The 113,114-nt window shown below is 43.6% G+C and overlaps 2 protein-coding genes across 7 annotated transcripts; one reads left to right on the top strand and one right to left on the bottom strand.

The window, feature by feature from the left end:
* Positions 1 to 33,761: 33,761 nt before the first annotated feature.
* Positions 33,762 to 70,506, top strand: rfxap (regulatory factor X-associated protein). 2 transcript variants are annotated; one of them, XR_010975196.1, is made up of 4 exons: positions 33,762 to 34,450; positions 42,429 to 42,548; positions 46,050 to 46,215; positions 70,231 to 70,506. XR_010975196.1 is itself a non-coding variant. In XM_068033471.1 (3 exons), exons 1-3 carry the CDS (start codon positions 34,031 to 34,033, stop codon positions 46,155 to 46,157), a joined length of 648 nt encoding a protein of 215 aa, XP_067889572.1. In that variant the 5' UTR covers positions 33,763 to 34,030; the 3' UTR covers positions 46,158 to 47,471. The 2 variants fall into 2 exon arrangements, 1 of the variants encoding a protein (XP_067889572.1); XM_068033471.1 differs by lacking the exon at positions 70,231 to 70,506 and having other exon boundaries at positions 33,763 to 34,450; positions 46,050 to 47,471.
* Positions 51,549 to 96,531, bottom strand: smad9 (SMAD family member 9). Of its 5 annotated transcripts, XM_068033467.1 has the most exons (8): positions 78,828 to 79,367; positions 78,580 to 78,660; positions 68,767 to 69,415; positions 64,621 to 64,869; positions 61,500 to 61,613; positions 60,145 to 60,366; positions 58,585 to 58,841; positions 51,549 to 52,314 (listed from the first exon to the last, which is right to left on the bottom strand). In XM_068033467.1, the coding sequence occupies exons 3-8, from the start codon at positions 69,167 to 69,169 to the stop codon at positions 52,171 to 52,173; spliced, it is 1,389 nt and encodes a 462-aa protein (XP_067889568.1). In that variant the 5' UTR covers positions 69,170 to 69,415; positions 78,580 to 78,660; positions 78,828 to 79,367; the 3' UTR covers positions 51,549 to 52,170. The 5 variants fall into 5 exon arrangements, with proteins under 5 accessions (XP_067889568.1, XP_067889570.1, XP_067889567.1 ...); XM_068033469.1 differs by lacking the exons at positions 78,580 to 78,660; positions 78,828 to 79,367 and adding an exon at positions 96,472 to 96,531; XM_068033466.1 differs by lacking the exon at positions 78,580 to 78,660.
* Positions 96,532 to 113,114: the final 16,583 nt, after the last annotated feature.

Raw genomic sequence — 113,114 nt, 5'->3', positions numbered from 1 at the left:
CTCTACTCTTACCACACGTTGCCACTACTGAAATACATAGTCATTCTTTCATTATGTCCAAATATGACATCTCTAATGCTTTCCATGTCAGCCTTTTAAGCTTTACTCTATATATCCTTACGTACAATTACTTAGAATATACAGCACAGAAACAGTCTATTAGGCTCAACTAGTCTGCATTGGTGTTTATACTCCACACAAGTCTCCTCCCATTCCATCTGTCTCATCTCAGCCTTTCAGCATATCTTTCTGTTCCCTTTTCTCTCATGTACTCATCTGGTTTCCTTTTGTAAGCATCTAAACTATTTGCCTCAAGTTGGTATCATCTGCAAATTTTGATATGTTCGTTAGTCTAAATCATTAGTGTAAATTATGAATAGTAGTGGAACACTGCTTTCCAGCTTCCTCCAATCTGAATAGCTACTCTTTATCCCTTCTCTCTGTTTTCTATCTTTTAGCCGATTTGCTATCCATTCAGCTGTTTGTCCTATGCCTCCTGTCAGGCAAACCCCCCACCTGCCAAAACTGAGGTACACATGATTTCGCCACATGAACATTAAAACTTACAATTGCAAGCCCCTGACTAGAAAGACATTTGCATAGTAACTGACAATGTTGGAACAATGGGGACCCAGTCGTTACTTCCCCAATACACAGAAGTGGTCAGACCTGTTATAGTCACATGACTAACTGGCTGTTGCAGAGGATGGAACTGAGAGAGTTTTAAATTGGAGAAAACAGTGTTTGAAAGGAGAAAGCTCCTGGCTCCCGATTGGAACACAATCTCCTCTCCAGTCCTGCATGCCTCCATCTCTTTCCCACGGAACTGAATTTTGTGAAAACACGTGAACCTCAAAGAGAGAAAAGTCTCCTATGTGAACAAGGTTTAAGAAGAACACTGGGCCCCGACAAACAGCAAGACTACCTACAATCAAGTGAGCTCGAAGCACGGTAAACAAGAAACTCTTCTGATATTGCCTCAAACCCCTCTCTACTATATTTTCCTCTCCTCTTTTCTATCCCTATTTACATGTGTGTATCGCGTGTGCAAGCTAGCGTGGGTGTGTCGTATATCCGTGGGCATTAACCATATTAGAGTTTAAGTTATAATAAAACTACATCTTTCTTCTTTAAACCTCAGAAAACCTGTGTGAATTGGTTTCTTTGTCTTATAATTGGAAAGCTGTGAACAAGGACTCACAAAGGGGGAGCTCAAAACACAGTGTATTTAAAATTAAACCCTGTTACGATAAAACCAGGTGAAGATAGTAACAGACCCCTAGACAGAAATATGGGTGCTAGCGACCGGAATTTTACCCACAGACAAATGAATGAAATTGGAAGTGGGAAGCCAAATTGCTCCCAATCAAAAAGAGCAAGGTTTTAATACAGGTTTTCTTGTGGTTGTGTGTGATTGAATGCTAACATGTCTGCAACTGAAGCGAGTAGCTCTTCAAGCCAGGTTGAAGTAACTTGGGATAAATTAAAAGCACTGTCTATGGAGGAGTTCAGAAAAATGGCTGAGCAGTGTACGTGGCAAGGCTAGGAAGTCTGAACTCCTAAGGCTAGTGGCCAACCATTTTTCCCTTAAATCTGAAGAAGCAGAAGCAATGTTAGAAACAGAATCCGACAGGGTATTGATAGCAAAGATACAATTGGAACAGCGGAAACTTGAATTTGAGGAAAGAGAGAGGGAGAAAGAGAGACTCTTCCAAAAGGAACATGAAGAAAATGACAGGCAGGAAAGAGAGAAAGAAAGACAGGAAAAGGAAAGAGAGAGAGGAGAGAGAGAGGAAAAGAATATTCCGTAAGGAATCTGAAGAGAAAGAGCTGAAGTGGTTTGAGTTAACTAGGGGGTGACAGAGTAACCCAAGTGAAAGCATGGCCAATATGGGGAAGCACATTTCAGGGTTGGGTACAAGATTGCTAAAACTCACTCAATTAATTCCAAAATTCAATGAGGAAAATGTGGAAACTGGCAAGGCAGCTAAAATGGTCAGCTGTGACCTGGTCTCTTTTATTGCAAAGCAAACTAACTGGAAAAGCCCATGAGGTTTATTCCTTGTTACCAGATGAGAGTTCATCAAATTATGAACTGACAAAAAATGCTATCCTCAGGGCATATGAATTAGTACCCGAAGCCTATCACCAAAAGTTTAAAACTCTCAAAAAGCAAGCCAATCAAACTTATCTAGAGTTTGAAAGAAGCAAGTAACTGGCTTTTGACCAGTGGCTGAGGGCTTTAAAAATACAACTCAGCTATGAGAATCTCAAAGAAGTAATCCTGTTAGAGGAATTTAAAAACTCTCTCCCATTCTCAATAAAAACCCATGTAGAGGAGCAGCGGGTTCAGGGAGCCCAGCAAGCAGCCATTCTGGCCAATGAGTTTGCTTTAATTTATAAGTCAGTTTCCCAGAGGAGAACCTTTCCTAATCACCCCCACAAATCCGAAAAGGACAAAGGGTGGGAAGGTGATATCCACCCAGGCAGTCCTGAAAGAGAAAGAAAGGCAGGAGACACAGGGGGCCCTCCTCCAGCCAAAAAGGAAGGTGCTGTGAGCAAGAGTGAGACCTGGAGACCTATGTGCTTCCACTGTAATAAGGCAGGGCATTTAAAAGCTGACTGCTGGAAACTAAAGGGGAAACTGATAGGGTTAATCAGGGCACACCTGCTCAGTGAAGATGAGGCCCTGATGGAAAACACAGAACAAGCTGTGGCTTTAACTGCAGTAAGAGTGCATTTGAGTGCAGTGCTACATGACGTTGTATTCCATTCATCACCCCTGTCCTGACAAACTTCACTAGATCCATGCTCCCCTAATGCAATGAATTCAAAATTATAGTCTTTGTTTACAAGTCCATCCATACCCATGTAATCTCCTCCAGACCCAGGCCCAGCCTGATCTACTTTGTTAATCCATCTTTTGCTGTGAAACACCTCTCTCCATGCTCCACTATTGACAGTAGAACCTTCTTTCATCTTTGATCTACTCACTCAAACTTCCTTCATGAACCTCTTCTGGCTTGTTCTTTAAAAGCCATGTCAAAAACTATCTTTTCAACTATATGCCATCTCCTTCAAACATCTTTCTAGCTACTATTTACCTACCCTCTCCTCTTTGAAGTGCCATGCTTAATGTGCAATAAAACTACAAGTTTTAATTGCCAATTATGCATTTCTCTCGTGCTGTTATGCAAAATGAGAGCATAGTGCCTGAGCATGACAGAAGCCTCATTAAACCATAATTGATGTACTTTAAATTGCTGTTTAAAGGTATAGCATCTGAGAAATTGAAAGCTCTAACCAAGTTACTGCTAATAGCACTGAGAAAATCAAGGCATTTTAATTAATTGGGTTCGAATACATCTAGCATAGTGATAAGAATAATTTAGTTACATATACTAAAATCTGTCATTGACATAAGTTTGACCAGGAGTTTGCAATTGTACTGACGGCGAAACTGTCAGAGTTCTGCCATCTGCACAGGCGCAGTAAAATGCAGAAATCCAGAAATTGCTGTCAGTGATTCCCAGCTTGTCCACAGGGTGTGCTGTTGAAGCCCTCATATGTGGAAATCAATTAGAAATCACTGAACCGACATGAACTTCTACCTCTTGCACTATCATTCTTGCTGCAAAAGCCCTTTAAAAAATTATACCTTGTTGAATGAGGTGTAACTGGGTTTTTAATGGTATACTAAGTCATAAATTCTGCTGAATAACCTCCGTGGCCCTAAGAAATTAATTTTATATTTGTGGAATTTCAAATTTTGCCATTCTATGATAAACATTCTATAGATTTTTAATATAATAAAAATTATTAATTCTTTTAAATTTATGATATTTCAGCTTCTACCTTAGTCCTGTGTGTATGTTCCAAAATTTATTTTGCTTCCTGCAAAATTATAAAACATAAATGATAAAACCCTTTGTTACTTCCTGATTTGCTGCCTGTGAGAATTCTTCAATGTGATTGGTTGCTTAGCCTGCTTGATGACATTACTATTGCTGAACACCACAGATCCTCTATAGCTGGTGCCTGAATGAGATTAACATCAGGAAAGGAGAAATCCATGCCACAGAGCTCACTAGATCTTTGTTGGCAGCTTTCTTTAGGATGGTGGCAAGCGCAGACACGTCACCATTGCTCTCAAAGGGCTAAATTTTACAGCCCCTGCGTGGTGGGAAGGGAGGCGGGAGGGCTGTGGTGAAATAGCGAGGAGCTGCGTCAGGATGGCTCCAGATGCTGTCCGCCGCCAGGGAAGTTTCTCAGCTGCGGACAAGAGGTGGGCCCAGCTGTGGATCGGCTGCCCGATCTTCGGAGGTGGGCAACCAATTTGCATATTAAAAGCCCCAATTAGGGGCCATTAAGCATAGCCACCAGCATTTTTCTGATGGCGGGATGTCCTCCACCATGTGGGGAGGCTGCCAGCTTCATGGAGGTAGCCTCACTGCGGCAATCTGGGAAGCCATTGAAGCAGAGGCTCTATGCCACAGAAGGGGTTGTGGGCAGGAAAGGCAGCCCCTACGGTCCCAATGACCTCCAGTGGAGTTTCCTCTCCAATCAACGGGGTCTTTTGCCCTCCGCCATCCTGAATGCATTGTTATTTCTACTTACCTGTCTGAGGCCCGAGGTCTCTCCTGGTGGTGCTGCTGAGGCATCAGAATTGCCTGCCTTTTGACTGAGCCAGCAGCATCAGGAGCCTGGCTGCCATCCTTAATTGGATGGTGGGCGTGTAGGTGGCCAATTAGGAGGCTGCCTGCAGTAAAATCAGTTAGCCGGTCTTGCAACTGGCAAGTGTCGGCTCAGGACCTCCTTTTTGGCCTGAGGTCAGGGTCGCAAAGCCCATGGGAAAAACTCAGCCCAAAATCTGTGCCATTATACTTATAAACACTATCAACATCCTGGGGGTTATCACTGACCAGAAACTGAACTAAACCAGCCACATAAATGCTGTGGCTAAACAGCACGTCGGAGGCGAGGAATTCTGCAGTAAGTAACTCACCTCCTGTCTCCCCAATACCTGTCCACCATCTACAAGGCACAAGTCAGGAGTGTGATGGAATACTCTCCACATGCCTGGATGGGTGCACCTTCAACAACACTCAAGAAGCTTGACAACATCCAGGACAAAGCAGCCCGCTTGATTGGCACTTCAGCCAACACCTTCAACATTCACTCCCTCCACCACCGAAGCATCAGTGGCTACAGTGCGTACCATCTACAAGATGCATTACAGCAACTCACCAAGGCTCCTTCCAAACCCGTGGCCTCTACCACCTCGAAGGACAAGGGCAGCGGATGCATGGGAACACCACCACCTGCAAGTTCCCCTCCAAGCCACATACCATCCTGACTTGGAACTATACTGCCATTCCTTCACTGTTGCTGGGTCAAAATCCTGGAACTTCCTTCCTGAGAGCACAGTTGATGTACCTACATCCCAAGGACTGCAGCGGTTCAAGAAGCCTGCTCACCACCACCTTCTCAAGAGCAATTAGGGATGGGCAATAAATGCTGGCCTAGCCTATCCCATAAATGAATAAAACATTTTAAAAAATCTTTTCTGGACAGCAAGAATCAGGCTGTTGCTGTGGGCTGCTTTTATATTTAAAAAAAGATGAACAACGGCATTTTGTACCTGATCTTCATTCTATAAGTTAACTCTATAATAAAGAAATACAATTGAATACAGAGAGAAACAAGAAAGTTGCCCTAACATAGATTATTTTTCCAACAATTAAACTTGATGAGCCAATAACAGTTAAAGTAAGGTCTGAGCCAAATGTTATGTTTATAAAAGTTGCCACAATTGTTACTACAGAAAGATTTTGATGTTTTCTTTGATCTATTTTGCAATGAGTATTGTAAGTTTTATTTCAGGCAATTTACTGACATTCTAACAAATAAATTTTCTCTATGATTTTGCTTTCACACTGATTATTAAATGAGTAGCTACACCACATAACAGGTGTCAAAAGGATTTCAATGTAATGAAGATAGTGCAGTGACAACACACTGGGCAGTAATCTTCTTGTCTTAAGTCTTTTAAATAATTAATAATCATCCTAAAATGTTTTCAATCTTCTGAGACTGAAGTGTTGAAACAGAACTGACATGTATTGACCGAGATAAAACGAGATAAAACATCATCAGTTCCAAATACTGCCCATAATTGACACAATTGACTTGGTTTCAAAAGAAGATGACAAGAGACACTGCAGCCACAAATTGTCATACTGATTCACAGTGGTACAACTCAGACAGAGTTGAATGAAGTTAGGGTTGTTTGTAGGAAATATGTTCTGTGCTGTGATAGTCCCACTGAAAATGCTTACCTACAACTACAGGCAGGTAACCCAATACCAAATGTATTTGGAAAACTTAATTAATTCAACCACACTCATTTATAATTTACTGTATCACCCATATTTGGCTTGCATTTAGGAAAAGAGTAAAATAAGTAGTGTACTTGCATAGTCAATTCTAGAAAAAACACACAAGTCCAGTCTTCTGGCAGTACGTTCAGTTTTGAGAGGATTCAACATCAATATCTATTTCTTCCTTTGAGTTCTTTCTTATATTAGTGTTATTCTGTTTGCTCATTTCATAGATGAATTGAGACTGTAGTCTTAGGCAGTCCCTCGGGAACAAGGATGACTTTCTTCCACTCCAGGATTGTGGGTCCTTAGGTGAATGAATAGTCCAATTCTGGATCCACGCACTCTGCCACAGGTGGGGCAGGTGATGTTTGATGAGGCGAGTGGATGGGATGCTCAAATTTCCGAATGCCCTTCCGCTGTTTGCTGTTTGTAGTGCAGTAAGTGTATCGTTAAAAGTCCATTAAAACCAGGCTGGTAAAAGGTATCATTTTATAGAACAGACTATTTCATCCTGTGCACTATTTCTGGAGGTGAAATGGAGATTTGCGGCAGCAATCAGGCAGAAATAATTATAGATACTTCCTGGAATAGTTCCAGAAAATGTAAAAAATCTCTCATACAATAAATAAATGCTTTGCTTTTCAAAATACATAATTTTGCATTCAATATATGTTAATTTGTAAATAATGTTCACTCTGCTTGGTACCTAGCAAAGTACAGGATGCTTTACAAAACAATGTGAACCCCATAAATTAATGTGCTGTTATTACTGCCTGAGGAAAGCATAATCAGCTTCATTCCACATAGAACGTGAAGAAAAATACATTTTATTTGCGTCTGATTATCTGTTTTTATTTTATAAATAGCATCAATGTTTAATTCTATCAGAATATATCAAGAAACAGAAGATTCTGAAAAGGGTTATTAATGACTAGCTGTCTCTGAGTATTGCCAGGCTTTGATAGCCTATGAAATGCTTGTTGAAAATGCGAGTGAGCGTGCCCGTAGCAGCTTCAAGGAGAATTGAGAGGATATGCTGTAAGGACCTGATAATGAGAATCAGCCAGAATTATGTACAATAAAAGACTGAATTTATTCTATTTTTTAAAATTCCTTTTGCGTATTTTTCTTCATGCGTGTGAGGGATATCAGTATTATGCTTGGAATATGTTTGAAGGAACAGCATCAAAGCATTTACAAATCAGATACTGCTGGGATCAGATGCAGCTGGTTAGTTAACATTGGTTTACCCTGACATTGAACCCGAGATCACCCTGTTTCACAGCAGAATGCTTCAGTAACGACTTATCCCTCATAGCCTCTCAGTTCAGGAAGGTTGGAGGGAAGGAAGGAAAAAGGGAAGAAAGAAAGGAGGCAAGAAAGAAAGAAAGGAGGGGAAAAGGAAGGAAGGAGGAAAGGAGGGTTGAAAGGAGGAAGGAAAGTGTTGTGGGATCACTTTAAGAGACTGTAAATTGAGAGTCACCAAAGGAAGTGATGTCGCATCACACATGACCAGAGAGCTGTGGGTGTCGACCGATAGAGTAAGGCCTGTGTAGGTGTGCTCCTATAATAGTTGTGCATATACATGTTCCAGTTTAAGTCACAATAAAGACCCATGTAGTCTTCGTATATTATTTTTATTTGTGTGAATCTTATAATAGTTCACGCACCCAAAGGAACAAATAATATTAAATGGTGTTCATTTGAACATTGGACCACGCTGCAGAATATAAAAATTGAAAAGTTGAACAGAAGATCAGGATCGTGGTGCTCTACTTAGCACAAGGTGAGGAACCACCCCAAAGTTAGGAAGAGCCACAGAAAAAAATGTTTGGGACCACACAGGCCATCTAAAGCAAGAGCAGCAGCCACACGGAGAAAAAGGCAAACTCTCTTTAAATATGCACAGTGAGCGCCTGACTTTGAAATTGGAGAACTCGGAATCAGAAGAAGAAGCAGTTTGGTCAAGGATCACGCTGTGCAAGTTTGCTGCAGGTTCATCCAGGGATGAGCCATCCAAAGTCCATTCTGACCCCACTATAAATTTTTTAAAATGCAGTGCAGCCATTACTGCATCAGTTTTCCCGGGCTGATAGCTTCGTGGGCGGGGCCTAAGTTAAAAGAGTGGGAACAGCTCAACTGTGAACATAGTGAAGTGTATCATAATTTAGTAAGGTTTTAATAAGTATTTATTTATTTTATATCAATTAACTAATTAGTGATAGAAATGACAGTTAGAGGGGTGCAGTGCTTCACCTGTGAGATGTGGGAAGTCCGTGACGCTTCCAGCATTCCGGGCGACTACATCTGCACGAAATCTACCCAGTTGCAGCTCCTCACAGACCGCATGGATCGGTTGGAGCGGCAACTGGATGCACTTAGGAGCATGCAGGTGGCGGAAAGCGTCATAGACAGGAGTTTTAGAGAAGTGGTTACACCCAAAGTGCAGGCAGATAGATGGGTGACCGCGAGAAGGGGCAGGCAGTCAGTGCAGGAATCCCCTGTGGCTATCCCCCTCTCTAACAAGTATACCGTTTTGGATACTGTTGGGGGGGATGGCCTATCAGGGGAAAACAGCAGCAGCCAGAGCAGTGGCACCATGACTGGCACTGTTGTTCAGCAGGGAGGGACAAAGCGCAGAAGAGCAATAGTTATAGGGGACCCTATAGTCAGGGGCACAGATAGGCGCTTCTGTGGACGTGAAAGAGTCTCCAGGAAGGTATGTTGCCTCCCTGGTGCCAGGGTCAAGGATGTCTCTGAATGGACAGAGGGCATTCTGAAGGGGGAGGGTGAACAGCCAGAGGTTGTGGTACACATCGGTACCAATGACATAGGCAGGAAGGGTGATGAGGTCCTGCAGGGGGAGTTTAGGGAGTTAGGTAGTAAGTTAAAAAACAGGACCTCTAGGGTTGTAATCTCGGGATTACTCCCTGTGCCACGTGCCAGTGAGGCTAGAAATAGGAAGATAGTGCAGCTAAACACGTGGCTGAGCAGCTGGTGTAGAAGGGAGGGTTTCAGATATCTGGACCATTGGGCTCTCTTCAGGGACAGATGGGACCTGTACAAGAAGGACGGGTTGCATCTAAACTGGAAGGGCACTAATATCCTGGCTGCAAGGTTTGCTAGCGTCACTCGGGAGGGTTTAAACTAGTGTGGCAGGGGGGTGGGAACCAGAGCAGTAGGACAGCTAGTGAAATAAATTAGGAGGACATAGTAAATAAGGCCAGTAGGACTAAGAGGAAGAGCAGGCAGGGAGATGTTGCTGAGCACAGCGGAACTGGTGGTCTGAAGTGCATTTGTTTCAATGCAAGAAGTATAACAGGTAAGGCAGATGAACTTGGAGCTTGGATTAGTACTTGGAAATATGATGTTGTTGCTATTACAGAGACTTGGTTGAGGGAAGGGCAGGATTGGCAGCTAAATTTTCCAGGCTTTAGAAGCTTTAGGCGGGATAGAGGGTGATGTAAAAGGGGTGGGGGAGTTGCATTACTGGTTAAGGAGAATATCACAGCTGTACTGAGGGAGGATACCTCAGAGGGGTCATGCAGCGAGGCAATATGGGTGGAGCTCAGGAATAGGAAGGGTGCAGTCACGATGTTGGGGGTTTACTACAGGCCTCCGAACAGCCAGCGGGAGGTAGAGGAGCAGATATGTAGACAGATTTTGGAAAGATGTAAAGGTAACAGGATTGTAGTGGTGGGTGATTTTAACTTCCCCAATATTGACTGGGACTCACTTAGTGCTAGGGGCTTGGATGGGGCAGAATTTGTGAGGAGCATCCAGGAGGGCTTCTTGAAACAGTATGTAGATAGTCCAACTAGGGATGGGGCCATTCTGGACCTGGTATTGGGGAATGAGCCCGGCCAGGCGGTCTAAGTTTCAGTGGGGGAGCATTTCGGGAGCAGTGACCATAATTCCATAAGTTTTAAGGTACTTGTGGATAAGGATAAGAGTAGTCCTCGGGTGAAGGTGCTAAATTGGGGGAAGGCTAATTATAACAACATTAGGCAGGAACTGAAGAATTTAGATTGGGGGCGGCTGTTTGAGGGTAAATCAACATCTGACATGTGGGAGTCTTTCAAACGTCAGCTGATTAGAATCCAGGACCAGCATGTTCCTGTGAGGAAGAAAGACAAGTTTGGCAAGTTTCGGGAAGCTTGGATAACACGGGATATTGTGAGCCTAGTCAAAAAGAAAAAGGAAGCATTTGTAAGGGCTGGAAGGCTAGGAACAGATGAAGCACTTGAGGAATATAAAGACAGTAGGAAGGAACTTAAGCAAGGAGTTAGGAGGGCTAAAAGGGGTCATGAAAAGTCATTGGCAACAGGATTAAGGAAAATCCCAAGGCTTTTTATACATATATAAAGAGCAAGAGGGTAACCAGGGAAAGGGTTGGCCCACTCAAGGACAGAGATGGGAATCTAAGCGTGGAGCCAGAGGAAATGGGCGAGGTGCTAAATTAGTACTTTGCATCAGTATTCACCAAGGAGAAGGACTTGGTGGATGATGAGCCTAGGGAAGGGAGTGCAGATAGTCTCAGTCATCTCATTATCAAAAAGGAGGAGGTGTTGGGTGTCTTGCAAAGCATTAAGGTAGATAAGTCCCCAGGGCCTGATGGGATCTACCCCAGAATACTGAGGGAGGCAAGGGAAGAAATTGCTGGGGCCTTGACAGAAATCTTTGCATCCTCATTGGCTACAGGTGAGGTCCCAGAGGACTGGAGAATAGCCAATGTTGTTCCTTTGTTTAAGAAGGGTGGCAAGGATAATCCAGGAAATTATAGGCCGGTGAGCCTTACGTCAGTGGTAGGGAAACTATTATAGAGGATTCTTCGGGACAGGATTTACTCCCATTTGGAAACAAACAAACCTATTAGCGAGAGACAGCATGGTTTTGTGAAGGGGAGGTCGTGTCTTACTAATTTGATTGAGTTTTTTGAGGAAGTGACGAAGATGATTGATGAGGGAAGGGCGGTGGATGTTGTCTATATGGACTTTAGTAAAGCCTTTGACAAGGTCCCGCATGGCAGACTGGTGCAAAAGGTGAAGTCACACGGGATCAGAGGTGAGCTGGCAAGATGGATACAGAACTGGCTCGGTCAGAGAAGACAGAGGGTAACAGTGGATGGGTGTTTTTCTGAATGGAGGGATGTGACTAGTGATGTTCCGCAGGGATCAGTGCTGGGACCTTTGCTGTTTGTAGTATATATAAATGATTTGGAGGAAAATGTAGCTTGTCTGATTAGTAAGTTTGCGGACGACACGAAGGTTGGTGGAGTTGCGGATAATAATGAGGATTGTCAGAGGATACAACAGGATATAGATCGGTTGGAGACTTGGGCAGAGAAATGGCAGATGGAGTTTAATCCGGACAAATGTGAGGTAATGCATTTTGGAAGGTCTAAATCAGGTGGGAGGTATACAGTAAATGGCAGAACCCTTAGGAGTATTGACAGGCAGAGAGATCTGGGCGTACAGGTCCACAGGTCACTGAAAGTGGCAACGCAGGTGGATAAGGTAGTCAAGAAGGCATTCGGCATGCTTGCCTTCATCGGTCGGGGCATAGAGTATAAAAATTGGCAAGTCATGCTGCAGCTGTACAGAACCTTAGTTAGGCCACACTTAGAATATTGCGTGCAATTCTGGTCGCCACACTACCAGAAGGGCGTGGAGGCTTTGGAGAGGGTACAGAGGAGGTTTACCAGGATGTTGCCTGGTCTGGAGGGCATTAGCTATGAGGAGAGGTTGGAAAAACTCAGATTGTTTTCACTGGAACGACGGAGGTGGAGGGGCGACATGATAGAGGTTTACAAAGTTATGAGCGGCATGGACAGAGTGGATAGTCAGAAGCTTTTTCCCAGGGTGGAAGAGTCAGTTACTAGGGGACATAGGTTTAAGGTGCGAGGGGCAAAGTTTAGAGGGGATGTGCGAGGCAAGTTTTTTTACACAGAGGGTGGTGAGTGCCTGGAACTTGCTGCCAGGGGAGGTGGTGGAAGCAGATACGATAGCGACGTTTAAGAGACATCTTGACAAATATATGAATAGGAAGGGAATCGAGGGATATGGGCCCCGGAAGTGCAGAAGGTGCTCGTTCAGGCAGGCATCAAGATCGGCGCAGGCTTGGAGGGCCGAATGGCCTGTTCCTGTGCTGTACTGTTCTTTGTTCTTTTGTTCTTTGTGCCACTGGATGTTCCCAGCACAGAGTAAAATGCTAGCTGTGGCAGCTGCCGGTAATGCAAGCTTCAGCTTTCTGCAGAGAGAGAGAGATAGAAGCTGTTTTAAAAAAAGAAGAAAAAAGCTGTGCCTGTGAAACAGAAGACCTGTAAAGAAGCAAGCCTATGAAAACACTGCCTGGTAAGAAGTAAACCTATAAAAAAGCCTATTTTTGTAAAGAAGCAAGATCCAATTATGGATTGGAAGGCATCAGACATCGGGCTGAATTTTATCAGCACGCTCCGTGGCGGTGCACTGTGAAAACGGCAGCCTTCCAGCATGGAATTGCCGCCGCACAGCCCCCGCGATATTACGCGCGGGGGCTGATTTAAATAGAGGGGGCGGAGCAGCTGCCCCCGATGACGTAGAGTGGATGGCCGCTGCACCCCAGCAACATTTTTAAAGGGCTTCAAGCCCATCAAGATATATTTAAATATTTAAAGGTGCCGGTGAGCTTAAAAAAATTAATAAACTTTTAATATAACATTGAATCCCCTATCCCACCGCCCCCAACTGAGTCCTAAACACATAAATTGACCCATCTCCCCAAAAATACACTTTTTGAAATTCTGAACTTTCCACCCCCAAACCTCAGTATCTTTGACCCTCAACCCCTTTCCACTATCCCCACAACCAATCGGAATAGTTTTCTCCGCTCCCCCCCACAACACCCACCCTGATAATTTTATTCCTACTCCCTCCCCAACAGTGTCTTGCCTCGGAATTCCAATGGAGTTCCGAAGGCTTGCAGGCTGTGGTCGGTTGGCTGTAAAATCGGAGTGGGAGAGTCGGCAGCGGCAGGTAAGCTCATTTGCATTTTAATGTGGCTCATTTCAATATTTTATTGAAGGCCCCGCCGCTTGGCAGTGGGGTCCACACCGAGGCCTCGCCACCGCCACTAATATCCGGCGGGGTCTTCTCAGCATCGTGGGTCATGGCGGGCTGCTCCTGCTAGCATTTTACGGGCCTCCCCGCCACAACCCACAGCATCAAGGGGCCAGTAAAATTCAGCCCATAGTGTCTGAGTTCAAACTGTTTCGCCAACGGATGGAACTGTGTTTCCTGGAACAAGAAGTGAGCGAACAAGAGACACAAGCAGTATAAATCAGGATCGCACTGGGCAATGAGGGCCTGCAACGGATCAACACATTAGGATTGTCGGCTGAGGATCCTGGCAAGTTATGGACATTCCTGAAAGATCAATTCAAAGTAAAGATCAATTTCCGAGTACATAAGCTTGAGCTTATGACCTACCACAAAGGTAGGATGAATTCTATGTCTAGTTTGTTGCAAGGTGCCAAGACAAAGCTAAGGAATGCGACAATGAATTGTCAGAACAGATTATAGAGCTAGTTATCACGTCTACCCTGATAGAGGTCTTTCAAAAAGACCTGCTAGAAAAGAAGAAAGGGCACAGCATAGATCTATTATTTAATGATGGAAGGAAATTTGAAGCCATCGTGGCTGGGTGCCAGCACTGGGAACAGCTATGACAACTTATATGGTAACCAAAACTCAGAAGTCAACTAAGCCTTGTGGCAAATGTGGTCTGACTCACCCAATTCACAGTTGTCTGGCATACCAGGACTAGTACAAAGCTTGTGGCATGTGAGGGCACTGGACAAGGCAGTGCAGAAGGCTGAGCTCAGATGCTGCACACAGGAACGGTGGCAGATCACATGCAGAGAGAAAGCCTGCATGACAAGATCACAAATACAATAAAAGGTATGCCAAAATACAAAAAAGCCCAAGCAGGTGCATCAGGTCAGCAGAGAGACCAATTGCCAGAAGGATATGGATGAAGAATGCACTCATGCGAATAGCAAGCAAGCATTTCACATAGTTAATTTGGATCAACGTGTCAATGCTATTACGCACTCTGAGGCATTTGGCATGATTGGGATTAAATGTCTACAGAAGAGCAGCAAGCATAAGCTCAGAGTGAAAATCGACACCAGAGCAAGTGCAAATATCCTGCCCCTCCATATACTGAAGGACATGTATTTAAAGAAATGGGAATCTATAGTGCAATCCACCAGGGCTAGGCTGACTGCCAACAATGTTCTCAGATCAAGTGCATTGGAACAATAACCTTGCAGTGCAGCTAAGGGAGCTCCGAATGGGTACCACAAACATTTTATATTGTAGATACAACTGGACCAGCCGTTGCAGGACAAATAATTACAATACATGAAGTCAGTAATGCATCGAAGATGGTAAAAATTATCCAGGTCGAGTGTATTGGGTCAGTCCATGCAAAGGACAACGCCAAGTTCTTACACAAAGCGGCGATATAACTGGGAGTTCCTCCTCAGGCTTCAGTTCAGTGCAGCAAATACTCAGAGGCCAGAGGGATTGCCGGTGATTGGTGATGCTGCCAGTCATAATTTTCTTTGTTTTCAATCGTAAGAGATATACTGCTTTGCAAACAAGGGAAGATGAAGGCTTCGTATGACAGGCAAGCAGGACCAGAATTGGCTCGATTGCAAGTCAGACAGAAGGTCAGACTGCTCAATCATTCGTCGGAAACTTGGTATCCTGCAGAGATTGCTAGGATATGCAACCAGCCCCGATTGTACGTGGTCAAGATACCCAAAGGTGCAATTCTGAGGTGGAACCAAAGTCAACTCATAGAACTGTATGACGATACTACGTTTGATAATCCTGTGGCATCACAGACAGGTTCAAAATCAAAGTCTGAAGATGAACCTACAGAGGCTACAAGCACAGAGGGAGAGCATGTTAACCAAAGTTCCACATTACCAGAGTCTCAGAGGAGTTGTAAAGACAAGCACAGCTCTGAGAAGAGGTTTACAATAACAAGATAGGGACGAATAAGCAAACCTCCTCTACATTTTAGAGAGTACAAAACTTGCTTGTAAATTACGTTTTGTTTTATTCTTGTGCAATTAATCTAAACTGCAACATCATTGTATACTGTACATATGTTTTCTGATTAATGGGATATGTTTTTTATCTTTGGGAAAAAAGGGGGATGTTGTGGGATCACTTTAAGAGACTGCAAATGGAGAGTCACCAAAGGAAGTGATGTTGCATCACACATGACCTTAGAGCTGTGAGTAGATGTAGACCAAATAAGGCATATGTAGATGTGCTCCTGTATTTAGTTGTGCATAAATATATTACAGTTTAAGTTACATTAAAGACCCAGGTATTCTTCATATATGACTTGTATTCCTGTTAATCTTCTAATAGTTCACACACCAAAGGAGCAAATAATAATATAGAAAGGAGTGATGAAAGAAGGGAGAAAAGGACAGAGGGGAGGAAAGAAAGGAGTGGAGGAAAGAAAGAAGGGGAAAGGAAGATGAGAGGAAAGGAGGAAAATAAGCATTTATATAGCACCTTTCACTATTTCAGGATGTCAAAAAGCACTTTACAATCAAGAAGTACTTTTGAAGTGTAGTGCCATGTAGGAAATGTGGCATCCAATTGGTTGCCTCTGGAATGACATACATAAAGATGTTTCTGTGCTTATGGGCTGAATTTTATCGCCCCCCCCCCCCCCGCCCCCCCACCGATGTTGGGATTTGTGGCGGGGGGTGTGGAAAATACCTCCTGGAAGAGGCCCACTATGGGCCTCGACACCAGGAAGGCTCCGCCCCATAATACCGGTGGTGGCGAGGCCTGTGGCGCCCCACCCCCCACTCTCCGCGACGGGAACATCATTAAAATATGTTAATCTATTTAAATTAATTACTAAATACTTAACTCGTCGCGCCGGCCGTCCTGCTGCAATATTCCAGCTGGTTTCCAGAAGTCCCATGCCTTCGGATCTCCGTTCGGAGATCTGAAGCAGAACACTGGTTGGGAGGGGGGAGCAGGTACGTATTCAGGGCGGTGTGGGGAGCGGAGAAAACTATTGTGGTTGGTAGAGGGGATAGTGAGAAGGTGTTGAAGGTAAAAGGTTATAAACTTGGTGGGGAGAAAGGTTGGGATTGCTAGGTAATTTTTTTGTGGGGAGAGGGCAATGAATAAATTGTTTAGTCATTGGAGGGGTGGGAGAGGGGATTGAAACTTTTATTCAATTTTGCGCTTTTATTTTACCTCTCCTTTAACATTAAAAATTTAAATTAAACTGAAGAGCTGGAAGCCCTTTAAAAATGGCACCGGCACCTGCTTAGTGGCGCCAGATGCCGTTGCCGGGGATGGGACGCCCGCACCCTCCATGTCATCGGGGGCGGGGGCTGTGGGGTGAATCGCCTCTGCTATGTAAATGCGAAGAAGATCTCGCACATGCGCACCACCATGTTTGAAGCTCGCCGCTTCAATCCAGCCCAATAAGTCGGGCTGGGCCACTTCAGCACCCTAGTAGGTAGATGAGCCATCCACATTGAGTTCCTTTTTCCTTGATTTTTGCCTGCCATTTGTAAAATCTCTGAGTCTTCTGTCTTGGTAAAGACTGCTGATGACTTGAGATGCCCTTTAATGCTCTCCAAAAACTTTTGGAATTTTGGTTCCTTTATCATGACATACCCTTAATTGTTCCCATGCCTTTAAATTTTACTTACACTTAAGTAGACTTTAACTTTCAGGTGGTCAACCGGTGGAGTGCAAGGTCCATCTGCCCGTGCTGGGAACGAAGGCTCCAGAGACATCTTGTAGCCCTTGCTGTAGTGTTTTGAGAATTGTATTGTGCATACTGTTCACTTGAGGCTAAAATGCACATGAGCCAGCAGTGGGAGCTGAAAGAGAAAGTGAAAGTAAAAGTGAATAAAGAAGACGCCGTTATGTTCAACGGCATGTTGCTTCTGTCTCATTCTTTGCCTCATATTTCTTACTGGACTCGGCTAAACCTCACTCCAGTCCTGAGACCATCACACTTGCCTTATTTAAATAGAATCAATGAGGTCCAGGCACCAAACAGGTCCCCTGATTCCGTTCGCCAGATTGGGCCAGCAGTAAGGTAAGCCTTGGGGGATTTGCAATTGCTGTGGGGGATGTCCAGGGCGGTAGTGGCCCAGATTTTTTTTTTTGTGGGGCCAGAGAAGCACTCCTGCTCTTATTGGCCACACAAAACTAATTTTAATTGTACCACCCATTATATTAGCCAAAGTATGCACGGTGTATCATATATCCAATTGACTTGCAAGATGACAGTTGGAAACCTCTGTACATCATAGGAGACATCAACTGGACCCCAAAGAAATTTGCCTTGTAATGGTCAGAAGGAGGTTCTGCCCCTACGAGGCATTCCAGAAATCCTAGATATATCAGAGACCACCACAGTGCAGTATGGTTCCTGCTCTTTTTCCAGTGGGTTCTGCTGGTCTCCTGCTTTCACAAACTATCAATTTAAGGAGGCTACTAGTCAGAGTTAGACAAGTAGGTTAATGTATCAAAAGTTAAGTTTCTGAGTACAGTCATCGGAAGGAGAAAGAAACATTAAAATGAAAAACAGAGATTAATTTGTGGTTTTACACCTCTCATTGTGTTAGCAATATCTTTTCCTTCCTTTGCAATTTCCTCCTTGCTTTTAAGCAAGTGTCGGATCATTTAAACCATTAACTTGTTCTTTGAATTTTGTTTTTTTTACTGTTGTTATCCCTCCTGTTGTTTTCTGATTCTACAAAGTGTTTATCTTTCAGTTTTCAATTTCTACTTAAACATTAACTTGTCTTTCCTTTTTATTTGGTGCCAACTGACCTGCTGTGTATTTCTAGCACTTCTATTTTTGACCCTTTTATAATCCTTCTGATGCATGTGATCTTTACCATTATTGCTTGTCTAGTTTTAAATGCTATTGATGCTCAGCAGGGGACTCTGAAGTAAGCATTTTTTTCATGAAAGAATAGATTAACACCTGGCTAGGTCTGCAAATAATAGTGCCAAAGGGATTCATTAAATTTAGATAAATTATGTGTGAAATGTTGATGAAAAATGTGTTTTAGGATTAATGTAGGCAACTGAGGATAATGAATGCCTGCATCTGGCCTGATATGCATTTTATGTAAAATCATTTTATACTGCTGGTAAACAATGATTTAGAGCAGCCACATGGAAGATTCACACAGACATCTTACTAACATTCAGGAAAATAATTTGAAGGAAGTATTGGTTTCTGGAGTCATTTTATTAAAAATCAAACACTTTTACTATTTTGTAAATCATTAATCTAATATATATTAAATGATTTAGGAGTAAAAGATGTTTGTGTATATCTATGTTAACGTGCTGGGTAATCATTTCATGGCTTACAGCATTCCATCAAATGATCACCTGCAGACTGGATTATAAGCAATTTTATTTATTCACAAATTCACCTTTAGCCACAGTGTATTCATTCATAATGTACAGAATCTGCAAGTAAAATATCCATGGAGTGAAAATACCTTATTAAGGACAGAAGAATGCTGCTGCGAATTTGGCTTACAATGAAAGGAAAGCAATGGAAATATCATTGAGCAAACTCTCAGCATAGCCTCACTGAAACCTGCTCCGTATTTTCTGTTTCTTCTAATGCATTTCTATAGCATAAGTATAAGTCACATTAAAAATTTAAAGCTGTTCCATTGGGATGGACTTCACTTAAATTAGGCTGAGACCAGTGTTCTGGCGAATCAACTAACTAGGGTAGTAGATAGGGCTTTAAACTAACAAAGGGGAGAGAGTGTTCAGGTAAGGATTAGTCTATAAGTCTGAAAAGTCAAGTGTTTAGAGCAGGTTAGGGATTTGGGTAAAATTAGGCAGTGCGTCAGGAAGGGAGAGATAGATGTAGCGAAATTCGGCTCTGTAATGTCTGTTCTTTTGGCGCTACAGGTGCCGTTTTGCCTCCAAAATGCCATTCATGGTACGTGTGCTGGCTGTGCCGGATGCCATTATGCTGACAACGTTAGCGTGCGTTAAGTATGCCAGAAGTATACAGATGTCAATCAGTGTGTAACATTGATTTGATGCCAGAATTGCCATTTTGCAGCACAATGCTCCAGCTAACGCCCTCTCACAACCTCACACAGCTGAACATGGGTTCAACGACAGGAAGGACCACCCACCAGCATTAGATAAAGGTATCATCAATTCCTTTCAGATGAGTTGCTGATTGATTTTTATTGGCTCTTGCTGTGATTGACGAAGTGGTTGGTGGTTTCCAGAGTTGTTTAAAGTTGCTAAAGTCTACAGGGTGTGGTGTGGCACGTACTAAAGGAACTTCAAGGGGGGTGCAGGAGGGAGGGCTTTAGATTCCCGGGACATTGGGACCGGCACTGGGGGAGATGGGACCTGTACAGGCCAGACGGGTTGCACCTGAACAGAGCCAGGACTGAGTTCCTTGCGGGACATTTTGCCAGTGCTGTTGGGGAAGGTTTAAACTAGTTTGGTAGAGGGATGGGGACCTGAGGGTAGACTCAGTTGGTACAAATACAAAATGAAAATGGAGGGCAGAAAATTAATGAATGAGTCTGGAAGACAGAGGAAACAAAGGTTAGAAATTTTAAAAAGAGTTTGGCAGTGCTCAAAGGTATCTATTTCAAAGCAAGGAGTTTAGCAAATAAAGCAGATGAGCTGAGGGCACTGATAGGCATGTGGCAGTATGATATCATAGCTATTACAGAAACATGGTTTAAGAACGGACAGGATTGGCAGCTCAACAAACAAAGAACAATACAGCACAGGAACAGGCCATTCGGCCCTCCAAGCCTGCGCCGATCTTGATGCCTGTCTAAACTAAAACCTTCTGCACTTCCGGGGTCCGTATCCCTCTATTCCCATCCTATTCATGTATTTGTCAAGATGCCTCTTAAACGTCGCTATCGTATCTGCTTCCACCACCTCCCCCGGCAGCAAGTTCCAGGCACTCACTACCCTCTGTGTAAAGAACTTGCCTCGCACATCCCCTCTAAACTTTGCCCCTCGCACCATAAACCTATGTCCCCGAGTAACTGACTCTTCCACCCTGGGAAAAAGCTTCTGACTATCCACTCTGTCCATGCCACTCACAACTTTGTAAACCTCTATCATGTCGCCCTTCCACCTTCGTCGTTCCAATGAAAACAATCTGAGTTTATCCAACCTCTCCTCATAGCTAATGCCCTCCAGACCAGGCAACATCCTGGTAAACCTCTTCTGTATCCTCTCCAAAGCCTCCACATCCTTCTGGTAGTGTGGCGACCAGAATTGCACGCAATATTCTAAGTGTGGCCTAACTAAGGTTCTGTACAGCTGCAGCATGACTTGCCAATTTTTAGACTCTATGCCCCGACCAATGAAGGCAAGCATGCCGAATGCCTTCTTGACTACCTTATCCACCTATGTTGCCACTTTCAGTGACCTGTGGACCTGTACGCCCAGATCTCTCTGCCTGTCAATACTCCTAAGGGTTCTGCCATTTACTGTATACTTCCCACCTGTATTAGATCTTCCAAAATGCATTACCTCACATTTGTCCAGATTAAACTCCATCTGCCATTTCTCCGCCCAAGTCTCCAACCGATCTATATCCTGCTGTATCCTCCGACAATCTCATCACTATCCGCAACTCCACCAACCTTTGTGTCGTCTGCAAACTTACTAATCAGACCAGCTACATTTTCCTCCAAATCATTTATATATACTACAAACAGCATAGGTCCCAGCACTGATCCCTGCGGAACACCACTAGTCACAGCCCTCCATTCAGAAAAGCACCCTTCCACTGCTACCCTTTGTCTTCTATGACAGAGCCAGTTCTGTATCCATCTTGCCGGCTCACCTCTGATCCCGTGTGACTTCACCTTTTGTAGCAGTCTGCCATGAGGGACCTTGTCAAAGGCTTTACTGAAGTCCATGTAGACAACATCCACTGCCCTTCCTTCATCAATCATCTTCGTCACTTCCTCAAAAAACTCAATCAAGTTAGTGAGACACGACCTCCCCTTCACAAAACCATGCTGCCTCTCGCTAATACGTTCATTTGATTCCAAGTGGGAGTAAATCCTGTCCCGAAGAATCCTCTCTAATAATTTCCCTAAATCTGACGTAAGGCTCACCGGCCTATAATTTCCTGGATTATCCTTGCTACCTTTCTTAAACAAAGGAACAACATTGGTTATTCTCCAGTCCTCTGGGACCTCACCTGTAGCCAATGAGGATACAAAGATTTCTGTCAAGGCCCCAGCAATTTCTTCCCTTGCCTCCCTCAGTATTCTGGGGTAGATCCCATCAGGCCCTGGGGACTTATCTACCTTAATGCTTTGCAAGATGCCCAACATCTCCTCCTCTTTGATAATGACATGACCCAGACTATCTACACTCCCTTCCTTAGACTCATCTTCCACCAAGTCCTTCTCTTTGGTGAAAACGTTCCTGGTTACAGGGTTTTCAGACACGCTAGGGAGGGGGATAAGAAAGGAGGGGGAGTAGCAATTTTGGTCAAGGAAACTATTACAGCTGTGAGGAGGGATGATATATTGAAAGGTTCATCAAATGAGGCCATATGGATTGAGCTAAGGAACAAAAAAGAGGCAATCACACTGCTGGGAGTGTACTATAGACCCCCAAACAATCAGAGGGAGATAGAACAGCACATATGTAGGCAAATCTCTGAGAACTGCAAGAACAATAGGGCAGTAATAGCAGGGGATTTTAACTACCCCAATATTAACTGGGATAGTTTTAGTGTGAAAGGAATCGAGGGAGCAGAATTCTTGAGATGCATTCAGGAGAACCTTTTTGCCCAGTATGTAGCAAGTCCAACAAGAGATGGCACAGTTTCAGACTTAGTTCTAGGAAATGAAGATGGCAGGTGGAAGGAGTGGCAGTGGGAGAAAATTTTGGTGGTAGTGATCATAATTCAGTCAGTTTTAACATAATTATGGAAAAGGACAGAGATAGAACAGGAGTTAGCGTTGTCAATTGGAGCAAGGCCAATTTTACTAAACTGAGGAGTGATTTAGCAAAAGTGGACTGGAAACAGTTACTTGAAGGTAAATCAGAGTCAGAGCAGTGGGAGGCATTCAAAGGGGAGATTCAAAGCGTTCAGAGTAAACATGTTCCCACAAAGAAAAAGGGTGAGACGGCCAAATCTAGAGCCCCAAGGATGTCAAGGAGCTTACAGGGTAAGTTAAGGCAGAAAAGGAAAGCTTATGTCCGACACCTAGAACTCAATACTACAGAAAGCCGAGAGGAGTATAGAAAGTGGAGGGGTGAAATCAAAAAGGAAATTAGGAAAGCAAAGAGAGGGCATAAAAAAATATTGGCAAGCAAAATCAAGGTGAACCCAAAGATGTTTTATCAATACATTAAGAGTAAGAGGATAACTAAGGAGAGAGTAGGGCCCATAAAAGACCAAAAAGGTAACCAATGTGTCTTCTTTGGCCTCCTTATCTCGAGAGACAATGGGTAAGCGCCTGGAGGTGGTCAGTGGTGTGTGGAGCAGCAATGTGTAGGGGCGGAAGATGTTGGTATGGTTCTTAATGAATACTTAGCGTCTGTCTTCACAAAAGAGGGGGTGGTGCAGATATTGTAGTTAAGGAGGAGGAGTGTGAAGTATTAGATGTGATAAACATAGGGAGAGATGAAGTATTAATGGGATAAGCATCCTTGAAAGTTGATAAATCACCAGGGCCAGATGAAATGTACCCTAGGCTGTTAAAAGATGCAAGACAGGAAATAGCAGAAGGTCTGACCATCATTTTCCAGTCCTCACTGGATACAGGTATGATCCCAGAAGATTGGAGAACTGCTAACATTGTACCTCTGCTTAAAAAGGGAGCGAAGGATAGACCAAATAATTACAGGCCAGTCAGTCTAACCTCAGTAGTGGGCAAATTATTGGAATCTATTCAGAGACACAGGATAAACTGCCACTTAGAAAGGCACAGGTTAATCAAGGATAGTCAACATGGATTTGTTCAAGGAAGATCTTGTTTGACCAACTTGATCAAATTTTTTGAAGAAGTAACAAGATAGATAGATGAGGGTAGTGCAGTTGATGTGGTCTACATGGAATTTGGCAAGGCTTTTGACAAGTTCCCAGATGGCAGACTGGTTAAAAAAAATAAAATCCCATGGGATCCAGGCAAATGCAGCAAGGTGGATACAAAATTGGCTCAGTGGCAGGAAACAAAGGGTAATTTTTGACAGGTGTTTTTGCGACTGTTTCCAGTGGTGTTCTGCAGGGCTCAGTACTGGATCCCCTGCTTTTTGTGGTATATAATAATGATTTGGATGTAAATGTACAGGGCATGATCAAGAAGTTTGCAGACGACACAAAGATTGGCCATGTGGTAGATAGCGAGGATAGCTGTAGGCTGCAGGAAGCCTAGATGGTCTGGTCAGATGGGCAGAAAAGTGGCAAATGGAATTCAAACTGGAGAAGTGTGAGGTGATGCATTTGGGGAGGTCAAACAAAGCAAAGGAATACACGATTAATGGGAAGATACTGAGAAGTGTACAGGAAGTGAGGGACCTTGGAGTGAATGTCCACAGATCCCTGAAGGTAGCAGGACAGGTCGATAAGGTGGTTAAGAAGGCATATGGAATCCTTTCCTTTATTAGCCGAGGTATAGAATATAAGAGCACGGAGGTTATGCTGGAACTGTATAACTCATTGGTTAGGCCACAACTTGAATACTGTGTGCAGTTCTGGTCACCGCATTGCAGAAAGGATGTAATTGCACTAGAGAGGGTACAGAGGAAATTTATGAAGATGTTGTCAGGACTGGAAAAATGCAGCTATGAGGAAAGATTGGATAGGCTGGGATTGTTCTCCTTGGAACAGAGAAGACTGAGGGGCAATCTGATTGAAATGTACAAAATTTTGAAGGGCCTGGATAGAGTGGAGGTGAAGGGTCTATTCACCGTAGCAGAGGGGTCAGTGATGAGGGCGCATAGATTTAAAGTGATTGGTACAAAAATTAGTGGGGAGATGAGGAAAAACTTTTTCACCCAGAGGGTAGTGGGGGTCTAGAATTCACTGCCTGAAAGGGTAGTTGAAGCCGAAACCCTCAACTCATTCAAAAGGTGCCTGGATATGCATCTCAAGTACCGTAATCTGCAGGGCTACGGACCAAATGCTGGAAGGTGGGATTAGAATAGGTGGATCGTTTCTCGGCTGGCACAGAAACAATGGGCCAAGTGGCCTCTTTCTGTGCCTTAAACGTTCTATGATTCTAAGGATTCTACACAAACCACTTGCTCCCAGAGATGCAGTAGTTTGCATCTCCCTTGAAATTGAGTGTGACAAGGAGCATGAGCAAAGAAGACACAGAACAGGACAAACTGCTGGAAGAGGGAGAAGAAGGAAGGGGAGAAGAGCCGTCAGCAGGTGGCCATATCTGCCTAGAGTGTTCAGAGAGCAATTCTCCTACCTGAACCTCAGCAAGGAGCACTGTGTGAAATGTCTCTGCTTCAGTAAGTAGGTCCTCACTGAAATCTGCCACCTGCTACAGCCAAGACTGCAGCCTCAGAGCAGGGCGAAGACAGCATTGCCAGTGGCTGTGAAGGTGACTGTAGCCATGAACTTTTATATGTCTGATTCTTTCCACGCTGGAGCAGGTGATATTTGTAATGTCTCCCAGTCTGTCATTCACCGTTGCATAGGGGAGGTCATTGAAGCTCATTAGCGACTAAGGCCCTGCTGGCCAGCATGCCAGTTCCCCGGCTCCATTGTGGCCCCGGGGCATTATTGCGGAGGCAAGTTGGGGGGGGTAGTGGGGGGAGGGGCGGCAGGGCTACCCGCCCACATGTGGCTCATTAAGACCCTATTGAGGCCAATTAAAGGAGGCCGACTGAGATTTTCCCGCAGCCTCCATGTCGTCGCAGATGGTGGGGGTCTGTTTAACTGCCTGGAGGCTGCCTCCTGGTAGCAGACTAGGGGGCCAGCACTTCAGTAAGGCCTAGAGGCCCTCCCTGCCTGCCCAGGTGCAAGAGCTGCCGCAAGCAGCCCTGTGGAGGGTCTTCTCCCCACCACCAGATTAGTGGCCTGGCTGCAAGATCAATTTTTAAATTTAAGTTTAAAAAAGTTGGGGCAAGGGCACCATTATGAAGCACCCTCTCCCTCACTTACCCTCTATTACAGCCTGTTGTTGCTTGCAAGTCTCTGATTGGCCCTCCAGCTTTGAGAGCCCATCAGCTGTCCTTAATTGGATGGCAAGCCCGCTCTCTGGCCATTAATTGTCTGCCCCTGCAAAAATTGGGGCCTGTGGCTCGCAAACAGTCCCAACCTCTGTTTCCCGCCCCAGAGTGAAAATTGTGCCCAGGGTTGCAAGGGACTTCAGAACTAAATATTCCAAGGCACTTAACTTTTAGAAAAGATAGGCAAATTGGAAAAGCAGGTGGGATAGCTCTGATAATGAAGGATAAGATAAAGGCAATAATGAGAAACGATCTTAGCTAGAAAATCAGGATGTATAATCAGAATGGCTGGAGCTAAAAAATATTTAGATGTGCACTTGAAACGCCATAGCATACAAGGCTATGGGCCAAGTGCTGGAAAATGGGATTAGAATAGATAGGTGCTTGATGGCCGGCACAGACACAATGGGCTGAAGGGCCTGTTTCTGTGCTGTATAACTCTATGACTGGTGGGAGTAGTTTATAGGTCTCCTAACAGTAATCTTAGTGTTGGACAGAGTATAACTCAGCAAATTCGAGGAGCATGTAATAAGGATAATGCAATAATCATGGGAGACTTGTAGTTCATATAGACTAGTCAAACCAAATTGTCAAAAGTAGCTTAGAGGACAAGTTCATGGAATGCATTTAAGACACCTTTCTAGAATAATGGGCTGGATTTCGTTCTCCCCCAGGCATCGGGTTCCGTGGTGGGGGGGAGGCCTGAAGATGGTTCCAGATGAGGCCCGCCACGTACCTTGCGCCGTGAGGGCCCGGTCCGATTCTCATGGCAGCAACGATGCTCCGTGGCGGCCCGCCCACCGCTGGGCGATGGGACCTCAATAAAATATTCAAATCAATAAAATCAGTACATTTAAATAGACTTACCTGTGATCTTGAGGGCCCACCACGATTTTCAGCGTGGCAGCCGGCACTCCTGCGCCTTCAAATCCCCGTCCGGAAAACGCAGCGCCACACTGGTAGAGAGCAGGAGGAGGTAAGATTTTCAGTGCGGGGTGGGGGCACAGGGTCAAATAAACATCATGGGTGCAGGGGATGGTGGGAAGGGTTGACCTTTAAACTTTGTGCAGTTTGAAGTGGGGTGGGGGGGAAGGTCAGATGTAAAAGTTGTGTTTTTGGGGGTGAAAGGGCAAATAGTTACTGTAATTGTTATTGGGGTTTGTGGGAAAGGGGCGCTATAAATTTATTTATTTAATTTTGGGGGTTACTTCTTTAAAAATTTAAATGTGCCAGCAGGGCTGGCTATCCTTTAAAAATGATGCCAACTGCTGTGCACAGGCAGCTGACGCCACTGCCGGCAACAGACAGCCCGCCCCCTCCACGTGATTGGGGATGTGGGCTGCCCCGGCTAATTAAATGAGCCGCCTGCGAGAAATTGCGGCGGCTCTTTGGCGTGTGGCTCGTGTGGGTGGGCCGCCATTTTTTGAGCTCACCGCAAATACAGCCCAATATGTTGAGGAACCAACTAGGGAATAAATTATTTTGAATCTAGTATGATGTAATGAGACAGGGTTAATTAGTAATCGTATAGTGACGGAAACTGCAGAAGAGTGATCATAGTACAATAGAAATTCATATTAAATTAGGGAGTTGTGTGGTGAATCTGAAATTAGGGTCTTAAATTTAAACAAAGCAAATTACTGGAATAAGAGAGTGGGGTTTGTTGAGGTAGATTGGGAAATTAGATTAAAAGATATGACAGTTTGTGGGATTGGGGATAATATATTAGGATGGATTGAGAATTGCTTAATGATCAGAAAAAAGAGAGTAGGAATAAACGGGTCATTTTTGGGATAGCAGAGTATAACTAGTGGAGTGTTACAAGGATTAGTGCTTGGGCCTCAGCTAGTTACAATCTATATCAATAAATTAGTTGAGAGGACTGAGTGTAATATATCCAAGTTTACTGACAATACAAGCTATATGGGAATGAAAGTTGTGAGGAGGACATAAGGAGGTCGCAAAGGGTTGTGGACCAGTTAAATGACTGGGCAAGAAGGCGACAGATTGAGTAAAATGTGGGAAAGTGTAAAATTATTCAGTTTGGTAGGAAGAATGAAAAAGCAGAATATTTTTTAAAAGGCGAGAGACTAGTAAATGTTGGGACTCAAAGGGATTTGAGTGTCCTCGTACATAAATCACAGAAACTTAACATGCGGGCACAGGAAGGCAAACAGTATGTTAGCTTTATTGCAAGAGCAAGGAAGTCTTGCTGCAATTATAGGAGACTTTGGCGAGACCACACCTTGACCACTGTGTACAGTTTTGGTCTCCATACCTAAGGAAGGATTAACTTGGCTTAGAGGGGGTGCAATGATAGTTCACTACATTGATTCCTGGGCCTGGGATTAAGGACTGTCCTATGAGGAGAGATTGAGTAGAAAGTGCCTATAATAAAAACAAGAAATGCTGGAAATACTCAGCAGGTCTGGCAGCATCTGTGGAGAGAGAAGCAGAATTAACATTTCAGGTCGGTGACCCTTCATCAGAATTGACCTATATTCTCTGGTGTTTAAAAGTATGAGAGGTGTTCTCATTGAAATATATAAAATTCAAAACAAGATTGGCAGAGTTGATGCTGAGAGGCTGTTTCTCCTGGCTGAAGAGTGAGGAGAAAATTGTTCACTTAGAGGATTCTGAATCTTTGGAATTTTTTACCCCAGAGGATTGTGAATGCTCAGTTGTTGAGTCTATTCGAGACTGAGATCAATAGATTTTTGGACACTAAGGGAATCAAACGATATGGGGGTAGGGCGGGAAAACGGAGTTGATGTAAAAGTTCGGCAATGAATGGTGTCGCAGACTCGAGGGGCTGTATACGAGCATAAGAAATAGGAGTAGGAGTCGGCTTTTCAGCCCTTTGAACCTGCTCTGACATATGGACGACTCCTGTTGCTATTTCTTTTATTCTTATGTTCTGAATTGTAAATTCTTAAACATGTCATATCTGAAGGGGACAAAAGAAACTTAGATTTTAAGTGTCAAAGAAAAAATATATTGGTGTGGGTTTGGCATTTCCATGTACCTCGATTGTTTATGTTGATTTATGCACACTTTAAGTTCAGGTGTATTCTAATGAGATTTGGAGGATACTTGCCCATGAGATCATCACTTTAAATTTCCTGTCCCAGCTTTAAAAAGTTTAACAATAAAAGATCTATGGGGAAATGGGGTTACAGGAGAGTGCGGGAGAACCGGAGTCTGAATAGTGTTCTACTGTTCTGTAAAGTCAATCATCCAATGAAAACTATCCTTTATTGAGTCCGAGCCCAGTAGTGATTCAGAAATGTTAGTGCTGTGCAGAGTTTAGGATGATGTGATCTGTGATAAGTGCCCTTCAGTTTGGTTCAGGACAGTCCATGCTGGCCAGTTTTTACATGTGAAATCCAAATACAGATTGGCTTTGACTGAGACTCCTCAATCAGAGTTGTCATCTTCACATAGAACCAGAGTCTAAGGAGTTGGGGGAGAGATGAGGCCTGTTAGGAGTGATTTTGAGTCAGGAACCTTGTGCAGTGCAGGGGCAATCTGGCTGCAGTTACAGAGTTAACATCAGTGGATTATAGGATTTCTGGTAATTACAGGTAGACTAGAGGATGTCACACCTATTACTATAATTACTTAGCGCTTATCAGTCAGTTATTTTATTACGTTTGGTTATGATGCTGGGTAATGAGTTATTAGTTATTGGAGCAATTTCAGAGAGTTACTATTAGTTCCTCGTGGAATCGACATTCCTCCCATCCCGCCTGCAAATCACTCCCCTGCCCTCGGTTTTCCTTCTTTAGGTTATTGGTCGGCACAGACTTGGTGGGCTGAAGGGCCTGTTTCAGTGCTGTATCATTGACTCCTCTCAAGTGGCCTTCTGGTTCTCAGAATGTCTCGTACAACGGCTGCTGGCACTAAACCACAAGCAAAGATACTCAACTCCAGAGGACCCAACCTTGGAAAGGTACATGCAACAACAATAATTTGCAAGTTTATAGTGCCTTTCACCTAGTAAAACTTCTCAAGACACAGGAGCATTATTAAATAAAGTTTGACACTGAGCCACAAGAGAAGCTATTATGGCAGATGACCAAATTCTTCGTCAAAAGGGTAGGTTTTAAGGAGCGTCATGAGAAGGAAAGAGAGATGGGGAGGTGGAGAGGTTTAGGGAATGAATTCCAGAGATTAGGGCATAGGCAATGATGGCCTGATAATTATGGGCCAGTCAGTCTGACCTTGGTGGCGGGTATATTGTTAAAATCTAGTCTGAGAGACAGGATAAACTATCACTTAGAAAAGCATGGATTAATCAGGAATAGTCAGCATGGATTTGCTAGGGGAAGGTCATGTCTTACTAACTTGATTGAGTTTTTTGAGGAAGTGACAAGGAGGATTGATGAGGGTAGTGCAGTGGATGTAGTTTACATGGATTTTAGTAAGGCATTTGACAAGGACCCACATGGCAGACTGGTCAGTAAATTGAAAGCCCATGGGATACAGGGGAAGGTGGCAGGTTGGATCCAGAATTGGCTCAGTGACAGGAAACCAAAGGGTAGTAGTCAACGGATGTTTTTGTCAATGGAAAGCAATTTCCAGTGGTGTTCCACAGGGATCAGTGTTGGGTCCCTTTTAATGATTTGGACTTAAATGGGGATGGCATGATTGGGAAATTTGCTGATGACACAAAAATTGGCCATGTAGTTAATAGTGAGGAGGAAAGCCGTGGACTCCAGAATGATATCAAGGTTTTGGTTGAGTGGGTGGAAAAGTGGCAAGTGGAATTCAATCCAGAGAAGTGTGTGGTATTGCATTTGGGAGGGCAAATAAAGCAAGGGAATATACAATAAACGGGAGGATATTGAGAGGGGTAGAAGTGAAGGTTGGAGTTCATGTCCACAGGTCCCTGAAGGTGGCAGGACAGGTGGATAGAGTGGTGAAGAAGACCTGTGGACTGCTTTCCTTTATAGGCTGAGGTATAGAATACAAAAGCAGGGATGTGATGCTGGAACTGTATACAGCATTGGTTAGGCCACAGCTGAAGTATTGCATACAGTCTGGTCACCATATTACAGAAAGGACATAATTGCTCTGGAGAGAGTACAGAGGAGATTTACAAGAATGTGGCCAGGGCTTGAAGGTTGCAGCTATGAGGAAAGATTGGATAGGCTAGGGTTGTTTTCCCTGGAACTGAGGAGGCTGAGGGGTGACTTGATTGAGGTGTACAAAATTATGAGGGGCCTAGAGTGGACAGTAAGAAGCTGTTTCCCCTGGCAGGGAGGTCAGTTACCAGCGGGCACAGATTTAAGGTGATTGGTAGAAAGATTAGAGGGGACATGAGGGGAAACCTTTTCACCCAGAGGGTGGGTGGTTGTCTGGAATTCGCTGCCATCAATGGTGGTGGAGGCAGAGACTCTCAATTTTTTTAAAAGGTACCTGGACATGTAGCTGAGGTGCTGTAACCTGCAGGGCTATGGACCTGGTGCTGGAAGGTGTGATTAGTTTGGCCGGTTGGTTTATTCGGCTGGCACAGTCCCAAAGGGCTGAATGGCCTCCTGCACTGTACCCAATGTTTAGTTAAAGGAACTAACTGCTCATCATGTACTGCAGTCTGACAAGTTAAAGATAGTGGAGGAGTCCGGAGAGGTGGTGGTAGTGAGTGCGAGCTGGGTGTCCTCAACATTTACAAAATGTTACAAAAAATTTACAGCAGAATTTTACTCAACCACAATCTGGAAGCTCATGGCCTGGCATATCCCCCACTCTACCATTACCATCAAGCCAGGAGACCAACCCTGGTTCAATGAAGAGTGCAGGAGGGCATGCCAGGAGCAGGACCAGGCATACCTCAAAATGAGGTGTCAACCTGGTGAAGCTATCTGCGTGCCAAACTGTGTAAGCAGCATGTGATAGACAGAGCTAAACAATCCCATAACCAACGGATCAGATCGAAGCTCTGCAGTCCTGCCACATCTAGCCGTGAATGGTGGTGGACAATTAAGCAACTAATTGGAGGAGGTGGCTCCACAAATATCCCCATCCTCAATGATGGGGGAGCCCAGCACATCAATGCAAAAGACAGGACTGAAGCATTTGCAACAATCTTCAGCCAGAAGTGCCGAGTTGATGATCCATCTCGGCCCCCTCCTTAAGTCCCCAGCATCACAGATGCCAGGCTTTAGCCAATTCGATTCACTCCGCGTGATATCAAGAAATGACCGAAGGCACTGCATACTGCAAAAGCTATGGGCCCTGACAATATTCCAACAATAGTACTGAAGACCTGTGCTCCAGAACTTGCCACGCCCCGAGCCAAGCTGTTCCAGTACAGCTACAACACTGGCATCTACCCTGGAATGTAGAACATTGCCCATGTATGTCCTGTACACAAAAAGCAGGACAGGTCCAACCCGGCCAATTACCGCCCCATCTCTTTCTTTTGGGCCTCCTTATCTCGAGAGACAATGGATACGCGCCTGGAGGTGGTCAGTGGCAGGACAGGTCCAACCCGGCCAATTACCGCCCCATCAGCCTACTCTCAATCATCAGTAAAGTAAAGGTGTCATCAACAGTGTCATCAAGCAGCACTTGCTTAGCAATAACCTGCTCAGTGAAGCTCAGTTTGGGTTCCGCCAGGGCCACTCAGCTCCTGACCTCGTTACAGCCTTGGTTCAAACATGGACAAAAGAGCTGAACTCAAGAGGTGAGGGGAGAGTGACTGCCCTTGACATCAAGGCAGCATTTGACCGAGTATGGCATCAAGGAGCCCTAGCAAAACTGAGGTCAATGGGAATCAGGGGAAAAACCCTCTGCTGGCTGGAGTCATACCTACTGCAAAGGGAGATGGTTGTGGTTGTTGGAGGTCAATCATCTGAGCTCCAGGACATCACTGCAGGAGTTCCTCAGGGTAGTTTCCTAGGCTCAACCATCTTCAGCTGCTTCATCAATGACCTTCCTTCAATCACAAGGTCAGAAGTGGGGATGTTCGCTGATGATTGCACAATGTTCAGCACCATTCGTGACTCCTCAGATACTGAAGCAGTCTGTGTAGAAATGCAGCAAGACCTGGACAATATCCAGGCTTGGGCTGATAAGTGGCAAGTAACATTTGTGCCACACAAGTGCCAGGCAATGACCATCTCCAACAAGAGAGAATCTAACCATCTCCCCTTGACATTCAACGGCATTACGATTGCTGAATCCCCCACTATTAACATCCCAGGGGCTACCATTGACCAGAAACTGAACTGGAGTAGCCATATAAATACCGTGGCTACAAGAGCAGGTCAGAGGCTAGGAATCCTGAGGCGAGTAACTCACCTCCTGACTCCCCAAAGACTGTCCACCATCTACAAGGTACAAGTCAGGAGTGTGATGGAATACTCTCCACTTGCCTGGATGGGTGCAGCTCCAACAACACTCAAGAAGCTCGACACCATCCAGGACAAAGCAGCCCGCTTGATTGGCACCCCATCTACAAACCTTCACTCCCTCCATCACCGCTGCACAGTGGCAGTAGTGTGTACCATCTACAAGATGCACTGCAGCAATGCACCAAGGCTGCTTAGACAGCACCTTCCAAACCCGCGACCTCTACCAACTAGAAGGACAAGGACAGCAAATACATGGGAACACCACCACCTGCAAGTTCCCCTCCAAGTCACACACCATCATGACTTGGAACTATATCGCCATTCCTTCACTGTGTCAAAATCCTGGAACTCCCTTCCTAACAGCACTGTGGGTGTACCTACCCCAAATGGACTGCAGCAGTTCAAGAAGGCAGCTCACCACCACCTTCTCAAGGGCAATTAGGGATGGGCAATAAATGTTGGCCTGGCCAGTGTCGCCCACATCCCATGAATGAATAAAAAAAAATGATCCCGTGCCTTATAATCAGTTGCCATGTGGTAAGAAAATTAAACGAGATCAAGCTGCCAAGAATGCCTCCAACTACAGTTGGCAACCCTGACCTTTGCTAACACAGTTTCTTCCTTACAAACATCACCACCTGCGACGTCAGCTAAAAGTCACGTGCTTACCCTCCGCGAGAGGTCATTTATATGCAGCTGAGTGCGGCGGAACGAGCCTTTGGGCATGCTCAGTGAAGTGCGGTGCAAACGTTTGGGCATGCTCGGTGAAGTGTGGGGTGAGCTTTTGGGCATGTTCAGTGAAGCGCGATGCGAGCCTTTGGGCATGCTCAGTGAAGTGTGGAGAGAGCCTTTGGGCATGCTCAGTGAAGTGCGGGATCCCGGAAGCAGGTGTTCTGGAGTGAAATCTCGAGAGGTTGCGCGAGAATGAGACCAGCCTCGACAGTTGCGGCCTGTGGTATTTGTGTCTGATGTGGTCCCTTCAGGTGTAAATAGCTGTGTTTTCGGGATGAGTGAGGAGCAGATTGAGAGTGGTAGGAGCAGCGAGGAGCCGACTTCGTCCCCTCGCAGTATCAGCCACCAGGAGCTGACCACGGTGGCAATGGACGCGGCTTGTTTCGGATCTAATGCGAATCTAGAGGGAGGAGGAGGAGGAGAAGCATTGGAGGCTCCTGATAACAGAGAGAGCCCAGGGGAGGAGGAGGATGAGGAGGACGAAGAGGACGAGGAGGAGGTTGAGGATGAAGAGGAAGAGGATGAGGAGGAAAACAGCCACAGCGAGATGGTGACCAGGAAATGCGTGTACGATGGATGCACCGAAACCACCACGCAGGTGGCTAAACCGAGGAAGCCTTGGATGTGCAAAAAACACCGCAACAAAACTTACAAGGACAAATACAAGAAAAGGAAGAACACAAACAAGAGTGATGTGAGCATTGCTGTTGGGCTTTATTTCCTACTCTCTGGTACTCTCTTGAAAAGTGTCTTGTTTTCTTGCTGGTGTCCAGTCCCCTGGGCACTCACTGGTACCTTTTCCTGTTTTTTTTATTGTTGACAGGCTATTTGCTGGAGTTATCGTGGCCTACTTCCGTTTAGATGATAGCTTTGCTCATTTCATAGAATCATAAAATAGTTACAGCAACAAAAGGAGGCTATTCAGCCCATCGTGTCCATGCCAGTTTTCTGCAAGAACAACTCAGCTAGTTCCACTTCCCCACCTTTTTTCCCTGTAGCCTTGTGAATTTTTTCTCCAGATTATTGCCCAATTATTGCCTCTAACACACACAGTGTATTCCAAATCCTAACTGCTAGCAGCGTCAAAAAAAATATTTTTCCTAGTGTCGCCTTTGGTTCTTTTGCCATTCACCTTAAATCAGTGTCCTCTGGTTCTCTATCCTTCTGCCAATTGGAACAGTTTCTCCCTATCTACTCTATCCAGACACCTCTTGATTTTGAATACCTCTGTCAAATCTTCTGTCAACCTTCTTTTCTCTTAGGCGAACAACCCCAATCTGTCCATGTAACTGAAGTCCCTCATCCCTGGAACCATTCTCGTAAATCTTTTCTGGACCCCTCCAGTGCCTTCAGATCCTTTCTAAAGAGTAGTGCCCAGAATTGGACACAATATTCCAGTTGATGCTGAAACAGTGTATTAAAAAGGATCACCATTTAAAGAAGAAATAGTGAGTTCCGAGCCAACATGTTCCTGTTAAGGTGAAGGGTAGGACCAACAAGTCTAGGGAATCCTGGATGTCGAGGGATTTGGAGGATTGGATAAGGGAAAAAAAAGGAGGCTTATGGCACGAGAGGAGTATAGAAAGTGTAGGGGGGGTGTACTTAAAAAAGTAATTAGGAGAGCGAAGAGGGGACATGAAAAACACTGGCAGGCAAAATAAAGGAAAATCCCAAGCCATTTTATGTATATTAAAGACAAGAGGGTAACCAGGGAAAGTGTAGGGCCCATTAGGGGCCTAAGTGGCAATCTGTGTGTGGAGCCAGAGGACATAGGTGAGGTTTTAAATGATTACTTTTCATCAGTATTCTCTATGGAGAAGGACGATGTAGGTGTAGAGGAGGATCGTGACAAACTTGAACATATTAGCATTGAAAGGGAGGAAGTGTTAGCTGTTTTAGCGGCTTAAAAGTAGATAAATCCCCAGGTCCAGATGAGATATATCCCAGGCTGTTATGTGAGGCAAGGGAGGAGATAGAAGGAGCTTTGACTCAAATTTTCAAATCCTCTCTGGCCACAAGAGACGTACCAGAGGATTGGAGGACAGCAAATGTGGTACCATTATTCAAGAAGGGTAGCAGGGATAAACATCAGTGGTAGGGAAACTATTGGAAAAAATTCTGAGGGACAGGATTAATCTCCACTTGGAGAGGCAGGGATTAATCAGGGAAAGTCAGCATGGCTTTGTCAGGGGGAGATTGTGTCTAACTAACTTGATTGAATTTTTCGAGGCGTTGACTAGATGTGTAGATGAGGGTAAAGCAGTTGATGTAGTCTACATGGACTTCTGTAAGGCTTTTGATAAGGTCCCACGTGGGAGATTGGTTAAGAAGGTAAGAGCCCATGGGATCTAGGGCAACTTGGCAGATTGTATCCAAAATTGGCTTATTGGCAGGAGGCAGAGGGTGATGGTCGAGGGTTGTTTTTGCGAGCGGAAGCCTGTGACCAGTGGTGTACCGCAGGGATCGATGCTAGGACCCTTGCTGTTTGTAGTGTACATTAACGATTTAGACGTGAATATAGGAGGTATGATCAGTACGTTCACAGATGACACGAAAGTTGGTAGTGTCCTAAATAGCGAGGAGGAAAGCCTTAGATTACAGGATGATATAGATGGGCTGGTAAGATGGGCAGAGCAGTGGCAAATGGGATTTAATCCTGAAAAGTGTGAGGTGATGTATTTTGGGAGGACTAACAAGGCAAGGGAATATACAATGGATGGTAAGACCCTAGGAAATAGAGGGATCTTGGTGTACTTGTCCCTAGATCACTGAAGGCAGCAGCACAGGTAGATAAGGTGGTTAGGAAGGCATATAAGATAGCCGATGTATAGAATATAAGAGCAGGGAGGTTATGATGGAGCTGTATAAAATGCTAGTTAGGCCACAGCTGGAGTACTGTGTACAGTTCTGGGCACCACACTATAGGAAGGATGTGATTGCACTGGAGAGGAGATTCACCAGGATGTTGCCTGGGCTGGAGCATTTCAGCTATGAAGAGAGACTGAACAGGCTAGGGTTGTTTTCCTTAGAGCAGGGAAGGCTGAGGGGGGACCTGATTGAGGTATACAAAATTATGAGGGGCGTTGATAGGTTAGATAGGAAGAAACTTTTTCCCTTAGCGGAGGGTTCAATAACCAGGGGGCATAGATTTAAGGTAAGGGGCTGGAGGTTCAGAGGGGATTTGAGGGGGAAAAAATTTCACCGAGGATGGTTTGAATCTGGGTCGCACTGCCTGAAGGAGTGGTAGAAGCAGGAACCCCCACAACATTTAAGAAGTATTCCGTCTAAGAGCGAAGTCCAAAGTACAGAAAGTCCTCATCAGAGAACTCCTCTTTGCTGACGATGCTGCTTTAACATCTCACACTGAAGAATGCCTGCAGAGTCTCATCGACAGGTTTGCGTCTGCCTGCAATGAATTTGGCCTAACCATCAGCCTCAAGAAAACGAACATCATGGGGCAGGATGTCAGAAATGCTCCATCCATCAATATTGGCGACCACGCTCTGGAAGTGGTTCAAGAGTTCACCTACCTAGGCTCAACTATCACCAGTAACCTGTCTCTAGATGCAGAAATCAACAAGCGCATGGGTAAGGCTTCCACTGCTATGTCCAGACTGGCCAAGAGAGTGTGGGAAAATGGCGCACTGACACGGAACACAAAAGTCCGAGTGTATCAGGCCTGTGTCCTCAGTACCTTGCTCTACGGCAGCGAGGCCTGGACAACGTATGCCAGCCAAGAGCGACGTCTCAATTCATTCCATCTTCGCTACCTTCGGAGAATACTTGGCATCAGGTGGCAGGACTATATCTCCAACACAGAAGTCCTTGAAGCGGCCAACACCCCCAGCTTATACACACTACTGAGTCAGCGGCGCTTGAGATGGCTTGGCCATGTGAGCCGCATGGAAGATGGCAGGATCCCCAAAGACACATTGTACAGTGAGCTCGCCACTGGTATCAGACCCACCGGCCGTCCATGTCTCCGTTATAAAGACGTCTGCAAACGCGACATGAAATCGTGTGACATTGATCACAAGTCGTGGGAGTCAGTTGCCAGCATTCGCCAGAGCTGGCGGGCAGCCATAAAGACAGGGCTAAATTGTGGCGAGTCGAAGAGACTTAGTAGTTGGCAGGAAAAAAGACAGAGGCGCAAGGGGAGAGCCAACTGTGCAACAGCCCCAACAAACAAATTTCTCTGCAGCACCTGTGGAAGAGCCTGTCACTCCAGAATTGGCCTTTATAGCCACTCCAGGCGCTGCTTCACAAACCACTGACCACCTCCAGGCGCGTATCCATTGTCTCTCGAGATAAGGAGGCCCAAAAGAAAGAATAGCATACAAGGCTATGGGCGAAGTGCTGGAAAATGGGATTAGAATAGTTGGGTGCTTGATGGCCGGCACAGACATGAGGGGCTGAAGGGCTTGTTTCTGTGCTGTATAACTCTATGACCATAACTTCCTTGATTTTGTACTTTATGTTTCTATTTATAAAGCCCAGGATTCCGTATGTCTTAAAAACTGCTTTCTCAACCTGCCCTGCCACCTTCAATGATTTGTGCACATATACCTCCAAGTCCCTCTGCTCCTGCACCCTCTTTAGAATTGTATCTTTTATTTTAAATTGCGTCTCCTCGTTCTTCCTGCCAAAATGTATCACTTCACACTTCTGTGCATTAAATTCCATCTGCCATGTGTCTGCCCATTTCACCAGCCTATGTCCCTTTTGAAGTCATTATCCTTCTCGCAGTTCACAACACTTCCAAATTTTGTCACCTGCAAATTTTGAAATTGTGACCTGCCCACCCAAGTCTAGGTCATTAGTATAGATCATGAAAAGTTGCGGTCTGAATCCTGACCCCCTGGGGAACTTCACTATGTACCTTCTTCCAGACACCACTATTGTTTCCTGTCACTCAGCCAACTTCATATCCGTGATGCCACTTATTCCATGTCCCTTTTATTCCATGGGCTTTAACTTTGTTGGCAAGCTTGTTATGTGCACTTTACCAAATGCCATTTGGAAGCCCATGTACATCACATCAACCGCATTACCCTCCTCAAAAAAACTCAGTTTTAAGTTAATGAAATATGATTTTCCCTCATGTCCATGCTGGCTTTCCTTAATTAATCCATGTTTGCCCAAGTGACTTGTTACTTTTTTCCTGGAATATTGTTTCTAAAAAGCCACCGAGGTTAAACTGACTAGTCTGTAATTGCTGAGCTTATCCTTACACCCGTTTTTGAACAAGGGTGTAACATTTGCAATTCTCCAGTCCTCTGGCAACACCGCTGTATCTAAGGAAGTTTGGAAGATTATGGCCAGCGCCTCTGCAATTTCCACCCTTACTTCTCTCTGTAGCCTTGGATGCACCAGATCTGGTCCTGGTGACTTAACAACTTTTAAATGCAGCCAGCCTTTCTAATACCCCCTCTTTATCAATTTTTAGCCCATTCAGTGACTCAACTACCTCCTCTTTCACTGAGCTTGGCAGCAGCATCTTCCTTAGTAAAGAAAGATGCAAAGTAATCACTTAGTACCTCAGCCATGTCCTCTGCCTCCATGCATAAATCCCCTTTTTGGTCCCTATTTGGCCACACTCTTCCTTTTACCACCTTTTTACTATTTATATGCCTATAGAAGACTTTTGGATTCCCTTTTGTGTTGGCTGCCAGTCTCTTCTCATACTCTCTCGTTGCTGCTCTTATTTCTTTTTTGGCTTCCTCTCTGAACTTTCTATATTCAGTCTGTTTCTCACTTGTATTATCAAGCTGACATCTGTGATATGCACCCTTTTTTTTTTTGCTTCATCCTACTCTCTCTCTCTCTCTCTCTCATTGTCCAGGGAGCTTTGGCTTGGTTTGTCCTACCTTTCCCCCTTGTGGGAATGTATCTTGAACTATCTGCTCCTTAAAGGCAGCCAATTGTTCCGTCACAGCTTTGCCTACCAATCTTTGATTCCAATTTACCTGGGACAGATCGGTTCTCACGCCATTGAAATTGACACTCCACCAATTAATTATTTTTACTCTCTGTATCGCTCCTTGTCCATTTACATAGCTAACCTAAACCTTATGATGCTATGATCGCTGTCTCCTAAATGTTCCTCTACTGACAGTTGCTCCACTTGGCCCACCCCATTCCCAGAATCAGATCCAGCAATGCCTGTTTCCTCACTGGGCTGAAAATATACTGACCTATAAAATTCTCCTGAACACACTTCAGAAACTCTCTTTCCCCCCCCTTTCTGCCTTATATACTCTTACTATCCCAGTCGATAGTAGGATAATTGAAGTTTCCCCATTATAACATATGGGACACTTGCCTTTATCAATCGAGGCATAGATTACAAAAGCAGGGAGGTCATGTTGGAGTTGTATAGAACTTTGGTAAGGCCACAGCTGGAGTACTGTGCGCAATTCTGGTCGCCACATTATAGGAAGGATGTGATTGCACTGGAGGGGGTGCAGAGGCCATTCACCAGGATGGAACATTTAAGCTATGAAGAGAGGTTGGATAGGCTTGGGTTGTTTTCGCTGGAGCAGAGAAGATTGAGGTGTACAAGATTATGAGGGGCATGGACAGGGTGGATAGGGAGCAGCTGTTCCCCTTAGTTGAAGGGTCCGTTACGAGGGGACACAAGTTTAAGGTGAGGAGCAGGAGGTTTAAGGGGGATTTGAGGAAGAACTTTTTTACCCAGAGGGTGGTGATGGTCTGGAATGCACTGCCTGGGAGGGTGGTAGAGGCAGGTTGCCTCACATCCTTTAAAAAGTACCTGGATGAGCACTTGGCATGTCATAACATTCAAGGCTATGGGCCAAGTGCTGGCAAATGGGATTAGGGAGACAGGTCAGGTGTCTTTAATGCATCGGTGCTGACTCGATGGGCCGAAGGGCCTCTTCTGCACTGTATTATTCTGTGATAGCTACTCTATAGATTTTACATCTGTCTAATTTGCTTCCAAATTTGTTCCTCCATATCTTTCCCATTGTTTGGTGTCCCAGTAGTGTAATGGCACCTCTATTGTTTCTTATCTCGAACCAAATAGATTCTGTCCTTGACCCCTCTAGGATATCCTCCCTCTTGCTCCAGAACTGTAATATTCCCCTTAATACTGTCACCCCACCTTTCTTTTCTTCCCTATCTTTCCTGTAATCCAGTAATATTTAGTATCCAGACCTACCCTTTTTGAGCCAGGTCTCCAGTATCCCAACAGCATATTCCCATATGGCTGTCTGCGGCTGCAGCTCACCAACCTTATTTACTAACTCCATGCATTTACGTACATGCACAGTAATTCTAATTTAGACCTTGTTGCATTCCCTCTTGCTCTGATCCCATCTAATACCTTACTATTTCTTACTCTAGTGCCATCTCTAACAATTCTTTGTGCACCTTGTTTTTGTCTCTATTGTTACCTCCATGTGGCAGAAACCTCTGCTTCAAACTCCACTTCAGCTGATCTGCTAAAAAAGTACTGTACTCTCAGTTGCTGTCTTGCTGGTGAGGTGTTAAAAGTAAATCCTTATGCAAGTGAATTTAAGTAAAAAGATCCAGTGGCACTCATTTTAAAAAGAATGAGGTTTCTTGACCAACATTCTTCCCTGAACCATCAGCAGGAAATTTGCTGTTTGAGCAGCATTGTTATGTGCAAATTGCCAGATGTTTGCTTTTTTAAAACTTGTTCTCGGGATATGGGTGACACTGACAAGTCTTTTCCATCCCTAGTTGCACTGAAGGTTTTAACTGAGGGACTGGAATCACATAGGCCAGACTGGGTAGGGGGAGCAAGTTGCCGTCCCTGATGGATATTAGTGAGCCAGCCTTTTTTTTAAAACAATAATCCTGAAACTTTAAGGACTGCTTTATTTTGTACCTGCCCACAAAATCTGGTCATTATCACATTGCTGTTTGAGACCTTGGGCTATGCAAATTGGCTGCATTGTCTGTAAAGCGTTTTGGGACATCCTGAAGTTGTGAAAGGTTCTACATAAATCCAAATTTGTTGTTTATTTGCATGATAGATATGAGCTAAACCCACTGCCAATATTTAGAGCCAGTAATTTCAAGCATTAACCATTCAACATATCTGGCATTAAAAATTCACTTCAGTGTGGAGTCTCATTCTTTGCAGTTTTAATTGTTGGAGATTTAAAAAATAAATCTTTCCCTCTCTTTCTCTTTCTGTACCTGATTTGAAATTGAATTCACCCACTCTAATCTGTAGTTCCTCCTTGAACCTTACGCTGTTAATTTCACAATCCTTCAAACTAATTGGTTAAGGAAGTACAGTTGCTTGTCCTGTTCGTTCAGATCCCAGATGTCTTCTAGAGGGTGCCATACCATTTCCATCTCTCTCTTCCAGCAACTTGCAGTGCAAAATATCATGGTGATTAAACGGCAAGTTTAAATAATGGTGGGTGCTGCTTGTTGACCAACTACAGCAATCCTGGACCTTTGTTTGAACCATTGCTTCCTTCAACTTGTAATTCTTACAATTGTTTGAACAAATTATATCTTGTTTATGCATAGAAGTTTACTTGAATTTGCAAATAAATCTTGCTTGAACTGAATATTTATTACAATGTGACCAACCTTTTTGATTTACTGTAAATAGTATGGCAGTGTAACGGGTGTCTTAAAGCACTTAATTATTTGTTCTGGTTGCTCCATAGGATGATATGGATGAAAGACCTACATCTGTCACTAAACAGCGCCTGAGCTGTATGATGACAGTGCATCAAGCAAGTCGTAAAGCAAGTCTTCTTGAGCAAGTTCTAAATCAAAAGAGATTGGTGAGTGTTTGTGGTGATCTCTGAATTTGTGGGAACACTGGGCTTTCTTTTAAAGCTTGCTTCCATCTCATTTTTCAGTCTGCTGCATTCTTGTCCTGTGTACTGAAGAAGCTGTATGCCACTTTATTATTCCTTTGTTTGATGCTACAAGTGGGGAATTATTTGAGTCTTTTGAGGAGGATGAAGTATCTTGTATTTTTTTTTAAATTGTAAATCTGTCACGACACTGTATTCAAACATTGTTAGATTTTCTGATGTCAGTTTCTGTTTTTAAGTAGAGTCTATGTGAACCACAGTTGCTGATCTAATCTATTATACTTGGGCCATCCAAGTCTGTAAGAACCCAAATCAATAGTATAATATTCATTGCAAACTCTTTACTTACTGTTGTCTTTTTTTATTAGTATGTTGAATCCAAATCTTCAGATTGTGAATTTTTGTTATCATAAATCCAAAATAGAATTGTTGCAGTCTCATGGAAAACTCAGTATTCTTCAGCTGGGTGGGGTGGATGAATTTGCACTTGTCCTGCTTGTCTGCTGTAACTTCAGCAGAAGAACCACAGAAACCCCAGATAAATGGCTGACTTGCACATACACTCACTCTTCCAGGGTCTTTGGATAGTCTATTTTAATTGGATGAGTAAAGAGTGACATTGGGTACCCAGACAGAAATCAGTACCACAAGTGCCTCTTCAATCTGGGGAGGGCACCACTAATAACACAGTCTAACGAGGTTCAATAAAACTAAAAGAGGCATAGAGTAAATGTAAATTAAGATCTCATTGTCTTGTTCGTTTTATACAGTATATGTCCACCGGTTATGGAAGGCCTTGAGCGTACTGGCGGGCTACAAATAGTCCCTCTCTAGGGGCCATCTAGGTACGGACAAATTGGTGGAAGAATCATGCAACTGGAGCAGTCTTCCATGCAGATGCTACGCATCCTGGACCTATGGTTGGCTCTTTATCGAGGTCAGGCGCAGACCACAAGAAGATCCATAGAGCTGCCCGGTCTTGTCTCTGGATAGCAAATAGGATCTCTGGATAACTTCTTCCCCTGTTTCCCCCCCCCCCCCCCCCCCAAGAAACCTGTGGAATTAAGACCAATTTAACACCCCTGGCTGGGATCAGCTAACTAGCGCAGATAAGGATTAAACCTGGAACCTCCTTGGTCCAAATGGCTCAAAAACTATGGAGTCATATATTTACCTGATGAGCCATTTAGATAGTTTTGCTTTGGAAATCATAGAAATAGTTTCCAAATGATGGGTTTATTTCATTTGGCTGGCCACTCAGAAATGAGTGGTGAGATTATTTTGTTCGAAACAGCAGCAAAAGTTACTTGTTTTTTAACTTTTGTAAATATCAACAAAGGAGCAAAGAAAGTAGCTAGATGGTTTAAAGTGAGGAAGAGAAGGGCAAACTCTAGAAATATGGACTATTAAAGAAAATTTCTCGAGGAGGTAAGGGGGTGAGAAATAGATAAATGTCCAGGACTAAGTGATATGCACTTGTAGAGACTAATGACCAGATTATAGGAGATGAAAATTGTGTGGGAAAAATTTTACTTTATGCTCAAAGGAAATGAGATGAGCCAGGCAGCAATCAACAGGTTAGTCATGCTAGTATTGGGAAAATCATGATGGTGTTTAAAGTGATAAAGTAATACACAATAAACTTCCATTGCTTAGTAAGTTGAAGATAAAGGACCATAACCTTAAGGTAAGTACTAGATCCTTCAAAGTAGAGATTAGAAGAAACCTTGCATGCAAAGAAAATTCAGACTGTGGAATGCTTTACAAAAAATGACAATTGATTTCAGCATTCGGAAAGATACTGGATCATTACTTAGAGAAATGTAAAAGGTTATGGGGATAATGCAGCAACAACAACAACTGACATTTCTATAGTATTTTTTTCAAGTAGAAAAATATCTCCAGGCACTTCAGAGGCGTAATCTGATACAGCTTGCTGAGACAAAGTACGATTATAGTTTTATGGCTCAACAACGTGCTGTCTTAACCGGTGCTGCTATTAGGATGGGTAGGATGAAATTAACTTTTCTTTTTAAATTTCATTGACACCCAGAAGGCGTATGACAATAAGTACATAATATTGCTATAATTTTTCATTGTAGCATTAGCCTGGCAGTTGGGAAGTGACACATCCCAAATATGAGGCACATTAACCATGGCTTACAGAATGATATTTAATACTGTAATTTCTTGGGCATTATTCCATTAAGGAGGAATGTTCTAGTTTTTAACTGAAGTAGTGATTTTTGAACATTAGAAAATATCTGGCTAAAAATCACAATTGTAAGTGAAGAACATTTCGGTTACCTTTTTCTTTTCTTTTTTGCCCCCTCTTTGCCTGACATGAAAGTCTGATTGGGTACAAAAGACAATGACTGCACTTGTATCAGTTGGAATGCAGAATGGGGATAAAACATGTTGATTATATGAAGTATGCAGACTTAGCATTACAGACTGCATTTATTATGAAGCTCCCCACCCGGGGCTGCATTTTAAAAGCCTGACGCCAAATTAGGCAGCGGGTGAAATAAATTGCGGCCTGCACGCACGTTGCAGAGTTGCTGCGATTCCAAGCACAGCTTCTCATTAGCATGGCTGGGGCAGCCGCCCCCTTCTCCTCTTTCCACCCTCCCCCCCCAGCCTCGTCGCTGAGATCAGGACGGGTCGGTGGCGGGCCTCATCCGTTGCGATCTTCATGCCCCACACCGCCACTGTTCCCAGCGTCAGAGACCCTTTAAAGTCCAGCCCAGAATTAGGACACTTCCGTTGCTTTAATGCATATTGCTTGTCTCTTGTTGCATTTAATGGGAAGCAGGATAAATATGTGAGGGAGAAAGGAATAGACGGATATGTTGGAGTGCTGGAGTGCGATGAAGCAAGGTGGGAAAAGGCTTGTGTGGGCCATAAAACATCAGTACCGGCCTGTTGAACCGAATGGCCTGTGCTATAAATTCTTTAATATATTATGCACCGTATTGGACCATAAAGTACTGTTCTAAATGTTTTGGATAATTTATTCATGAAGTATTTTTTCAAATTTGAAACTTACTGCAATACAGTTGGTCAGCAAGTAAAGAGATGAAAATGTTATGATTTGTAAAGAAGTGACATTTTTGCAGGCTGGGTCCCAATGCAGTTTTGAATTCTCAAATTTTTCCAAAGAAAATATAATTTTAACGCTAAAGTTGACACCCATAGTAGAGAACCAAGCTTGAAGAGTGCAAGCAGAAATGTGGCTGCAACACTAATGTTTATTTTCCAAACTGTGCTTTCCAAGCCTGGCTTCCTGCTAGGAGCATGGGAGTACTGAAAATTTGCCTTTTTAGAGTGAAGTGCTGTATGAGAAGTTTTCAGTAGAAAAACTCAACAATTTTTAAAATTTAGTGTACAAAAAATTCTGTTAAAGCAGCAAAATGTTTAGTTAAAATAAGCTTTGATCAATAATGCCATTACATTTATTTTTAGTCGTTATTGAGAAGTCCAGAAGTTGTCCAGTTTCTACAGCAGCAGCAACGATTGCTGAGCAACCAGGCCCTTGCTCAAAGGCAGCAGTTTCAAGAAACACCAATGTGATGTTTTCTTTTCAAAATAGGATGGTAATGCACAGAAGGATGATGCTCATGAAACTTAAGTAAGTCACTCTTGTGTAGTGTTTTTACATTTCATGTGTTTTACCTCATATCTGTGAGAACAGTATTTTCCAACACAACAGTTTAAAAAAAAAAAATTGTTGTGAACTAAGAGGCATAATTGTGATATTGCTCAGCTTCTGTTTTTACTCTGAGATATTTTGGAATGTTTTCTATATTAAAGGTACCATATACATTTCAAAATTTTGGATAGTTTGAAAATTCCTGAGTGATGCTATTTTTTCCTTGTGCTGGTGAGGGAAGGTGGTATAAAATGGAACAATTTCCTATTGCCGGACCCCAGTGTCAACACTGAACATTTCTGGGTTAGATACAGGATTACTATGTGTAAAGCTCCTTTGAATCCGCACCAACAATGTGCTTCAGTCTAAACAAAAAATTTTCTTTTCCGCATTGACTGTTTAGAAAGACATCTGAGGAAGCATTACAGTGGAGGGGGAAAAAGTATTGGATGCTGAACAAGTGAAAATGAGAAGAATTGACAGTGGCTTTTGAAAATGAGGAGAGTGGAGGGACTTAGGCAGGATATTTCAAAGAGCAGAGATGTATTGGCTGATGCTGCCTGTTGGAGTGTGAGGTTGGGTACAGGGTCCTGCTAGAGTTTGCATGGATGTGGTGACTGTAGTGCTACAGAAAAGCTGCTGTGACTAATTTTTTTTTCTAAAGCAGATTGCAAACTTTGGGCAGATTTCTGCTGTGCATCCAAGCTCACTGGGAATTTAGGGTTGGACTGTCCAAACTCAAAAATCCTACCAAACTTTAGGTCAAGGAAGTTTTCATCCAATCAAGACTCCCCTTTTTTTTAACTAATGGCTGCAGGCACCAGATGAATAATCACAATACAGAGATGCCTAGTGGGAGCAGAAATGTTCTGCTGGAACTATAACTTTTCTTTAGGTTCTTCCTCTTCTGCTTTCACATTGCCAGCCTTCTAATACGATAGAAACAAGTAAAATATGGAAACCATATAGAATGCAAATACTGTTGTAGAGATTGAAGTGTAATTTGTTTTTAAATCCCCAAATGCTTTGCAGGTATTAAATACTTCAATAAATAATAACTCATTCAGTTTGAAATTGGAAATGGTTGGGACAGAAAAGGTTTGTTTCTAGCTATGTATATTTACTGGATTTTTAGATGGATTAAGTACTATTAAATATGATTTCTGTTCAGTATCTGAGGTGAATTTCATTTGGAAATGTATTAAGTTTTTTTTATCTTTAACCATCTTTTGTAACATTGATTTTTAAATAAATTATGGTTTTGTAGCCCTCCTTGTTTGGTTTCTTTGTTCTGTTACAATCAGGTGAGGAGGGGTCACAAGGCTCCCCTCTTGTCCTTCCTCTTATTTGACCGCAAGGGTTTATTCCTTTTTAAACAGTGGATGTTCTTACCACTTCAGTAGTGTTTACCTTTTACCTTTATGATCGTAAAAACCAATCGGACATGTTTTCTTGAGTTTAAACAAGAAAGAGCTGAGTTTATTTTACTTAACAATCTAAACCTGATCTAAATAAAAATAATACAATTATGCAACATATTCATGCACGCACTCGGACGAGAATCTCACACACAAACAGATTACAGAGTGAGGGGTAGATTTGTGGTTGGATTAGAGTCCAAAACAAATAAAAATCAATACACAGTCTGTGGGGTTGGATGATTCCGTTGTCTTTCGGCTAGAGTTGTGTTCTTGAAGTCTTTGGCTGGTAAATATGCAGTTTGTGGCTGGCCCACCTAGTTCAGGCTTTTCTTGTAGGCTGAATTGTAGGTGGCTTTCTCCTCCTGGTGTCTTTGTCTTGGATTCAGCAACCAGCAGCTAGGCTTTGCAAGCCCCCACCAGGCCTTCTGGGGAGACTGAGATCTTCTGGCTTCTGCCCAGAATCAGCAACTGGCTTGTCTCCTTTGTCCAAGGGAAAACTCCCAGCCTTCACAGAGATGGACAGATGGTCACATGACTGCCTCTGTATTATCTGGAACCTTCTAATGAGATTCAAGTTTAGGAATTTCTGTCCTCCAGCCTCAGGATGTTGACGTTTACACTTTGAAGGATTGTCCCTTTCAAGGTTAATGTGCCACGATGGCTTTGAATGTCCTGCTAATGAATGCAATCTCCTGTGGTTCACTCAATAGAGCAAGCCATTTTCTTGGGTACAGGCTCATTAGACATGTGTCTTTTCTTTGAGGCCTTGTGATGTGCCGGGTGTTCAAATGCCAATTGCAGTGGCCAGCTTGGCTGCCAGCTTTTGTTTTTAACAAGTTAACTGTAGAATTACAGCTCTTTTTGTTTCATTAAAAGTTTAATGTAGGTTTCCAATCGATGAATTAAAAAATATCCCCCGTTGGCATAGCAAGTTTTCTTGACACTTATTTCTTTGAAAAGAACTGTCATCAGTTTAAAACTTTCCACTGATTATGTTGGTGAGAAACCAACTCCGTTGTTAATCTACTAATCTTAAATTCCTCTCCGGCCTGTTAAGCTTGGGAAGATTCATTGTTTCTCGGGACCTTTAAGGCAGCCTAAGTGGTTAACCTAAACTTAAAGACGCATCCATCCATTAAATCAAATTTAAAGAAAGGCATCCCATTGCAGATATAAGGCGCAATTTTTTTGAACTGGAGTCTAATTTTCTTCCCACTTCTTGTACAACAGCATATCACTGCTGATCCCATTGTGTGTTAGAAGCCCTCCATTAATCCACTCAAGTTTTCATATGAGCCTGTACCATTCTGCACTGGATGCCATCACCAAGCCCAATCCTGTCTTAAGCTATGCTTTCTGGATAGGATTTGGGAGTGGAAAGCTGTCACAATTTTTTTTTCCTTCTCCAACCCAAGAATACTAAACCCTATTGTAGTGCCCCACTATCCTACAAACTAGTTTACTATATTCAAGCCTGGAGTTTTCAGGTCTGTACAACATGATAGCATTCCAGGCAATGCATTGACCTACTTAGCTATAGAATCAATTTTTCAGAGAATTTTGGAAACTATTATATTTAATGCATCAATTTTGAAATTCCACAATGCGTCCCCCTTCCAAACATAAGCAACACTACTAGCTATAATTTCATTGCTTTTTTTAAAACAAAGAATTCAAACCCATATCTTTCAACTACTGCATTAAATGATCTGTTACTGCTCAACTGAAGTATGCAAATTTTGGATTTTACTGCTGTAAAACATTTTAACGCTACTCTCAAGTTAATTTGGATGTTTAAGATCAAGTTTTTATCTCAGATAGGATGGAGATTGGGTTGACATTGTTTCAGCAAAAGTTGATTTATAGAGTCCACACCAGCTATATTCATTGTCTCACAGAAAATTAAAGGAAATCTAGTTCTGATAAGTGCAAAATCCACTTTGTGCTGTTTGTGTTCAAATTTGTATTTGCTGCGGATTACTATTTAATGTATGGTTCCTAACCAAATTCTGTGACTCGGAATCACTCCCCATGATGGAGGGGGAAACAGATAAATGAAAAATCATCATAAAACCCTTTTTTGGGGTAGGATGGCGGGAAGAGATAAATGAAAATTGTGGCCCCAGAATTTGCTATCACGCTCAGTTATTATGGAATAAATCAAACAGCAGTTTCTGGCGTCCGCATATGCATGGTTAAATGCAGAAAGCTAAAAGTTGCTGCTCGAGTTGCCCTGCTCCTACACAAGTTCTGCTGTATTGGTACCTCGTCAAGGGACTTAGCACTAAAATACATGAAGTTTGTGAAGTTGTGGTACTTGCCCACTAAATGTGCCAGAAAAAGTTAGGCTGCTGCATTGAAATGTCAGTGAATGTTTAATGGCGTAATAAGTTTTGATTACCTCTTCAGCCCTGAAAATTTAATTTTACAAATGTGGAGTATCATTCCTACAGGATTTTAAGTATTTAAAGTGTAAAGATTTTTTTTTTTTCTTTCCTGTCTCTCATCTCTCAATCCAACCTTTCTGTTCCTTTTTTTCATTTCCCTTTCTGTACATGGTTTTACACTGAATTAAATATTCAATATATACTTCCTGGTTCTGACTCTGTGGGTAGGGTATTCATGTGGGCTTTGGGACCAAATTACGGTCCTGAGCCCGTACTTCTTGGGAGCCAGACCAAGGGAGCTATTTTCCGGGAGGCAGTCTCCTAATTGGTCGCCTCTGCTCTCGACGTCTTATTAAGGCAGTCCCACTGGAAGAGGTAAGCGCTGCTGAGACAGATAGGAGACCTCCAGGGCGCTCCAAAATGGTGGTGCCTTCAGAGGCAGAAATTTAAACTATAAATTCAGAGGGTCCAAGTGGCAGGCCCCTTGGGGCAGGCCCTCGAGCGGCAGGATTTGGGCTGTGGGTATGGCCATTGCTGCCGGTGGCCCTCTCTTTGGGGGGGATGGGGGGGGGTGGAGTCTCCAATTCTGATGGCGCCTGCAGCCAGCCTCAGAGAGGCCACCTCCATTGAGGTTAAGGGCCGCTTCACCGTCTGCAAAATGCCAGCATCTCTCTAAATTGCCCCTAATTAAAGCCTTAATTATTTAAATTGGCTGCCTCCTCTTCAGTGGCTGCCTCGGGATACTTCCTGATGGCAGGAATACGTCTGGGAGCTGTCCCAATGCAGGCTTGAAGGGCCGAATGGCCTACTCCTCCTAATTCATATGTTGATATGTATGTATCTACAAGATGCACTGCAGCAACTCGCCAACTCCTTTGACAGCTTCCTTCCAAGCCCACGACCACTACTACCCAGAAGGACAAGGGCAGCAGATGCATGGGAACACCACCACCTGCAAATTCCCTCCCAAGTCTCACACCATCCTAACTTGAAACTATATTGTCATTCCTTCACCGTGGATGGGTCAAAATCCTGGAACTTCCTTCCTAACAGCACTGTGGATGTACCTGCACCAGCTGGACTGCAGCAGTTCAAGAAGGCGACTCACCATCACCTTTTTCAAGGGCAATTAGGGATGGGCGATGCTGACATCTCATGAACAAATTACCAAACCTGGAATCTTCCAGGTTTTGTTTTTGTGTTCTCCCTCCTGAAGCTATTCAGTGACATGCTATAAGTGCAAATAAGTACAGGATCTGGCTCAGCTATGATGCTTTCAATAATCAAACAGTATGCTGAATTTCACCATCTAGATTTAAACACTTAAGTACTGGAGGGCAACTTACATCCACAGAACGAATATTAACTGTCTAATGGATTGGTAGGTATATATGGCTAAATTGAGCAAGGTGCAACAACATTTTGTAATGAAAGAGCTGACACATTAATGAAGTGTAGTATTTTGAAAAATTCAGTTTCTTTATAGGAATTAACAATGCTCAGCAACAACTTAGCCTGGTTGTAGTTACAAGGAAGGAAGGAGATCTGCTTCTTGAATGAGTTTATTTAGAGTTGTATAAGCATTCAAATAGAACAAAAATATATTTGTCGCACTGGAATTTTAAACTTAAAAGGGCAAATCTTCCACTGTGCAAGACTATATTTTAAAAGCATCAAATTGGTACTTCAATTTGTCACGTCATTTAATACTTAAGGAAATGTACTAATTTATTCAGAATTTCCTATTTTTTCTTTGCAAGGTTTAATTATTTAAACAGATGAGTGCCTGGCATCCATAATTCAATTTTTATGCATTCCTTAGGTGTTTATAACAAGGCTAAGATATTCTATGTGTAATCACCAAACGAAAAGACAAAGCATCTTGAACTCTAATTTCTAAGCTCAACTAAAATTATTTTCACTAAAAGCTGCTTGTTTTCTACATGGAAAAATGCTGGACCTTAATTGGCATAACACTATTAAACATTGGGATTAACGAGCTAAATGTATGATACAACGATTTAAAAAATGACCCATATAAAACAAAGAAATGCCTCCATACATTGTACGCATTAGTTCTCACTATTGCCAATTTTTATTTTAATGGAGGTTAATATAGAGTTGTATTAAGAGACTGAAGAGATGGGATTATGAGGTGAGCCCATCTGGGTTAGAACTTTATCCAGCCATTGCAGTGGCCCATGCAGATGAATCTCTACCCAGCAGGGAGTGCTTGTAACGTCTTGACGATGATACTCTGCTCCCCAACCCTGAAATCATTAAAAAAAAAAGTCAGTCTTATATATGAAGTTCTCATTTTATGGTTTTATCTATTAAAATTGCATCTTTATACCATTCTCGGTTATTTTCACTTTTTTTAAGTCTTCAAAGCCATGCACCATTTCCCCACAGAGGGAGGGCGGGCAGGCAGGCAGACAACCTGTATAAGGCACCTGACAATAGAGCATCGCTACCTGACTCAAACTCGATGGGACCCGAAGATGTGTCCAGGTCGGATTGCTCTTCCGGGTCCGGCATTCGGGCCGGGCCGGACACAGTGACAGCCAGGACGTCAGCGCATGAAACACTCCGCACTAGTCTGCAGTGAGCGATTCGATCGAAGATAGGGCACAACCTCTTTAATATAACCAACTTTATTCTGGGGGTCGGGCTCGGGTCGGATGTGGTTCTCTGGCTCGGGTCAGGTTTCATTTGCAGACCCGAGCAGGCCTGTACCTGACAATGGCTCTGTAGAATCAGCCATATGGAGAAATGGAAGCATGGCTTAAGTTGATTTGCATGGGATATATCTTTTCATGCAGGGAAGTGACTCATCTCCAGCCATCTCAATAGTATGAATTCATCGTGTGGGCAACCTCAGGTGCCATCTCATATCAAATGCTCTAATACTAGTGCACTAAAATATTGCACCACCAGCTTGACCATTCTTATTTTGTATTGTTACTGCCAATTATTATTCTGTGCTGTGCTTTGGTTTCCCCTGATGCATGTTTAAAAAGATTGCTGCTACTATTGGAAAATCATTTGAATCTTTATAGTATTAGAAGTCATAACTACTGATTTAATAATTTTCTTTTCAATTCCTATCTTGGCTTAGCCACCTAATTTTTTTCTATCTACTCATGTCAAGTTACTCACAGAGATAGCCTCTGCTTTCTTCCCTCAGTCCCTGTACCGAATGTCATAATACTCGGTGCTTTCCATTTCAACTCACCTTGTCCTCTCTCATCTGAGTTCACTGTCCTTTGTTAACCTCTTCTTCCATATAAACTTTCCTACCTAAATTCAGGGCCACCTCCTTAATCTTGCCATCTCACATGGCCTGTCTATTCCCTTCATATTAATTAAGACAAAGGCCATCTCTGATCGCTTTCTTGTATTCCTCACCATTCATAATCCCCGTTCCAATTCCACTTCATTCTGTGCCCGACCCTCAAGCAAGTTCTTCTCCAATTCACTTACAAAGGGACGCTCAAACTGCCAACTGTCTAGCCTTTGGTCCTCTGGTTGCCACTGCTGCAGCTACCTATCGGCTCAAACACACTCACTCTAACTTTGATGCCTTGTCTTCAGTAAAACCCTTACACTCTTGATTCAGCACCTATTTTCATTCTGTTGACCGAGTGATGAAAATTCGAACTTGTATCGTGCACAACTGGTTTAGCCGATCATTGACAGATCTTGCTTCACCACATCAAGCACCGTCATGTCCAGCTCTCCTCTGATGAAACTGCTCAATACTTGGAGTATTGTAGAATGTAAAGACGATTCCTGCTTTTTTCCACTACCAACCATCTCCTTAGTTCCCTTTTCCCTGCCCCCTCCCACCTTATCTCCATTAACAAGTGTGAGGAGTTCATGGACTTCTTCGTCACTAAAATTGAGACCATTTATTTAGTTGTCTCTGCCACATCTCTCCCTTTCCCTTGCTCAGAAAGCCAAGGTTCCTCTGCTGCCCCATCCCGGAACTTGCATCTTTCTTCAGTTTCTTTTCTGTCTCTCCTTATGCCCTTACCAAGCTCATGTTTTCGATGAGATCTAACTCTTGCTCTCTTGCCTCTATTCTCACTGAATTGCCGACCACCCAACATCCCTTCCTGGATCCCATTTTAGCTGACTGTAAAGCAGTGTTGTCCAATATGCTTGCCACATGTGGCAAATCAGTCATAGACATGTGGTGAATTGATGCTCCAATTTATCTAAATATTTTTTTCCACATTTCTAACATGGATAAGTTTATCATCAGAAAACAACAACCCGAGACTGACGAAGAAAAAGGCCTGCGCTTTAGTAGAAACTGCAACAAAGAAACAGATTGGAAGAAAGTCGGATGTAAATTTCACGATGAATGGAGTTGGAATTTTCATCATGGAAAGGAACAAGAAACCACTGTAAAATAATAACATTCAACGAAAACAAGGTGGACGGTTTGAAAAAGCATTTCCACTGAATTAGTAATCCAGAGGCCCAGGCCAATGCCCTGGGGTTCAAATCCCAACACGGCAGCTGGTGGAATTTAAATTCAATTAATAAATAAGTTCAATTAATTGATAAAATCAAATTGAAAGCTAGCCTCAGTTATAGTGCTTTGAAACTATTGATTGTCGTAAAAAGCATCTGGTCCTAGGGAAGGAAATCTGCCATCCTTACCTGGTCTGGTCCACATGTGACTCCAGACCCACAGCAATGTGGTTGATTCTTAAATGCTCTCTGAAATGGCCTGGCAAGCCACTCAGTTGTCAAGGGCAATTAGGGATGGGCAACAAATGCTGGCCTTGCCAGCGACACCCACCTCCCATGAAAGAATAATTTTTAAAAAAAAAGCATGCACGAGTTTGATAGGAAGTTTCTCTTGGCAACAAAAATTGGGTTGACAAAATTGCTCGTCTGAAGTCGAATTTGAGTCAGCAACAGCATATTATCATATGAGGTATGATAAGTAAGTTCGCAGATGACACGAAAATTGGTGGTGTCATAAATAGTGAGGAGGAAAGCCTTAGATTACAGGACAATATAGATGGGCTGGTAAGATGGGCGGAGCTGTGGCAAATGGAATTTAATCCTGAGAAGTGTGAGGGGATGCATTTTGGGAGGATTAACAAGGCAAGGGAATAAAAAATGGATGGTAGGACCCTAGGAAGTACAGAAGGTCAGAGGGATCTTGGTGTACTTGTCCATCAATCACTGAAGACAGCACAGGTAGATAAGGTGGTTAGAAAGGCATATGGGATACTTGCCTTTATTAGCCAAGGCATAGAATATAAGAGTAGGGAGGTTATGATGGAGCTGTATAAAATGCAAGTTAGGCCACAGCTGGAGTGTACAGTTCTGGGCACCACACTATAGGAAGGATGTGTTTTCACTGGAGAGGGTGCAGAGGAGATTCACCAGGATATCGCCTGGGCTGGAACATTTCAGCTATGAAGTGAGACTGAAAAGGCTAGAGTTGTTTTCCTTAGAGCAGAGAAGGCTGAGGGAGGACATGATTGAGGTATACAAAATTATGAGGGGCATTGATAGGTTAGATAGGAAGAAACTTTCCCTTAGCGGAGGGGTCAATAACCAGGGGGGCATAGATTTAAGGTAAGGGGCAGGAGGTTTCGAGGAAAAAAATTTTCACCCAGAGGGTGGTTGGAATCTGGAACGCACTGTCTGAAGGGGTGGTAGAAGCAGGAAACCCTCACAACATTTAAGAAGTATTTAGATGAGCACTTGAAACACCATAGCATACAAGGCCATGGGCCAAGTGCTGGAAAATTGGATTAGAATAGTTAGGTGCTTGATGGCCGGCATGGACAAGATGGGCTGAAGGGCCTGTTTCTGTGCTGTATAACTCTATGATTCTATAACAGCCGAATTTAAAAGTTTATTTTGTCGTCGGAACTGGTGACTGACTAGCTGCAAAGCGGTGTGGATTCTGGCTCAACAAAACAAACTGTTCGTAGATGGACAATCAGTGAAAGAAATTATCTGTGCAACAATGGAAATTTTGCTCAAAAATAATGAACTGAAGACAAAAAATGCAAAAGGTTTGAAATCTGCAGCTGAGTCAGGAGACAGTTACTCATTGATTGCAAGGTTTGGTGTAAAATCTTGAAGCCCAACTGCATGCTCAGTTCTTCAACTCTTGTTTTTGGTGGAATTGGACAAGTCATGTGACATCCGAGACACTGCACAGCTCGTTTTCTGGATTTGGTTTGCGTCCGAAGACTTGGAGATTTACAAGGAAATGCTGGCAATTTGTGGTTTATAAGACCGCACTCGTGGCGCGACATGCTTGGCGCTGTCAAAGGTGTCATGGAAAAGTTTGAATTGGATTGGAAGAAGTTAGATTTAGTCATGATGGATGGACAAAAATCTGGATTTGTCAGTCTGCTGAAGCAGCAACTAACTGAATGACCTTGATGGTGATCATTTGGCCTCATTTCACTGCACTTTGCCCCAAGAAAATCTCTGTGCTCAAATGGTGGGGGAAGAGCCACTGAAAGATTTGACAAACACCGTTGTCAAAATCATCAATTTTATTTGCAGTGCCTTTGACAGTTTGTGGAGTTTTTGGAAGAAGTGGAGTCAGATTTCACCAAAATATCATCTACTTTGCAAGTCGTGGAAACATCTGGCAAAAATTTCTTGCTCACTCCAATCCAAGAATTTCTTGCTAAGAAAGGAAAGTTGGCCACTTACTCTGGTGATTGAGGATGAAGCATGGCAATGTGACTTGTGTTTTCTGACCAACATCATCGCCCACTTGAATGAACTGAACCTGAAACTTCAAGGAAAGCTGATTTATGAATTGGAACAGTATGTGCAAGAGTTTCAGTAAAAATTGAAACTTTTTGTGACGCACATGAAGAGTCAGGATTTCACACACTTTCCAAACCTGCAGCGGTATATGGAAGATACTGATTTTGACCGGCAGCACTATATGAAGTGCTTGGAGAATCTGCTCAGCAAATCTGACAATGCTTCCCTGATTTTGAAAGTTTCCGGCTCACCTTTCAGTTCATGCAAGATCCATTTCATTTTGGCATCTATAATTCTCGACTATCTCAAGGGCTCCTCAGTATGCTGTACCTACTCAGGTGCTGTTTCAAAGTGGATTTGCTTTTGCTTCAAAGCCAGATCAATCATCAGCCAAAAGATGAAACTGTCTTGATTCTGTGGAGTCAACATTTGAAGGAAAATGTGGACAGCCTGCTGTAGCTTGCCAGTTGTAGGAGAGCAGGAAACTGGCTGGCACCCACATTTAGTCTCAATTTTGAGCATGGGGCTGGAAGCAAGGTTTTCCACTCTGGCATCGCAAAACTGTTTTCGATGTTCACCTCCATGTGGCTCTGTGAATCCATTTTTTCTGCAGTAACTTTCATGAAATCTAAGTATTGATTGGAGATACTGGATGTGAATCTGGAGGTGGAGTTGAGATGCTCAGACTGCGAAAAGGTTCTTCCCAATTTCAGGATGTTGGTGAAAGGAAAAGATTGCAAAGTGTCGCACTGAATGTTTAAATTTGCAATGATAAATACAGTATCTGACTATTATGCCATGTTTATTTTGTTGGTACATACATACTACTGCTGATGCTTTTTTCTAGATAAATAAGTTATCATGTTTTACTGCATCATTCTAAACTCCTAAACTTACCATGTTTTACTGTGTATTGGTTTTGATTGCTGTTTAAAACAGAAAACCTATTTGCAAAAGACAGCACATGTGTGTTATTAATAATGCATATATTTTATATCATGTGGTGAAAATGGTGACCTGCTCACCTCAAGTTTGGTGAGTATGGAAATCCTATTGGACAACACTGCTGTCAAGGGATCCTATGCCTTCTGCATTCATAAAAAATACTGCACCTTGCTTCCAGCTCCAGGCTCAAAATCAAGACTGAGTGTAGGTGCCAGCCAATTTCCTGCTCTCCTACAACTGACAAACTATAGCGGGCTGTCCACAGCTCACTGGCAGCAGCCAAATGAGTCCTGAACCTGAAAATGGATGCTGGCTTTAGGAGGACAGCACTGCCACTGTGCCAACTGCACAACTGTTTTCGGTGGGGGCAGGGAGGGGAGAATCTAAAAAAAAACACCCCCAGAAGTTGATTTAATAAAATATATTTTTGTGAAGGTGTGATGGATCTGAACTCCCAAAGTACAGACCATACCCTGACTGAGACACTAAGGCTTAAAAAGATAAGTATAAGCTTACATTTTATACAGCCACTAGCAAATTCTGAGTTCCAATCTGCTACTCAGCTTCTACTCCCCAAGCATATCAAACAATGCCTAAAATACTCATCATTTTAAATAGTTGAGCTGGCAACAGTGAGCAAAAAATTATCTGCAAAACAGATTACAAAAAGCTAACTGTTATTTACAACTACAATTTCTGGCATGAATTCCATAGTGCATTAACAGTAGTAGAATATGTATTTATTAACATAATAAATGTCATGGATATTGGATTTCATCAAATATGCATAGTACAAAGCCATTTCTCCGTAACAACCTATAAGTACTTGCCTTCACAAAGCTCATACGAATTGTGCACATTTTTGTTAACTCGTAGACCACCTCAAATCCATGATTTACAGATTGAGCTAAGAGCTGTGCAAAGAGCTGGTTATTGAATATCTTGAGGCTACAACCGCTGGGAATCTTGCAAACAGTAGTTGGATGAAAGCCATGTTGATAGTTGCAGTTGCGACTCTGAACAAAGATGCTGCTGTCACTCAAGCATTCAGCATAAACCTCACCTCCAACATAGTATAAATGGACACCTGTAAGATTTTTTCATAGAGGTTATTGTGTCTGCTTGCCTAAAGAATCTTTGTTTAAAAATAATGAAATTATGAGACCACCTAAAGGATTTTTTAAACTATACATGATTATTTTCAGGGCATGCAACATCAGTTTATCTAGCTCTGTGAACTTTCAGCCAATCAAGATCAGATGGAACAAAAAAATCTAATAATGAGCCTATCATGTCTGTCCATATATCACCTGCTGTTATATGTACATGGTCTCAGAAAGCAGAAGTAGCAACTCCAACTCTCTATGCCAGAAGCTGAATTAAGTTTGGTGGGACTGCAGTAGTTCAGAAAGAACACCCACCATCTTCTCAGGACAACTAGGGATAGGCAATAAATGCAGCCTGGCAAACACTGCCCATATTCAAGATCAAAATAAAATCAAAAGCAATTCTCCACTTGTAATCTAAACAAAAATTGAACATGGAAAAATGTTCCTTTAATTTTATAGGCTGATTGTACAACTGCTGTTTTCAGACTCCCCTTAAGATTTTTTACTCAATACCACACCATGACTGATCACCAATGCATGAACACACTATATCACCTGGCTGTCCCACGATATTTGCAGTTCTAACACTGTTATCTTTGAGAACAGTATTTCATTTATGAATAGCCAATCTCTTTAACTAAAAGTTTATGTTACAGTGCATTTATGCAGTTCTGTTTTAAGTCTTATATTCTACTTAACAGTCCAGCTAAATTATGCAAATGAGTGGTTAAACTAAACTGCCTGTTTAGGTGACTATTAAAGATCCATGGCTTTATTTGAGGAAGAACAGTGAATTCTCCCTCAATCAGCATTACCAAACACATTCATCTCATTGCTGATTGTGAGGGGTAGCTGTGTGCACAATGGGTGTTGTGTTCACTTCCATGGCAACAGTCATTTCAATTTAAAGTAATTTAAATACTTTAAATAGGTACAGCCTGAAACACCACTTATAACTGCGCAGTTAAATAAATTGCATTCTTGTGTGTTATCCAAGGCACACATTGTCAAACTAAGTTGTTATTAAGTTTGGATGCAGCCCCTTAGTGTCTTATCTTTCTCTCTTATCAGCTTCTCTCTATTTCTCAGCTCCTTGCCCACCTTCTCTGACTCAATTCCCCACTCTGCCAAGTTTCTGATCTCAGGATATTATTGTGGGAAGATGTTAAGTACTTTTCTCAGAGATTTGAATGGAAAAACCTGAAAAGACTTTTAAAAAATTCTTCTGATAAATAACAAATAACCTTTTAAAGAGAAATTGCATTTATTTATGGACCGGACCTTTTCCAATGTGCCGTCTAGTGTTTTCAATCGTAGAATTTCGATTTACATTAGACAGGAGCCCAAGGCAGAACCTGTTCTTATTATTGGACGGATCTGTAAATCCATCAATGAGCAAACTTGTTGATGATGCATGAAAAGCCTCTCCAATTCTATTGTTTAGTTCATAATAGACGATAGAGCACCAGTGATCTGGCTCTTCATAGCAGACCGGCTGTAAATCTGAAAGGAAATCAATTGACAAGCTTTGACACATCACTAGTAAAATCTCATCTGGATTTTCCAATAATACAGCAGCAAAAACAGTATGAAAACAAAAATAAGCATTCTATATCTTTGTGAGTGTAAATTAGTGTTGTAGCTAGAGACATTTGTACTTTGCAATGCTATACTGTGGCAACAGCCTTTCAATGCATTGCCCAAGTGCCCATTCTTCATATGTGGTCCTAGATAATGACTCGGAAGCCATGGAAAGCAACAACAATCTAACTGATACCCACAAGTGCACTTTCCAGTAAGAGTAGCTGGATCGTGATTGGGAGCTGACACCCTTGTTGACTTTTCCATTTCCCTATGAGTCTGGGGAGGCTGACATCAATTGTAGTGTTTAACTGCTACCCTGGCTGAGGTTAGTAACATCACTACAGATCAATGGTCAGAACTGTTCTTGGCCTGCACAGTTCTGTATTTAAGCTACAGCATTGGTTTAAGGCATATTGTTAATTGCTGCGAGTAATTTGCACCACACCATGAGGAAGAAACTGTTAACCCACAGTGCAAATTAGTCCAAGGTCATTCCCCTCAGTTACTAACCTTTAATGTCAAAGCACCTGTGCCAATCATATAGGATTCTTGGCTATTATGCACTGCTAAAGTTAATAACTAATAAATATTTATCCACATTTGTCCAACAGAGAGAAAGGCATAAAGAAGGCATCACAAGAATGAAGAAATAACACAAAAGCACTTTCTTGGTTACAGTCAACATTTAAAACTGAAAAAATTCAGGGCACCTGCATATAACCACCATTTACTAAAAACTAAAGCAAAATAGTTAAAGTAACAGGCATGATAACGCACTACATTTCAAAAGGTAGGAAATAGTTGTCTAAACTCATTGTAAAATTATTTACTGTATATGCTACAATTGTCCTGTCTGAATTTTCCAGCATTTCCCTAATGCAACTAATTAAAGTAAATGCATATCCCAAATCAGTCACGTATGACATTCAGACAATGTGGCTCCAACTGCAGTATTATTGGGTGACCAATAGTACTCTGTGTATCTGTAGATAGATTTACTGCTGCTGTAATTTTAATAACCAGTGTGACACAAAATTGCTGTGTCAGCTTACCTTTACTATCAGCCAAATCTGGAACTAATGAAGAGTCGTTTGAGGTATCCATTGGCTGAATGTCCCGCAACACCTGTTTGTCTGTGGGTCCATACAGAGTGGGTGGTGTCTTGGCTGCAAACAGACACGGTTGATATTAGCTGTGGAGAAGTTGCCACTAATCTTTCTTGTTCAATCAGGTAAGACATACACACAATTATTCTAAATTGAGCCTTTAAAAAATATATATATTCTACAAACAACAAAAGTAACAGCCTAACCTAGTTAGATCAAAAGCAAAATACTGATGCTGGAAATATGAAATAAAAACAGAAAATGTTGGAAATACTCAGCAGGTCAGATAGCATCTGTGGAGACAGAAACAGAGTTAGCCATTTTTGAAAGGCTGCCAGCCCTGCAAACAGTATGCCATAACACAGAGTTCACCCCTTCTTCCTCCCAGCCCCCATCAGAGTTCAGCCCTTCCCCCCTACCCATCACAGTGCAGAGTTCTCCCCTTCCCTCCCCATACCGACCAGAGTGCAGAGTTCACCCCTTCCCCCCAAACCCCCCACCACCACATCAGAGTGCAGATTTCACCCCCCCCCCACCCCCGCCATACTCATCAGAGTGCAGAGTTCACCCCTTACCCCCAACCACCACATCAGAGTGCAGATTTCACCCCCCCCCCCCTCCATACTCATCAGAGTGCAGGGTTCACCCCTTCCCCACCTCGGTAGTGTCAGCTTTCCCTGAATGGGAAAATGAAGGTGCATGAGTGCCGCTCGTCACTCTGAGCATCAGGAAGTGAAGGTAAGATGGCTGTGGTTTCTATTTTAATTCATGCAAACATGTAACTTAAATATGCTAAGTCGGGTCTCATCACAGAGCGGCAGAGGGACCACCACGGAGCTTCCCCACCACCGGGAAGATCGGGCCTGACAATCCCAGCATCAGTCCCATGGCGGCCACTGCCACTCCGATTTTCCGCCACCACAGAACCCGACGTCAGGCTGGGAACAAACTCCAGCCTGCTGTATCCCAAAATCTTACTTTCTGAAAAAATATGAAGGCATACTTATGAAGACTTATGGGATAATTAAGAAGACATATGGGATATTTTTCTCTACTAGTCAAGGTATAGAATAGAAGAGCAGTGAGGTATGCTTGATCTGTATGAAACACTAGTTAGGCCACAGCTAGAGTATTGTGTATAGTTGTGGTCACTACATTACAGAAAGGATGTGATCGAATTAGAGAGCATACAGAGGAGATTTACGAGGATACTGCCAAGAATGGAGAATTTTAGCTATGAGTTAAGACTGAAAAGGCTGGGTTACTTTCTTTGTCATTTGGTACCCCTTTCATTTTCCATGGACATTACTTTCTTTCCATTCAAGTACTAGTCCCTTCCTGGATATTTTGTCCCCATGTGAAGCACTTTGCATTTCTCTACATTCAATTTAATCTGCCATCTATCTGCCTAATTCCCAAGGATATTCAAATCCCATGTAGCTATCCTGCTCAGCTGATGGGGAGCTTTAATTGAGCAGAGCAGAGAGGTCAATAACCAGGGGGCATAGATTTAATGTAATTGTTAGAAGGATGAAAGGGAGGTTGAGAGAAATGTTTTTTTTTTGGTGGGGGGGGGGTTCTGGAATTTACTGCCTGAAAGAGTGGTAGAGGCAGAAACCCACATTGAATTTAAATAGTACTTGGATATGCTCTTGAAGTGCCGTGACAGACCAAGAGATGGAAAGTGGGATTAGGCTGGATAAATCTTTATCGACCAGCACAGACACAATGGACTGAATGGCCTCCTGTGATATAGTACTTTATAAAATCATAGAAATTGTCTAATTTGAATGAATCGATGCTAACTACTTCCATTGTTTCCTGAGGTAGCCTGTTCCATAGACTGACCACTTGCTCACTGAAATATTGGGCAAAATTTTAAGGGGGCTGTGGTGACAGGCTGGGAGGTGGGTGGGATGAGGGGGGAGCAGACAAAATGGCATGGGGTGGCATCGAGCAGCGTCCTGATGTTGTCCTGCCCCCATACCATTTTGTTCATGTTTGGCACCGTGGTGGATAGGAAGTCCGCTGTCAGAGGCGCCTGCCACCACATGGAGACACTGCCCGGTGTCTCCTGCCTGGCTACCTCCTAGTGAGCTCACTGGGGTTGGGGGTGGTCCTCCTGATCAGGCACCCTGTGGCCATGGAGGGCCGCCATCCTCCCATCAGTAAGGCCGCCATCCTCCCATCAGTAAGGGCCCCACCCTCTCCCCCCGCACCCCTTTCTGAGGCCTGCCTGAGCAGCCCCAGTGAGCCTAACCCCACTCACCTGTCTTCTGGGGCCTCCTCCATGGTTGCTAGACCTCCTGCAGTACCAGCAAAGGCCACTGCTCCCAGTGGCGCTACTAGGACTGCAGAGCTGCCGGCCCTGTAATTGGCTGGTTTGGAGTCCACTAGCTTCATTAGCTTTGTAACAGCTGCACATTTAGCTACTTTGCTTGTGAGTATTTGCTGCAGATCATTTATAAAGTTATTAAACAAAGCTGCTGACAATGTCTGTACTGCTATCTTTTGGCTTCCACTGGTCAACCAATTACATATCCATTACAAATTATTTCCACTGAATGCCACTTTATTTATTTTCAGCACCAGCCTTTCAAGAGGAATTGAATCAACGGTCTTACTGAAAGCCAAGTACCTCACATCCACTCCCTTACCCTTTTCAAGCTCCTTTGTAATACCTTCAAAGATAGCCAGTAAATTAGATTGGAAAGACCTCCCATTCATGAACCCATATTGGCTACTTTTGTGATTTTATTTTTATCCAGATGCTCCATGGTCTTATCTTTAGTAAGGGTTTCCATAACTTTACCCAAAATTGATGTCAGACTCACTGGAGTAACATTGGCCTTTGTCTAGTTACCAGGCACCTTTCCAGTATTCAGTGAATTCTGGAGGATTTGTAGCAGAGTACCTGCAATTTCCTCCCTTATTTTCTTAAGCATCCTTGGAAGGATCTTATCTTCAAAAATACTTCATTTGCTGTTAAGTGCTTTGAGACATCCTGAGGTTGTGACAAGTGCTATACAATCGCAAGTTTTTCCTTTTATATTAGTTGAAATGCTACCTGTGAGTTGGTATGGGCTTCTTGAACCAGAACTGCCAGGAGAACTATGATAGTTGATGTTGCTTGGTGACTGGGGGAAAGTGTTGGGTGAGGGAATGTAAGGGGGATTTATTTGTTGATGAAAAGAGCTTGGGAAGGTAACATTGTGTGGCATCAAAGGTTCATTCTGAGTTGGCAGAGGTACATTGCGAAACTTGACAAGTTGTGGGCTGAATTCACTGTGACGTGGCACAAGCACAGGTGGCAGCACTGTAAGAGAACACAAGTTCAGATGTCGAACAGGTTTCAAACATAAACTTTCTCTTTATCACAACAAAATCATTTAACATTAACCACAGCCAGTAGCAGGTTACCAGTAATTCTTAGTTTTAATTCTGTACCTGTGTTTGAACAAAGGACAGCAATTTGTAACAGTCAAAAATTCTATCACAACTTTACTTGTAGCATTTTTTATCTTTGCATCCCCACCCTTCCCACCCTCTCCCCTTCAAACACTGGCACAAATATGCCCAATTCCCTGAAGCAGAAGAGCTAAATAGTAATTCCTTCTTTTAACTCTTAGTCTGCTGGCAGTTTCAGGGAACTTCCCTAGGTCAGTCCAACCAGTAAGTTTTTCGTTGAAGCAGTAATGCTGAAAGGTGGCCAACTTTTCATTGGGCAGGTTGTGTTTGTGATAAACTACCCTCAGCTGTTGGTGGACAGTTCTAACAGGCCTGCTTGTTCCCATGTCGATTTCTAACCAATTTTTTTTTTTTTGACAGCCATACTCATTCTTTTATCTCCAATTTTCTCTCCGCCTCTCCTAACCTGAACTGGGGTCCAGTTCAACAGGCAAGGAGCAATTATTCATTTTCAAGTTGGGAGTGTTAGCAGGCTGTCCAACTGTGGAGGACATCACTGCGGCCAGTCATTATTCAAATAAAAATAAGGTGTCTCCCATTTAAGACAGCGATGGGGAGAAATTTTTTCTCTCAGAGGGTTGTGAGTCTGTGGCACTTTCTTTGCTGGAGAGTGGTGGAGGCAGGGTCATTGAATGTTTTTAAGGCAGAGGTAGACAGATTCTTGACAAACAAGGGAGTCAAAGGGTATCGGGGGTAGGCAAGAAAGTAGAGTCAAGTCCACAAACAGATCCACCATGATCTTTTATTTTTATTTATTTTATTTAGAGATACAGCACTGAAACAGGCCCTTCGGCCCACCGAGTCTGTGCCGACCATCAACCACCCATTTATACTAATCCTACACCAATCCCACATTCCTACCACATCCCCACCTGTCCCTATATTCTCCTACCACCTACCTATACTAGGGGCAATTTATAATGGCCAATTTACCTATCAACCTGCAAGTCTTTGGCTGTGGGAGGAAACCGGAGCGCCCGGCGAAAACCCACGCAGACACAGGGAGAACTTGCAAACTCCACACAGGCAATACCCAGAATTGAACCCGGGTCGCTGGAGCTGTGAGGCGGTGGTGCTAACCACTGCGCCACTGTGCCGCAGAATGGCGGAACAGGCTCAAGGGGCCGAATGGCCTACTCCTGCTCCTTGTTCGTATGTATGTTCACCTGATACACTTCCAGTGGGAAACACTGTGTAATGATCAGGGTTGGAAACCGGCAGCAGATGTTGCTCCTATTTCAGGGGCACAGTGGTCAATTGTAGGTGAACATAAAGGAAAGTTCTGGGTGATTCTACATATATTAGGGCATCTGACAAAGTGCTTCTTTAATCAGAAAAGCAAATAAGGTTACTAGACCAACAACCTGAACAAGACAATATAGGAAATTAATCAAAATTATTCTGAGCTATTACATACAACTGTTCCCCCGTCTCAGGAATCTTGTGCATTAAGTGCCCATTTACAAAATTGACATTTACCTGTGACATGCTCAGTTATTTATCAGTTTTAAGCACTGTGCACACTTTCATTATTTAAGTACACATAATGCCATTTCTGGCTCTAAGTACTGCACATAATTCCAACACAAGAGAGATTGAAATTAGCTCTTAAAAGATCAAGTTATTTATTATTCTAACTGTACAGAATTATTTGTTATTTATCAGAGAAATAACCATTTGAAGACTGAACATCCTTTGAAGTTTTTCAAACTATAAGCATATTAGCTACAATAGTCACGCTACATCTACTAAGATTTCTGTAACGTTTCTAAAGCTGAATAGCATAAAATTGAATTACGAATATTCTTTCTTAGCAATCTCTGCAAACAATTAAGGTCTTCCCAGAAATACTGTCACTTATAACATCAATGTAGGAAAGTTGCAATAGTCCTCAACAACAATAATATAACTTTAACAATAATTCCTGCAGTTCTCAGTTGATGAGCTCTCAATCTCAGCTCTGTTATCTTAGTACATAAAGGAAGAATAACTTAAATGTTGAGTCTCCCAACCTGCTTTAGGTCATCTTCCATTGGTAAGTTACAAAGCAGTGACAATGAAAACCTGGGAAAAGTTCACTTTCCTGTGCTTTCAACCAGGGATGAATGGTAACACAAAGCAAAAATATTAAAAATATCCCAAGCAGGTAGGCCCATGATACTTAGCAATAGCACTTTGAGCTGTGGTGTTCTTCATTACCAGTTACAAAGGATTGATAGTGCCAAGCACAGTATGATCTGCCTGGGACATCCTGATCCTCCCAGCTGAAAATAGTCCTTGAAAATGACATACCTTTTATGGGAGTGGAAATGTTTGAAAAAAGACACAGGTACCTGATACAGTTTGGGGTCTGGTAATTGGCCTCTTTTTAAACTGAGCGTCAAAAATCTTGTTTTCAGGAGGCGATAGAAAGCTGGGAAGTAATTCTCAGGAAACATTTGCTCTGTGTGTGCTTGACATTGGTCGAAGTGACTGTGTCTCAGAATATTTCTGGTAACTGAAGGTTAGAAACCAATCCTGCAAATTCATTGAAACTTTTTTTATTAAGCTGAGCACATGCAATTTCCCTCCCACGCCCTCCCCAAAATAATCCAATTACTGCAAAGCTCAATTCCACCCCTATCCACATTTTGTACAGTTTTGGCCACCTTAAATAAGTTGGAACTGAAATTGCAACAAGTAGCACTTTGCAGGAACAATTTCCACGGCCACGGTTAAATCTGCTTTGTCCCATTCCTACAGACAAGAAAACTTATGGATGCAGAAAGTAAAAGTCGATGGATTCATTTAGTTACTAATAAGAACCATGAACCAGGCAGGAGCAAATTGAATCTTTAACAGCTGAATGTGCCTTGAAGCTCAGTTAAATGTGATAATCTTTGCTGGTGTTTTTACTACTTAAAAGCACCTTTAAAAAAAACATTTAAAAAGATTATATTGAATGGTCTGTTGCTGTTGCAAGAAATTATTAAATACACTACCAAGCTTAAAATAAATTAAACAAAGTATGTGCTAATAGCTTACCCAGCAGATTTTTCCAAAAAGGTTCTCTTCACATACAGAGACCAAAATTATTGTTTCACAATACACTAACTCCAGTAAGCATGAAATTACAAGCATGGATACTACTAATTAAATGCTCATATATAATAGATGTTTTGGTGCAAAATAGTAATAACATTGCACAACAAATAGTATTTATTGCAGATTGCATTTAACAGTAACATGATTTGATACTTAATTGTCATTCTTTGCAACAGAATTTGTTGATCATGATTGCTCTTGAGATTGACCAGATGGTCTTTGGAGACATGTCATCATAGGTTCAAAACAGATACATTAATTTTTGGTTGCAAATGTTATTAAATGGGATACCTGACAACATTTAATTGTAATTATAAAATTTAAACCTTACCTGCAGGCTTTCTGTTGTGGCCTCTTACTGCATGCAGGTATTCAAAATAAACATACATTTGTTTTAGGCAATCGGACAATCACACAACTAATTCCACCAGCCACTGCGTGAATCCTAGAATAACTAGGAAACACTTAGCTGCAACTCCAAGATGGCAGGCTTTATATAAAGATAGACCAGTACTCAATGAATGAGTTTTTAAAAAAGGACACGTTTTTGCTTACATTAGATTATAGGCTTGCAATCATTAAGACAGGTTTAATAGTACTCCGAATTAAATCTCCAGGGCAGTAGGTGAACTGGATTAAAGGAACTACCACAATTACATACCTGGCATTTCCACCCTCCTGTAATGATATGGGTTAATGCATACTTCTTTCTGCTTTGAGCCAAATGGGAACTCACAATACTCAAGAGGCTTTAATTCATGGTGGGACTGTAAATCTGGCCATCGCCATACCCTGCAGTAAATAACATGTGGTAAACCTTTACGATGAGACACTTGTAATCTCCCATCCAAAGATCTTGGAATAGTGACACATTTGCTGAGTTGCCCTGGTGAGCTGAGGGCTTTTTCCAGTTCCTCCATTGCCCCTTTCTTTTTCTTCAGCTTTTTCACGAGCGAGTCTACAGCCTTTTCAGCCCATTTTTCCTCCTCGTCTCCTTGTTTCCACCCCAGAAGTCTTTTCACTGCAGGACTTGTGAAGGAAAACAAGCTAACCATAGTCATCATTGAAAGTACAGAGGAGGTGCTTTTTTTAAACAGTTAGGAAGTATGAAAAAATGTCATCGTCGAGGCCTCCAAAGCCCGTGGAGTTTGATAACCATCCAGGATAAAATTCCAGTGATATTTGGAGGTCAGCCACAGCAAATCTCTTCAGTGCTCCGAATGTATAGCTGGCCACTGGGAAAATCTGAGAAGCTTCCAGAAATGAATGCCTTTCTTCTGTAGTCAGATGCCAGCTGCTATTAATTTCACCTGTTAGAATAATACACAACCATATTAAAGATCAGATAGCTAATGACTATCCCTTTAGAAGGCATCATTATTTTCGTTTAGTTTATGTTTCAATGTTATAGTAATTGTTATGAAATGCAAAGCTACCCTCTTTTGCCAGTGTAAAAAAATGTATATACATACCTACACATATACATAAATATACACGTACACTTACACACACTCAGCCAAGATCTGACAGTGTTACAATATACAATTTCAGTGACAAAATGTGGAATATTTGATTACTGCAATGTCTAATTACTGCACTGTTTCTGCAATTAGAGGCTGCTGGCAAATGATGCAAACACAAAAACAACTTGAGAGTCAAAAATCATATAGTGAAACCTGTAAAATTACAGATGCCTTAAGGACTGGCAGCAGCTGTCCTTTTGCAGATGTCCTTATTTTCAAAATGGTCATTGTATGTACTGTAAATTTTTTTAGTAGAATGGGAACTTACTTACCCAGCATCCATAGCAGCAGCAAAACCACTCTATCCCTAGGATAGCGCCATGAACAAAAAACATTCATTCAATCACAAGAGATAAGAGCTGTTTCTCTGCCACTGTGGATGCTGGGTAAAGAGCTCTCCAATCCATGAAAGCTATTTCTTTCACAAAACCTGCTCCCACCTGGCGCTGACCTGCATACCCTGTATCTTAAGTTACAAAATGGTTTGGTGCATTGAAGGCCATCCGTAGTTCTAATTTGGGAATATCCTCATATACTTTACCATATAAGTTATTTGGGTCTCTCGATAAGTGACAATTTTATGCAGATGTCTATTTTTACAGGTTTTACTGGACTACAGCACACAACCTTCAGCTATTATACTCAAATTCTGCAGACAGCCAATGAAAACTAGCAATGTTGAGAAGAAAAATTGAAAATGTGCTTGGAAGTTTCAAGAAACAAATGATTAGAGGTATATGGTGTCATGGAACCAATATTGACAGTTGACTTTATTTGTTGCATGCAGTGTTAAAGTTGATTGCTTTTGATCTCACACACAGTATTTCTTTCCTTCTTTCCAGAAGATAGTGATGGTGTAGTGGCAATGTCACTGGACTAGTAATGCAAAGACCAGGCTAATGCTGTGGGGGCATGGGTTTGAATCCCACCACAGCAGATGGCGAAATTTGAATTCAATTAATAAATCTGGAATTAAAAGCTAGTCTAATGGTGACCACATTTGTTGTAAAAACACTAATGTCCTTTAGGGAAGGAAATCTGCTGTCCTCACCTGACCTACATGTGACTCCAGACCCACAGCATTGTGGTTGACTCTTAAATGCCCTATAAAATGGCCTAACAAGCCAGTCAGTTCAAAGGCAATTAGGGATGGACAATCAATCCTGGCCTAGCACACATCCCACAAAATAAATATATTTATAAAAAAAAAATTCAAAGCTGCCTCTCAAGCAATTCAGAACTGGAAAATATGCTTCTTTACATTAGCACACCCCAGTAAATTAATACTCAACTGAATAATTTGAACACTGCACATTAAAATGATTATAGAATATAGGAATAGGCCATTCAGCCTTTTGAGTTCATCCCACCATTCAAACAGATTATGGCTGATCTGTACTTCAATTCCATTTACCTGCCTTTGATCCCTGTACCCAATAAAAAGCTATTCATCTCAGTCTTGAAATTTTTAATTGACCACAGCTTTTTTTGAGAAGATAGTGCTATATTTCTACTACCCATAGTGTGAAAAAATGTTTCATTATTCCACTCCTGAACGATCAAGCTCTAATTTTAAGATTGTTCTGGATTCACTACTGGAAGAAACAGTTTTCCTGTATCTACTCCATCAAATCCCTTTTTATTTTACACACCTTCCTCAACCTTCTAACTTCAAGGAAGACAACTCAAGTTCATACAACCTGTCATTGCAATTTAACCCTTTAAGCTCCAGTACCATTCTGCTGAATCTGCACTGTACCCTCTCCAAGGCCAACATATTCTTCCTGAGATGAGGTGCCCAAAACTGAACACAGTATTCCAGAGAGTGGTTGACCTCACACCTCCATACGTGGCGCTGGATTTTGTAGTCTTGCCGCCAGGAATGGCGGCTGGTGTGGAACATGGCAGCCATCCCCCATAGGACCCTCGCCACCGGGATTAGATACAATAAACATAATGAGAAAGGAGGTACTAGAGGGTCTGACATCCTTGAAAGTGGATAAATCGCCAAGGCCAGATTGCATCCCATGTTGTTAAAGGAAGTCAGGGAGGAAAGAGCGGATGTGCTGACGATCATCTTCAAATCCTCACTAGACACAGGAGAGGTAGCAGACGATTGGAGGTCTGCGAACATTGTACCATTGTTTAAAAAGGGTGTGAGGGATAGGCCAAATACCTATAGGCCGGTCAGTCTGACCTTGGTGGTGGGTAAATTGTTAAAATCTATTCTGAGGGACAGGATAAACTGCCACTTAGAAAGGCACAGATGAATCAGGGATAGTCAGCATGGATTTGTTAAGGGAAAGTCATGTCTTACTAACTTAATTGAGTTTTTTGAGGAAGTAGCAAGAAGGATTGATGAGGGTAGTGCAGTGGAGGTGGTCTACATGGATTTTAGTAAGGCATTTGACAAGGTCCCACATGGCAGACTGCTGAGTAAAATATAAAGTCCATGGGATACAAGGAAATGTGGCAGGTTGGATCCAGAATTGGCTGAGTGACAGGAAACAAAGGGTAGTAGTTGACGGATGTTTTTGTGAATGGAAAGCTGTTTCCAGTGGTGTTCCACAGGGCTCAGTGTTGGATCCCTTGCTGTTTGTGGTCTATATTAACGATTTGGACTTAAATGTGGGAGGCATGATTGGGAAATTTTCTGATGACACAAAAATTGGCCATGCAGTTGATAGTGAAGAGGATAGCCGTAGACTCTAGAAAGTTATCAATGGTTTGGTTGAGTGGGCGGAAAAGTGGCAAATGGAATTCAATCCAGATAAGTGTGAGGTTATGCATTTGGGGAGGCCAATTAAAGCGAGGGAATACACAATAAATGGAAGGATATTGAGAGGAGTAGAAGAAGTGAGAGTCCTTGGAGAGCATGTCCACAGGTCTCTAAAGGTGGCAGACAGGTAGAAAGAGTGGTGAAGAAGGCATATGGAATGCTTTCCTTTATTGGCTGAGGTATAAAATTCAAAAGCAGAGATGTAATGCTGGAATTGTATAAATGCTGGTTAGGCCTCAGTTGGAGTATTGCATACAGTTCTGGTAGCCACATTACAGGAGGGATATAAAAGCAAAATACTGCAGATGCTGGAAATCTGAAATAAAAACAAGAAATGCTGGAATCACTCAGCAGGTCTGGCAGCATCTGTGGAAAGAGAAGCAGAGTTAACATTTCGGGTCAGTGACCCTTACAGGAGGGACATAGTTGCTCTGGAGACAGTACAGAGGAGATTTACAAGAATGTTGCCAGGACTCGAAGGTTGCAGCTATGAGGAAATATTGGATAGGCTAGCACTGTTTTCCTTAGAACAGAGGAGGCTGAGGGGTGACTTAATAGAGGTGTACAAAATTATGAGGGGCCTAGATTGAGTAAACAGGAAGGACCTGTTTCCCCTAGCAGAGAGGTTAATTACCAGGGGACACAGGGTAGAAGGATTAGAAGGGACATAAGAAAAAGCGTTTTCACCCAGAGGGTGGTGGGTGTCTGGAATTCACTGCCAGGAATGGTGGTGGAGGCAGAAACCTTGAATTCTTTTAAAAAGTACCTGGACATGCACCTGAAGTGCTGTAACTGGCAAGGCTGTGGATCAGGTGCTGTGGTCCTTGGCTATGCACAATCCCACATCCCTTGAGGTGGCAGCATATCAGTATACAGTTGAGAGGAAGCGACCCTGGATGATACACACCAGATAGCCAGGCAGTGAAGGATAGAACTGGAGCCTAGTCTTTACATACTTATAAGCTTTTATTTACAGAGATACACATTACAAACATGCACGTCCAAACCCAAACAATACAATTTCAGTCTATTCCTATATATAGGAGCACAAGTGAATACCCAGTTAATGCCCGCCTGAATACAATTAAACATCCAATTAATACACAATTAACACTGGGTGTCCTCAACATTGACTCTGGATCCATGAGGTCTCATGGCATTAGGTAAAATATGGGCAAGGAAATCTCCTGCTGATTCCCACCTGTCCCATCCCTCAGGTGATGTATCAGTACTCCTCCATGTTGAACACAAGGGCACAAAATGTATTCTGGGTAGGGGACTTCAACATCTGTCATCAAGAGTGGCTGGGTAACACCACTACTGACTGAGCTGTGTGAGACGTGAGGATATAGCTGCCAAACTGGGCCTGTGGCAGTTGGTGAGAGAAACAAGATAAGGGAAATGCCTACTTGACCTTGCCCTCACCAATCTACCTATTGCGGATGCACCTGTCCATGACAGTATTGGTAGGAGTTACCTCTGCACAGTCCTTGCGGAGACGAAGTTCCATCTTCACATTGAGGATACCCTTCATCGTATTATGTGGCACTACCACTGTGCTAAATGGGATAGCGTCAGAACAGATCTAGCATTTCAAAACTGGGCATCCATGAAGCGTTGTGGGCCATCAGTAACAGCGAGAGAATGACTAATCACCTCCCCTTGACATTCAATGGTATTACCATTGTCAAGTTGGGTGATCAGCAGTATAGTGGGAATAGGAATGAGGGAACAGGAGCTGGGTCTCATGGACAAGATGAGTTCAGAGAGGGCCTGAGGGGAGATAGGAAATAAAATAGATTTATTCCAAATAAAATTTGAATGTTTAATTTATAAACTGTCATGTTAGTAGTATTGGACAATAGACCCTCTCTACAAGAACAACTTGCAACTATAGAGTACCTTTAACATTCAAAATTGCTTCACAAAGGCTTAAGGGGAAAAAAAGGATACCAAACTAAGGAAGATGTTCGGAGAGTTGACTAAATCATTGATCTAAGAGGTGGTTTTAAGGAGTGTTTTAAAGGAGGAGAGGGAAGTAGAGTGACAGAGAGCTTTAGGGAAGCAATTCCAGAGTTGAGGACCTCCTAGGTGGCTGAAAGCAGGGCTGCCAATAGTCGGATGAAGAGACTGGGAAGGTGAGAGTTAGAGAAGGTTACAGAGATCAAGAGAGGAGAGGCCATGAATGGAATTAAACATAGATTAGAAATTTAAATTTTGTGGTTGGGAGATTGGGACCTAATGCAAGAATGCAAGGATAGGGATGATGGGTAAGTGGGACTTGTGCAATAGGATGCCAGCAACTGAGTTTTGTATGAGTTGAAGTTTACAGGAAGTAGAGAATGGAAGGCTGGCCAGGAGATCTTGGAATTGTTGAATTTGGAAATAACAAAGGCATGGAATAGTTTCAACAGTAGATAGTCTGAGGGAAAGGCAGAGGTAGGCAATGCTATGGAGGTGGAAGTCTTTGTGATGGAGAGCATATAGGGTTAAAAGCTCCGCTCTGGCTTAAACAGAATACCGATGGTGAGAACCATCTGGTTTAGCCTGAAACAGTGATAACAGTTCTGATGAAAGGTCACAGACCTAAAACATTAAGTCTGCTTCTTTCTCCACAAATGCTGCCAAACTTGCTGAGTATTTCCAGCACTCTGTTTTTATTTCAGATTTCCAGCATCCGCAGTATTTTGCTTTTATATTAGCCTGAAACAGTGCCTGGGGAGGGGGATGGATTTGTTGGAGAGGGTACACAATTAGTGGTATGGGCTGAAAATGATGGCTTTGGTCTTCCCAGTGTTTAACTGAAGGAAATTGGGGCTCACCCAAGACAGATAAGTCATGTGACAATGCAGACACTGGAAGGGGGTCAAGAAAGGTCACGGAGAGATGGAGCTGAGTGACACCAGTGTATATATGGTAGCTCACTCCTTGTTGGTGGATGATGTCCCCGAGAGACAGCATGTAGAGTGTGGCGGTAGAAAGAGAAGCCATCAGAAGAGATGCTCTCTCTACAATTAGATAAGAAATCGAGCACAGTGCCACCAACCTGGACAGCAGAGGAGAGGTTTTGAAGAGGATGGTGTAGTTGACTCTGTTAAAGGCGGAGGTGGATGAGCAGGCAAAATAGGCTGTTTCTTTACTTCAGGAAGGTCCTGATTGGAGGGATTCAAACAGGGAGTTGTAGGAGAAATGGGCATGATCTGTGAGGTGACAACACATTCAAGGGCTCTGGCGAGGAAAGTGAAGCAGGAACTGAGTTGGTAATTAAATGAGATGGTCATAGGGAGATACAAGAAGGGAGATGATGACAGCAGCTTTGGAAGGGGGAGCGATAGTGCCTAAGGAGATGGAACCATTTACGACGTCAAATTTGGGAATAACTTAAAATATTGCACAGGCATTTTGTATACTGTCACAAAAAGGATATAAGAGCAATGATATAGAAAACAGAACATTAGCATTAGGACTAGTGTGTATTGAATTGTAGATGTTTCAGAGAGTTATGGTGTTGTAAGCCAGTCAGTGGAGATGGGTCATTCACAAAATAATGTAATTTGCTCCACCCCCACCTAATTACCAATCATGTAATAAAATTACATGATTGATCTTTTTCAGTTAGAATAAATGTAGTGATTTTTAGCACATGACTGTATTTGGTACAAATACATATTGCACAATACAGTGTTTAACACAGCTTGAGTAACCTGCTAAAAGCTATCTATATACAATACCAAATTCTGTTCCAAATACCAGCAGATCGAGCAGTGAAATAAAGAAAGATTTGCATTCATATAGAATGTATCAAGACCTCAGAATATCCCAAAGAGCTTTACAGCCAATGAAGCACTTTTGTAGAGTAGTCACTGTTGTAATGCAAGAAACATGTCAGCCAATCTGTGCACAGCAAGCTCGCCCAAAGAGCAATGTGATAATGACTCAGGTAATCTGTTTTAGTGATTGAGAGATAAATAATGGCCAGAACACTGGGGATAACTCCCCTGCTGTTCTTCAACTCCCCTGCTGCCACTGGATCTTTTAAGTCCACCTGAGAGAGCAGAGGGGCCCTTGGTTTAATGTCTCATCCAAGAGACAAAACCTCCGACAGTGCAGCACTCCCTCAGTACGGCCCTGAAGTGTCAACCTGGATTTTTGAGCTCAAGTCTCTGTTAAAGGACTGGAGCTCACAACCTTCTGGCTCAGAGGGGAGAGTACTACCAACCAAGCCACAGTTGTGCATGTACCATGGCTGTTGTGTGCACAAGGACTTATAACTGGAGGAGATGGCTGAGAAAGGTAGGGTGAATCCAGGATAGGGTTAAGCCATGAAGTTATTTGAAAGCAAGGACAAATCCAAAAATTACTTCATTGGTGGCTTCAAGAGAATGGTGGTGATGGCACCAAAGTCACAGAGGATGTCATTTGTGGCTTTGATCAGGGCTTTTTCAGTAATTTGGCTGGAGCAGAAACCTGATTGGAGAGTTTCAAACATAGAGTTGTGGGAAAAATTGGCATGGATATGGGAGGCAATAACACATTCAAGAACTTTGGAGAGGAAAGCAAGGTTCTTTGAGGACAGAAGGGAGGAATGCAGTGGAACAGAAGGTTTCAATTTAAGTGACAAAGAAGTCCATGAGCTCCTCACAATTGTTGATGGAGGTAAGGATGGAGGGGACAAGGGAGCGGGGACTACAAAATTGTTGACATTTACTGCTTCCTAAAACATCTACAATTTGCAAAGCCATTTGAAAATGCCTGTTTGACAATATAGCGAAGGTAGATGAAAATGAAAGCCACATTACATATGAACGTATGAATTAAAAGCAGGAGTAGGCCACTCGGCCCCTCGAGTCTGCTCCACCATTCAACAAGATCATGGCTGATCTGATTGTAACCTCTACATTCCTGCCTACTCCCAATAACCTTTCACCCCTTGCTTATCAAGAATCTATCTACCGCTGCCTTAAAAATATTCAAAGTCTCTGCTTCCACTGTCTTTTGATGAAATGAGTTCCAAAGACTCATAACCCTCTGAGATAAAAAAATTCCTCCTCATCTCTGTCTTAAATGGGCGACCCCTTATTTTTAAACAGTGACCCTGAGTTCTAGATTCGCCCACAGGAGGAAACATCCTTTCCACATCCACTTTGTCAAGACCCCACAGGACCCCTTATATGTTTCAATCAAGTCGCCTCTTACTCTTCTAAACTCCAGTGGATGCAAGCCTAGCCTGTCCAACCCTTCCTCACAAGACAACCCACCCATTCCAACTATTAGTCCAGTAAACCTTCTCTGAACTGCTTCCAGCATATTTACATCCTTCCTTACATAAAGAGACCAATGCTGTACACAGTACTCCAGATGTGGTCTCACCAATGGCCTGTATAACTGTAGCATAACCTCCCTACTTTTGTATTCAATTCCCCTTGCAATAAATAATAACTTTTTTTATTTACATTTTTAAAATTTTATTTAGAGATACAGCACTAAAACAGGCCCTTCGGCCCACCGAGTCTGTGCCGACCATCAGCCACCCATTTATATTAATCCTACATAAAGCTAACTTTCTATTAGCTTTCCTAATTACTTGCTGTACCTGCATACTCACCTTTTGCACTAGGACACCCAGATCCCTCTGCATCTCAGAGCTCTGCAATCTCTCACTATTTCAATAATATGCTTCTTTTTTATTCTTCCTGCCAAAATGGACAATTTCACATTTTCCCACATTATATTCCATTTGCCAAATCTTTGCCCACTCACTTAACCTATCTATATCCCTTTGTAGCCTCCTTCCGTCCTCTTCACAACTTACTTTCCTATTTGCGTCATCAGCAAACTTAGCAACCCTACCTTCGGTCCCTTCATCCACAAAGTCAATCTTAAATTAGCAAGAAACCGATGTTACTTCCCTGTGCTGATATCATGCCCTCAACACCTGTTACATAAAACTGATGTTGGACTGTTGTTTGTGACTGTGGACAGATCTGTGTCATCAGTCTCCAGGCGACAGTGCCAGGAACTCATCTCTAAAATGTTGCATTAAAGCCACCTCCGTGCGTTAAAACCCAGCCTTCTCCAGAATATAAGACAACTTGCAAAACAGAACTGCAGCGAATTTAAACCAACAGAGGTTAAAAGCAGTGACCAACTGGTGAAGCTTTTTTGCTCCTACCTTATTCCTCTCGCACCAACTATCAAGGCCGGTGACACCCAGGCTGTAAATGACACCTTACTCCTGTAGTGCTGTTAAAACCTGGGAGAAAAATTACCAATATATATATATATATTGATGGGTTACCTTTAACTCGTTCAATAAAACATAAATTGATCATGACCAGCACCGGTAACTCAGAATGAAATCAACCAGTTAGCAACGTGTTTGATATTCTTCTCAAAAAATGCGTTAAAGGTTCAACTTACTGATCGTTTCCTCATACCCGAGGATCCTGTCAGCACCGTTCATGTGAGGATCTCATGGACAGCGAGAGAGAAGATTAAAGAGATACTTTTAATTACGAAAGGCAGAGGTGATAAGCTATAGCGACGAAAACTACACGAGGAACAGACAGTAAGGATTAGGGTCACCGAAAATCTTACTTCTCACAACCAAAGAAATTCTGTCACAGAGCACCACTGTCAGAGTCAGGAGTCAGAATCACTGAAGTGCCAAAGAGACAGTCAGTCTGAGTCTCAGCGCTATTCACAAGGATCAGTCTAAGAGAATGCCAATCAGGGAAAATCACAGAGCCGAAGTTACTTAGTGACATTCATAGTCAAGTCAGATAGTCACGGTCCTAATCGTAAAACCGCCAGTGTCAGAATCAAGGCTTAATGTTTGAATCTCAGCCATAGGTTTACTTCTGCAAAAGTCAGCGTCAGAAACATCCAGCGTTATGCCGTTCCTACACTCTGATTTTGGCACCAGTGCAGCACTGACATAGTCGTCATACCAAGGTCAAAAGTGCAGTGTTATGCTGCTGGTGCCAGCTCGGTCTCATCTATATTATAAGGGACGGGACACAACCTTAAAGAAGTTTTCTCAAATAGATTTGTTTTTGCATCTGTTGTGAAAACCACTTTGTATTATGATTACAACGAGATAGCCATCAATCAGTTCAAAGTTCGCAAACAGTACAAGAAGCCTGGAAATCGCAATAATTAAATATTTACGCGTGAATGTATCTGTGTACAGTTCTGGCCCTCCACTGTGGTGTGAATGGTGTTACCATCTGGTGAGGAGAGGTCAAAGGGCCCCCCCTCTTTTCCCTCTCCTTGTTTGACCACAACAGGTTTATTTCTTTTTGAAGTGGATATACTTGCCAATTCAGTGAGTGTTTAACTGTTTATGCACTGTGATCATAAAAATAACCAATCAGACAGGTTTGCTCGAGTTTAACAAAGAAAGAGGTTAGCTTTATAATACTTAAACTGATCTAAGTAAAATAATAAAATACGCACCGACTTACACACACATACACACACACTCGAAGTTCACACACACACACAAATAGGTTACAGTGTGGTGAAGGATAGATTGGTCAAAATAGAGTCCAGATAAATAAAAGGGGGTAGACAGTCTGTGGAGGGTAATGACTCAGCTGGCTTCAGGCTGAATTTGGTGATTGTGTGACTTTCCTTTGGTGGTCCTGAGGCTTTCGATTTGAAGATGTGGACGGCTGATTCGGTGGTTCTCCCAGAGACAGTAGTGTGGCTGATTTCTTTCAAAGAGTGTCTGTCGGCAGCAGGAGCAGCCCTGGGTGGCCATGGTCAGGAAACAGGGTTTGAAGCATGCAAGGTGGGTTTGAGGGAGCGGAAAGAAAATGAGACCCCACTTGGGTCTTCTCTTTTCAGCATCCATCTGCTTGTCTTCTTACTGCAGAGAAAACAGATGCTTAAGTACACAAATGGTGGGCCTGTCACATGACCCTTACCCAGTGAATCAAGCATGGCCATTACTAATGTATTCCCTCTTGCAACTTAATTAGTCCATGTCTAGGAATCTAGGGTCTCATTGTTCAAGTGATTAGGTTTGAGTGGTTCATCTCCATCAGTTGAATACCTCAGGTAATGACCTTGACACCTTGCTAATGGGAACAGGATAGGTGGTTCACTCAGATTCCCCGGTCATTGTCCTTGCTGGATGTGTGCAGACATGCTGTCACCATCTCAATGCATTGGAATGTGTAATATACAGTGATGCAAATTGGGGTAGCTATTTTCAGCTGCAAGCAGTGAGTCTCCTATAATTTCTGTTTTAAAAAAAAAATCAGTTCATATTTCCAGCCAGTGAATTAAAAATCATCATTAAACATCTTCAGTACAACAATGAAAGTTTTGCTTTTTGAAACCAGCTCTTCAAAAGCAAAGTTTTTTCCCTGTCTATTGCAAGTCTAACCAGGCTATCTCGCTTTAGTCCTTTGTCATTTCTCTTCGGCTCACTATCTGCTCTGACTCCCAAATGTCACACACAAACCTCCTTCATTGCTAATGCTGATCCCAAAAAGCTTGGTGCCAAATGCTCATATTGCCCTTAACTTAATAAAAGCCAAGTCCATCTAAGATTTGAATGCTGCTCCCATATCTTCTATGTAAATCAGGATTTAATAATTAGACTGCACCAAGCTTTACTTCTAATTGCAGTCCTGGGCAGTATACAAGGAGTCTCATATCGCCAGTGACACTCCATCCGTGACAACCTGTAACTTGTCCCAACGGCTGCAACTGGGAACGAGTTCTGCCCTGTCAAGGAGGCCCTCCCAACAGCAAAAGAAACTGGACACAACAGTTAAAGTTAATGCTGGAATGTTAACCTTTTCCTTCCTGAGTGAGAGGGAGGGTGCAACTCCTTCCCACCCCAGCCTCCTCTTTCTCCAGTTGCTCCTGTTACTGAGGCTGGCTTTGGTGAGGCTGGAGCTGCCAGCGAGGGCAGCCTCACCTGACCAGTCAGGCTTCACACTGCTGGGAACAGAACAACAACTAGCACACCATGCCTGCAACTCCAGATGCTTTGCCTAACAAACTTAAAGCAAAAAGATATTCCAGTATGCGTGTAACATGCAAGGATGTGAATTTGCTTGCGTGCCCTCCCACTCGTCCACCTTATCTTAGGTGGAAACACTGGAAAAATGGCATAAAGGTTTATCTGAGAATTTTTTCTGACATTTGCTAAAATAAAACTTCAAATTTAGTCAATCAGTAGAATGTTTTTATAGTGCCAGGTAATAGGATCAACCAATTTTTGGAGTCTTAAGTTTTAAGAAAACATTTAAGGGAGATTTTCCTCACCTGAACGCTCCAGGCTATCTAAGAGACTGTGGGTGGAATCTTATGCCCTTGGAAAAATTTTAGGCATGGGGACCATTTCCAGTTCCTGACCCTGTACGGATCAGTGTTGTGCCATCAGTTGGAATCTTCTTGGAAGCAGCCAATTAACAGGCAGCCTCCTTGTTTGCTGTCCAATAAGGACAGTGGGTGTGTTCCCGAGGTGGGAAGCCCAATTGGAGGACCCGAAGCTCTGGACGGATGGCAGTCCCACCAGAAGAGATGTTGCTGAGGCAGGTAGGGGAATGTGAGGATGCCTCAAAATGTCCTTGGAAGTCTGAATAATATTTGAAAAAACTGAGGCCCACTGCTTGTAGGGCCATCAGTGTGGAGGGGAAAGGTTATGGCCAAGGCTATAGCCTTTGTACTTTTGTGGCTCATTTATGGGGCCAGTGACAAGTGGCCCCAGTGGTCCTCCCGTCGGCTGCTGAGAGGCAGCCTCCAAGCTGTTGCCGGTCTCCTGACTCAGCGGGGATCCAGTCTGACTCTAGGAAGGTCCTGGCAGCATCAGCAACTTACCCCAGTTGGTTGCTTATTGGTCTAAGAGTGCTTGGAGGCTGGAACACGCTGGGGAGCTGACCCAACACACAAGTATCATATTTTGCTCCTGATCCTACTCCAAACCTGCCTCTGTGGGGCCAGGATGATCTCACCTTATAGTCCCACTTTTGACTCAGGGCATGAATTGGGCAGGCAGTGAACTGGAGTGATTAGACAGCCCCTATAATGTCACCAGCATGAGGCCCAGACGATTCCAACTCCTTATTTTGATGGCCCGGAGTTTGCTGTGGTAATGACTGCAAAACTATCAGTTAAACTGACAGCAACCTTGGGAGGTTGGACAGGCGCAAAATAAGGTGGAAATCCAGAAGTTGTTGTCAGTAGGTCTATGCTTCCCCACAGGGCTGTAGAGGTTCCCATGGACTTCAATCTCTCTTGCAATTATGAATTGATGAAACCTTCCAATCTAATGCTATTAATCTCGCCGTAAAAACTCTTCAAAATGTTACGCCTTGTTGAATGAGGTGTTACTGGAATTTTAGAGGCATACTAACTTCATAATTACTGCTAAACACCCACACTGGCCCTGAAAATCTAATTTACTATTTGTGGAATGTCAAATTTCTCCACAATGAAAAAGAAATTCCACATATTTTTTAAAACATTTTAAAAAAAATTTTCAAAGTCTGTTTATTTTTATTTTAGTTTCTATCTTAATACAGTTATGCATTTATTTCACCATCTGAAAATTTACATTTTTTTTTCATTCATTCATGGGATGTGGGCGCCACTGGCCAGGCCAGCATTTATTGCCCATCCCTATTTGCCCTTGAGAAGGTGGTGGTGAGCTGCCCTCTTGAACCGCTGCAGTCTATGTGAGGTAGGTACACCCACAGTGCTGTTAGGGAGTTCCAGGATTTTGACCCAGCGACAGTGAAGGAATGGCGATATAGTTCCAAGTCAGGATGGTGTGTGACTTGGAGGAGAACTTGCAGGTGGTGGTGTTCACATGCATTTGCTGCCCTTGTCCTTCTAGTTGGTAGAGGTCACAGGTTTGGAAGGTGCTGTCTAAGGAGCCTTGGTGCATTGCTGCAGTACATGCTGCTGCCACTGTGCGTCGGTGGTGGAGCAAGTGAATGTTTGTGGATGGGGTGCCAATCAAGGAGGCTACTTCGTCCTGGATGGTGTCAAGCTTCTTGAGTGTTGTTGGAGCTGCACCCATCCAGGCAAGTGTTCCATCACACTCCTGACTTGTGCCTTGTAGATGGTGGACAGGTTTTGGGGAGTCAGGAGATGAGTTACTCACCGCAGGAGTCCTAGCCTCTGACCTGCTCTTGTAGCCACAGTATTTATATGGCTACTCCAGTTCCTTGGCATCAGGTGGCAGGACTATATCTCCAACACAGAAGTCCTTGAAGCGGCCAACATCCCCAGCTTATACAAACTACTGAGTCAGCGGCGCTTGAGATGGCTTGGCCATGTGAGCCGCATGGAAGATGGCAGGATCCCCAAAGACACATTGTACAGCGAGCTCGCCACTGGTATCAGACCCACCGGCCGTCCATGTCTCCGTTATAAAGACGTCTGCAAACGCGACATGAAATCGTGTGACATTGATCACAAGTCGTGGGAGTCAGTTGCCAGCATTCGCCAGAGCTGGCGGGCAGCCATAAAGACAGGGCTAAATTGTGGCGAGTCGAAGAGACTTAGTAGTTGGCAGGAAAAAAGACAGAGGCGCAAGGGGAGAGCCAACTGTGCAACAGCCCCAACAAACAAATTTCTCTGCAGCACCTGTGGAAGAGCCTGTCACTCCAGAATTGGCCTTTATAGCCACTCCAGGCGCTGCTTCACAAACCACTGACCACCTCCAGGCGCGTATCCATTGTCTCTCGAGATAAGGAGGCCCAAAAGAACTCCAGTTCAGTTTCTGGTCAATGGTAGCCCCGAGGATGTTGATAGTGGGGGATCAGCGATGGTAATGCCATTGAATGTCAAGGGGAGATGATTAGATTCTCTCTTGTTGGAGATGGTCATTGCCTGGCACTTGTGTGGCACGAATGTTACTTGCCACTTATCAGCCCAAGCCTGGATATTGTCCAGGTCTTGCTGCATTTCTACATGGACCGCTTCAGTATCTGAGGAGTCGCGAATGGTGCTGAACATTGTGCAATCACCAGCGAACATCCCCACTTCTGATCTTATGATTGAAGGAAGGTCATTGATGAAGCAGCTGAAGATGGTTGGGCTTGAGGAACTCCTGCAGTGATGTCTTGGAGCTCAGATGATCGACCTCCAACAACCACAACCATTTTCCTTTGCATTAGGTATGACTCCAACCAGCAGAGAGTTTTCCCCCTGGTTCCCATTGACTCCTGTTTTGCTAGGCCTCCTTGATGTCATACTCAGTCAAATGCATCCTTGATGTCAAAGGCAGTTGCTCTCACCTCACCTCTTGAGTTCAGCTCTTTTGAACTAAGGCTGTAATGAGGTCAGGAGCTGAGTGTCCCTGGCGGAACCCAAACTGAGCTTCACTGAGCAGGTTATTGCTAAGCAAGTGCTGCTTGCTGGCACTGTTGATGACACCTTCCATCACTTTACTGATGATTGAGAGTAGACTGATGGGGCAGTAATTTGCCGGGTTGGACTTGTCCTGCTTTTTGTGTATAGGACATACCTGGGCAATTTTCCACATTGCCGGGTAGATGCCAGTGTTGTAGCTGTACTGGAACAGCTTGGCTAGGGGCGCAGCAAGTTCTGGAGCACAGGTCTTCAGTTCTATTGCCGGAATATTGTCAGGGTCCATAGCTTTTGCAGTATCCAGTGCCTTCAGTCGTTTCTTGATATCATGCGGAGTGAATCGAATCGGCTTAAGTCTGGCATCTGTGATGCTGGGGACTTCAGGAGGAGGCCGAGATGGATCATCAACACGGCACTTCTGGCTGAGGATTGTTGTAAATGCTTCTGCCTTATCTTTCGCACTGATCTGCTGGGCTCCCCCATCATTGAGGATGGGGATATTTGTGGAGCCACCTCCTGCAGTTAGTTGTTTAATTGTCCAACACCATTCACGGCTGGATTTGACAGGACTGCTGAGCTTAGATCTGATCCGTTGGTTATGGTATCGCTTAGCTCTGTCTATCGCATGCTGCTTGTGCAGTTTGGCATGCAAGTAGTCCTGAGATGTTGCTTCACCAGGTTGACACCTCATTTTGAGGTATGCCTGGTGCTGCTCCTGGCATGCCCTCCTGCACTCTTCGTTGAACCAGGGTTGGTCTCCTGGCTTGATGGTAATGGTAGAGTGGGGGATATGCCGGGCCATGAGGTTACGGATTGTGGTTGAGTACAATTCTGCTGATGGCCCACAGCGCCTCATGGATACCCAGTTTTCCATTGCTAGATCTGTTCAAAATCTATCCCATTTAGCACAGTGATAGTGCGACAAAACACGATGGACAGTATCCTCAAATATCAAAAGTGAAGGATTTAAAATGCTTTTAACTTCCTGATTTGCTGTGTGTGAATATTTCAATTTGATTGGTTGCCTACCTGCCACTGATATAACTGCTGCTGCATGTCAAGACATCCCCTTGACTTGGTACCAGATTTAAACTGCCATCGGGAAAGGAGAGGTTCCCGCCACAGAGATTGCAATATCTTTGTGGACACATTCTTTGAGGTCATCACTGATCACAAAATCCAAAATCTAATATAATTGCCAGATGGCCCACCAGATCACATCTGGAATTGGGCAGCCAACTAACATTATGTGCACAATTTCTGGTGGGATGCCTATATTAGTAAACAGAGATCAGACATTTACCAACAATCCAGAAGGTTATTAAGATCCAAGAGAAAAAGTAATTGGAAAGACAGAGAGAACAGCCTAAGAAAGGAAGTTTGTAGGTCTCTGAGAGATTGTTTTCTTCGGCAATTCTTTGCTTGTGCAAGTGGATAGCCACATGAATCACAAGGGCAACGTTATATATTGTTATATCATTCATAGAGTGTGAGGAAGTAATTAACTAGGAACTAATTATTAGGTGTGTGTTCCAATGTGCAAGATTGCTGGTTGCACTGGAGAGTCATGTGACACATAACACTACAAGCAGTCCTTACCAAGCAACATGGAAGCTGAATGAAATAAACAAAGAGCTCCAGCATTTCCAAATCTATAGTGTGATTATTTCTAACTTATGGGAACCAGGAGACATAATATGGTGGCAGCAGGTGTGTGTGAATAAGCCTAAAGCATTTTAAATGCATTTTGGGAAAAAATGACCCAAATTAGTGCCAGAGAGAGGGAGAGAAAAGACTGAGTAAATCGTGCAAAAACAAAAATGAACGCCAGCACAGCAATTAATATTTCCATAATGAATTGGGAAGCTGATGATGTCGTAGAGACATTTGAGAAGTTGAAACAAAAGTGCAGATTGACATTCAGTAGTTTTCTAAAAGGCAATAGTGAAGAGGAGAGGGTCAGCTATATTCTTCTGTGGGCAGGAGACAAAGGATTAAATTTGTTAATAGCTAGGCGCTGAGTGAAGATGGCAGCAGAAACCCAGACAAAATCTTTGAAAGATTCAGCACCCATCTCCAGCCAGAATCAAATAATCAGATCTACCGATATGAATTTCAATGCCTTAGACAGGAATTAGGTGAGCCTATTGACAATTTCATAACAAGATTGAAAAATGCAGCCAGAAAATGTAAATTTAAGGACACAGATGAAAGGCTGATAGATCAGCTAATTTGGGGTTCTGCACATCTTGAAGTACAAAAACTCTAATCCGGAAAGGATAAACTCACAATATCACATGCTGTAGGCACTGCCAGAGCACATGAAGCCACAAGCAGACAGATGAAGTCACTGTCTATCCAAACAGCTTGCCTTCAGTTAAGCCAAGAGAAAGGCAGCAGGGTCGATGCAGTGAAACAGCAACATAAGAATGCACGCCAGATGGGCAGAAAGACGTGCAGGAGCTGTAGATGACCACATGAATTCACGGACAGAAGGACATGTCCCGCATATGGATCAATCTACAGAGCTTGTGGAAAGACCAATCGCTGGGAAAAGATGTGCATAACAAAGGAAGAATGTAGTAGACGAGTCACCAGAGACAGAGCAACAGGATGAATGAGTAGGAAAAGAAACCAAAACACCCATGCCCTGGAAGATGACGATTAGTTTGAGAACGCGATAGACATAGGAACCATACAACTGCATGAAATATCTAGAAGCGACAGTTCCCAGAGAAAAGACATTCACACGGCCATTCAGAACAGGAAGAGGGTGAGAAATAAGCCCACAACGATAAATCTGAAGGTGAAGATTGATACCGGAGCACAGAGTAACATCATCCCACTCAGATTATACTAGAAGATCATTCCTGAAAATTTGGAAGAAAATGGTTATCCAAGGAGAGGTGTTCTGAAACCGAACAACGCCTTGTTAACAACATACAGAGAAATTGAGATTCAACAGCTAGGAGCAACCCAAATCAAAGGAACACAAAGGAAAATATTTTAACTGTATGTTCTATGTTACTGAAACAGATGGTCCGGCTATCCTGGAGTTGATCAGTTGTGAAGAGCTGCAGATTATCTCTGTAAGTGCAACAGGTGGTAATGACCTGGAACTCGCTGCCCACAAGGATGGTGGAAGTGAAGACGAAGGCAAACAATGACTTCAAGAGGAAGTTGGATGGTCACCTGAGAGAAATAGGCTTGCAGGTCTACGGGGATTAAGCCGGGGAGTGGGACTGACAGCATAGCTCCATGGAGAGATGGCATGGACTCTGGGCCAAATGGCCTCCTTCTGTGCTATAAATTACTCTGACAACTCTGCTAAGAAAAATACATCCTCCAAGTGACCAGGAGGAAGTGAGACAACAACTCACTGAAGCACAGGTAAGAGGAGATCAACACTTCAACTAGCATGCCAAATCCCTACCTGAGCTGTTGAAAGGACAAACTATACATGTACAGGAACCAGTCATAAAAACCTGGTGAAGCTGAGACTCCAAGGTCATACATCATTGAGCCTGAAACTGCTAAGCAAATGAGAAGGAACAGAGTCCAAATTGGACCTCCATGGGGAGGTGGTGGCGTTGTGGTATTGCCACTGGACTGGCAACCCAGAGAGCCAGGGTATTGCTCTGGGGACATGGATTCGAATCCCACCACAGCAGAAGGTGGAATTTGAATTCAATTAATAAATCTGGAATTAAAAAGCTAGTCTAATGATGGCCATGAAACCATTGTCGATGGTTGTACAAAACCCATCTAGTTCACTAATGTCCTTTAGGGAAGGAAATCTGCTGCCCTTACCTGGTCTGGCTTACATGTGACTCCAGACCCACAGCAATGTGGCAAACTCTTACACGCCCTCTGAAATGGTCTGGCAAGCCACTCAGTTGTATCTAACCACTACGAAGTCAATAGAAAGGAATGAAACCGGACAGTCCACCCGGCATTGACCGAGGCACTGGAAATGACAACGGCAAACCCAACCCTGTTGACCCTGCAAAGTCCTCCTTACTAACATCTGGGGTATTGTGCCAAAGTTGGGAGAGCTGTCCCACAGACTAGTCAAGCAACAGCCTGACATAGTCATACTCACGGAATCATACCTGACAGACAATGTCCCAGACACTGCCATCACTATCTCCGGGTGTGTCCTGTCCCACCAGCAGGACAGACCCAGCAGAGGTGGCGGCACAGCAGTATACAGTCGGGAGGGAGTTGCCCTGGGAGTCCTCAACATCGACTCTGGACCCCATGAAGACTCTTGGCATAGGTCAAACATGGGCAAGGAAACTTCCTACTGATTATCACCTACCGCCCTCCCTCAGCAAATGAGTCAGTACTCTTCCATGTTGAACAGCACTTGGAAGAAGCACTGAGGGTGGCAAGGGCACAGAATGTACTCTGGGTGGGGGATTTCAATGTCCATCACCAAGAGTGGCTCGGTAGCACCACTACTGACCAATCTGGTTGAGTCCTGAAAGACATAGCTGCTAGACTGGGTCTGTGGCAGGTGGTGAGGGAACTGACAAGAGGGAAAAACATACTTGACCTCATTTCACCAATCTGCCTGCTGCAGATGCATCTGTCCATGACAGTATTGGTGGAGTGACCACCGCACAGTCCTTGTGGAGACGAAGTCCCGCCTTCACATTGAGGATACCCTCCATCGTGTTGTGTGGCACTATTAATGTGCTAAATGGGATAGATTTCAAACAGATCTAGCAATGCAAAACTGGGCATCCATGAGGCGCTGTGGGCCATTAGCAGCAGCAAAATTGTACTCAACGACAATCTATAACCTCATGGCCCGGCATATCCCCCACTCTACCATTACCATCAAGCCAGGAGACCAACCCTGGTTCAATGAAGAGTGCGGGAGGGCATGCCAGGAGCAGCACCAGGCATACCTCAAAATGAGGTGTCAGCCTGGTGAAGCTACAACAGAGGACTACTTGCGTGACAAACTGCGTAAGCAGCATGCAATAGACAGAGCTAAGCGATCCCATAACCAACGTATCAGATCTAAGCTCTGCAGTCCTGCCACATCCAGCTGTGAATGGTGGTGGACAATTAAACCACTAACTGGAGGTGGCTCCACAAATATCCCCATCCTCAATGATGGGGGAGCAGAGAACATCACGAGAAAGATAAGGCAGAAGCATTTGCAACAATCTCCAGCCAGAAGTGCTGAGTTGATGATCCATCTCGGCCTCCTCCTGAAGTCTCCAGCATTACACATTACCGATGCCAGACTTCAGCCGATCCAATTCACTCCACGTGATATCAAGAAACGACTGAAGGCACTGGATACTGCAAAGGCTATGGACCCTGACCACAGTCCGGCAATAGTACTGAAGACCTGAGCTCCAGAACTTGCCGCACCCCTAGCCAAGCTGTTCCAGTACAGCTACAACACTGGCATCTACCCGGCAATGTGGAAAATTGCCCAGGTATGTCCTATACACAAAAAGCAGGACAAGTCCAACCCGGCAAATTACTGCCCCATCAGTCTACTCTCAATCATCAGTAAAGTGATGGAAGGTGTCATCAACAGTGCCAGCAAGCAGCACTTGCTTAGCAATAACCTGCTCAGTGAAGCTCAGTTTGGGTTCCGCCAGGGACACTCAGCTCCTGACCTCATTACAGCCTTAGTTCAAACATGGACAAAAGAGCTGAACTCAAGAGGTGAGGTGAGAGCAACTGCCTTTGACATCAAGGATGCATTTGACCGAGTATGACATCAAGGAGCCCTAGCAAAACAGGAGTCAATGAGAACCAGGGGGAAAACTCTCTGCTGGTTGGAGTCATACCTAATGCAAAGGAAAATGGTTGTGGTTGTTGGAGGTCAATCATCTGAGCTCCAAGACATCACTGCAGGAGTTCCTCAAGCCCAACCATCTTCAGCTGCTTCATCAATGACCTTCCTTCAATCATAAGATCAGAAGTGGGGATGTTTGCTGGTGATTGCACAATGTTCAGCACCATTCGCAACTCCTCAGATACTGAAGCAGTCTGTGTAGAAATGCAGCAAGACCTGGACAATATCCAGGCTTGGGCTGATAAGTGACAAGTAACATTCGTGCCACACAAGTGCCAGGCAATGACCATCTCCAACAAGAGAGAATCTAACCATCTCCCCTTGACATTCAATGGCATTACCATCGCTGAATCCCCCACTATCAACATCCTAGGGGCTACCATTGACCAGAAACTGAACAGGAGTAGCCATATAAATACTGTGGCTACAAGAGCAGGTCAGAGGCTAGGACTCCTGCGGTGAGTAACTCATCTCCTGACTCCCCAAAACCTGTCCACCATCTACAAGGCACAAGTCAGGAGTGTGATGGAACACTTGCCTGGATGGGTGCAGCTCCAACAACACTCAAGAAGCTTGACACCATCCAGGACGAAGTAGCCTCCTTGATTGGCACCCCATCCACAAACATTCACTTGCTCCACCACCGACGCACAGTGGCAGCAGTGTGTACTGCAGCAATGCACCAAGGCTCCTTAGACAGCACCTTCCAAACCTGTGACCTCTACCAACTAGAAGGACAGGGGCAGCAAATGCATGGGAACACCACCACCTGAAAGTTCTCCTCCAAGTCACACACCATCCTGACTTGGAACTATATCGCCATTCCTTCACTGTCACTGGGTCAAAGTCCTGGAACTCCCTTCCTAACAGCACTGTGGGTGTATCTACCTCACATGGATGACAGCGGTTCAAGAAGGCAGCTCACCACCGCCTCCTCAAGGACAATTAGGTATGGGTAATAAATGCTGGCCTAGCCAGCAACGCCCACTTCCCATGAATGAATTTAAGAAAACACCGGAAACATCACTATCCAGCAAGACAACATCAACAGCATCACCAGCAAGTGAAAAAACATTAGCAACAGCAAGTGCATCTCCTGCAACACCAGGAGCAACACACATAACATCACCTGCGCAGTGTGCCAGCTCATCACTGAGAGCAGCAAATGGCAAGTCTACAAGATGGAGGCGCAACATCTTTCCACCTAAGTGATTCTGTGAATAATATTTTTGGAAAAGAAAACAAGCTATAAAAGACTCTAAAAGGGGTTCAGTTTATTTCTAAAAGTCGACTGTTAATCTTCTTTAGTTTCGAAAAAAATCAACAATTGGAACAGTTATATTGATTTGGAGGCATTATGTTTTAAAGAAGGAGGAATGATACATCATTCATAAAGAGCTAGGAACTAATTATTTGGTGTAGGTGTGTTCCAGTATGCAAGATTCCTGGCTGCACTGGAGAGTCATGTGACATGTAACACTCTACCACTCTCCAAGCAGTCCTTACCAAGCAGCATGGAAGCTGAATGAAATAAACAAAGAGCACCAGCATTTCCAAGATTAAAGTGTGATTACTTCTAACTTATGGGAACCAGAAGACATAACTGGCAACATCTTTAGGTTGGTGAGCTAGCTATCTGGAGCTACAGCAGTACATATTGAAGAGAGGCTAAAAGGGATACTGAAAGGTTCAGGGAGAGTTGCAGTCAATGATCATAATCCATATAGGGGTAAATGACAAAGGGAGAAATATTACAGAGGTCTTAAAAGTCACATTTATGAGGACTGGCTGAAAAATCAAAGATAAAATAATGTTCTCTGGTATATTTCCAGTATTTTGAAAAGGAGGAGAGCTCACCAAAAGAATTGAGGACATAAACAAGTGGCAGGCAACATGGTATGAGCACAACAATGCTGCCTTCATAAACAACTGGAGATCTGTCCAGAATCAAAAGGATTGATATGGAGAGATGGGCTACAATTAAACCAAGTGGGGTCATAAAGGAACAAGGAGGCAGCAGGAGAGAATAATTTAAACTGGACAGATGGGGACAGAGCAGGGAGAATACACAGTGAAACAAATCATGTGATAAAAGGTGGTCAGCAGCTGAGTATGAACTCAAAAACTCAGAGAGACCCACCTGAACTCGAAACCAGAAATAGGAAGACACTGGAAGATAAACCTATATATTATTATTATTGGGTTGGTGGGGGAGTGAATCTATAATAAAATGTGTGTATATGGACACTAGAAGCATTATAAATGAAATCATCAGATTCAGCAAATCATCTTGGGGAGACAGTGGTGTAGTGGTAATGTCACTGAACTAGTAATTCAGAAGAAACTCGTTTTCACACCACATCTCCTTCCTCAGCGACTGTCTCCGGCTCTGACTTTTTCCACATGGATTCCAACTGAAGTTTCATCCTTCATGTTTTGAATCCAACCAGGATTACAGGATTCTTCGAGAAATACAATGTTCCTCGGACTGCTGTTCTCACCGCACCCTGATATCTACACTCAGTGCCATGCGCCGCCACATATACACACTGGACCTACCTCACCAGAAGCACTGCCTTACCTTATCTCAAAGCTGTTCTACTCTGCAGTAGAGCCTGGCTACCCGACCCGAACCCAACGGGATCCGATGACATGTGTCAGGCTCGGGTTGGGTTTGGTCGTTCTTCCGGGTCTGGCATTCTGAGTCGGGTTGGTTCGGCCCGGTCGGTCATAGTGACAACCAGGAGGCCAAGGCGGGAAACCCTCTGCACTAGTCTGCAGTGAACGTTTCCATCCAAGGTCGAGCACAGCCTCTTCAATAAAGTTGATTATATTCCAGTGGTCGGGTCGGGTGCAGGAAAAAATGAAAGGACTCGGGCCGGGTCGGATGTGGTTCTGTCGGGGTTGGGTTTAATTGGCAGACCCGAGCAGGCCTTTACTCTGCAGTTTCATTTTATCCGTCGTCTTATCCGGTGCATTAAAAAAATCTTTTTTCTTCCTTTCAGGTGTTAAGGAACGTAAGCTCTAGCAGCTGATGGGCACTAATGTCCCTCCAGATCCTTCTTCGCTTTCACTTCCCTCTGACCCCATCCCTTCTGATTTGACCCCTCTAGATACACTCTGACATTCCCCTCTCTGACACTAAACGTTCTGTACTCAGCAAAGGACTCAGTTTTATCCTCTTACGCCCCCACCTCAATGACAGTGGCGCAGTGGTTAGCACCGCAGCCTCACAGCTCCAGGGACCCGGGTTCGATTCCGGGTACTGCCTGTGTGGAGTTTGCAAGTTCTCCCTGTGTCTGCATGGGTTTTCTCCGGGTGCTCCGGTTTCCTCCCACAAGCCAAAAGACTTGCAGGTTGATAGGTAAATTGGCCATTGTAAATTGTCACTAGTATAGGTAGGTGGTAGGGAAATATAGGAACAGGTGGGGATGTTTGGTAGGAATATGGGATTAGTGTAGGATTAGTATAAATGGGTGGTTGATGGTCGGCACAGACTCGGTGGGCCGAAGGGCCTGTTTCAGTGCTGTATCTCTAATCTAATCTAATCTAAAATTTTGTGCTCGGCATGACGTTGAGCTCTTTTTCCGTTGCCTTTGCCTCCGGGTTCACTTCTTTAACCAGGAATCCTCCCCCCCGACCAGCAGACCCATTCACCCACCTCCAGCATTCTCCTCCACCTGGACCCCTCCCTCTGGCCGATTACCCACTTCTCTGCCCCCCTCAGTCACTCTAACCTGTTTTCCTCTCAACTTGCTGCACTCCGTTCTAACTCCAACATTGTCATCAAACCTGCAGACAAGGATGGTGCTGTTGTTGTATGGCGTACCGACCTCTGCCTTGCAGAGGTACAACGCCAACTCTCAGACAGTTCTTCCTACCTCCCCCTGGACCATGACCCCACCACCGAACATCAAGCTACTGTCCACAGGACTGTCACAGACCTCATCTCATCTGGAGATCTTCCCTCTACAGCTTCCAACCTCATAGTCCCGCAGCCCCGGACAGCCTGCTTCTACCTCCTTCCCAAAATCCACAAACAGGACTATGCTGGCAGATCCATTGTCTCAGCCTGCTCCTGCCCCACTGAACTTATTTCTTCCTATCTTGACTCTATCTTTTCTCCCTTGGTCCAGTCTGTTTCCACCTACATCCGTGACTCTTCTGATGCCCTATGTCATTTTGACAATTTCCAGTTTCCTGGTCCCAACCGCCTCCTCTTCACTACGGATGTCCAATCTCTCTACACCTCCATCCCCCACCAGGACAGTTTGAGGGCTCTCCGCCTCTTCCTTGAACAGAGGCCTAACCAGTCCCCATCCACCACCACCCTCCCTCCGCTTGGCTGAACTTGTTCTCACATTGAAAAACTTCTCTTTCAACTCCACTCACTTCCTTCAAGTAAAAGGAGTTGGTATGGGTACCCGCAGGGGTCCTAGTTATGCCTATCTTTTAGTGGGATATGTCGAACATTCCTGTCCTACTCAGGCCCCCTCCCCCAACTCTTTTTCCGGTACATTGATGACTGTATCAGTGCCGTTTCCTGCTCCCGCTCCAAACTGGAAAACTATCAACTTTGCTTCTAATTTCCACCCTTCTCTCACCTTCACATGGTCCATCTCTGACACTTCCCTTCCTCAACTTCTCTGTCTCCATCTCTGGGCATAGGCTGTCTACTAATATTCATTATAAACCCACCGATTCCCACATCTACCTCGACTACACTTCTTCACACAGTGCCTCCTGTAAGGACTCCATTCCATTCTCCCAGTTTTCCCATCTCTGACGCATCTGCTCTGATGATGCAACCTTGCATGACAGAGCTTCTGATATGTCTTCCTTTTTCCTCAACTGAGGATTCCCCCCACTGTGGTTGACACGGTCCTCAACCGTGTCCGGCCCATTTCCCACACCTCTCCTCTCACCCCTTCCTCCCAGAACCACAACAGGGTTTCCCTTGTCCTCACTTTCCACCCCATCAGCCTCCACATCCAAAGGATCATTCTCCACCATTTCTGCCACATCCAGTGTGATGCCACTACCAAATGCATCTTCCCCTCCCCTCCCGTGTCAGCATTCTGAAGAGATCGTTCCCTCTGTGACACCCTGGCCCACGCCTCCATTACTCCCAACACCTTGTCCTCTTCCTCGGGAACTTTCCCATGCAATCGCAGGAGGTGTAATACCTGCACTTTTATCTCCTCTCTCCTCACTATCCAGGCTCCAAACACTCCTTTCAGGTGAAGCAGCGATTTACTTGTACTTCTTTCAATTTAGTATACTGTATTAACTGCTCACAATGTGGCCTCCTATACATTGGGGAGACCAAACGCAGATTGGGTGACTGCTTTGCGGAACACCTCCGCTCAGTCCGAAAGCATGACCCCAATTCAAGTAAATTCAAGTAATTAATTTTAAAAATCTGGAATTGAAAGCTAGTCTCAGCAATAGTGCCATGAAACTATCATCAATTGTTGCAAAAACCCATCTGGTTCACTAATGTCCTTCAGAGAAGGAAACCTGCTGTCTTTACCGGTCTGGCATACATGTGACTTCAGACCCACAGCAATGTGGTTGACTCTTAACTGCCCTCTGAAATGTACTAGCAAGCCACTCAGTTGTCATGGGCAATTAGGATGGGTAACAAATGCTGGCCTTGCCAGTGGTGCCCACATCCCATGAAAGAAAAAAATCTTCCACCACTTCTGTAACCTTCAGCATGATGCCACCATCAAACATATCTTCCCCTCGCCTGCTCTGCCCTCACCTCACCTTTCAGCATTCCAAAGGGACTCTTTCTTTCACAGCATCCTGGTCCACTCTTCCATCACTCCCAAAACCCACTCCCTTTCTAATAGCAAGTGCCGAAGATCCAACACCTGCCCGTTCAGCTCTTACCTTCCCACCATCCAGGGCCCCAAAAACTCGTTCCAGGTGAAACATCGATTTACTTGTACTTCTTTCAATTTAGTACACTGTATGCACTGCTCACAATGTGTTCTCCTCTACACCGGGGAGACCAAACGCAGGTTGGGAGACTGCTTTGCAGAACATCTTTATTCAGTCCACAAGCGTGATACTGAGCTTCCAATTGCTTGCCATTTTAATTTTCTGTCCCTACTCCCTTTCTGTACTTGGCCTTCTGCACTGTTCCCGTGAAGATCAACGTTAGCTCGAGGAACAGCACCTCATCTTTCGATTAAGTATTTCAGCCCTATGGTCTCAACATCAAGTTCAACAATTTCAGATCAGTGACACCTGGGAGATAAAAGAAGTTGATCCTACAGGAGATGGACAGCTACAAAAGGAATAAAAACAGAAAATGCTGAAAATACTCAGCAGATCTGGCAGCATCTGTGGAGAGAGAAACAGAGTTAACATTTTAGGTCTGAACTTTCATCAGAACTACAGAACTATAAAAGGAATCAGTCTTGATCGACATTTTTGATATAAAAAATTATAGCTAATTTGCAGTGTATGCTACAGGTGACCCAGTCAGCACAGAAAAAAGACAATTTTCTCTATAAAGAGATAGGAAAGGTATGTGAGAACAGGAAAGTCATTTTAATAGAAGACTTCAATTAACCTAACATAAACAGGGAAAACTCAAGTGGTTTCGGATCAGAAGTGGTAAATTTAGTGCACGCCTGTGTCTTGATCCATGTGTCATAAAAAACAAGAGAGGCAATGGTATTCTTGATCTGGTATTTGTTAATGATCTGGAAAATGTGTAAGCATTGGAATTCATAGCACCTCACGCACAGTGATCTGTGAGTCAGAAATAACAAGGACCAGGAGCCAGGTATATTACTTTAAGGAAAGAAAGATCCAATGGTGCTATTCAAAGAAGAGCAGGAGACTTCTCACAGTGTCCTGGCCAACATTTATCTCTCAACTAACATCACTAGAACAGTTTAATTGTTCATTTATCTCATTGCTATTTGTGGACTGTGCCTACATTACAACAGAAACAACTCTTCATAAGTACTTAATTGGCTATGAAGCACTTTGGGATGTTCTGAGGTTGTGGAAGGCAGTAAATAAATTCATGCTATTCCTTAATTCTTTCTTTATCATTATAACAAACTGTATTGTTTTTACCCCGCTTACAGATGTCATGCAGCAACAACAAAGGTAAAGTAATATATTCTATGGAAAATATACAAGAAAACAATAGGATTATTGGAGGAGAATCAGTTAAAGTGATACAAACACAAAAAGCAAAATCCTGTGGATGCTGGAAATTTGGAATAAAAAGATAGAATGCTGGAAATACTCAGCAGGTCAGACAGCGTGAAGTGTGGAATGAAAAACAGAGTTAATGTTTCAGGTCTGTGACCATTCATCAGATCTGTGAAAAGTTTTGAGCAAGTGAAAGGGGGAAGGGGGGAGAAGGACAAAAGGAAAGGTCTGTGATAGGGTATAGGGTAGGAGAGATTAAATGACAAAAGGTTTCATGGTATAAAGCCAAAGGGAGTGGTAATGGGACAAGTAAAGAAACAAAAGATGAGTTTGGGTGAGATGTGAATGGCAGGAGAGCAGCTGTCCAAACACAAAGTAAAGGGATTAAAAAAGAAACCAGCAACAAAAAACATAAAAAAAGAAAAAAAGGTCAGCGGTTATGATCTGAAATTGTTGAACCCAATGTTGAGTCCGGAAGGCTGTAAGTGCCCAGTTGAAAGATGAAAGGCTGTTCCTCGAGCTTGCGTTAGTTTCATTGGAACACTGTAGCAGGGCACTTTGGAGGTGGCAGAAATAGCGGAGGATGATCCATTGAATATGGAGGCTGGTGGGGTGGAAGGTGAGGACAAAGGGAACACTATTATGGTTCTGGGAGGGAGGGAAAGGGGTGAGAGCAGAAGTGTGTGAAATAGATCGGACACGGTTGAGGGCCCTGTCAATCATGGTTGAGGAAAAAGGAAGACATATCGGAATTGCTAGTATGGAAGGTTGCATCGTCTGAACAGATGTGATGGAGATAGAGCAACTGGGAGAATGGAATACAGTCCTTACAGGAAGTGGGGTGTGAGGAAGTGTGGTCAAGGTAGCTGTGGGAGTCCATGGGCATGTAGTGGAGGCGGTGGTGTAGTGGTATTATCACTGGACCAGTAACTCAGAGAGCCAGGGTCTCTGGAGACATGGGTTCAAATCCCACCACAGCAGAAGGTGGAATTAGAAGTTAATTAATAAATCTGGAAATAAAAAAGCTAGTCTAATGATGGCCATGAAACCATTGTCGATTGTTGTAAAAACCCATCTGGTTCACTAATGTCCTTTAGGGAAGGAAATCTGCTGTCCTTACCTGGTCTGGCCTACATGTGACTCCAGACCCACAGCAATGTGGTAAACTCTTACATGCCCTCGAAAGCCACTCAGTTGTACCTAACCACTACGGAGTCAATAAAAAGGAATGAAACCGGATGGACCACCCGGCATCAACCTAGGCACCGGAAACGACAACGGCAAACCCAGCCCTGTCGAACCTGCAAAGTCCTCCTTACTAACATCTGGGGGCTTGTGACAAAGTTGGGAGAGCTATCCCACAGACTAGTCAAGCAACAGTCTGACATAGTCATACTCACGCAATCATACCTGACAGACAATGTCCCAGACACTGCCATCACCATCCCTGGGTGTGTCCTGTCCCACTGGCAGGACAGACCCACCAGAGGTGGCTGCACAGTGGACTACAGTAGGGAGGGAGTTGCCCTGGGAGTCCTCTACATTGACTCTGGACCCCATGAAGTCTCATGGCATAGGTCAAACATGGGCAAGGTAACCTCCTACTGATTACCACCTACCGCCCTCCCTCAGCTGATGAGTCAGTACTCCTCTATGTTAAACAACACTTGGAGGAAGCACTGAGGGTGGCAAGGGCACAAAATGTACTCTGGGCGGGGGACTTCAATGTCCATCACCAAGAGTGGCTCGGTAGCACCACGACTGACCGAGCTGGCCGAGTACTAAAGGACATAGCTGCTAGACTGGGTCTGCAGCAGGTGGTGGGGGAACGAACACGAGGGAAAAACATACTTGACCTTGTCCTCACTAATCTGCCTGCCGCAGATGCATCTGTCCATGACTGTATTGGTAGAAGTGACAACCGCACAGTCCTTGTGGAGACGAAGTCCCGCCTTCACATTGAGGATACCGTCCATCGTGTTATGTGGCACTATCAACGTGCTAAATGGGGTAGATTTCGAACAGATCTAGCAATGCAAAACTGGGCATCCATGAGGCGCTGTGGGCAGTCAGCAGCAGCAGTATTGTACTCAACCACAATCTGTAACCTTATGGCTCGGCATATCCCCCATTCTACCATTACCGTCATGCCAGGAGACCAACCCTGGTTCAATGAAGAGTGCAGGAGGGCATGGCAGGAGCAGCACCAGGCATACCTCAAAATAAGGTGTCAACCTGGTGAAATTACAACACAGGACTACTTGCATGCCAAACTGCACAAGCAGCATGCAGTAGACAAAGCTAAGCGATCACATAACCAACGGATCAGATCTAAGCTCTGTTGTTCTGCGACATCCAGCCGTGAATGGTGGTGGACGATTAAACAACTAACTGGAGGAGGTGGCTCCACAAATGTCTGCATCCTCAATGATGGGGGAGCCCAGCACATCAGTGTGAAAGATAAGGCAGAAGCATTTGCAACAATCCTCAGCCAGAAGTGCTGAGTTGATGATCCATCTCAGCCCTCTCCTGAAGTCCCCAGCATCACAGATGCCAGACTTCAGCCAATTCGATACACTCCGTGTGATATCAAGAAATGACTGAAAGCACTGGATACTGCAAAGGCTATGGGTCCTGACAATATTCCGGCAATAGTACTGAAGACCTGAGCTCCAGAACTTGCCGCACCCCTAGCCAAGCTGTTCCAGTATAGCTACAACACTGGCATCTACCCGGCAATGTGGAAAATTGCCCAGGTATGTCCTGTACACAAAAAGCAGGACAAGTCCAACCCGGCCAATTACCACCCAGTCAGTCTACTCTCAATCATAAGCAAAGTGAAGGAAGGTGTCATCAACAGTGCCATCAAGCAGCACTTGCTTAGCAATAACCTGCTCAGTGATACCCAGTTTGGGTTCTGACAGGGCCACTCAGCACCTAACCTCATTACAGCCTTGGTTCAAACATGGATAAAAGAGCTGAACTCAAGAGGTGAGGTGAGAGTGACTGCCCTTGACATCAAGACAGCATTTGACCGAGTATGGCATCAAGGAGCCCTAGCAAAACTGGAGTCAGTGGGAATTAGGGGGAAAACTCTCTGCTGGTTCGAGTCATACCTAATGCAAATGAAGATGGCTGTGGTTGTTAAAGGTCAATCATCAGAGCTCCAGGACATCACTGCAGGAGGTCCTCAGGGTAGTGTCCTAGGCCCAACCATCTTCAGCTGCTTCATCAATGACCTTCCTTCAATCACAAGGTGAGAAGTGGGGATGTTCGCTGATGATTGCACAATGTTTAGCACCATTCGCGACTCCTCAAATACTGAAGCAGTCCATATAGAAATGCAGCAAGACTTGGACAATATCCAGGCTTGGACTGATAAGTGGCAAATAGCATTTGCACCACACAAGTGCCAGGCAATGACCATCTGCAACAAGAGAGAATCTAACCATCTCCCCTTGACATTCAATGGCATTACCATCGCTGAAACCCCCACTATCAACATCCTAGGGGCTGCCATTGACCAGAAACTGAACAGGAGTAGCCATATAAATACCGTGGCTACAAAAGCAGGTCAGAGGCTAGGAATCCTGCGGCAAGTAACTCACCTCCTGACTCCCTAAAGCCTGTCCACCATCTACAAGGCACAAGTCAGGAGTGTGATGGAATACTCTCCATTTGCCTGGATGGGTGCAGCTCCAACAACACTCAAGAAGCTCAACACCATCCAGGACAAAGCAGCCCGCTTGATTGGCACACCATCCACAAACATTCACTCCCTCCACCACCTCCGCACTGTGGCAGCAGTGTGTACCATCTACAAGATGCACTGCAGCAATGCACCAAGGCTCCTTAGACAGCACCTTCCAAACCCGCGACCTCTACCAACTAGAAGGACAAGAGCGCAGATGCATGGGAACACCACCACCTGCAAGTTCCCGTCCAAGTCACACACCATCCTGAGTTGGAACTATATCGCCGTTCCTTCACTGTCGCCGGGTCAAAATCCTGTAACTCCCTTCCTAACAGCACCTCACATAGACTGCAACGGTTCAAGAAGGCAGCTCACAACCACCTTCTCAAGGGCAATTAGGGATGGGCAATAAATGCTGGCATAGCCAGTGACGCCCACATCCCATGAATGAATAAAAAAAAAACATTGGTTGATAGACTATCCTCAGATATAGAGGAAGAGAAGTCATGGAAGGGAAGTGTTGGCGATGGACCATGTAGGCGAGAGAAGGGTGGAAATTGGAAACAGGTCAGTGAAATCTTCAAATTCAGGGTGAGAGCAGGAAACAGCATCAATACAGTCATCAATGTACCGGAAGGAGAGGTGAGGGAGGGGGCCTGAGTAGAACTGGAGCGAGGTATGTTTCACATATCCAACAAAAAGGCGAGCATAGCTCGGTCCCGTGTGGGTACCCATAGCAACACCTTTTATTTGGAGGAAGTGAGTGGAGTTGAAGGAGAAGTTGTTCAATGTGAGAACAAAAATGTGAGCTAAAATTATATCTTTTTAGGTCCTCACTGCTTTCTTGAGCTGTATTCTAGCATCCTGGCACTGCAGAGGTTTAGCTGTTTGAGGACCAAAGTGGTATTCATCCACAATTACATGTGTTATCAAAAGGCCTTGGCTGATAGTTGCTGGCCATATTTGTAGTGCAAAATAAGTGTGAGCTACTATTAATTGACAGAAATACCCAACATCAGTAAAACAAATAGAATATCTTCTCACCACTCAGTATTCAAGACAAGCAGGCATTTGTCTTAAAAGCTGCTTTGGAAAATCTTTTCAATGACACTGTAATTTTGATGTAGCTTTCATATAAACACTGTTTAACCTGGTCAAAAATTAGCATTATTGTAAAGACTGTAGCAGACTAGCAGACTCCCACTGATGAATCAATCAGTTTTTATTTATGTATGGTGGTCTGGTTAAATGAACTGTGCTGTAGATTGTGTGAACGTTAAGATTCATTTTTAATATTGTGTTTACAGCAGAAGGTAGAAAAGAGTAAACACAAACATGAAAGGATAAAGACAAGGATAATGTTAATTGCATTTTATATTTGGGAGAAGGGTAAACTGCTGAGATTAGTACTTGTGAGCTGCTGTTACTTGTATCAGGGATTCTGTTTGTCAGCTGAAATGTCATGGCTTTAGTCTGTGTTGATTGCTAGTACAAGTCCGATATAGTCTGTTAATGTAATATCATGGTACTGAGCAAATGCTATTGTTTTTGTGTCCAAAATGGAGATTGTTAGTTTGATGTCCTAGAAGCTTTTTGAAGGCCTTGCTGGCATTTTGTTCTCCAAATACAAGGATGAATGGGTTTCCGAGGAATGCTGAAAGTGTAGACTGCAAAGGACAGAGACTGATTTTTTTGTGACGTCTCCGAAAACTAATATGAGAATAAAATATTATGTTTCAGGTGAGAATGTAGTAATCACAAGCATACAGACCTCGAATTTAACTCTGAGGTAATGGGGGGTGTGGGGGGGGGGGGGGGGGGGTGGGTGGTGGTGGTTGTTGGGGGGGGGGGGGGGTGAGAATTATTGATTGGTGTGGTGTCATCATTGACCAAAGCTTGACTAGATCAGCCATGACTACTCCATGGCTACAACAGTAGGCGGAGGCTGGGTACTCATAAATGGCTCACGTCCTGACTTCTCAAATCTTATCCATCATCTACAAGGATCAAGTCAGGAGACTGACTGAATAGTCACAACTTACCTCGATGGTCCAGCCACAACACTTAAGTTCAACAGCACCCAAGACTGAGCAGTTCCCTTGATTAGTGATCCTGTTATTAGGCTCATTATCTATCCCCTGCATCATTGGCACACCAAGGCTGAGGAAAGACTGGATAGGCTGGGGTTGTTCTCCTTGGAACAGAGAAGGCTGAGTGAGGGGAGATCTAATTGAAATGTACAAAATTTTGAAGGGCCTTGACAGAGTGGAGGTGAAGGGCCTATTTACGTTAGCAGAGAGGTCAGAGACTAGGGGGCATAGATTTAAAGTGATTGGTAGAAAAATTAGAGTGGAGATGAGGAAAAGTTTTTTCACTCAGAGGGTGGTGGGGGTCTGGAGCTCACTGCCTGAAAGGGTAGTTGAGACAGAAACGCTCAACTCATTCAAAAGAAGTCTGGATATGCACCAAAAGTGCCATAACATGCAAGGCTACGGACCAAATGCTGGAAGGTGGGATTAGAATGGGTGGCCTCTTTCTGTGCTGTGGACTTTCTATGATTTCTAAGGCTGCAGTATGCAGAATCAATAGCACTATAGCAACTTACCAAGGTCACGTTGACAGAGCCTCCTTCCCTGCAACTTCGACTACCATAAAGGAGAAGAGCAGCAATATTGTGGGAAGACCATCACCTTCAGGTTTCCCTCCAAGTCACACACCATCCTAACTTGGAGATATGTCACCGTTCCTTCTTGATCACGTCCTTTAATTTTCTACCCAACACCGTTGTAGCACCATTACTACAGGGATAGCAGAGGTTCAAAGAGAAGGCACATCATCAATTTTTCAAGGAACACTAGGGAAGTACAATAAAGTCAGCCTTGCCAACATTGTCCATATCCTGAAAACAAACTAAAAACCAAAATTTTCAGATGATACCAAACTAAGTGGCATTGGCTTCTTGCTCATGTATCAACCAATCAACAGCATGGCTAGTGCTGGCTGGACACAGAGATCACTCAATTGAGTAGCCAGCACAAAGTTGGCATGCTCCCTGCATTACAATCAACAGATCCAGTTTAATCATGCACCGCGATCCCTGTACCTATTTTCAGGGGCTATCTAATTTAGCCCTCATAGGAGGCATCTGAGGAGTGATCTTATAGTGTAGAAGAAAGAGAATGGTGAAAGTAAATCTGGAATATTACTATAAATTGAACTGTTGGAGTATGACAAATTGACACAGGTTTAAACTAGTAATAAATCTAATTATTAGGGAGTCTTCATGAAGAGTGATCAATACTTAGACAACCAAACTGTCTGTGGAAAGAATATTCCTCGTGCTATTGGGATTATGATAATATCATCTGCAGAGTACAATCAGTCTGCAAGAGTCGTAATTTGGAATGTTAAATTGATATCACAGAGATTCATTCACTTCAAGAATCAGGGAAAGATTCTACAGAATTTTATTCTTTTGCACATTCTGTCAAACAACAGGGCAGTTATCCCCGATGTTCTGGCCAATATGTATCACTCAATCAACATCCCAAAAACCAAATTATCTGGTCCTTATATTGCTGCTTGTGGGAGCTTGCTGTGTGGAAATTAGGTGCCACATTTCCTACATTACAACAATGACTGTGCTTCATTAGTACTTCATTGACTGTAAAGCGCTAAGGGACATCCAGTGGTCATGAAAGATGCTATATAAATACAAGTCTTTCTTTCTTTAAAGAAGTGATGGGCAGAGCCAATGAGTGTTATTCTACAGAACCTGCAGAAAGAATGGGATTTCCACGTGTGTTTTTTCAATTTCTTGATTCAAAAAAATTTCCAACTGCTTTGTGAATAGAATATAAAGAAACTTTTATTTCTGCACTTTACACCATTTGTGTAATCTAAAGTGATACTTTCACTGGTCTGAGGCCATTGGAGTTTAGAATGGGAATGCAATGTCGAGAACTGATATTTTTAGCGCTTACAATCTCTGTTAATGTTGTGCAGCTGCAAGCTGTTTAAAATTCAGTTAGGTTTAAGTGATGTCCTGTAAGTTTTATAAATAGCCATTCCATACTTTATGAAATTGCACCTAATCATTCAGGCATCTAAACAACATATGCTGTATCTTCAACCTGGAAAATAAAATAAACTTCAACTTCACTGCTAATGCAGTAAATGTATATTGTGTAAAGAGACTATGGTACTGCTTTCAGTTGTGTTATTGTGAGTGAGCTGTGGAGATCATCTTCAATAAAGAGATGCCTGGACAGGACTGTAACTCTATAAGCAATATGCAAAAAATGCCAACAGTTTAGAAATCATACAAGAGTAAAATATTGCAAATGCTGGAAATCTGAAATATAAAAAGAAAATGCTGGAAATGTTCAGCAGTTCAGGCATCATCTGTGGAGAAAATAAACGAGTTAATCTTTCAGGTCGCTGACCTAGAGTCAAAACTGGAAAAAGTTAGAGATTAACAGAGATTTGGCAAATTGAGGTTCAGGAACAGGTGGGGTGGGGGTGGTGGATGGGAGCAAAGAATGAAAGGGAAGGCCTGAAATAGGGTGGAAGGCAGGAGTAATTAAATGACAAAAGGGACGATTTGCAAGGCAAATGAGACAAGCAAAGAAACAAAAGATAGGTCTAAAGGAGCTGTAAATGGCAAGAGCAGTAGCATTACCGGCACCGGCTGCCCCAAAAAATGGGAGCAGTGGTTATGATTTGAAATTGTTGAACACAAAGTTGAGTTTGGAAGGTTGTATAGTGCCTAATCGAAAGATGAGGTGCCATTCCTCGTGCTTCCGTTGAGCTTTATTAAAATAGTAAAAGAGGACAACGATAGAGAACTCAAAGGGGTCTGGGATGGAGACTTAAAATGGCAAGGAATCAGAAGCTCAGGGTCACACCTGGAGACTCAAAAGAGGTGTTCAGCAAAGCAGTCACCCAGTCTGTGTTTGGTCTCTTCAGTGTAGAGACTGCATCATGAGCAGTAAATACAGTATACTAAATTGAAAGTACAACAAGTAAACTCATCAAATAGAATCATAGAAAGTTTACAGCAGAGAAAGAGACCACTTGGCCCATCGTGTCTGCGCCAGCTGAGAAACGATCCACCCAGTCTAATCCCACCTTCCAGCATTTGGTCCGAAGCCCTGCAGGTTAGAGCACTTGAGGTGCATATCCAGACACCTTTTAAATGAGTTGAGGGTTTCTGCCTCAACTACCCTTTCAGGAAGTGAGTTCCAGACCCCCACCACCCTCTGGGTGAAAAGGTTTTTCCCCATCTCCCCTCTAATCTTTTTACCAATCACTTTAAATCTATGTCCCCTCGTCACTGACCTCTTTGCTAAGGTCCCTTCACATCCACTCTATCCAGGCCCCTCAGAATTTTGTACCTTTCAATCAGATCTCCCCTCAGCCTTCTCTGTTCCAAGGAGAACAACCCCAGCCAATCCAATCTTTCCTCATAGCTGCAATTATCCAGTTCTGGCAACATCCTCGTAAATCTCCTCTGTACCCTCTCCAGTGCAATTACATCCTTTCTGTAATGAGGTGACCAGAACTGCACACAGTACTCAAATTGTGGCCTGACCAATGATTTATACAGTTCCAGCACAACCTCCCTGCTCTTATATTCTATACCTCAGCTAATAAAGGAAAGGATTCCATATGCCTTCTTAACCACCTATTGACCTGTCCTGCTACCTTCAGGGATTTGTGGATATTCACTCCAAAGTCCCTCACTTCCTCTACATGTCCTCTCAATATTCTCCCATTAATCTTGTATTCCTTTGCCTTGTTCGACCTCCCCAAATGCATCATAGGAACAGAGGAACATTGGAGAAGTAGGCCATTCAGCCCATTGAGCCTGCCCTGCCATTCAATACAATCATAGCCGATCTTCCATCTCAATGCCTTTTTCCCACAGTATACTGATATCCCCTTATGTAATTTGTATTTAGAAATCTATCAATCTCTGCTTTAAACATACTCAATGAATGAGCTTCCACAGCCCTCTGGGGTAGAGAATTCCAAAGATCCACAACCTTCTGAGTAAAGAAATTTCTCCTCATCTCAGTCCTAAGTGCCTTCCCCCTTATTTTGAAATTGTGTCTCCTGGTTCTAGACTCCCCAACCAGGGGAAACATCTTAGCTGCATCTACCCTGTCTATCCATTTAAGTATTTTGTAGGTTTCAATGAAATCAATTCGAAACTTGAGAGAATACAGGCCCAGTTTCCCCAATCTCTCTTAATAGGACAGTCTCGGCATCCCAGGAACAAGTCTGGTGAACTTTTGTTGCGCTCCCTCCATGGCAATAACATCCTTCCTAAGGTAAGGGGACCAAAACTACACAGTACTCCAGGTGCGGTCTAACCAAGGTTCTATACAATTGAAGCAAGACTTCACTACTCCTGTACTCAAATCTTCATGCGATAAAGGCTAACATACCATTAGCCTTCTTAATTTCTTGCTGCATCTGCATGTTAGCTTTCAGTGACATATTGACAAGGACACTCAGGTCCCTTTTTACATCTACACTTTCTAATCTCTTACCATTTAAGTAATACTCTGCACATCTATTCCTCCTACCAAAATGGATAACCTCACATTTTTCCACATTATATTCCATCTTCCACATTCTTGCCCACTCACTAAGTCTTTCCAAATCCGCTTTGCATCTTCCTCACCACACACATTCCCACCTAGTTTTGTGGCATCCATGAACTTGGAAATACTACATTTGGTCCTCACATCCAAATCATTGATATATATTGTGAACAGCTGGGGCCCAAGCTTTGATCCTTGCGGTACCCCACTAGTCACAGCCTAATGCGAGAATGACCTGTTTATTCCTACTCTCTGCTTTCAGTCTGTTAACCAATCCTTAATCCATGCCAGTATATTGCCTCCTATCTCATGTTTTTGCTAACCAACCTCTTGTGGGGACTTTATCAAAGGCTTTCCAAGTCCACCAACTTCCCTTTATCAATTCTGTTAGTAACATCCTCAAAAAACTCCAGCAGGTTTGTCAAACATGATTTCCCATTCATAAATCCATGTTGACTATGCCCAATCAGATCATTATTATGCAAGTGTCCATTTATCACATCCTTTAGAATAGTTTCTAACATTTTCCCATCTACTGACGTATGGCTAACAGGTCTGTAATTCCCCGTTTTCTCTCTCCCTCCCTTCTTAAATAGTGGGGTGACATTTGCAACCTTCCAATCTGCAGAAACCACTCCAGAATCTATAGAATTTTGGAAGATGAGTGCCAATGCATCCACTATCTCCATAGCTACCTCTTTCAACACTCTGGGATGTAGAATATCAGGTTTCGGGGGACTTATCAACCTTCAGTCCCATTAATTTCTTGAATACAACTTTCTTACTCCTACTAATTTCCTTCAATTCCTCATTATCCCTAGTTCCTTGGATCTCTAATTCTGGGAGATGTCTTGCATCTTCCTCAGTGAAGACAGACACAACGTAATCATTTAGCTTCTCTGCCATTTCTCTATTCCCCATTATAAATTCTCCTGACTCTGCCTGTAATGGACCCACATTTGTCTTAGCCAAACATTTCCTTTTTATGTACCTATAGAAGATTTTACAGTCAGTTTTTATCATTTTTGCTAGCTTACATTCATATTCTATTCTCCCTTTCTCTATCAGTTTCTTCGTCCTCCTTTGCTGTATTCTAAAATCCTCCCAATCCTCAGATTTACCACTATTTCTGGCAACTTTATAGGCCTTTTCTTTTAATCTTATACAATCCTTAACTTCCTTTGTTAGTCACGGTTGACCGCCTTTACTTTTGAGGTTTTTGTGCCCTGAAGGAATGTATAGTTGCTGTAAACTATGTAATATTTCTTTAAAAATTATCCCTTGCCTATGTACTGTCATAGCTTTTAATGTACTTTAGCAACCCACCTCAGCCAATTTGCCCCTCATACTTTCATAATTCCCTTTGTTCAAATTTAACACCCTGGCTTCAGATTGAACTACCTCACTTTCAAACATAATGTAATTTTTTTTCATATTATGGTCACTCGTCCCTAAAGGTTCTCTTACAACAAGATTATTAATTAACCCTTTCTCATTACATAATACTAGATCTAAAATAGCCTAAAATAAAAGCAAAAAGTGCTGGAAATACTCAGCTGTCTGGCAGCATCTGTGGAGAGAAGCAGTGGAAATGTTAAAAAGCTTCTCTCTCTCCGCATATGCTGCCAGACCTGCTGAGTATTTCCAGCACTTTTTGTTTTTATTTCAGATTTCCAGCATCTGCAATATTTTGCTTTTATCTAAAATAGCCTGTTCTCTAGTCAGTTCCTCAGCATACTGCTCTAGAAAACCATCCCTAACACACTCCAGAAACTCATCCCCCACAGTATTAGTTCTCATTAGATTTACCCAGTTTATAGGCAGATTGAATTCACCCATGATTACTGTATTACCCATGCTACATGTTTCTCTAATCTCCTGATTAATACCATGTCCCAAACTACCACTACTGTTTGGTGGTCTATAAAACAACTCCGACCAATGCTTGCTGCCCCTTGCTGTTTCTTAGCTCCACCAAAACAGATTCCACATTTTGTTCTTCTGATCTGAGATCCTCCCTTACTAATGTACTGATCCCAACCCTTATCATCAGTGAAACACCACCTGCTTTTCCTTTTTACCTGTTCTTCCTAAATGTCGAATATCCTTGAATATTCAGTTCCCAGTCTTGGTCCCCCTGTAGTCATGTTTCCACTATGGCAATTAGATCATACCCATTTACCTCTATTTGGGCCTTTAAATCATCTACCTTGTGAATGCTGCGTGCATTCAGGTAGAGTGCCCTTAACCTTGTCTTCTTGACGTTATTCTGCATTCTAAGCCTAGTTGATGCTCGCCTTTGTTTTGCCTGTCTTAGAGCCACAGAGAGATACAGCACTGAAACAGGCCCTTCAGCCCACCGAGTCTGTGCTGACCAACAACCACCCATTTATACTAATCCTACATTAATCCCATATTCCCTACCATTCTCCTACTAACTACCTACATTAGGGGAAATTTACAATGGCCAATTTACCTATCAACCTACAAGTCTTTGGCTGTGGGAGGAAACCGAAGCACCCGGCGGACACCCAAGTGGTCACAGGGAAAACTTGCAAACTCCACACAGGCAGTACCCAGAACCAAAACCAGATCACTGGAGCTGTGAGGCTGCGGTGCTAACCACTGCGCCACTGTGCCGTCTTCTAATGTCACTTTCTACTTTTCTACCTCCTGTTACCTGCTTTACTTCCTTCCAAGTTGAACTACCCCTCAGGTTCCCCTCCCCCTGACAAGCTAGTTTAAACCCTCCCCAACAGCACTAGCAAATCTCCCTGCGAGGATGTTAGTTCTGGTCCTGTTAAAGTGTAGCCCGTCCATCTTGTACATGTCCCACCTGCCCCAGAACCGGTCCCAATGCCTCAGAAATCTGATGCCCTCCCTCCTACACCGATTCTCCAGCCCCATGTTCAATTGATCAATCCTCCTATTCCTATGCTCACTAGCACATGGCACTGGGAGTTATCCGGAGATTACTGCTCTTGAGGTCCTGCTTTTTCATTTCCTTCCTAACTCCCGAAACACTGCTTTCAGCACCTCATCCCTCTTCCTACCTATGTCATTGGTACCAAAGTGGACCACGACCTCTGGCTGTTCACCCTCCCCAGAAGGATGTCTTGCAGCCGCTCCATCACATCCTTGACCTTAGCACCAGGAAGGCAACATGTTTACTGGAGTCATGTTTACTGCCGCAGAAATGCCTGTCTGATCCCCTGACTATCGAATCCCCTATCAATATTGCTCTTCCACTCTTCTTCCTCCCCTCCTGTGCAGCTGAGCCACCCATGGTGCCACGGACTTTTCTCTGGCTGCACTTCCCTGAGGAAGCGGCGACAGGGAGAGCAAGGTGGCAGCTGGGTAAGTGAGTTTACAACTTATATAAACTTACCTTTTTGTTTCGGCAGTTTCTTTTTGCAGCGGCGACAGGGAGAGCGAGGTGGCAGCTGGGTAAGTGAGTTTACAACTTATATAAACTTACCTTTTTGTTTCGGCAGTTTCTTTTTGCAGCGGCGACAGGGAGAGCGAGGTGGCAGCTGGGTAAGTAAGTCCTATATATTTGGGCAGCGGCTGAACCCGAGACACTACACCTGTAGTGTCTCCCACCCGCCCTCCTCCTCTAACCCAAAAAAAAAAGGACTCGGTGGTGTGCAGATAAGGTAAGGCTTTTTCTATTTATTTATTTTTTCGTGTGATTGGCAAAAACCTTTCGTTCCTTTTTCATTTATCTAAGTTAAGCTTAAGATTAAAAATGGCAGGAGATCTCAGACCCGTGTTATGCTCCTCTTGCTCAATGTGGGAGCTCAGGGACACGGCTGATGTCCCTGACTCCTTCACGTGCTGGAAGTGTGTCCAGCTGCAGCTCTTGTTAGACTGCATGATGGCTCTGGAGCTGCGGATGGACTCACTTTGAAGCATCCGTGATGCTGAGGAGGTCGTGGATAGCACGATGAGCGAATTGGTCACACCGCAGATTAGGATTGCTGAGGGAGAAAGGGAATGGGTGACCAAAAGGCAGAGAAAGAGCAGGAAGGCAGCGCAGGTGTCCCCTGCGGTCATCTCCCTCCAAAACAGGTATACCGTTTTGGATACTGTTGAGGGAGATGGCTCACCAGGGGAAGGCAGCTGTAGCCAGGTTCATGGCACCGTGGCTGGCTCTGCTGTTCCGAAGGGCGGGAAAAAGAGTGGAAGGGCTATAGTCATCGGGGATTCGATTGTAAGGGGAGTAGATAGGCGGTTCTGTGGTCGAAAACAAGACTCCCGAATGGTATGTTGCCTCCCAGGTGCACGGGTCAGGGATGTCTCAGATCGGCTGCAGAACATTCTGAAAGGGGAGGGTGAACAGCCAGTTGTCGTTGTGCACATAGGCACCAATGATATAGGTAAAAAACGGGATGAGGTCCTACAAGCAGAATTTAGGGAGTTAGGAGCCAAGTTAAAAAGTAGGACCTCAGAGGTAGTAATCTCAGGATTGCTACCAGTGCCACGTGATAGTCAGAGTAGAAATGAAAGAATAGTCAGGATGAATGCGTGGCTTGAGAGATGGTGCAGGAGGGATGGGTTCAGATTTTTGGGACATTGGGACCGGTTCTGGGGGAGGTGGGACTATTACAAATTGGACGGTCTACACCTGGGCCGGACTGGAACCAATGTCCTTGGGGGTGCTTTTGCTAACGCTGTTGGGGAGGGTTTAAACTAATGTGGCAGGGGGATGGGAACCAAATGAGGAGGTCAGTGGACAGTAAGGAGGTAGTAACTAAAGCCTGTAAGGAACTAGATAATGAAGTCAGCGTGACTAAGGGAAAGAGTAGACAGGGAGCAGATGATGAACGCAAAGGGACTGGTGGTCTGAGGTGCATTTGTTTTAATGCAAGAAGTGTAGTAGGTAAGGCAGATGAACTTAGGGCTTGGATTAGTACCTAGGAGTATGATGTTATTGCTATTACAGAGACTTGGTTGAGGGAAGGGCATGATTGGCAACTAAATATCCCAGGATATCGATGCTTCAGGCGGGATAGAGAGGGAGGTAAAAGGGGTGGAGGAGTTGCATTACTGGT

This window comes from Heterodontus francisci, chromosome 6 (genome assembly GCF_036365525.1).
Source record: "Heterodontus francisci isolate sHetFra1 chromosome 6, sHetFra1.hap1, whole genome shotgun sequence".
NCBI lineage: Eukaryota > Metazoa > Chordata > Chondrichthyes > Heterodontiformes > Heterodontidae > Heterodontus > Heterodontus francisci.
Note: the sequence above shows the minus strand (reverse complement) of the source record. Positions and strands in the feature narration are given on the sequence as shown.

Excerpts from the sequence above, each read along its gene's own strand:
- rfxap (XM_068033471.1), top strand. The coding sequence starts at position 34,031 with ATGAGTGAGGAGCAGATTGAGAGTGGTAGGAGCAGCGAGGAGCCGACT. Across the intron at positions 34,451-42,428 it reads AGAACACAAACAAGAGTGAT|GATGATATGGATGAAAGACC; the intron begins GTGAGCATTGCT and ends GTTGCTCCATAG. Across the intron at positions 42,549-46,049 it reads TTCTAAATCAAAAGAGATTG|TCGTTATTGAGAAGTCCAGA; the intron begins GTGAGTGTTTGT and ends ATTTATTTTTAG.
- smad9 (XM_068033469.1), bottom strand. The coding sequence starts at position 69,169 with ATGATGACTATGGTTAGCTTGTTTTCCTTCACAAGTCCTGCAGTGAAA. Across the intron at positions 64,870-68,766 it reads CAGGAGGGTGGAAATGCCAG|TGCTGCCACCTGTGCTTGTG; the intron begins GTATGTAATTGT and ends GTTCTCTTACAG. Across the intron at positions 61,614-64,620 it reads AAGCCCATACCAACTCACAG|CCAAGACACCACCCACTCTG; the intron begins GTAGCATTTCAA and ends GTCTGTTTGCAG.